Source organism: Ovis aries, chromosome 25 (assembly GCF_016772045.2).
Source record: "Ovis aries strain OAR_USU_Benz2616 breed Rambouillet chromosome 25, ARS-UI_Ramb_v3.0, whole genome shotgun sequence".
Lineage (NCBI taxonomy): Eukaryota > Metazoa > Chordata > Mammalia > Artiodactyla > Bovidae > Ovis > Ovis aries.
In genome coordinates this window covers 8,042,907-8,155,840 of record NC_056078.1, presented here as the reverse complement: position 1 = coordinate 8,155,840, position 112,934 = coordinate 8,042,907, and the positions used below count along the sequence as shown (strand labels likewise).

The window sequence follows — 112,934 nt, the reverse complement described above, 5'->3', positions numbered from 1 at the left end:
TGGGGTGGACTGTGTCCGAATGCGGGGCAGTTCCACGTCGCCGGATCCAAACGACTTAGCCTTGGGCCAAGGACAGTGGTGCAGAGCCCGGCACTCTGTTCCTAGCTCCCGGAGGGGCCGTTCGGTGGGAACTGGGTTGGTTTTGGGAATCGCGGCCTCTAGCGCCCATTACTCGGCGGGGAACGAGGGCGACCGGACCCGAACTGCTGGGGGATTCGGTGTCGCCCCTCGCCCTCCCCCTCACGGCCATTGGGCAGCCTCCGCGGCCGGGGCGGGGCGGGGCGGGGCCCTCTCCATCTCCCCTCGGCTCCCCTCGGCTCCCCTCCCCTATTTCCCGGTGTGGGAACCTCGCGAGGCGGGACGCGCCGAGGGGCTGCCGAGGGGCGTCCGGTTACACCTCCGCCTTCCTCACCCTCCGGCCGCAGAGCTCCTCGGTGTGCGGGACGGCGCTCGGGAACATGTTGGCCACGGTCCGCCGGAGCGGAGCTGCGTGGACGCGGGCGCTGCTGCTGCAGCTGCTGTTAGCGGGGCCTGGGGGCTGCTTGAGCCGCCAGGAGCTCTTTCCTTTCGGCCCCGAACATGGGGACCTGGAGCTGGAGGCCGGGGACGACCTGGTCTCTCCAGCCCTGGAGCTGAGCACTGCGCTCCACTTCTTCGACAGATCCGACATCGACTCGGTCTACGTGAGTGCGACCCCGGGCGGGAGGTGGGGGCGCGTGGGCGAGAGGCCGCGAGGGGCTGAGGCGGCGTCTGGAGGAAGGCCCGGGCGGGCCGGGGCCGCCCGCGGAGCCGGACGGACCGGGGCGTCGTGGGCGGGCACGCGCACCCGGTGGTCGCCGGGGCCGGGGTGCGGCGCTCCGTCTCCAAGCCCCAGGGGGCTCCCGCCTCCGCCCGGCCAGCCGACGCCTCCGCGCCGCCTGGTCACGATCGCTCGAGGAGGGTCACTGGGTTCTGGGGAGCTCGCCCCGTCTGCGCCGCCTCGCGAGCGCACTGCCAGGCTCCAGGACTCTGTGACCCGGGACCCCGGGACCCCGGGACCCCGGGACCCGGGCGGAGTTTCCTCTCCCGCGGCAGTGGGCCGGGAAGTCTGTCCGCGTCGCGCCATTGTCCCCTGCTTTTGGGGGACAGGACCCGGTCCGCTTGGGACCAGGCGCCGGACGAAGGCCAGAGCTGGGTAGCAGCTGGCTCGCGGGCCCCGGGACTCCTGTAGGTGCCGGGGCAGATAAAGACCGCCAAGCCCAGCTCTCGGCCCGGGGAATGCAGTCGACAGCCCCTGCATTTGTGTGTGCGGACTCCGGATACGTCTTGGCAATGATTCTGCTCTGTGTCCAGAGTTCAGGGCTGGGAAAGCAGAGCGCCCCGGTGATCCAATTTCCTGTAGCCAACCATTGTCACCGTGGGGGGTGGGGAGCCAGATGGGGAGAGGGACAGGGAGGGACCTTTCGCTCTCTGGACCCTTCTCCGGACTGGCTGGGCGCGGGGACGCTGTCAACTTGGGAAAGTACTTTCGTGCCGCCTCCTGTCGCTGCCGCGCACCATGTGGATTTCATATAAAGCTGTGTGCATTCCAGAAGAGGGGCGGGGGAACAACTCCAACAGCGGCTGGAGCCTGTCCTGCCCCTGACATGGCTCTGCTGGTCTGATCTCGGCAAACTGCGCCCAGGACAACACCCACGTGGAGCTTGTCGGCTTTGCAGAAAAAGAATGAGTCCTTGAATTCTCCACCCATAGAGAGTGTCCCCTTGCTATCCCCACCGCCCTGACCTCCTTAGGCAGTGTGCTGTAGCCTAGAAAACTCCCTCTTAGGTTTTTAAATGTGCAAGATAAAAATCCACAGGATTGCCAAGGAAATAAATTCTGTTGAAATAAGAGTTAAAATATTTAAAAAAAATTGTTTGAAGTAAGATATGTCACTAAAAAAAAAGAATTATATTAAATAACAAGGTGAAGCAGTGGCTGCAGTGTATGGTCAGCTAATGACTGAACTTTCAAGGTCATGGGACTGTAAACAGTATTCAGAGACACCTACTATACACCTACACCTCAGTTCAGTCGCTTAGTCGTGTCGGACTCTCCCAGTCCATCACCAACTCCCGGAGTTCACTCAGACTCACGTCCATGGAGTCCTACACCTACTATAATGACTGTATAGTGATAGGAGCATATGTGTGACTTCTGTTAGTGGCATAGTCATTAAGCGTTAATAGAGTTGTTGCCTACACTTAACAATGGAAGGAAATGCTAAATTTGGGTTATGAGCTACTGAAAATTAAGTTTATTTTTCTAAGTTAACAGACCCATGAATTCTATGGGGGGCAGGTAGTCATTGGATCCTAAGTTCAGAACCTCCATGTTAAATTCGGGCTCTTCTCCTCTCCTTTACTTGTGGCATCAGACTAAACACATTACATTCTACAGACCTAGAAAATCTATTGTTGAAAAGTGACTCCTGTCAATCCACACCTTCTGAGCCTCTTTGTTTATAAAAATGTTTATATATTTGGCTGCACCGGGTCTTGATTGTGGCGTGCAGAGTCTTTAGTTGCAGCCTGAGTATCTTTTTTTTTTTCTTTTTAAGTTGCGGCTTTGGAACCCTTAGTTGTGGCATATGGGATCTATTCTCTGACCAGGGATTGAACCCTAGCTCTCTGCATTGGGAGCATGGAGTATTAGCCCCTGGACCACCAGGGAAGTCCCCTGAGCCTATTTGGGGTTTTAATCTACATATCAAGGAGAAAGACTCCCAGAGCTCTCTTCACATCTTAACTTCTGTGCTGCAGGTTCAGTTCCCAGGAAGGACTCTGAGATAGAGATTTTAAGTGAAAGCGTTAGTCACTTAGTCATGTTGGACTCTTTGCAACCCCATGGACTGTAGCTGGCCAGGCTCCTCTGTCCGTGGGACTCTCCAGGAAGAATATTGGAGTGGGTTGCCAGTCCCTTCTCCAGGGGATCTTCCCGACCCCGGGATCAAACCCAGGTCTCCCAAATTGCATGCAGATTCTTTACTGTCTGAGCCACCAGGGAAGCCCTGAGATAGAGATTAGCAGGCAGGTTATTTCATTAGGGGGAGCTCCTCAGATCCACCCCTGTGGAAGGGAGGGCAGTGAAGTAGCTGAGCTGCAATGAAGGTCAGCAAGATGCCTGCCACCCCTCTGGGAGCTCTTGAGGTGGGATAAGACTTTCAAAGCTCTCTCAAGTCTCCTGAGAAGGTGATCAATGATTAGATTAGGGCTGACCTGGACAGAGTTATGACCCTTGGGTGAGGCAGTTTTTTCCATGGAAACAACAGGCAGTGTCAAAGAGGAGGGCTGTGGGCTGCATTCCCGGGAGCTGAAGGGGGATCTGGTGCCATGTCAGCGTCCACCACTATCTGTTGTGTAGATCCTCTTTAGCTGGTGGAAACCCTTACAGGGCTCTGAATGAAAAAGCGAATTGACAGGGAGTGTGAGTATGAACTAGATGGTCTGTACTGTTCTGGGCACTAGATTAGGAAAAAGAAAAGAAGGCCATTGAAATGGAAAACAGTTGCTGGGTGAGTATATCTACATGTGTCAGGGTCTAGCTAGTCTTACATTATTTAATCCTCACAGCAACTTGCCCCTCTTTTTTCAGATGAAGAAATACTCAAGGCCATAGCATCAATTAAAAATGCCCAAGCTAGGATATCAGCCCAAGTCTATGTCTGACTCATAATGCATTCAACATCAACCCTAAAACATGCCATGGACCAAAGGGATTGCTATGAATTAGAGTAGTGAGGGAAGATTTTACAGAGGAGATTACACTTAAGATTTTTTAAAATTTAAATTTATTTATTTTAATTGGAGGCTAATTACTTTACAAGATTGTATTGGTTTTGCCATACATCAACATGAATCCACCGCGGGTGTACACATGTTCCCCATCCTGAACCCCCCTCCCTCCTCCCTCCCTGTACCATCCCTCTGGGTCATCCCAGTGCACCAGCCCCAAGCATCCTGTATCCTGCATCAAACCTGGACTGGCGATTCGTTTCTTTCTTTTTTTTTTTTTTACTTTATTTTACTTTACAATACTGTATTGGTTTTTCCATACATTGACATGAATCCGCCACAGGTGTACATGAGTTCCCAAACATGAACCCCCCTCCTGCCTCCCACCCCATATCATCTCTCTGGATCATCCCTGTGCACCAGCCCCAAGCATCCTGTATCCTGCATCGAACATAGACTGGCGATTCGTTTCTTACGTGATAGTATACATGTTTCAACGCCATTCTCCCAAATCATCCCACCCTCTCCCTCTCCCAGAGTCCAAAAGATGGTTCTATACATCTGTGTCTCTTTTGCTGTCTCGCATACAGGGTTATCATTACCATCTTTCTAAATTCCATATATATATGTGTTAGTATACTGTATTGGTGTTTTTCTTTCTGGCTTACTTCACTCAGTATAATCGGCTCCAGTTTCATCCACCTCATTAGAACTGATTCAGATGTATTCTTTGTAATGGCTGAGTAATACTCCATTGTGTATATGTACCACAGGTTTCTTATCCATTCATCTGCTGATGGACATCTAGGTTGCTTCCACGTCCTGGTATTACAAACAGTGCTGTGATGAACATTGGGGTACATGTGTCTCTTTCAATTCTGGTTTCCTCAGTGTGTATGCCCTGCAGTGGGATTGCTGGGTCACAAGGCAGTTCTATTTCCAGCTTTTTAAGGAATCTCCACACTGTTCTCCATAGTGGCTGTACTAGTTTGCATTCCCACCAACAGTGTAAGAGGGTTCCCTTTTCTCCACACCCTCTCCAGCATTTATTGCTTGTAGCCATTCTGACTGGTGTGAAATGGTACCTCATTGTGGTTTTGATTTGCATTTCTCTGATAATGAGTGATGTTGAGCATCTTTTCATGTGTTTGTTAGCCATCTGTATGTCTTCTTTGGAGAAATGTCTATTTCGTTCTTTGGCCCAATTTTTGATTGGGTTGCTTATTTTTCTGGAATTGAGCTGCAGGAGTTGCTTGTATATTTTTGAGATTAGTTGCTTGTCAGTTGCTTCATTTGCTATTATTTTCTCCCATTATGAAGGCTATCTTTTCACCTTGCTTATAGTTTCCTTTGTTGTGCAGAAGCTTTTAATTTTAATTAGGTCCCATTTGTTTATTTTTGCTTTTATTTCCAGTAATCTGGGAGGTGGGTCATAGAGGATCCTGCTGTGGTTTATGTCGGAGAGTGTTTTGCCTATGTTCTCCTCTAGAAGTTTTATAGTTTCTGGTCTTACATTTAGATCTTTAATCCATTTTGAGTTTATTTTTGTGTATGGTGTTAGAAAATGTTCTAGTTTCATTCTTTTGCAAGTGGCTGACCAGTTTTCCCAGCACCACTTGTTAAAGAGATTGTCTTTAATCCATTGTATATTCTTGCCTCCTTTGTCGAAGATAAGGTATCCATAGGTGCGTGGATTTATCTCTGGGCTTTCTATTTTGTTCCATTGATCTATATTTCTGTCTTTGTGCCAGTACCATACTGTCTTGATGACTGTGGCTTTGTAGTAGAGCCTGAAGTCAGGCAGGTTGATTCCTCCAGTTCCATTCTTCTTTCTTAAGATTGCTTTGGCTATTCGAGGTTTTTTGTATTTCCATACAAATTGTGAAATTATTTGTTCTAGCTCTGTGAAATACCATTGGTAGCTTGATAGGGCTTGCATTGAATGTATAGATTGCTTTGGGTAGTATTCTCATTTTCACTATATTGATTCTTCCAATCCATGAACATGGTATATTTCTCTATCTATTAGTGTCCTCTTTGATTTCTTTCACCAGTGTTTTATAGTTTTCTATATATAGGTCTTTAGTTTCTTTAGGTAGATATATTCCTAAGTATTTTATTCTTTCTGTTGCAATGGTGAATGGAATTGTTTCCTTAATTTCTTTTTCTATTTTCTCATTATTAGTGTATAGGAATGCAAGGGATTTCTGTGTGTTGATTTTATATCCTGCCACTTTACTATATTCATTGATTAGCTCTAGTAATTTTCTGGTGGAGTCTTTAGAGTTTTCTATGTAGAGGATCATGTCATCTGCAAACAGTGAGAGTTTTACTTCTTCTTTTCCAATTTGGATTCCTTTTATTTCTCTTTCTGCTCTGATTGCTGTGGCCAAAACTTCTAAAACTATGTTGAATGGTAGTGGTGAAAGTGGGCACCCTTGTCTTGTTCCTGACTTTAGGGGAAATGCTTTTACATTTAAGATTTGAAAGACAGGTACAATTTCATTAGATGGAGGCAGAAATGGAGAGGCCAGAAATAGAAGATACTGCTGGGGCAAGTGCATGATGGTGGAACAAGCTTGGCAGGTGCTGGGAAAGTGAGGAATATGACCCCACTGGAGCAGAGTGTTTTTGTTGGAATAGGAGGATTCTTCCTGGGATAGGCAGGTGAGGGTCAGAAAATAAATGTATCAGCCAGCTCTTGCTGTGTAACAAACAACCACAAAACCTCAGTGGCATGTAACAATAAGCATCTGTTGCTCATGTGTCTGGAATTAGTAGATGGTGGGTTCATATAGGGTGGCTTCAGCAGGAGCAACTGGGATGATCTGGTTCTACTCTAGGCAGGGAGGTGGGAAGTGTCTATCATTTATCATAGCTGTTTTGCCTAACATGGTAGCCATTTAGCTATGTATAGCTATTTTAAATTAAATTAATTAGAATGAAATAATATTAAAATTTCAGCTTTTGAATCACAATAGCTGACATTGCTGCTGTTGAATGTATACATTACTACTTTATTCTATTAGATGGTGATGTTTCAGAGGGCCAGCATGTTCTTTTTTCATGGGGATGTCAAAAATGTAAGAGAGTAAGCGGAAATGCATAGTGCTTTTTCAAGTCTTCTCTTTTGGTCACGTTTCCTAACATCTCACAGACTAAAGCAAGTCTCATGACTGAGCCATGGTGGGGCGAGTGGCCATCTTGGTTGCCCAGCTTGCTCTTGTGGGCCGTTGCATGATAAGATCTATTTCTCCGTGTGGAAAAACCTCATATTTTTGAAGTGGCAGTCCTGGTGATGAAGCCAGTCATTCTTTGGACCCTATCCTGAATAATGAGTGGGGAGTGGGCCAGTCTGTAAATCTGCTTAGCCAGCTCGCTGAGCCAACGAGCATATTCCATGAGCTCTGCTGCCTTGGCCAATGCTGTGAACTCCCCCAGGCAAGAGTTCTTCAAAAACTCGATGCAGTTGTACAGAACAGTCAAGACATTTGCTGCTTTTGTTTGGAATCTTATTACCTCGATTTACTAAGGCTGGTTATCTCATGCTGACTGAAAGCTCTAATTGCCTGTAGGCCAATAGAAGAAATTCTGGAATGTGATTCAATTGCATATGATATTCTTTATGTCTTGATTCATACACATGGTGAAATGAATTAGTTATTATTTAATATGTTCAGTTGGTGTGGGAAATAAAATTCTTCCTGTGATGGAAAAACAATAAAAGGATATCCTTGGAAGAAAAAAGATTGTATCCTGACTCTCCTGACTCATCTCCTCATCTTCCTTGTGTACGACTGTCTGTCTGTGTCTGTCTCACACACACACTGCGTCTTCCACAAATTGATTTTCATTATACCACTTACACATAGGAATCTTTCCTTAGGTAGGGTAAATTTAACTCTCCTTTTAAGGTCTTCTCACATTCTTCCAACTTTTACCCTACCTTCTATGCCAATGTAGGCTGCTCATTTTCTTCAAAACTTGCTTCATTCCCACCAGGGGATTACCAAGGGATTCTTGTGTGTTGTATGGGACTGTGCTAGGCGCTGGGGCTCTAAACCATGTGAAATGCAGCTTCTGAATATGACCAGATCCGTGCCCTCCTCAAGGAAGTCCCAGTGTCAGGAGGGAGCCACAGAGGAACAGGTGGTCCCAGTGCCCTGCACTGTGAATCGTGATGAAGGAACAACACTCAACACTTGAGGAGCTCAGAGTCTCCAGACAAGCTCCACTCAGCTGGGTTCAGTCCCTGACCCCTAGTAGGTTTGAGCTAAGTCCTTGGAGCATTGTATTGTGATCATCGCTGATCTCATCCTCTATTCTGTCTGTCCACAAACAAATGACAAAGCCCCTAAAGTTGCAGAGTATGGTGCATTTCCTTTGTTCAGTTTTCCTTTCTTTGGGGATTATAACCAAACTCTGTGGCTTCATCTGCCTGCTCCGTGGCAGCGTCTCTGGGTTGTGTTTAAAGCACTATCCTGAGGCAATGTGCTCTAAAACTGGGCTTTTTTCTCCACTGAGAGCAGAGATCGCATCTTTTTTAAAAATAAAATCCAAACCTTTCTTCTATACTTCACTCTTGGTATTAGATTTTTAAATATTTATTTTTATTTATTCATTTGACTGAGCCACATCTGAGTTTCTGCATGCAGGATCTTTAGTTGTGGCATGCAGATGCTTAGTTGCAGCATGTGGGATCTAGTTCCCTGACCAAGGGTCAAACTTGGGCCCCCTACATTGGGAGTGAGGAGTCTTAGCCACTGGACCACCAAGGAAGTCTGTGGTGTTCAATTTTTTGATGTAACTTTTGAGAAACATGTTTCACGCACAACAAACTAATGCTACTCTTTCAAAGACATCAACAAAAAGATGTCCCTTGTACATGTAATATACAGAACCATAAAATATGTCAAAATGGAAACTCCCTGCAATTTCTTAATGCACTAGGAAGTATAGCAAAGCAAAATAAAGCATCACAGACAAATCGTGTTTAGACATTCTGGCATATATAATGTTCTTAGTGTAATTGGAATGAAACTTTTCTGTATATACGCACAAAATATTTTAGAAGCAAGTAAAGTAAACAGAAGCACCAGTTCTGTAAATTACTCTTGATCATTCAGGCAAGCAAGTCTCATATAGTTCATGGTGTTTCATTGAGGCAACACTTGTGCCCACAGAACCTACTGACTCCGTGGCAGTTGCATTTGAGATCAAGACCAGCTTCATCTGCCATTTCCTTTTTTTCTATTATTTATTAAAAAAAATTTTTATTCGGGTCTAGTTCTTTTACAGCGTGGCTTTAGTTTCTACTGTACAGCAAAGTGAATTAGCTGTATGTATACATATATCTCTTTTTTTGGATTCCCTCGCGTTTAGGTCACCACAGAGCACGGAGTAGAGTTCCCTGTGCCATACAGTAGGTTCTCATTAGTTATCTGTTTATCAATAGTGTCATCGATATAGCGTCATCTGCCATTTCCTGAAGCAACATGCTGCTGCTGCTAAGTCGCTCAGTCATGTCCTACCCTGTGCAATCCCGTGGACTGCAGCCTACCAGGCTCCTCCGTCCATGGGAGTTTCCAGGCGAGAGAACATACCCACTTGGTTTTGTGGTGGTGTTAGGGTGTGGGACTACTCGTCGCGTCTTCCTTTTGTTGTGTTTGAACCGTCAGCATTTCCAGTTGGTGTCCTCATGTACCTAGGCTAAGTCACTTCAGTCGTGTCCGACTCTGTGTGACCCCATAGATGGCAGCCCACCAGGCTCCCCCATGTACCTATCAGGGCAAAATCTTTTCAAGGTTCATATTTTTAGTGTAGCATCTGCAGACCCAACCAGCAGCTGTGAACTTTGTCATTTTGCTGGTAGTTTGAACTTCCTGCTGCCACAGCAGGAAGCCCAGTGTTCATGCTCAAGAAATTAATTGCTTGCTCGTATAGCTACGGCTGATTCATGTTGATGTATGGCAGAAACCAACACAGTACTGTAAAGCAATTATCCTTCGATTAAAAATAAATAAATTAAAAACAACAAAAAAGAAATTAATTGTTTGGCTCTTCTGGTGGATTGCATTTTCAGCATGTGTTCTTGTAACTTTTGGATTGCTCTTCTGAATTGGTTTTTTAATCTTGGCCTTTCCAACCTTTTATAATTTCTCGTATATCTTGGCACTCCAATTAAGTTCTTTTTTAGCAGACTACAAGCTGATTAGATGTTTCTCTATATTCAACATGTTCCCATGACTTTTTGGGGGAGGCTAGAGTCTGGGTTTGATGGGAGTTTGCATGCAGCTCTATCCTAGTTGTGAGTGGCTTGCAGGCCATCCTGGCTCCCTGAGGTTTTGTATGCCTCTTGCCATCACTCATGGACCTGCTGCACTTACTGGCACAAAGGAAGTTTATGGTTAAGTCCAAGACCACCACCCATGGTTATGCAAGTGGCTTGCAGCACAGGGCTCTGGCTGAGAGGACAGACTGGCTAAAATCCAGCCCACAGGCCACTCACCAAGTCCTGAACCTCAGCATGGGCCTTTCCATTCAGAGAAAAAAGTGCCTGCTTCTATTTTGCCTAAAGGCCTCCTGTGGTCTAACAGTGGTCCTGGATGGGTCACAGAATACTTAAGAGAGTATTAATTTCCATCAGAAGTGAAAAGGAAATTGAGGAATCATGTTGATTAACTGATTTATGACTGAGGTCCAGTCATTTCATATATCACCCGGTTACTATTCCAGACCTCTTTTTGTTATTAAATGAAGAGGTTTGACAGGATTATCTCTAAGGTTCATTTTATCATGGATCTTTGATGTTCTCTGATCAAGTGACCAGATGTTGAATAGGTACCTTTACTCGCTCAGTTGCATCTGACTCTTTGAGACCCCGTGGACTGTAGCCCGCCAGGCTCCTCCGTCCATGAAATTTTCCAGGCAAGAATACTGGAGTGGGTTACCATTTCCTACTCCAGGGGATCTTCTTGACCCAGAGATCAAACCCGTGTCTCTTGAGTCTCCTGCATTGGCAGGTGGGTTCTTTACCACTGCACCACCCGGGAAGCTCTATTTCAGGACACTGGCTGTTTCTTATAAAATGTAGTGCAGTGTTGAAATACATTGTCTAGTCATTCAACAAATATTTAATTTGTTGCCTAACATGCCAGGACCAGTGCTAAGCTTTGGAGCTAGAGACTGAACCCAGACCAGTGTTGTTTTTGCTCTTCATAGTCTAGTGAGGAAGAAGTATCAGTAATGATACAGATCATTGACCAGTTGCCGCTGTGATAAGTGCTATGAAGAAGAAGTTCATGTATTGTGGTGAAACTGAGGTAGGTGGAGGGTCAGGAGGATCTTCTCAACCTGAAACTGAAGCCTGGAAAAAGGGGGTTAGCCATGTGAAAAAGGGAAAGGTCAGGATGGTGGCTCACTACTGAGTGTAAGACCAGGAGCAGGTAGAGAGGAAAAGCTTGGCATGTCTTTGGGATGGGATGAGAGCCAATGATGTGAGTGAGAGTGGTGGGGCAAGAACTGGAGGAGCTAAGCCAGACTTGGACACGCCAGCTCAAAGCCCTCCAAGCATTTCCCTTTGCACTTGACATCCAGCTTCTCACCACGTGTCTGCAACTTGCATGGTGCAGCGTGCTGGCTATCTGCCCTCATCCTATTGCCCTGCTCTTCTCTCATGCCAGACTGCTGCCTCAGCAGCCACTTTTTCTTCCTTGAGTGCAGCCAGCTTGTCCCACCCTGGTGCAGGCTCTTCTCTCTCCTCTGATGTCCATGTGTCTGCACCTGCCTGTCACGCAGGTGCTCACACGCAGACCCCCACGTGTGATGTTTTGTTGCATTGTCAATTTCATCCCAGCATGTACAGCCACCTAAAACTAGTTTGTTTATTTGTTCACTTGTTTGTTACTCGTCTTTTTTCACTAGACTCTGAGCCCTTTGAGGGTGGGGCAGTCTGACCTGACTTATTCACCGCTCTCTGCCTGGTACCGGGAGTAGTGTCTGGGGGACAGTAGGTGCTTTGTTATGGTTTGTTGAATGAATGAAGGAAGGAATGACTCCTAGGTATTTCTTTTTTCTATAAAGCAGTGGGATGCCATTAGAGATTCTGAGTCCATGAGTGACTTGATTTTTAAAAATTTTTATTTTATATTGGAGTATGTGTGTGTGTTAACTGCTTAGTTATGTTCAATCTTTGCGACCCTGTGGACTGTAGCCTGCCAGGTTCCTCAGTCCGTGGAATTCTCCGGCAAGAGTACTGGAGTGGGTTGCCATTTCCTTCTCCAGTATTGGAGTATAGTTGATTTACAATGTTGCGTTAGTTCCAGGTATACAGCAAAGTGATTCAATTATATATAATTACTGCATATATTTATTTTTCAAATCATTTTCCCATTTAGGTTATTATAGAATATTGAATAGACTTCCCTGTGTTATATAGTATCCTTGTTGGTTATCAACAACAATATCCTTGTTGGTTATCTGTTTTAAATATAGCAGTGTGTAATTTCAATCCCACGATCCTAATTTATCCCCATCCCCTCCTGACATGATTTATTTTTAAAAGATTTTCATTTCCTCAACAAAAAAAATGGTGTTAGAGAAAAAGGAGGGACAACTGCCTAGATTAAAAGGGTTTTAGAAACAAGTTAGTCAAATGCAAAGTGAGGACTTTGTTGAATCCTGATGGAGACAAAGTGGCCAGAAAAGACATTTTTGAGACAAACTGCTTTTCTAGAAGAGCTACATATGGAGTTATTGATGGGTGAAATAATCTGATGCCTTGGATTTCATTTAAAATACTTCAAAAGAGAAAAAAAATAATGCACATATGTGGAAAGAACAGATAAAATGAGAACTAGAGCGTGTGGATACTTTTGGTGATTCTTGTGTGTTTGAAATTTTTCCCTTGTAAGTAACTTATCATAAGAAGCTTTTAAAAAATTATGCTGCCTCCGGATAGATGATTTTGGGGGGAAGTGTGGAGGAGGAAGAGTAAAGTCCACAGCTAGAGACCTGTTGCCAGCGTACAGGGGAGGGTGTGACAGTGTCTGAACAGGGGTTGTGTGTGTAAGGAGGCTTGCTCGCGTGTTATCACATCTGAGACATGCCGCCGCCTTGTGAGGTCATTCGGGCAGGTGATAGGACCAGCCCCATATTATAGAGAGGAAAACTGACCCCTGCAGCTTGTCAAATACCTTGTCACAATACACTCAGCTAGTGCTGAGGTGGACCTTGAGCTCGGATCTTACATTCCTAGCTCCGTGGTCTTTGTGCTGTGCCACCTTGGACACTGATTTCTTCCCTTCCTTCACTGATTTATTCATTTCACAGTCTCTTATCAGCACTGTAGTGTACAGATTTGGGGGCCAGGTGTGTGTGGCTACATCAGATGATGAGTGACACCTCATATGGTTCCTGCTGTCACGGAACTCACTACTGACACACCATTCACACTGCATCACAACATACACCGCATCACAACACTCACCATTGCATTGCTTGTGAAAACAGTTGGTTCTTAGTCCTTAAGGAGCAGGCTTATTAACTCGGGTAAATTTTTTCCTTTTTATTTTATCTGGCTGTGGCACGGGGCATGTGGGGTCTTAGTTTCCCCACCAGGGGTTGGACCTGTGCCCCTGCAGTGGAAGTGCCATCTTAACTACTTGACTGCTAGGGAAGTCCCTTCAATTTTCACTCAGAAGTGTTTTCACACAGATACAAAAAAGGGGAGAAATGAGTATCATGAACACCCATAGACACATTACATAAATGTAACCATTGTTAGCATTTTCCCTATTTAATTAATTCTTTACTCATGTATCCAAAGTAAATTAAAGTCAGTATGACATTTCCTCACTAAATATTTTATATGCATTCCTAAAACAATAAGAGCATTTCCCTAACCAGCATACTTTTATCTCACTAAACAAAATCGTCTGTGTGTTAGTCACTCAGTCGTGTCCAACTCCTTGTGATCCCATAGAGTGTAGCCTTCCAGGCTTCTCTGTCTATGGAATTCTCCAGGCAAGAATACTGGAGTGAGTTGCCATTTTCTCCTCCAGGGGATCTTCCAGACCCAGGGATCAAACCCAGGTCTCCTGCATTGCAGGCAGATTCTTTACTGCCTGAGTCACCAGGGAAGCCCTAACAAAATCAATAATAACAAAAACAAAATCAACAATAATTTCCTATTTTCAGTTTAAGCCTTGTCCATATCAAATCTCTGATATCCCCAAAGCTGTCTTTATAAGCTAGAATTATTCGGATTGGGGACCAAAGAATGACAGGTGCTGCATTTGACTTTTTAGTCTCTTTTAATTTTACCGATCCTCTCCCCACTTTTGATTTATCAAGTTATTTAAGAGTCACTGCTTATTGTCCTATATAATGTCCTATTTTCTGCATTTGACTTTTTCTGTAATGTAGTCTAGCCTGTTATTGCATCTCTATAATTTCTGAAAACTGGTAATTTGGAAATATTCAGGTTAAACATTGTTTTTGTTAGAAAACATAGAATTTTACTTTAAAATTAACTTGGGGAATAGTAAGACAGTGCAAATGGGTGAAAAAAAAAACTTGCAAAAATACTGCTAAGTTTTCTTACTAGCCTGGCCTTCAGCCCCATTGGTCTCTCCCCAGAGACAATTACTATTCATGAATTTTTTCTCTCCTTGCAGAGAGATTCTCAAATGTACAAACATGTGTGTGTACACATTCCTTCTGGTTTTGTCCACTTCCTTGATTTTCTAAATAACAGCTTTATGAGATATAATTTATGTACTATAAAATTCACCCCTTTACAGTGTACAACTCAATGATTTTGTATATCCGAGGGAATTGTGCAACCATCATCATGGTCTGGTAGGCTGCCGTCTATGGGGTTGCACAGAGTTGGACCCGACTGAAGTGACTTAGCAGCAGCAGCATGGTCTAACTCTGGAGTATTTTGCTCACACCTCACCCTACTCCACGCCACCCCCACCCAAACAAACCCAGTAACCTTTAGCAATCATTCCCATCTCCCACCACCTCCCTCAGCCCCTGGAAACCACTTATCTACTGCCCGTCTCTATGGACATATCTGCTCTGGACTTTTCACATAAATAGAATCATACAACATGTGATCCTTTGTGACGGATTCCTTTCACCCTGCATAACATTTTCAAGGCTTGTCCGCTTTGTTGTACATGTCAGTTCCTGGTTCTATGACTAAATAATATTCTGTTGTTGAATTTGTCCATCCATAAGCTTATGGATATTCAGCTTGTTTCTCCTTTCTGGCTGTTAGGAATAATGCTGCTGTGAATGTCGTGTCCAGGTTTTGTGTGGACATCTGCTTTCAGGTCTCTTAGATATACCTAGGAGTGGAATTGTGTATGGATGTGAGAGTTGGACTGTGAAGAAGGCTGAGCGCCGAAGAATGGATGCTTTTGAACTGTGGTGTTGGAGAAGACTCTTGAGAGTCCCTTGGACTGCAAGGAGATCCAACCAGTCCATTCTGAAGGAGATCAGTCCTGGGTGTTCTTTGGAAAGAATGATGCTAAAGCTGAAACTCCAGTACTCTGGCCACCTCATGCGAAGAGTTGACTCATTGGAAAAGACTCTGATGCTGGGAGGGATTGTGGGCAGGAGGAGAAGGGGACGACCGAGGATGAGATGGCTGGATGGCATCACTGACTCGATGGACGTGAGTCTGAGTGAACTCCGGGAGTTGATGATGGACAGGGAGGCCTGGCATGCTGCGATTCATGGGGTTGCAAAGAGTCAGACATGACTGAGCGACTGAACTGAACTGAACTGAACTGAACTGAACTAATGGTAACTCTATGTTTAATATTTTGAGGAACTGTCAAACCAGTTTTCAAAGAAGCTGTACCATTTAACATTCCCATCAGCAACGTATGAGGGTTCCAGTTTCTCCACATCACCCTCAACACTCATTGTTATCTAACTTTATGATTTTAGCCATCCTAGTGGGTGTAATGTGGTATCTCATTGTGCTTTTGATTTGCATGTCCCTGATGCTAATGATGTTGAGCATATTTTCATGTCCTTATTGGCTGTTTGTATATCTGCTTTGGAGAAACAACTGTTCATATCCCTTGCTCATTTTTAATTGGGTTTGTATTTTCATTGATGAGCAGGTTAAACATTTAACAAGAATATTTCATGAATGAGGCTGTGCATGTCACACTGTATAACATCAGGAGGCAAATGATGTCTGCTTACCCTGTTAGCTGCTCGTGTTAAGGTGATGACAGCTTAGATCATGTCTGTTGGGTTACATTTTTCCTCTTGTGAGCAGGGAGCAATGGGGTGATACTTTGACTTTACACAGCTGTCCTCATGCCCACCAACCTTTCACTTAATGTCTTTGGCAACTATTGATACTCTGCCTAAATCAATTACTAAATTAAGGGTTGCAAAATGGTGTTCTATTTTGTCTTGCTTGTTGGCTTGTTGCCTTTGCTGTTTGGTTTCTAGCATTCTTTCAGTTAATACAGTATTAGCTGGCTTCACATGTGGAGTGAGTGAAGTGAAAGTCCTTCATCAAATGGGGTTTGGGGTTATACTGACATGGTTCATTCTGGAAAGGCAGATGAGTGCTTAATTCTTTCCTTGTGATATTTGATGTTCAAATTAAGGGGTTGATATAATCCAAATTCAGGGAGTCCTGGTACCCTAGTCAGCACAGGTGAACGTCTGATTTCTCCATCGGAGGTGTTAGAGAGGCAGGCTTCTCCCCAGAGACTGCCGGTTTGGACAAGGTCCTTCTCTTCCCTTCCCTGATCACCTGCTGTTCTGGAATGCTGAAGGACACTTCTACCTCTTCCGTGATAGACACATCAGAAGTTAAAATTTAAAGACTCTCAACCACTTTTCAATGTCTCAGTAGTAATTCCCTGCAGAAGAAATGGCCAACTGATCCAGAGCCTCTCATTAGGCATTAGCTGGATTAAGTTTAAAACATTGACTCATCTTTTAACTATTACCCTAGGTTGCCCCTTGTTTTTAATCTGCTAATCCTTTTGTTTCTGTCTCTAATTCAAGCCAGAGTCATTGCCCTGGCTCAGTGGGGTTAAGAGAAAACATTTGCAATTGACTCAAGAGTTTTGTTCTGGCACTTTTGTTGTAACCATGTGTTCTGGGAAACAAACTCACTCAGAAGGACAATGCAGATAGTGGAGTGCAGTTTATTACACCAGCGGGCCCAAGGCAGAGTCTCCTCTTAGCCAAGGACCCCGACCAGTCTTTCTGAAAACCTTATATACCCTAAGTGTACGTGCCCAAACCCACCTCCCCAAATTCCCTGAAACTAGTCTGAGCAAAGGAAAAGAAAGATACAATCAAAGTTGGCCTGTGATTCATATGCCTTAAGCCTAAGCAGTTAACAGTGGACAATTATCAATAGGCCTGTGGTCATACCCCAATAAGCATAATAGAATGTATGATTCTATTCGGTTACACAGATAATCAGGGTATTCTTTTAGGCAACAGAGAGTCTAGGTACGAGCCCTGGGGCTCTTCCATTCAGGGGGCTGGCTTTTCCAGTTGGTATGTCGTTTCCATAGATACTGGGCATATAGCTCAAAGTCCACAGTCCGGCTCAAGATAGAGTCCTGCTTTCAAGATGGAGCCATTCCGTCTGTTTCCTCCTTCATTCCCCCCTCTTGATGCTCTTAACTCATAATATGAGCATCACTCATAGGGATATATTGCGCCCTGACTCTCCGACCTCCAGTTTGGGAGAACGCCATCAACTTTTGGGTTACAAAGTTCATAATACACTGTAAAATAAAGGGTCCACAAAGCAGAACTATCAAGGCAACTATGACAATGGTAAATATAGTTTTCCACCAATCACCCTTCACCCAGATAGGACCGAAATCCAAAAAGAAAGATTATCATCAGACATAACTTTTACCTGACCTTTCATGTCATCTGCTGCTGCTAAGTCACTTCAGTCGTGTCTGACTCATATCATCTAGGGTGGCTGATATATAGCCGGATAAATCAGGAATATATACACAACATTCAACATTGATTATAGCACAGGTCCCTCTTTGTACTGAAACTATGGTTAGTCTCAAGATGATACCAGCAAGTCCTTGTCGCAGCAGTTGATTGTAGAGCTTCACCTCTTGTTCTTCTGACCTTGGTTTCACAGGGGTCAGTGGGGTCCTTTTGTGTAGTCCGCTCGGTGTCCTCCAGGTCTGCGTGGTATGCTCTCTTCACCCTCACGTGGAGGATCCAGGGAGTGACACCTGCAACTTTAACTTCAGTAGGGCTGGTTAGAACAACAGTATATGGACCCTTCCAATGTGGGGCCAAGGAGTCATGTTTCCAGTCCTTGACCATACCTGATACCCGGGCACAAATTTGTGACTCTGTTCCCCAAGGGGGAATGGCGCCCTTTCTTGTACAAACTTAGTTACCTGGTTTATTACCGTACCCAGTTGTTCCATCTGCTGTGAAATCTCATCTCCCCTTACCTGAGGCAAATTTGTTGACACCTGTTTTATTATGGGAGGAGGCCTCCCATACACAGTTTTGTATGGAGAAGAGCCTTGGGACTGTGGGGTCATCCTGAGTCTTGAGCAGAGCCGTCGGAAACAAGTCCACCCAGGAACAGTTTCTAAGATCCACTTGGAGAGTGTCTCTTTAAGTGTTCAGTTGGTTCCTTCCACCATCCCAGAACTCTGGGGCCTATATGCTGTACATAATTTATGCTTGATATTTAAAGTTTTGCTTACTTGTTATACTAAATCAGTTCCGAAAGCTGGGCCATTGTTTGATCCAATGCTGGTAGGAAATCCAAATCTGGAAACTATCTCCCTAAGCAGGCACCAGGCTACTTTTGATGTTCTTTCAGTCGGCGTAGGAAAAGCTTCTACCCATCCCGAGAACGTACATATTATGACCAGCAGGTAATGGTAGTGTTGATGAGGTTTCATTTCAGTGAAGTCCACATCCAGATGTTCAAAGGGCAGCGAGCCTTTCACCTGAATCCCTGGAGGTTTCTGTCTGTGCCGAGAGGCAGCCTTGACCTGTGAGCAGGCAGTGCAGTTCTGAGATTTTGTCCTGCATAGGGAAGAGAGGCGCGGAACCAAGAAATATTTTCAGATTAGCTCTTTCAGTTTATCATGGCCTAGATGGGTTGCTTGGTGCATTTGGCTTACCAGAGTGGGTGCCAGCTCCTCCAGTACCAATAATTTGCCACTTGGCAATTTTTACCATCGCTTTTCAGTCTTGATGGCCCCTTCTGCTTTGGCTGGTTGGTTTTGGGCTTCAGTGTATTTTGGAGAGTCTAACGTTAGCTCAGGTAGCTCCGCCAATATGAGAGCTTTAATAGGGGCTTCACTTGTCACCCCCAAGCCCTCAGCTGCTTGTTTAGCAGTCTTATCTGCCAGTCTGTTCCCTGAGCCTGGGGGGTATCCTCTTTGTGACGTCTTCAGCAGTGTATGACTGCAACCCTTTGTGGTTTCCAGGCAGCATCTGCTAAGTCGCTTCAGTCGTGTCCGACTCTGTGTGGCCCCATAGATGGCAGCCCACCAGGCTCTCCCGTCCCTGGGATTTTCCAGGCAAGAATACTGGAGTGGGTTGCCATTTCCTTCTCCAATGCATGGAAGTGAAAAGTGAAAGTGAAGTCACTCAGTTATGTCTGACTCTTAGCGACCCCATGGACTGCAGCCTTTCAGGCTCCTCTGTCCATGGGATTTTCCAGGCAAGAGTACTGGAGTGGGGTGCCATTGCCTTCTCCAGGCAGCATCTAATAGGGTCTTAATTTCTTCCTTATTTATCTTTTCTTTATTATCTTTTTCACTAGCTGTCAAAGGCCCTGTAGCGTGGCAAAAGTATACCTGGAATCTGTGTCAATGTTTGTCTTCTTACCTTTTGACAGCTGGAGGGTGTGGGTTAGAGCATATAGTTTGGCCTGTAGAGTGGACCAGTATGATGGCAGAGAGCTAGCCTCAACGATGGTTTCTTCCATGACTACTGCATATCCCAACAGTCTACTGAACAGACTGCTTCCACTATTTTTAAGTTCATGGTGTTTTCTGGTGGCCATCCTACTCCCACAGGGGGCCATTCAACCTCACAGAGTATGTGGAGGTGGTTAGGCCTCATCTTAACCCCATAGTCTCCTCCTAATCCCTTCTTTAAATTTTTAATCATGCACTCCAATACAGTTGCCTTAGATTCACTTCCCCCCATCTTGCTTACCTTCTCGGACCTTCTACTTTTCCTTTTCGTTCTGTCTACGAAGTTCTCAGTACCCTATGTACTTCTGATATTTCCACTCAGTGACACTTAAATTGCCATTCTGCCTCCTTCCTAATTGGGGTGAGAAGAGCCTTACCTGCCAGATCCCAGAGGGAGAAGGGGGATCGGTGTGTCTTCACCTGCTGGTCAGCACAGCCGAACCAGAACACCACGTGATCCAAGACTGTGTCTCCCTTAACTTTAAAAGTCCATTCTGCCTTGGTGGGCTTGATCAGGTGCGGATGAAAATACAGATGGGTTAAATATCCCACGTCCCAGGCCATCTCTGGAAAAGCCAATTTGTACTCACTTTGACTTCCCTGGTGGCTCAGACAGTAAAGCGTCTGTCTACAATGCGGGAAACCCAGGTTCGATCCCTGGGTTGGGAAGATCCACTGGAGAAGGAAATGGCAATCCACTCCAGTACAGTTACCTGGAAAATCCCATGGACAGAGGAGCCTGATAGGCTACAGTCCATGGGGTCGCAAAGAGTCGGACACAACTGAGCAACTTCATTCATTCATTCATTCATTCATTCATGTATCCCCCTCCTTCCAGCCTGACAATTCTGAGGGGGTCAAGAATTTTATAGAAGATGGGACACCTCCTTGGGGAGAGCAGAATACGAACACACAAAAACCAAGTTTCTTCTCCTAAAAATCCCCTGCCAATTGCTTGGTAATAATTGTCCCCGAGATGGCATGGACACCATCTCCTAAATGACTTTTACAAATTTCCTTCCTAAGCCTTAACACGCTCGTCAACCTGTGTACCAAGCAATCGTTGCCACCTGCCAAATCCAGGCTCCTGTGGGTCCCTGCTCCTTCTAGTCCCTCCCAGGGGGGTGATCAGGCCCCCTCTTCCACCCTGCCGGGTGGGTTCCTCCTCACCTGAGCGCTCAGTTCCCCTGCTGCTGTCCACTACTTGCTAACGTGAAAGGTCTGGGCATTGAGAAGCAGAATCCTTCCAGATGGGCGAGGCGCCTTCCCCCTCTAGAAGATTCGAGCCGAAGGGCCTCGGAGTAGTCCCAAATCAGACTTGTCTCCTCAAAGTGAGGAGTTTCCCGGCCCATGCACCAAATGTTGTAGCCACGTGTTCTGGGAAACAAACTCACTCAGAAGGACAGTGCAGATAGCGGAGTATAGTTTATTACACCGGCGGGCCCAAGGCAGAGTCTCCTCTTAGCCAAGGACCCTGACCAGTCTTTCTGAAAACGTTATATACCCTAAGTGCATGTGCCCAAACTCACCTCCCCAAATTCCCCGGAACTAGTCTGAACAAAGGAAAAGAAAGATACAATCAAAGTTAACCTGTGATTCATATGCCTTAAGCCTAGGTAGTTAACAGTGGACAATTATCAATAGGCCTGTGGTCATACCCCAATAAGCATAATAGAATTTATGATTCTATTCGGTTACACAGATAATCAGGGTATTCTTTTAGGCAACAGAGAGTCTAGGTACGAGCCCTGGGGCTCTTCCATTCAGGGGGCCTGGTTTTCCGTTGGTGTGTCATTTCAGTAAATACTGGGCATATGGTTCAAAGGCCACAGTCCGGCCCAAGATGAGAGTCCTGCTTTCAAGATGGAGCCTGTTCTGTTTCCTCCTTCACTTTTAGCGTATGATCTTAGGCAAGTCTTATAAACGGAAATTCATTTTTTTCTCAAATGAAGGATGAATATGATACTGAATCTGCCTGCCAATGCAGTGAGACACAAGAGAGGCACATTTGATCCCTGGGTCAGGAAGATCCCCTGGAGTAGGAAATGACAACGCACTCTGGTATTCTTGCTGGGAAAATTCCATGGACAGAGGAGCCTGCCAGGCTACAGTCCATGCAGCCACAAAGAGTTGGACACGACTGAGCAACCGAGCACTTACTAGATTCACTGTGATAGCTGGAGTGAAAATGCTTCGTAAACTGTCAAATACCACAAAAGTGGGTCAGGGGTTTCCTGGTGGTCCAGCGGCTAAGACTCCACGTTCCCAGCGCAGGGGGCCTGGGTTCAATCCCTGGTAAGGGAACTCGATCCCACATGCTGCAGCCAAATTAAAAAAAAAAAAAATGTGGGTCCGGCCCCAGGCCCCGCTTTGGGCTCTAAGCTGGAATCAGTCAGTCTCCACCACCTTGACTGTTACTGGTTCAGGCTATTTCAGGGGCTTCTTTCTCAAGGTTTTGTTTTCTTAGGCCTTTTTGTTTTCCAGCTTTTCCTAGCTGCCCGGCCTCTAAGCATGAAGCCACCCCATGAAGCTTTGCAACTTCCAGGACTTTTGCTCCCAATTTCTCTAAACTACATGGCTGAATATAACAGAAAGAGCGCAGGTCATGGACCCGACCAGGTGTGGGTTCAAATCTTGGTCCCGTCTCTTGCGGACCGTGTGACTGGAAGCTAAATTAAGTCTTGTCATTTCTTTATCTGTTTCATATACCTGAAAAGCCGGGTGGTGGTATTAAACTTTTTAAGAATGGGAACAGCTTTAGTAAAAGGCCTCAAACTTAGTAGGAAGCATTTGCTGCCTTTTCCTTCTTGGCCCCAAATTACTTTCCCTTAGGTTCCTGCTTCCTCCCACCTTTGGAGTTTGCTTTTGCAACTCCTACCAATTTCATTGTCTTCCCAGTACAGCTATTTGCATTTCTGAAAGGGTCCCATTTGTTTCTTATTTGTGCCTACCTCAAGTATTCTTAACCACGTCTGTTCTAAAGAAGGTTTTCCCCTCAGTGTTGCAGGCTGCTTTCTGCCCTGAGGTTCTGCTACGAGGCTCACTGAAGCCAGAAAATGGATGTTATTTCACTGCCTCAGTGTGCACTTAAATGTGAGAAATCTAACACATAATTTTAACGTTTGGAGTATCTGCCTTTGGCTTTCTCCTGGGCGTCATGTGTCTCTAGGTTCACTTTAAAGATGCATGGAGATTGGAAGTGCTTTTTAAAATAGGGACCGCTCCTCCATTGCGAGTTTGTGCTCTGTCCCACATCTTCTCACTGTCAACAGAGTTGAAAGGATTGTAAGTGGATCCAGCTGTTAGCTGTGTGGGGCTTGCGTTTTCACCAGAGGCATTTTGTGATGTAATTGATGGTGCAGCTGGATGAAGAGCCTGGTGTTTGGTGTGTTCCTTGGGGTGAATGAATAGGTGTGTTCTGTACAGGGGTGTTAAGTTGTGCTAGTAAAACGTTAGGCTGAACATTACCTTTGCTGAAGGAACTTCTTTTTTCGCAGTGTAAACTGTCAGCAGGATTCAGGGAGGTATTTACATTGGTCAATGTGCTGTATGTGGCTGTTTTTCAATAAAGAAGCAAGGTATTATTTACTCTACCAAAAACCTCAGCTAGGCAGTATTTGGTGAGAGTTACCCTAAGACAATAATATTATTGCAGTGCACTGGTTAGGACTCCGAACTTCCACTGCAAGGGACACAGGTTCAGTCTCTGGTCAGGGAACTAAGATTTCACAAGCCACATGGCACAGCACCGCCCCCCCACCCCGCCCCCAAATTCACAAGAGTTTTGCCATGTAACAGTCGCCAAGTCCAAGCTCATACTGCTTACCTCTTGACAAGCCAATAAATGAGAGAGTGGTTGGGGCAAGGAATAGTGGCTTTTTCAGAAAGTAAGCAGACCAAGGAGATGGTGGACTTGTGTCCCCAAAAACCATCTTTCCCGAGTTACGAGTCAGGTTGTTTTTTATACCAAACAGGAAGGGTTGTTGGTTGCTGCAAACTTTTTGGTATGAGAATCTTTTGTTCTTACAACAGTCCCCCATGTAGGTTTGGTGACAATGTCCCTATAAACTTCCAGCAAGACAAATGTTATTCTCTGTTCTGCAACTTTTTATCTGTAGTGAATGGAAAGTGTTATACCTTTAAAGGCCAGAGCCTTGAAAATGCCTGTATATTTCAGACCCTAGGCAATATTCCTGTAGCAAAAGCAATAGGATACAAAGGGTAAAGGAAAAGAAAGACCCAATATGGAGTCAGGTTTGCTCTTCCCTATTACATAATCTAGAGCAAGGAATGTGCTGGTGCCATTGCAACTCCGGGAACCTGAATCAGGATTCCATGATGCTAATTTGCAGACTGTTAAAAGATAAACTGAGGCATATATTTTAAAAATTAAGAGTTTATTTGAGCAAAAATTGTTTTGAATTGGACAGCATCCAATCCAGCAAATAGAAAGGAGCTCTGAGGAGCTGTATGAAATGAAAGACTTTATTAGGCAGAAGGGAGTGAGAAGAGGAAAGTTATCTGGCAAAATAAAAATGTAGGTTGTATTATTGCAAGTTTATTTTTCTTTAAGGTAGCAGGGGTCTACCTAGCAGGTTACCTCAATACTGCTAATCAGATGGTTCCTGCATGTAGTGGAAACTATAATTAAGCCTCGATTTGGTGATGCAGGGCTTAGCATAAGTGACTCCATTTTGGGCATGTTGTCTTTTTCTTTGTTTTTTCCTTTTTTTGTTATTGTTGTTCCTTTTTTTTTTTTCCTTCCTGTTGTTTTTTAACTAAAGAGAGAGAGAGGTGCAGATGTACAGGAGCTGGTGGTAAACCCTACCTGGAGAGGGCAGGAGGGCTTCAGAGGGAGAAATGGGACTTTGCCAAGGATGAAAGCTGAGCAAGGATCTTTGAGGCCAGGGGAACCATAGATGCAAAAACTTCTATGCAGTTAAGTAGGTGAAACACCATGGTGAGTTTGGAGAAGTGTAAGCAATTAAACACATTTTTCTAGCACATGTATTTCTACCTTAGCCTTCTCCTTACCACCCGTTTCTCCTCAACCCTCTCTGCCCCTGCTCTGCCGTCCTGCCCCTCTAGGTTGTCGCAGAGCACCAGGCTGGGCTCCCTGTGTTATATAGCAGCTTCCCACTAGTCATCTGTTTTACAGATGGTAGTGTATATATGTCAATAGCACTTTCTCAATTTGTCGCATCCTCTACATCCCCTGCTGCGTCCACAAGTCCATTCTCTACGTCTGTGTCTGCATTCCTTCCCTGCAGATAGGTTCATCAGTATCATTTTTCTGGATTCCATATATATGCATCAATATACAGTATTTGCTTTTCTCTTTCTGTCTTACTTCATTCTGTATTAATAGGCTATAGGTTCACACACTTCACTACAACTTACTCAAATTTGTTCTTTTTTATGGCCGAGTAATATTCCTTTGTATATATGTAAAATAACTTCTTATCCATTCATCTGTTGAAGGACATTTAGGTTGCTTTCATGTCCTGGCTATCGTAAATAGTGTTGCAATGAATATTGAGGTGCTGCTGCTGCTGCTAAGTTGCTTCAGTCATGTCCGACTCTGAAACCCCATGGACTGTAGCCCACCAGACTTCTCTGTCCATGGGATTCTCCAGGCAAGAATACTGTAGTGGGTTGCCATCTCCTTCTCCAGAGGATTTTCCCAACCCAGGGACCAAACCCGATTCTCCATGTCTCTCCTGTATTGGCAGGCAGGTTCTTTACCACTAGTGGCACCTGGGAAGCCTGAATGTCCACAAGGGGTACGTGTCTTTTAGAACTGTGGTTTTCTCAGGGTGTGTGGCCAGGAGTGGGATTGCTGGGTCATATGGTAGCTTTATTCCTAGTTTTTTGAAGAATCTCCATTCTGTTCTCCATAGCAGCTGTATCAATTTCCATTCCCACCAACAGTGCAAGAAGGTTTCCTTTTCTCCACATCCTCTCCAGCATTTATAGCTTGTAGATTTTTTGATGATAGCCATTCAAGACTGGTGTGAGGTGGTACCTCATTGTAGTTTTGATTTGCGTTTCTCTAATAATGAGTGGTATTGAGCATCTTTTCATATGTGTATTGGCCATCTGTGTGTCTTCTTTGGAGAAGTATCTACTTAGGTCTTCTGCCCATTTTTTTTAAATTGGATTGCTCGTTTTTCTAATATTGAATTGCATGAGCTGCTTATATATTTGGGCAATTAATCCTTTGTTGATTGTTTCATTTGCAGTTATTTTCTCCTGTTCTAAGGGTTGTCTTTTCATCTTGTTTATAGTTTCCTTTGCTGTGCAAAAGCTTGTAAATTTAATTATATCCCATTTGTTTATTTTTGTTTTTATTTCCATTGAGCTAGGAGATGGATCAAAGAGGGTCTTGCTTTGATTTATGTCAGAGTGTTCTACCTATGTTTTCCTCTAAGAGTTTTATAAGTTTCTGGTCTTACATTTAAGTTTTTAATCCATTTTGAATTCATATGTGTGTATGGTGTTTGGAAGTGTTCTAATTCTTTCTTTTACATGTAGCTGTCCAGTTGTCCCAGCACCGCTTATTGAAGAGGCTGTCTTTTCTCCATCGTATATTCTTTCCTCCTTTGCCAAAGATAAGGTACCCATTGGTGCATGGTTTATCTCTAGGCTTTCTATTTTGTTCCATTGGCCGATTTCTGTTTTTTTTTGTGTGTGTGTGCCAGTACCATACTCTCTTGATGACTGTGACTTTGTAGTATAGTCTGAAGTCAAGGAGATTGATTCCACTAGTTCCATTTTTCTTTGTCAAGATCGCTTTGGCTACTCAGGGTTTTTTGTGTTTCCATACAAATTGCGAAATATTTTGGCCTAGTTCTTTTGAAAAATACCTAGGAATAAACCTACCTAAAGGGATTAAAGACCTGTATGCAGAAAATTATGACACTGATGAAAGAAATGAAAGATGGCACAAACAGATGGAGAGATATACCATGTTCTTAGAAGAATCAGTACTGTGAAAATGACTGTATTACCCAAAGAAATCTCAGAAGGTGTTATTTCAGTGGAGCCCTGGAAGATGTGAGAAACAGCCCATTATATGGATGCAAGAGGTGAGGAAGAGGGTGCTGGTGGTCTCAGGGATGGAGAAAGTGCTGTATACTTCAGAGACAGGACACACAGAACATGGGATGAGAAAGAGGAAGGAATCAAACCAGGTTTCCCAGCTTAAGCAGCTGGGTCAATCAGTGTCTGTTATGGGCACAGCCCTGGGCAGCTGGACAGGGGGACTGCATGACTTTCTGTGGTCTGCAGTCTCGTCCCCTTGGAGATGCTGTTACGCACCTGGTTCTTGGACTCTTTAATCAATAGAAATTGATAAGAAGCCAGACAAGAAACTCAGGCAAGGCTCTACGGGGACTCACGCTGTGGCACGAGGGAGCAAAAGCAAGAAACAGGTGCCCTTGCTCGCTCTCCTAGAGAGAAGTGAGCTGGTCCCCTAAACGGGGTGAGGGGAGGGGAAGGGGAAGGGGACCAAAGGGGAGGCCTGTGTGGTCTGCCCGCCCCCTTGGTGGTGCTGTGCGCAGGGATCATGTGCAGTTACCTGCCTTTGCTCCAGGATCCTCAGGAGTGGCCCTTAGTTTGTGGCCTTTCAGAATGTGTCTCAACTGCCCATGCATGTGGTTATCGTTAGTACTTTATAGTTTCTTTGTATTCTGTTGCTGGGGGAGGCATTTGTCCAGGTCCAAGTGCAGGCGCCCAAATAGAGGGTCCCAGGTCCCAGCCTGTCTCAGTTGTACTCAGTCTCTCCCCCTGGTCCACTAGGGGCCTTTTAGGCTCTTCTTTCTGTGTGCCGGCCCTGCTACTGAATTGCTCAACTTCAAAAAGATTGAGAAAAGGAAACAGTCCAGTAGGAGCATTACAAGCCGGATGGATTTGTGAGATGAGACTGGCACCCAAATGTACGAGAACGTTGTTCATCAGCTCTGCCATTAACTGCTACATCTGGAGAAAACAAAAACAAAATCAAAAGTGTTTACTGAGACGTTTAAGAATCAAAACTTCAGGATGTTCTGTATATGACATCTTTTTTTCATTATCACAGAGAAGTGAGTTGAATGTGCCATAAAACTGGCTGAAAAGTAATTTTCCTAATAGTGCTAATATTAATGAGGGTTATCTGGTCTTTGTCCAAAGTATTTGCAGGCAGGGATTCATACTTGTCTAAAACCTCAATTCCTAAAGCATTTCTTATGAAAATAGGAACATTCCTGTGCCCAGATTCTCAATAATAAAAGACACCGGGAGCGTTTTCAAAACTGTTGGCCTGATTTAAATTTCACTGGAAAACAGCTTTTTAAAACCAAGTTGTCTGTATGTGGCCTCCGTGTGATCACTTCTCACTGGCAGCTGGTAACTGCCAACTTCTGGTGGCTTGAGAAAGTGAGCTGTTTCCCACGCTCCCACACGGCAACCCAATCAGGATGTTTGTGCTGGGAGATGTTTGGATGGGGTTGGGGCGAAAAGGGCGAGAGACCAGCTGGACGAGGCTCCTTCCCCAACTGCCTTCTCTACAGCCTGTCCATGCTTTCCAGAAAACCATTGCTGGTGCCAGGTGGTGATGGAAATTATGTCACCTGAACACTTAACAGCCCGTGAACTTTGGTAAAATGGGAGGGTTTTTCTAAGTCTCCAGTGACTCCCAAACCTGTTGCTCTTCTCCCTTCCCGGGGCCCAGATTGGCTCCATCAACGCTGAACCTTTTTACCTGGTTCTTGGCATGTTGTAGGGTTTCTTGTCTGCCCCTGCCCCCTCCTGTAGGAATGAGGTCTGAAGTGACTGAATGATGAGGCCATGGGAAGAGGAGGGAGGGAAGGAAGTCACCTGGAAAACTCACAGGACTTCTAATCAACTGAGCAGCTGCAACTCCCTTCCACGCATTCCCGTTCTTCCAGTCTGTAGTTTCTTGAAGTGCAAACTAGGGTGCCATATGCAAAGTCACTCCCATTGCAGTCAGGATTTTTAAAAAAATTCATGGACTCCAGAAGTAAAAAGACCACTTGTGTGGTGTTCTTTGCCCCCAGTGGACTGTGTATTAAGAAGGATATGTGTATGTTAATCACTCAGTCATGTCCGACTCTTTGTGATCCCTTGAACTGTAGCCTACCAGGTTCCTCTGTCCTTGGAATTCTCCAGGCAAGAATACTGGAGTGGGTTGCCATTTTCTTCTCCAGGGGATCTTCCCGACCGTGGATCTCCTACACTGTGGGCAGATTCTTTACCACTGAGTCACCAGGGAAGCCCTGGAAGGATATAGGAGAGACTCAAAGCCTCATCCTAAGCCCGGTTTTGCAAGGAGGCTCAAGCATGCCCACCCCCAGGGGTCTGTGGTCCCTTCCCCATTTTCCCAGGGAATGTGGATTTTACTTGGGTAAGAACGCAGCAATATTTTCATAGGCTTTAGACTGGTTTCAGGAAATGTTAACTGGACTTCCCTGGTGGTCCAGTGGTTAAGAATCTGCCTGCCAGTGCAGGAGACGTGGGTTTGATCCCTGGTCCTGGAGGACCCCACATGCCACGGGGCAACTGAGCCTGTGTGCCACAGCTACTGAGCCTCAACTCTAGAGCCCCATGCTCTGCAACAAGAAAGGCCGCCACAGTGAGGAACCCAGCATTGCAACCAGAAAGTAGCCTTGCTTGCCACAACTAGAGAAAGCCCTCGTGCAGCAACGAAGATCCGGTGCAGATAAAAAAGAAAAAACACGATAACTGATTTCAAGAAGTGGTAACTGATAACTGGTTTCAAGAAGGCTGAATTAAGTGATTAAGTGAACACAGTGAACTAAGTGAATTAAGTGAACATAGTGATTAAGAAGGGTCGATTTGGAGTTGGTCTCCCTGGGTTCAAATCCTGGTGCTGCCACTTATTGGTAACTTTGGACAAATTGATTCACTTATTAATACCTTATTTTCCACTTCAGAAAAATGTGGATAATAGCAACAGCTATTCTTGGGTCCTTCCTCCATGACAAATAGCGAAAGTTCTATTTGACAACTTCATTGGCAAAAGACAGGTTTAATTGAGGTTTGATTCATTATCATACTCATTTTTCTTATTTTAGAAGAAATTCAAATGCAAACATCTTTGGGACCCCAGACACTGTGCCTGCTATCTACCTGGCAGGGCTGTTAAAAACACTCTCAGCTGAGAGTAGCACCTTATTGCTTTTCTTGGCACCTTTTGATAACTGGTGAGGTTGAAATGGAACATGTTCCTCTTATTGGTCTTCCTTCTTGAAAACTGTTTGAAATACCCTTTGGCCTGCTTCCCATTGGAATCTTGATGTTCTTTTATTTACATATAAACTTTGTTTCCTGATCATGCACATAATACATATATCTTGAAAAATTTGGGGAAAAAGCAAATTTATTAGAATAAAAATGACCCTCAGAATTTTAAAAAATAGTAATAGCTATTCTTATGGGGTTCTTTTGAGGATTCACTATTAATAAGAGGTCTGGAACATGGTAAACATCCAGTAAAGTTAGCTGTTGATGCAGGTCATTAATCTGTTCAAAGTAATGACAGCCTCGTGGCCCATTCACATTTACTTCTCGACTCTCATTTGCTTATTGTCCCATCATCTGTTTGTGTTAGTCCTCCACATCCTCCTGGATTGTGGGTGCCTTGAAAGCAGAGTCTGGGTTGTGCCCATTTGTGGACCCACAGCTCTAGCTCAGCCCTGGTTTGTCATGATTAGTTCATCCATTGAGTAAATTAAGGCAGGCTTTGATGATGACTTATGTTTGAATGGTGCTTTTTGTGCCACAAAGCACACACATAGGAAGCCTAAGACTCGAAGTTTAGGACCCTTGCCCAAGTCATATGCCAGAGTCACGTCCTGTGAGTCTTTTTTAATGTATTTGTTTAGCTGGGTCAGGTCTTAGTTGCAGCTCCTGGGCTCTCCAGTTGCTGTGTTAGGGCTGAGCTGCTCTAAGGCATGTGGGATCTTAGTTCCCCAACTGAATCAAGCCTGTGTCACCTGCACTGCAAGGCAGATTCTTAACCACTGGATTATGAACCCCAGGTCTATGATTCTTGCCCTTGCTCCTTCCAGTAGGCTGTCCTCTCTAGGAAGAGAATGCTGAGTTTTATAATTCAGATCATGGCTTTTGCTGATTCTGTTGTATCTGAATCTCACGTAGGTGAAATTATATAGCATGTATTACGGTTGTGTCTGGATTCTTTTGCTCAGCTTAATACGTGTGAGATTCACTCATGTTGTTTTATGTATTTTTAAAAATCACTGTATAATATTCCACTGTATGCTAAGACCAGAATTTATTTTCCTGTTCTCTTGTTGATGGGTTTGTGGGTGGTTCCCAATGGGTTTGGTTGGGCTTCCCAGGTGGCTCAATGGTAAAAAAATCCCTCTGCCAATGCAGGAGATGTGGTTCAATCCCTGGGTCAGGAAATGGCAACCTGCTCCAGTATTCTTGCCTGGAGAACCCCATGGACAGAGGAGCCTGGTGGGCTATAGTCCCATAGGGTCATAAAGAGTTGGACATGACTGAGCATGTACAAAATTTGGTTCTAAGTCTCTGCACTCCTTTTAACGATGCTTGGTTTTTTACAGGTCACCACAAATGGCATCATTGCCATGAGTGAACCCCCAGCCAAAGAAACCCACCCTGGGCCCTTCCCACCAACCTTTGGAGCAGTCGCCCCTTTCCTGGCGGACTTGGACACAACAGATGGCCTGGGGAAAGTCTACTATCGGGAAGACTTGTCTCCCTCCGTCACTCAGCTGGCAGCGGAGTGTGTCCAGAGAGGGTTCCCAGAAGTCTCTTTCAAGCCCAGCAGCGCAGTGGTTGTCACTTGGGAATCCGTGGCTCCCTACCAAGGGCCTAGCAAGGACCCCACCCTGGAAGGCAAGGTAAGCACCCGTCCAGGCACAGGGGCAAATAGTCTAATGCGTTGGCTTTGCACACTTTGGTCTTCTGGTTTGTGCTACTCTCATGTACACCACATCCATGTGATTGGTAAAGATAGGACATCCACAGCAAAATCTAATAAGCTATTTATTGCAGGTCTAAAATGTCCAAAATCCTATCTGCAGGCTACCTAAATCTGTGTTGTAATGATGATCAGATGTAAAGAAAGCCAAGATCCCTGAGATAACTAGCCACATGGCAAGAACAGAGTTGATAAATTATAGCCCTAGATAGAGAATTTATTACAAGTTTATGAATATGCAGTGATAAATTAAAATAATAAAGCAGTCCCAAGGGATGTGAAGAACTAAAGATAAGACCCATGTTCTAGTTGGGGGGACAACCCCCCCACCATCTATTTGTACCATGTGAATGGTTTAGGACACAGGTTTCTTCATAAGCAGGGCTGCTGTTTCTTTAGATTCAGTGGTTGGGAAAGATGTTAGGGTATGTAGAGCTTGGACCTGCACTTAGAAGGGGAATATTTGAGCAGGTCAAGAAGCCCATCTCTAGTTCTGAAGTGAGACTTTAGGACATGCTTCAGCTTCTCCTTGGAAAAATAATTTCACTCCACCATTATTTAAGTTTTGTAGCATGACAGGGTAGAGTACAACTTGAAAGGTCCAAAAGCATCTTTAAACGGAGGAAATGGTCCAGGCTGGTGGTTCCCAAAGTGTGTACCCCAGAATACTGGTCCTACAGACAGTCCTTGAGGAAAAAGACTCCTTGGGCCAAATAAGTTTGGGAAATGCTGAAACTATAGGTTCCTCTTGGTGTCTCACTCTGGAAAGCCCTATGGTACAGACACCTGCTTAACTTAGTTTAATTTAGTCATCCCTAAACCTGGCTGTACCATTTTCCCTCCCAAATAGGACACATTGCATCCCATAGAGCACACTTTGGAGAAATCTGACATGTTTTGCTTTGCCACCTGTACCTGCCTGAGTGGCATGCTTGAAAACTGTTTAAAACCTTCAGTTTCTTGGGACTTCCCTGGTGGTCTAGTGGTTAAGACATGCGTCCATGACAGGGGCCTGGGTTCCTTCCCTGGTGGGGGATCTAAGATCCCACATGCCGCATGGCATGGCAAAAAAATAAATCGATAAAGTAGAACCTGAAATTTCTCAAGTGTGCATGCTCTTTACTTGAGTGATAACTGCCCGGCCCATTGTACAGAGCTCTTGCCTGCCTCGTGGGCCCAGGCTCCTCTCCTCCTGACTTCTCCGCTCCCCCCTGTAGCAGCTAGACCAGATTATTGGCAATCCCCTGATGAGGCTTTTTGCTTGTTTGCTTTAGCCGCAATCTCATCACTAGCAGTGCTCTGCCTGTGATGGCCTCTCCCTGACCCTCACTGCGTTAAGCGCCTGCTTGTTCACTCAGCCTCCTCTGCCCCCACCCCTTCCAGCACTGGGCACTTTGCCTGCACGCAGCTTGGTTACAGAATCCATTCTTTAGTTTGGGAATGTTTTGTTCAGATGTCAGTCTTCCCACCTAAACTGTAAATTCTCAAGTGCCAGGATCGTGTATTTGTATCCTTCGTCTTCGCAGTGTTTGGGGCAATGTCTGGTGCACAGCAAAGGTGCTAACGTGAAGGGATACGTCCTCTGCCCGATTCTCATATGCTGGCTCACACAGTCCTCGTAACATTTCTCTGCAGTAGGTGATTTTCTCTCCATTTTACAGACTCAAAAATCAAGGTTCAGAGAGGTTAGGTAACATGCCCAAGGTCACTCAGCCAATGATGAGGGCAAGGAGTTGGATCCAGATCTGTTTTCTCCCAAAGCTCATGTTCTTTCTTACTGAACAGTGCTAGGGCTCAACAAACTAAATAATAAATGTGGTTGAATATGTTTAATGGCTGTGGAAATAAATTCTGGGGATAAGAATTTGCCGATTCGCTTGAGAGAGAGAGGTAGCATCTCTATAATTTTTGGTTAACCTTAGGGTCACAGTTATGCAGAAGGTATTCATTGACTAATTAGAAAATTTCATGTTGACATAGCGTTAGAGATATTTAAGTGGAATTATCCTGGAATACTGTCCTTGCTACAAAAATATTTCTTTAGAATAAGGTGCAAATAGTGCCATCTCTGTATTTTTTATATGTAGTCTGGTAAATAGCACAGTTTAAGATCCTGAGTAACTGAATCTTAACTCATCTTCACAGAGAAACACATTCCAGTGCATTCTGGCCTCCTCTGATTCCAGCACCTATGCCATTTTCCTTTATCCTGAGGATGGTCTGCAGTTCTACACAGCATTCTCAAAGAAGGAGGAGAACCAAGTTCCTGCGGTGGTTGCTTTCAGCCAAGGTTTAACAGGATTAATATGGAAGAGTGACGGAGCTTATAATATATTTGCTAATGACAGAGAATCAGTTGGAAATCTGGCCAAGTATGCTTTTTTCTTCTTCAGTAGATTCTCCCTTTAATAAGATTCTCATCTGACTGTTTTATAAGAATAATGTAATGGGCTTTATAGAATATTACCTAAAAATGTGGATTTAAATTCTGTAGGGGACTTTCCTGGCAGTTCGATGGTTAGGACTCTGCACTCTCACTGCCAACAGCCTAGGTTCAGTCCCTGGTTGGGGAATTAAAATCGTTTAAGCTGTGCAGTGTGACCAAAAACAAATAAGAAATTTAAATTTTGTATATAGTTTTTTATTATGTAGTACTTTTTTCCTGATGAACTCAGGGAATATACTCTTAGAATGAAAGGCATCCAAGTTTTTAGATATCATTTTCATTTGAAACAGTTTTATCATCTCTTCTATAAAGTCAGAAATACAAAGTATTCAAAACTATCTCTTGCTATGAACCCATGGCTGAGAGGGTTTTTCCCTACACTGACTGGGGGTGGGGAATGTTGTTATAATAGAAACAGTGCTCTCTTGGGCTATTTTGTAGAATTTGGCAAAGGGGGAAAAGCTCAGACTTTTTTTTTTCCTAATAATTAAACTTCATTATTCTTTTAAAAATTAAGCACCTCCTCCTCCCAATTTCACTTTGTCATGGAGTCTAAAACTCCTCAACCCTTTGACAGTGTACTGGTAAATATTTAACAACTGACTTTATGCAGGTTGAGGAAGCCCTCACTCGTTTATAGCATTCCCCTGTTTCCGTGGTGTAAATACTTCTACCACGGCCAGTTTTCAGCTGTTACATCATGTCACTCACCCGGAGGTTGAGAAAAGGTGCACCATTATATAGCATTCTCACCCTAGAGGTGTGGTAGATTCAGATAACTTCAAGAACATAGCTAATAGGAACATAATTCATATGGGATGAGTTTTGAGTATTTATTGCCTCTGCTTTTAATATAGTTTGTTTAATTGTAAGTTTATATAATTTGATTTTTTATGAGCTGGTTCAAGCAAGCTCCTGTACATCACTGCCTTTTCTCAAGTCCCGGGTGGACAGACTGATTAGACGTCTGATTTCTGCAGGACTTTCTCGATTTCTCATTCCCTGTCCCAGCCCAGTCTTTTGCTCAGTGTTCTCCACTGAATAATGTATGTCCCTTCTTTCTATTATATAATCTGGTCACTTTATACAATTTCTGATAGTAAAATGGTATCAGAACAGTAAAAATAGTAGTACAAGAAGTCGAGATTAGGGTTATTCTGTTGTGTTTTATAACTATAAAATGCCTTTAGATTCTGAATATCATTTGCATTTTACTATACCCTCCGAGCATAAAAAGGTAAACTGAGACCTATCCAAGGTTCCACAGCTAACAGTGTCAGGATTTCTAGTAAACCAAGTCTGGCCTGTTTTCACTCACAACTTTTGACACTAAAGACATGGGGTTTTTTTTCCCTCTTACCAACTAATTCTTTAACTCTTCAGATACCAACTGGGTATCCTATAATTCAGTTCTGACACTAACTGCTTAGAATCAGCACAGACCTCATAGCTTAAGAGCTCAGTCCTGCAAGGTTGCCCCCACTTCAGACATCCCTTGAAAGTCCCAAGTTGCTGCCTACACTTCCTATCAACCAGCTATAAACTGGGGGCTCCATGACTCCCTGCTCCGGTTTGATAATTTGCTAGAATGGCTCACAGAATTCAGGAAAGTACTTCACTGACTATTACTCGTTTATTATAAAGGACGCAACTCAGGAATAGCCAAATAGAAGAGATACATAGGGCAAGGGGCATTGTATAAGGGGAGGAGGAGGTGAGGGGCTTCCAAGCCCTCTCTGGGCACACCACCCTCCTAGCACACCTCAACTGTGTCCACCAGTCCAAAAGCTCTGTCAACCTGATAACTTAGGAATTTTTGTTACATAGGCATGATTGATTAAATCATTGGCCATTGGTGATTAACTATCTCCAACCCCACTTCCCCACCCTCTTCCTGGAAGTCAGGGTGTGGGGCTGAAAATTCCAACCCTGTCATCCTGCCTTGGTCTTCCTAGTGACCAGCCGCCTTTCTGAAGCTACCCAGGGTCCCCAGCCACTAGCCATCTCATTAGCATACAAAAAGGCATTCTTATCACTCCAGAGATTACAAGGATTTTAGGGGTTATATGCCAGAACCAGAGACAAAGGCCAAATACTATCATATCACAGCATGTCCCCAGAAAGAGCATGATGGAAAAAAATGCACACAAATCCAGTCAGCAGGTTACTCATACTGACCAGTGATTCGTATAAACACATTTTAAGGTCTGAAAATATCCCTGAGCATGCCTATGGAATGGCTGAGAAGAAGCCTTTGCTAGGGTTGTGCCCGCTGGATACAGCTTCACCATATCCTGCTGGATGGTCTCAGCTCTATGAGGACCAGACAGGACCACATCTGCCCTCCTATCCTGCACCAAGGCTGTGGGCAGTAGCAGGCCATGGGGTTCTTAACTGACATAGATCTCAGGGCTCCTTCTGCTTGGTTGGTGGGGGCTGTTTGTAAGTTGCTGGCCTGTTTCCAAGAAGCCTGTCCTTCCCTCTAGGAGCAGCAACTCTGGGCTACAGGGCATCTGGGTGTTTGAGATTGGGAGTCCGGCCACGGCCAGTGGCGTGATCCCTGCGGATGTGAACCTGGAACTGGATGACGGAGCAGAGTATGACGATGAGGATTATGACTCAGTGACGCATCTAGGCCTGGAGGATGCGGTTACTACATCCTTCCCCTATGAGGCCCCAAGAAGGGAAGACAGTGGCACGCACAACACGCCCAGTGACCTCTCCCCCCGCCGCATGGCTACCGAGAGACCCCTCACACCTCCCACGGAGAAGACCAGATCTTTCCAGCTGCCCGGGGAGAGGTTTCCCCAGCAGCAGCCACAAGTCATAGATGTGGATGAAGTCGAGGAAACAGGAATTGGTAAGGCCGTTTGTGTGGCAGGTGGTATGTTGTTGGATACTTGGATTTCCACACAGGGGAGCATTGCTGGGGGGGTGTCAGCTGTGTGCATTATTTGGAGGTTTGTAAGGTTTGTAAGGATGAGAGCCTGGAGAAGGAGGGGTGGAACTTACAGAGCATGGGTGAAGTGAAAAGTGAAAGTGTTAGTTGCTCAGTCGTGTCCAGCTCTTTGTGACCCCATGGACTATAGCCTGCCAGGTTCTTCTGTCCATGGAATTCTCCAGGCAAGAATGCTGAATTGGGTAGCCATAACCATCTCTAGGGGATCCTCCTGACCCAGGGACTGAACCCAGGTTACCCACATTGAAGGCATATTCTTTACCATCGGAGCCACCAGAGTGTGGGTGGAGGGACCCAAAGGCTGCAAAGACGCCTAGGGATCCAGGATTAGGGCTGGGGTTATGGAGACTGTAGAATGAGTCCTCTTTCAAGTTTCCTATTCTTCTTTTTTTGTGTGTTTTAAAGAGAAAAGTACTTTAGAATTATTTTGAAAGTCAGATTTCCTTATTTGTGATTTTTGAGATCAGCAGTATATTCACCCACCTGAAAAAACATTTTAGAAGTTCCTCTGTTGACACGGTTTATCTTTGACGTTTATTTCCTCTTGCTTTATGGAAGGAGGATGGTTGATTATTTTTCCTCCAGGCTCCAGTCAGTTTCAGAGTTAGTTTGTGAACATTAAAAATACAAAATAACTGGATCCACTTTTCAAGGATGGTTTTAAAATATAACATCTGTTTTTTCCATAAGATGTTATGGAAAAACCCAAATGAACTTAACTTTTTGGCCAAATCAATATATAAGACCATCGCTTCATGGCAAATAGATGGGGAAACAACGGAAACAGTGACAGACTTTATTTTCTTTGGCTCCAAAATCACTTCAGATGGTGATTGCAGCCATGATATTAAAAGACGCTTGCTCCTTGGAAGAAAAGCTACGACCAACCTAGACAGCATACTAAAAAGCAGAGACATTACTTTGCCAACAAAGGTCTGTCTAGTCAAAGCTATGGTTTTTCCAGTAGTCATGTGTGGATATGAGAGTTGGACTATAAAGAAAGCTGAGCACTAAAGAATTGATGCTTTTGAACTGTGGTGTTGGAGAAGACTCTTGAGAGTCTTTTGGACTGCAAGCAGATCCAACCAGTCTATCCTAAAGGAAATCAGTCCTGAATATTCACTGGAAGGACTGATGGTAAAGCTGAAGCTCCAATACTTTGGCCCCCTGATGCAAACCACTGACTCATTTGAAAAGACCCTGATGCTGGGAAAGATTGAAGGCAGGAGGAGAAGGGGATGACAGAGGATGGGATGGTTGGATGGCATCAGTGACTCAATGGACATGAATTTGAGCAACCTCCGGGAGTTGGTAATAGACAGGGAAGCCTGGCATGTTGCAGTGGGGGTTGCAAAGAGTGGGATAGGACTGAGATACTGAACTGAACTGAACAGAATGTATCACATTTTTGCTAGTTTCAGAGGAAAATGTAGCATTTTCAAGTGTACCATTTGAATCCCAGCATGCTTTGAATTGTCTTACAAAAGACATGGGAACTAGATTGTGCTCATTTTTTTTTTTTTTTTGCCCTTCAGGTTGACCAGTAATATTCCTGTCAAGGGGATGGCCCAAGCCTTTAAATGATAATTATTTCTACTATGAAAAGGCCCTCAAAAAATCTACTCCCCCCTATAAAAAAGAGTTTAAGATAAACAAAGTCACATTTCCCACACTTGAAAACCTTGAAGAAATATAGTAGAAGCTAATAATAAACACATAATCACACTCAAAAGAAGACAAATCTACCCCATTCCACGTTATTCACCCATTTTTATTTCTCCTTACTTGTTGTGGTTTGTCTCATAGCAATAATCATAAATGTTTGTTCCTATCGAGTATCCCAAAGCATGGACAGGATCTGGTGGCCAGGGAAGTGTGCTTGCTTACTTCTGAGGCACAGAGATGGAGAGGTGACATTTGCTGACATGATGAAGACACGGGCTCATGTCTCAGGGCTCGCCTTGCACACATGGCGCCCTGGGTTTCCTGGGGTGATGCTGCCATCTAGCACGTGGCACTCCGCTCTTGCAGCTGGCTCTCAGAGTGGTCTCCCCAAGATAGGTCATGGGCATGTTCGTTTGCATGCGTTGAGTTTTGAGGGCTCCCCACGTGGTGCCAGTGGTAAAGAAAGTGTTAGTCGCTCAGTCGTGTCTGACTCTTTGTGACCCCATGGACTACAGGCCGCCAGGCTCCTCTGTCCATGAAATTCTCCAGGCAAGAGTACTGGAGTCAGTTGCCATGCCCTCCTCTAGGGGATCTTCCCAACCCAGGGATTGAACCGAGGTTTCCTGCATTGCAGACAGACTCTCTACTGTCAGATCCACCAGGGAAACCCCTTAGTGGTGAAGAACTCACCTGCCGATGCAGAAGATGTAAGAGAGGCGGGTTGGATCCCTGGGTTGAGAAGATCCCCTGGAAGAGGGCATGGCAACCCACTCCAGTATTCTTGTCTAGAGAATCCCATGGACAGAGCCTGGCGAGCTATAGTCAGAGTCAGCAAAAAATAAGACACAACTGAAGTGACTCAGCATGCGTGCTTGCATGCTGAGTTTTGAGTCTCATCCTATTTTCACCCCACATAGGTGTCTCTGAAATTCTCATTTGTGAAGCCATCACTTTGAAATCAGAGCATAGCTAGTCCCAACAACTCATGGTAATATATTACTTGGTACTGATAACAACAACAACAAAAAGCCTAGATCTGAACCCCAACTGTGTTTAAAAGAGATCTTTCTCTGCCCTTGATCCCAGTTATTTCACTGTTTTTGTTAGAAAGGTCGGTCTTCTGTAGCCAGTAGCGCATTCCTCGTGTTATTTGAATAGTCATCCACGGATACATCAGCCATAACAGATCCGCTGGGAGCTGAGCTTAAGCAATCAGTAGCATCACATGTGTTCAGCTCAGGGCCCAAGTGTTCTTGGCTCCAAATGCCATTTATACATCCCGGAAATTCCCTTCTGGGTGTGTAGAACTCCTGGAATCTACCTGGGGTCAAACTTTACTTTTATTTTCACTCATAACAATTATAAATTGGGTCATTATCCCCTCCAAAAGTTCATCCCTCCTTGTTCTTCTGAATTCATTCCAAATTAGTGTGCTCTGTATTTTTAAGTTTAATGAGCTGGCTCATCATTCTAATAAAATCAACCTGGTGGGGAGAGCCATTTGCACTAGGGAGAAATACATGTTTCTTGGGCCAAAGGCTGTTAGAGCAGGTATAACTGAGGAATTATTTCTAACCAGCTTTCAACTCTAAGAGCTTCTGATTTATACCCTGGTGAGAAGAATGAGGCCAAAAAGTTTTAATTACTTTAAGCTCATTAAAATGGCACATTTTATGTTGTATGTATTTTACCACGATAAAATATAATTTTAAAATATTTTAACGTCTGCACCCAAATTTGATGCTGATTTTATTAGAAAGGTCAGTGTGATGCATATCTGATGATGTTTAATGGATGCCATATTAAGATTGACATTGGACAGCTATCACCCAGTATTGATTCATTGATACTAAGGACATTGGATTATAGCATTTAAAAAAAATTCACCCTTGAGACTTCCCTGGCAGTCCAGTGGTTAAGACGCCATGCTTCCATTGCAAGGGGAGCAGGTTCAATCCCCGGTCAGGAAACTAAGATCCCACATCCCTCATGGCAGAGCCAAAAAGTGAAAATTAAAGTAGTAATAATTTACCGACGTGATTTCTCAAACTCCTTTTAGACCTACATGCCTCAGTGATTTGAGTGATGGAACCACTGTACTAGTTAAGTGGCCACAGATAGAGAGCCCTGTGTCTGAACGGCCTGAGCAGACGTGCAGTCTTGCACAGCTGAGGTGCAGTGTTCTAAAGCCTCCTCGTCCGGAGCCCGGTGAAGTGCTTACTGGTGTGCTGTGTTCTCTCCGAGCAGTTTTCAGCTACAACACGGATTCCCGGCAGACGTGTACCAACAACAGACACCAGTGCTCTGTGCACGCACAGTGTAGGGACTTTGCCACCGGCTTCTGTTGCAGCTGTGTTGCTGGCTACACGGGGAACGGCCGGCAGTGTGTTGCCGAAGGTACTGTGTCTTTGTCTGATCCTTTTTAAGGGGGAGAAAAGGGAGGAGTGATTTTGTTTTTGTGCTTGTTTTGAAATCTTGCCTTTACCCACATCTCTAAAGGTAGGTGGTGTTTTCAGCTGGGCAGTGATATTTCATCTCTCATTCCTCGTTCTTGCCTGTATTTCTCTATGGGGGTGGGGGGGAGGTCCTGGGGAATGCCCTTTTTACTAAAAAGGGGAGGTCTCTTTCTCCTGTGGTGATTCTCCATCTTTGAAGTGATGGCCGTTGAGAACCCATCTTCAGGCTGAAATGTTGAAATGAGGCGGCCTGGACCAGTAATCGTCAGCCCCCCTCGCTTTCCTCCGTTTCTTTCAAACCTCTTCTTTTGGCGTCGCTCAGACTATGCTGATAGTGGTTCAGCTCCAGCAGGGCCATGGTGGGCTGGTGAAGACCAAAATGTTGGGTTGGCCCAAAAGTTTGTTCAATAAGTGCTTTGCTCAGTAAAGGTCTTGGTGAAAATGAAAAATGTGTCTTTTATTTGTGCTTAAAACCAAACGAACTTTCTGGCCAACGCAGTATGTAGGGGGTAAGGACTATTCCATCCCCTATTCTCTGGTGTTCCTGTCCTTGTGTCTCGGGAACCCCAGCATGGTGATGGAGGAGCAGAAGGGGCACATCACAGCTAACTTTGGAGACCAGACCCATTGTGCTGTCAACTCCAAAACATATTTGGCTGGGGGCTGGCATCAGTCCTGAGCTCTGCACCCCCAAAAAAGGATCAACCAGTCTTGATGTTTTCAGATGTTCTGAAAAAGTCTAGAGGGTCCAGATAACAGTTTACTTAGAGAGGGAACCCAAGACCGTAAATTAGAATGAAAGCAAAAACAAAGCAAACCATACTGAACACCTGTCTCTGCAGATGCCAAATCACTCCACTTGTCACCCGTCATTTTCCTCATATGTTTAAGCAGGAACCTCAGTTGCTTGGCAAAATATGACTAAATAAAACTCAGTTGGAGGAATGCTTTTCTGTTTTTCAGATTTCCTGCCATAGCTAAAGTTAAATCAGTTATTTTAATTTGTTTTAAAAAAAGAAAGATTCGAAAAAAAAAAAGTTCCTTCTAGGTCACAATTGGTTTTGTAAAATACTGTCTTTAGCAAGGACAGAAAATTCTGTATGCTTTGCATATTAATTTGGGGGGATGTTTATAACATCTATAAATGTGTTATCTCTTTTCTTGCCCGTTGCCCCAGGAATGAGATGCTTCTGCTGCTTTGTTTCAGGCTTGGCTTTTATATTTTGCTTGCCCTGAGAAGAACTTCCACAGTTTACAATGAACCCTTCTTCTCAAAGATCGATCTCAGGAGCTCTTTCCATGCCAAATGTCAGAGCTGGAAATGCTGACAGGTTGCATTTGGCAGCAAGCTTGCATATGAAAGATTGCTCAGCTACATTTTTTGATGTTCTAAACACGCCCTGTCATAGTTTTGTGGTTTAAATATTTGTTGGAATCTTACTACTTTTGAAATATTTTTCTAGCTCCAAGTTTGATGGAAAAAAATAGGTTTTCTTCCCTTGGCTTTCCTGCTTGTTTCTGTAATTGTTTTGGGGGAGGCATTTTTTCGATATTAGTCTTCTAACTTCATAGCATTCCCCCAGGGTAATGACACAGTTCATGTGCAGAAATCCTCTGTGTGTTGAATCTGCCTTGGCTTGTCAGTGACCTTGTTGTGGGGGGTTTTGTTGCTTTGGGGGCCACACCGTGTGGCATGAGGGCCCAACCAGGGATTGAACCCATGCCCCCTCCAGTGCAAGTGTGGAATCTTAACTGCTGGACTGCCAAGGAAGTCCCTCAGTGATCCTGTTTAGCAGCTGTGCTGTGCTTAGTTGCTCAGTCGTGTCTGACTCTTTGTGACCCCATGGACTGTAACTAACTTACCAGGCTCCGCTGTCCATGGGGGTTCACCAGGCGAGAATGCTGGAGTGGGTTGCCATGTCCTCCTCCAAGGGATCTCCCCAACCCAGGGATCGATCTCAGGCGGATTCTTTACCGTCTGAGCCACCGGGGAAGCCCTGCTGCTGCTGCTGAGTCGCTTCAGTCGTGTCCGACTCTGTGCGACCCCATGGACGGCAGCCCACTAGGCTCCCCGTCCCTGGGCTTCTCCAGGCAGGAACACTGGAGTGGGTTGCCATTTCCTTCTCCAATGCATGAAAGTGAAAAGTGAAAGTGAAGTCGCTTAGTCGTGTCCGACTCTGTGCGACCCCATAGACGGCAGCCCACCAGGCTCCCCCGTCCCTGGGCTTCTCCAGGCAAGAACACTGGAGTGGGTTGCCATTGCCTTCTCCAGTGCATGAAAGCGAAGAGGGTATATTAAACACAGCAGAAAGTCTTCAGAACACAGACGATGGTGCTTGGATGAGAGCTCATTTGTCTGAGGTTAGTCTATATGCTTTACTGAGAACTTACCATGTACAGAAAACTCTGCTACGACGGAACCAGGGAGTTGGGTGTGAAGGTCCTGTCTCAGTCATTTACAGTCTAGGAAGAGAAACATGATCTGTACAATCAGTAAGTGGTAGAAATTAATTCTACATCAAACCTGATGTACTTACCTCTTCCTTCAGCTTTTTTTTTTTTTTTTTTAAAGCTGTCAGTAACACAATCAGAGTATACCATTTGGTGGTTTTTAGTATATTCACTAAGTTATTCAACTGTTACCTCTAATTTTAGAGCATTTTCTTCATGCCAGAAGGAAACCTGGATCTTTTAGCTGCCACCCTCAATTCATCCTCATTTCCAGGCTCTGTCAGCACCAAATCTGCTGTCTGTCCATGTGGGTTTTCCTGTTCTGGACATTCCGTATAAATGGAATCATATGTCATGGGACCTTTGTGTTTGGCTTCTTTTACTTAGCATAATGTTTTCAGGGTGTATCCATGACTCATTCCTTTTTCCTAGCTAAATAATATTCTATTGTATGGATTTTCCACATTTTATTTATCTATGTTTCAGTTGATGGACATTTGAGTCCTTTCCCATTTTGGCTGTTAATGAATGATGCTGCTAAGAACATTCATGTACATGTTTTCAAGTGAACATATGTTCTCTGTTTTATTGGGTATATACTCAGGAGTTGGAATTGCTGGGTCATATGGCAACCTTCCATTTTCTTATTCAAATATAAGAACAACTTAATTTCTTGAGTTTTTTTTCTTTTCCTGATTAAGCAATAATAAATGCATGCAAGTTATTAATATCCCAACATTATAGAGATATATAGTATAGAAAATGAAAGTTCACCATATCACCCTGAATTAACCTCTGTTAGCAATTTTGTGTAGCTCTCTTCAGACATTTTTCCTCTATGAGTATGCTAGCATCTGTCTACAATGTGGGAGACCCCGGTTCGATCCCTCGGTTGGGAAGATCCCCTGAGAAGGAAATGGCAATCCACTCCAGTACTATTGCCTGGAAAATCCCATGGACAGAGGAGCGTGGTAGGCTACAGCCCATGGGGTCGCAAAGAGTCGGACATGACTGAGCAACTTTACCTTACCTTACCTTACCTTACCTTAGCATTTATCATTAATGCAATTTTTTAAAATGGTGTCCTGCATATACTTTTTGGTAATATATGAAAAAAGCTTATAAATATGCCATAGTAAGTTTCACATCTTTCCCAGTAAAGGAAATGACCAACAACGAACACACCCTAGCCCACAAGCTGGTTATGGGTCAGAGGGCATATTTGTGTGACCTCCAATACTCACTGTGGCTACTTCTATCTGGCTTGGGTTAGTGAGGGTCTAGGACTCAGACTGGCCAACTTATATTTGAGCCAGAGATGCTCTTTAAGAGAAGCCCCTGAGTCTTAGGGACTTCCCTGGTGGCCCAGTAGGTGAGAATCCACCTGCCAGTGCAGGCGACATGGATTTGATCCCTGATCCAAGAAGGTTCCACACTCTGTGGAGCAACTAAACCCGTGCACCACACCTCCTGAAGCCCGGGCACCTAGAGCCCACGCTCGGAAACAAGAGAAGCCGCTGCAATGAGGGTCCCGCACATTGCAGTGAAGAGTAGCTCCCCTGGCCCCTGCATACTGCATCTGAGAAAAGCCCGTGCACAGCAACAGAGACCTAGCTCAGCCAAAAATAGTTACTTTTTAAAAAAAGATATGTTATAAATCAGACAACCTAATGTCCCATCCTGTTTAGCCCCATTGTCCCAGGGAAATGACTAATTCTCTCCCTAATATTCTCCAAAGTAATCAGCTATATACCACCTAGTTCTGGATCACCCATGATGCTATTCTCCTGAAATTGTTTCATTTGCCTCTGACATTCCTTCATCATACAATGGGTCCCACTTCTCTGCTGTCCATTATCCATCCTTACGGAAGAGAGGAAGAAAGTTGAATTTCTACAGCTCATAGACACAGCTGCAGGGACTGCCTTCGTCTTGGGAAGAATGACTTCTCTCACTTACCCCAAAAGCGCTTTACCCCAGCACTGTGGGGCTCTTTGCTTTACGGGTACGGAGCCCACCAGACACACTATTCTATTCTGAAGGGCTGGCTTCTTTCTTTGTTTCTCGTTCAGGTTCCCCGCAGCGAGTTAACGGCAAGGTGAAAGGGAGGATCTTTGTTGGGGACAGCCAGGTTCCCATTGTCTTTGAGAATACTGACCTCCATTCTTACGTGGTGATGAACCATGGGCGGTCCTACACAGCCATCAGCACCATTCCTGAGACTGTCGGGTACTCTCTGCTCCCTCTGGCCCCTATTGGAGGCATCATTGGATGGATGTTTGCAGTGGAGCAAGATGGATTCAAGAATGGCTTCAGCATCACAGGTAATTGACCTTAAAAATAATGGGCTGGGTTGAATGGAAAGGGAACTCTATGTGTCTGAAAATAAGTTACAAATAAGTATTTTGTGGCTCTGGAAATAAGGTGTTGGGGTAAAATCATCAAGTTTTTCATTAGTATACAAGGAGATCAGACCAGTCAATCCTAAAGGAAATCACCCCTGAATATTCATTGGGAGGACTGATGCTGAAGTTCCATTACTTTGGCCACTTAAAGCGAAGAACCAACTCATTGGAAAAGAATCTGATGCTGGGAAAGATTGAGGGCAAGAGGAGAAGGGGGCGAGAGATGATGAGATGGCTAGATGACATCAATGGGCATAAGTTGGAGCAAACTCTGGGAGATGGTGAAGGACAGAGAAGCCAGGCGTGCTGCATTTCATGGGGTCACAAAGAGTTGGACACGGCTGAGCGACTGAACAACAACAATACGTTACCCAAGACTATCTAGAATTGCACTGTGATCAGGGAGCAATTTCATATTGGTGATGCTTTGTATATGGGTTGATTTAAATTGAAGTTACATTGTAACTTACATCAACTTCAGGGAGGCAAAGGTAATCTTTACAAATTCCCTACAACAGCAAATATTTGTTTCTACAGTAGTCCTTCTTAACTGCCTTAGAACATGTGTTATCAGCAGGATATCTGCCTGGACCTGGGGACTGTAAAGCAGTTGTCAGACTTTTTCTGCAAAGGGCCAGAGAATAAATATTTTAAGCTTTGCCTAAATATTTTGGGCTCTTCGTTCTCTGTTGCAGCTATTCAGCTCTGTTGTTATCAGTTGAAACCAGGCATAGATAATACACAAATGAATGAGCATGCCTGTGTTCCAGTGAAATTATTCATGGGCACTGAAAGGTAAATTTCATATAATTTTCACATATCATGACATAGCTGCCAGCCATGCTATCAGGGGAGACTGCAAACGTGGAAAAGGGAGGAAGCTGGAAGAAGGTGGAATATTTTTTTCCTGCTTGTCTGGGGCTGCTGCCCTGCATAGACCAAGGGGAGGTCCCGAGCCAGCGCCCATGGTATGTGCTCCTAGGATGGTGTGGACTTGGTGATGGTTTGCCCTGGCCAGGGCTTAGCTGTGAACAGTAGTCATCCCCTAGCTGATGTCTTAGAGCACATGACGTTTGGCAGAGCACTTTTTAACATACTTATCTAATTTCCGCAAGATAGATATTGTTCACCATTTTCATCATCAGGAAATGGAGGCTCAGTGGGTTTAAGTAACTCATTCAAATTCACCCAACCAGTACTGGGCACAAACCCCAATTCCCTGCTTTTTCCAGCACAAATCCTGAGCCCACCTGTCTCAGATGCTGGTTTTCGGATGGGAAATGGCTTTTGTTTCTTGTGCGTGACTGAGTTGGGCTGGGAGGATGGCCCTTTCCTTGACATCACCGGCCCTATTTCTACTCACCAGACTAAAGCGTCTGTAGAGGAGCTGTGAACCTGTCCCCTCCATGAGTCCGGGCAGGCATGAATGTGACTTCTTTGACAGCAAAGTGACAGACTGAGCTTGCTTTGCAGGGGGGGAGTTCACCCGCCAGGCTGAGGTGACCTTCGTGGGGCACCCGGACAAGCTGACCATTAAGCAGCAGTTCAGCGGCATTGATGAGCACGGACACCTGACCATCGACACGGAGCTGGAGGGCCGCGTGCCCCAGATCGCCTTTGGCTCCTCAGTGCACATCGAACCCTACACGGAGCTCTACCACTACTCGCGGCAGGGTGAGCCTCGTCCCGCATCCAGCGTCCCAGGGCAGTGCTGCACACGAGCTGTCCCCTGGCCTCCAGAAAGGGAAACGCAGGGGTCACCTTATTCAGATCGCCTTCCCTTAATTGCAGACATTGAGCATGCTCATTGGAGAGACTTTAGTGCAGAAAAGAAAATAAGCATAACCACACACCTAAAACCAGGACACGATTATTAAATTAAGTGTATTTCTTTCAGCCTTTTCCTCATATGTAAAATATATCCCAACGTATATATACCTCACATATATATTTACGTATCAACACATATTCTGTCCTTATATATGAAAAATCATATACTTCTCTTTATATATAAAAAAAATCCCAACATATGTATATTACACATATATTCACATATATATCAACATGGATACTAGCCCAACATAAATAGCTCATCATATTATATAATTTCAGAATAAAATAATTGTGTTATATATCTAAATGTGGTTTTTAAACTTTTTATTTCAAATTTACAGAAAGTTGAAAATAGCACAGTAGCCACATGTCATTTCCCCAGCTTCACCGATTGTTAACATTTTGTTACATCCTCTTAGTTGTTCCCTCCCTTCCTTATATATAAGAGAGAGGAAGTTGTAGATGCTGTGATCCTGCATCTCCTAAATATTTTACAATATTTCACATGTTTTTTTCTAATGACAAGAATATTCTCTCATGGTCCCAGTACAACCATCGAAATCAGGAAGTTTAACATTGATGCAATACTATTATACACTCTACAGTCAAGTATATAGTTTCAATTTAAACTGCAATCATACCACATTATTGTACGTTCACTTTTCCGGTTAGGTCAAATCATGACCTTGATTTGTTCCATTAAATCTTGATTAAAGCTTGATAGTTCCATTAAATAGGCTTTGCAAACACTTTATAATGACTCTATACCATTTTATTGTATGGCTATCAATTTAAACCATTCTCTTTTCCAAAGCTTACATTATTTCCAATTTTTCCTTGTCTCCATGAGTTGCAGTGTCCATCTTCATCATACACCTTGACCAAATTTCTGATTCTTTTCTGACCGAATTCCTAGAAATCGAAGCGATGAGTCAAAGGAAACTCTTTAAAGTCTCTTATTAAATTGCCATCTAGAAGGGTTGTACCAGTTAACATGACTTCGTGGCCTGCTCGGGCTCTCCTGGGGAAAATGAAAGGGTGGGTAGGAGGTGGGAGGAGTATCAGGAGGACCCCCACCTGCAAGTCAGGCTGTGACCAGATGGTGTTTCTGGCAGTCCAGCACATGGGAGCTGGACAAGAGGCAGCTTACATCAATCTTTTATTTATCCTCTGGCTTTTATTACCAACTACAGCAGAGCACACAAATATAAAGAGCCTTTTGTACTTCTTTGTTTTAAATAGGAAGTCAAGATTTTTCACTGCATGGGCCAAAAGTAAACTAGTTCTCTTCTGAGTAGGGAAGACTGTCTCTCTGCTCTGTTGAGATTTGCTCACAGCTCTTTAGTAATTTATAGAAATTGGCTACTGAAACCTATTAATGCCTCATTTTTATACATCAGAGAACCCTTTAATCTAGGGTTATTTATAGCAGCCACTATTTGTTGAATCCTAAGTGAGATAACCCATAGAAAGCAGTTAGCACTCTGCTTGTCACGTGGTCAATGCTCCATAAATGGTAGTTTGTCTTATAGAGTATTAGCCTGCTTGATTCCAGAAATTCTGTATACATTATCTCATCCTTACCCCAGTCCATGTTGTAAAGGAAACAGGGTAAAGAAGTTAGTAACTGGTCTGTGATCATGCTCCTTGTGAATGAAGGTACAAGTTGTGAATTCTCGCGTATCTCTTTCCAAGCTGGTGCTCTTTCCATCAGGCCTTAGTCCCTGGGTTGACTAAGGAACTTACAGAGAAACACTTGATGAGAAAAAGCAATAAATATTCCTAATGCAAATAACAGCAATAATAGGAAATCTAGGTAGCAGAATGAATCTCAACACGGAAATAAATGGTCTTATTTATCCTGTTCCATCTGACCTCTCATCTGGCCACATTATGAGCAGAGAATACTGCTGATTATTTTACTTACTTATTTTGGGTTTTGCTGGGTCTTCGTTTCTGGTCAGGCTTTTCCTCTAGTTTCTGCCAGTGGGGGCTGCTCTCTAGTTGTAGTGGGCAGGCTTCTCATCGCAGTGGCTTCGCTTGTTATGGAACACCAGCTCTACGGTCCCAGGGTTTCAGTAGTTGCAGCTCCTGGGCTCTAGAGCACCAGCTTAATAGTTTCGGCGCAGGGGTTTAGTTGCTCCACAGCATGTGGTATCTTCCCGGACCAGGGATCGAACCCGTGTCCCCTGCATTGGCAGGCAAATCCTTTACCACTGAGCTGCCAGGGAAGCCCTGCTGATGATTTTCATGTCCTAAGCTTCTTGCATCCTCAAGCTCTCTCCCCTGTCTCCCTGCTTGCCGCCCACATCCAGTGATCACATCATCCTCCACCCGGGAGTACACGGTGACGGAGCCCGAGCAACATGGCACTGCCCCTTCGCACGTCCACACTTACCAGTGGCGCCAGACCATCACCTTCCAGGAGTGCGTCCACGACGACTCCCGGCCGGTCCTGCCCAGCACCCAGCAGCTCTCTGTGGACAGCGTGTTTGTCCTGTACAACCAGGAGGAGAGGATCCTGCGCTATGCTCTCAGCAACTCCATTGGTCCTGTGAGGGGTAAGAGGTGGCGGCTCAGACTGGGCATTGTGTGTGTGTGTGTGTGTCCACCTGCATGGCCCTCTCTGTGTTTTTGACGTGTTGTTCTTCATCTCTTGTTCTTGGTAAGAAGAAAGTCATGCTAAAATAGCTCCTGACAAAAATAAACATCTTCTCATCTATGATTCTTAGAAAACCTAAGGTAACGAGTAGATCATTCAAGGGCTGCACCTGCCTGCAGCCATGCGTTTATTTCTATTTATGTATTTATTTTTTACTCTTTTCCATTATGCTTTATTACAGGGTATTGAATATAGTTCCCTGTGCTATACAGTAGGGCCTTGTTCTCTATCCGTTCTATACCATTCTGTATGTAATAGTCTGTATCTGCTAATCCCAAACTCCCCAGTCCTACCCTCCCCTTCTCCCCGACCCCTGCCCTCACCACTTGACAACACAGGTCTGTTGTCTATATCTGTGAGTCTGTTTCTGTTTTGCAAATAAGTTGATTTGTGTCATATTTTAGGTCGCACATAGAAATGATAACATTTCTGACTTCTTCACTTAGTATGGTAGTCTCTAGGTTCATCCTGGTAGCTGCAAAATGGCATTATTTCGTTCCTTTTTCCCTCTTATGGCTGAGTAATGTTCTGTTGTATCTGTGTACCACATCTTTACCCATTCATCTGTCAATGGGCGTTCGGGTTCCTCCCTGTCTTGGCTGTTGTGAATAGTGCTGCTATGAACACAGGGACATCTATCTTCTTGTAGTTTTGTCTGGATATGTGCTCCGGAGTGGGATTGCTGGATCATATTGCAACTCTGGTTTTTAGCTTTTTGAAGAACCTCCATACCGTTTTCCATAGTAGCTACACAAATTTACATTCCCGCCACAGTGCAGGAGGGTTCCATTTTCTCCACACTCTCTCCAGCATTGTTATGTGTAGACTTTTTAATGATGGCCATTCTGACTGGTGAAAGGTAGTACCCCTTGCAGTTTTTATTTGCATTTACCTAATCATTAGTGATACTGAGCATCTTTTCATGTGCCTATTTTTAAAAATTCTGACACTCAACTGTGAAAAGAATGTGTGCTCAGGGCTGGGGGAAATCCAAATCAAATCCGCTAAAAGTCAGGCCCAGAGCCTACGGAGCTCTCTGCCCTGGGACAGCACAACGTGGAGCTGGGGTCTGGTCTAGGGTGCTTCTGGTTGTGGAAGAAGCTGGAGCTAGTGTGACCGCCCAGCCTCAAGGTCTCACATAGTCCAAATCTTTAAGCTCTGGAGGTTCTGTATATTTGGTGTCTGGGTGTGGTGTTTCTCTATCTCAGTTATTTTTGGTTCTCCCTCCATACCCAGGTCACTTCTCCAGCTGGTCAGATTGGCCCTTGGCTCTCCATACACCAGAAGAGGACAGGCGTTTCTCGCCCTTCTTTGACCGCTGTAGCGCCAGGCATCAGGGGTTGGCATGTTTTTTCTTAAAGGGCCAAACAGCAAATATTGGAGGCTCTGCTCATCATGCAGTTTCTGTCATGAGTGCAGTTCTACCACTGTAGCACAAAAACAGCCACAGGCCACTTGCCAGTAAATGCAGTGGCCGGTTTCCAATAAAACTTTATGAAAACAGACATGAGTCCAAAGGGATGTAGTTTGCTGATCCCACTTCAAGTGGGCAGGAGTCGGCAGGTTTCCTGGTCATCAGTCCTGTCCTGCTTTCTGGGGGAAGAGGTAACCTGTAAGCGTTTCTGAGTCCTCATGTGGTTTCAATGTCTCCGCCTTTGCAGATGGCTCCCCTGACGCCCTTCAGAATCCTTGCTACATTGGCAGTCATGGGTGTGATGCCAATGCGGCCTGTCGCCCCGGCCCAGGGACCCAGTTCACCTGCGAGTGCTCCATCGGCTTCCGAGGAGACGGACGGACCTGCTACGGTACAGCCATTCACTCTGACGTGTGTGGGGAGGTTTGCAGGGGGCAAACAGATACTGTAAAGCAGAGAGCTGGGAGAGGCAAGGAAACACAGGAGAGATAAATACTGATGGGCATGCCGAGTTGTTTAAGCCCCACACTCGGTGTTTCCCCATGATGTTAAGGGTCCTGGCCCCTTCATCATCTGATCAGATGCCCTGACTCTAAGCAGCAGAGCAGAATTTATAAGGCCATACAGCACTTCATCTTGAGAATACTCAGGTTTAAAGGAAAGAGAAAGTCAGGGCTGCTAATAACTACACATAATATGACCATGCTGCTGCTGCTGCTGCTAAGTCGCTTCAGTCGTGTCCGACCCTGTGCGACCCCATAGACGGCAGCCCACCAGGCTCCCCTGTCCCTGGGATTCTCCAGGCAAGAACACTGGAGTGGGTTGCCATTTCCTTCTCCAGTGCATGAAAGTGAAAAGTGAAAATGAAGTCACTCAGTCATGTCCAACCCTCAGCGACCCCATAGACTGCAGCCTACCAGGCTCCTCCGTCCATGGGAGTTTCCAGGCAAGAGTACTGGAGTGGGGTGCCATTGCCTTCTCCGTAATATGACCATATGGAGTAGGAAATGGCAACCCACTCCCGTATGCTTGTCTGGAAAATTCCAGTGACAGAGGAGCCTGGTGGGCTACAGTCCATGAGGTCACAAAGAGTCTGACATGACTGAAGTGACTTAGCGTGTGACCATAACTGTTAGTAACATTGTTGTGTTAGGCGCTTCACAAACAGCATCTCATCTAATTCAGCAACTCTGATGAGATAGATGTTTTCATTTCTGTCTTTTAAAAATCATTTTTAATTGTGGTAAAGTGCACATGATATAAAATTGACCGTTCTAACCATTTCTAAGCGTACAGTTCAGTGGCATTAAGTACTTTCACGTTGTTGTGTGACCATCACCACCGTCCATGTCCAGATCTCTTCATTTGCAAAATCGAAACCGTATTGCCATTAAATAATGACTTTCCATAGCCCCTGGCCCCAGCCCCTGGCAACCACCATTCTACTTTCTACCAATTCCAGGACTCTAGGCAACTCATGTAAGTGGAATCATGCACTATTTGTCCTTTTGTGACTGGCTTGTTTCACATAGCATCATATCCTCAAGGTTCATACATATTGTAGCCTGTGTCACAATTTCCTTACTTTAAAAAAAAAAATTTATTGGACTATAGTCGATTTACAATGTGGTATTAGTTTCAGCTGTATAGCAAAGTGAATATGTTATACATATACATATATCTACTCTTTTTTAGATTCTTTGCCCTTATAGGCCATTACAGAGTGTTGAGTAGGGTTCCCTGTGTGAAACAGTAGGCCCTTATTAGTTATCTATTTTATATATAGTAGTGAGTTTGTGTTATCCTGATCTTCCAGTTTGTCCCTTCCCTCTTCCCCCCTTCCCTCCTTTTTAAAACTGAAAAATAGTCCGTGGGATGCATATATTCCTTTTTTACAAAAACCATTCATTTGTCTGTGGACAGTTGGGTTGCTTCACTTCTTGGGCTCTTGTGAATATTTCTGCTGTGAACATGGGGGTACAAATATCTGTTTAAGACTCTGCTTTCAACTCTTCTGGGGATATACCCAGATGTAGAATTGCTGGATCACATCAATTCTGTGTTTGACTTTTTTGAAGAACCGTCACGTTGTTTTCCACAGCAGCTGCATCATTTTATATCCCACCACCAGTACACAAGGGCTGCAATTTCTGCACATCCTTGCCAACACTTGTTTTGTTTTTTTGATAGCAGCCACCCTAATGGGTGGGAAGTTTACTCCTGTTTTTACAGATGAGAAACTTGAACCAAGGATATTAGAATGTTGGACCTTGAGTAACTGACTCAAGTGTCTCTATTCCACTGTCTTCACTGTATAATACTTATTACTTATAATTGCACTTTGAATACTTTCATGTAAACAGCTTGATATTTATGTTTGTTACTAAAGTTTAATTCGCCACCAAAAGACAGTTAGTTGACTCCTGTCTCGATGAAAAATCCACACAGATGCAGCTAGCATAAGAATACCAAATGCTAGGAATGCCCTGGTGGTCCAGTGGTTAGGACTCTGAGCTCCTACTGCAAGGGGCACAGGTTTGATCCCTGACTGGGGGACTAAGATCCCACAAGCTGAGCTTTATGGCCAAAAACCCACAATGTCGAATGCTTCCTTAACCTGCCACAGTAGGCTCACCAACAAAAGTAAGGAATGCTAGAGGTAAGCTTCCCTAGTGAAATGGGTAGTGTGCACGTATCTGTTTGGTTAGAATGATGAGCAGCCCCCTTGAGGCTCACCAACAAAAGTAAGGAATGCTAGAGGTAAGCTTCCCTAGTGAAATGGGTAGTGTGCACGTATCTGTTTGGTTAGAATGATGAGCAGCCCCCTTGAATGACTGTAGCCAAAATAATCTGGGGAGCCCAGCAGAATTTAGAGTATGGGAATGATGCCTCTGGTCTGGAATCCACTGAATTGAATCCACTGAATGCCTTCAATTAATGGCAGCTTTAGTGTGCTAATTTAATGTGAAAGTTAGCTGATCATGCTGCATTTGCTTCAGAGTGAAATTTACGAATGGTGTTCACTGGAACGTCTGAAAGGATGAAGAACGGAAACTAGGCTTATGGGAACAGCTTGTACGATTGTTCAGCCAGCTTGCTGATAACTTTGTCCGTGTGATAAAATTCAGTCTGAGACTTGTTTCCCTTGTAACGTACCACTGCATAGGGGACATAGTTCCTACTCACCTCTGATCTTCAGAGTTTCCCAGTATTTCCCCAGAGAGCCCACCAGTCTTGAATGGCTGAATCGGCTCAGGCCGGTTTAGAGCAGCATGATCCCATGTGTATGCGAGCAGAGCCCTGCCAGACAACACATAGAGATGGGGCGACCCCACTTCTCCAGCAGAAGCCTGCAGCTCTGTAGTCTTTATGCAGCCCAGCTTCAGCTTCCTAAGCAAATTGAACGTTAATAAAACGTGGAGCCATCTTCTCCAACTGCTGAAGCCATACGTGCATGAGTGCTTAGTGGCTCCAGTCGTGTCCAGCTCTTTGCGACCCTAGGGACTGTAGCCCACCAGGCTCCTCTGTCCAAGGGAGTCTCCAGGCAGGAATACTGGAGTGGGTCGCTGGGCCCGCCTTGCTGAAGCCGTAACCTTTGGCTAATCCTGCTTTGGCTGGCTGCTTCATCTCCCAAGGCACCACCAGCCATGCTTTATGGATTGATGTGTTGCTGTCCTGGAAACCCTTCTTATGTCCTTGCCCACGAAGGCATGTGTACTTGGTTTTGCCCTGTGATTAGCCCTCAACGTGGCAGATTTGCACCATGGAATGTGGGTCTGTTCCTAGTCCTGCTACTGTTTGTTCTGGGTCACGAGAATAAGCCTCGTAGTATTAATGCACTGAGACACCAGGCTGTTGGTAGGAAATTGCATTAAGCAGATCACTTCACTTATTATTTTGACCTGGAAAGTGCCTCAGAAGAGAAGAATGAGGATGAGCCTTTGTCATTCAGCGTGTGTCGCCTTGATATAATGATAGATGACATCCAGAACAAGGATGGGGTTGGTTGGACACTGTAGGGTGACCGTTCAGGGTAATTTGGAGAAGATTTCCAGTTGAATCAGAGCGCTGGTGCCTGGTAGGATGACTTCCCTGTATTTCTCAGTTGGGAGGCTGTAGAAGAAAGTTTTGGACAACCTCCCATTGAGTAATTTTGAGTGCACTCAAGGCATTTAACAAATCTGTCCTGAGATGATTCTCCTCCCAGAGCCTGGCATTTATGAGGAGGACACACTGGAGAAACTTATTTGTTGGAGTTTTTGAAAATATGTGAAAAGTAGCCACCCAGATAAAAAGTCAAAATGGAAGCAGTGATTACAAGAATAATTCAGGATCTTCCTGTTGGGTTAGGGAATGATTTATTTGAGAGGAAATCTCTTCCTAGAGAAAATGTTGTCCAGATATTGACCAGTAAGAACAGTAATGGGCTTCCCGGGTGGCTCAGTGGTAAGGAACCCGCCTGTCAATCCAGGAGGCAGAAGAGACGCAGGTTCCATTCCTGAGTCAGGAAGATCCCTGGAGTAGGAAATGGCAACCCACTCCAGTTTTCTTGCCTGGAAAATTCCATGGACAGAGGAGCCTGTTGGCTATAGTCCACAGGGTTGCAAAGAGCTGGACACTACTGAGAGCATATGCACACACACACACACACACACACACACACACACAAGAACAATAATCTTCAAGGAGGTATCATGATGTTCTACAAAGAACGGTTATTACTAGTTCATTGTCTCTACTGGAGAAGGGATTAGAGTCCTAGCCTCCATTTACAGAAGAGAGGGTTTCAATCAGGCATTCAGAGAACTTCCAAACTATAATGACCGTCAGATATCAGCAGGGAGATTGCTAGGGTTTTTTTTGTTTAAAAAAAAAAAAGGCATCACCCAGCTTGGCTTTAATGTGTAGACCTGCATTCAGGTGGGAATGCTGGGGGACCATTCCCTCGCTCATCCCAGGAGCCCCCAGATCCTATTTGCCAGTGGTTCCCCCAGTAGGGCCTGCCAGAGAACATCCTTCCAAGCACCTAAGAAGCTTTCTTGAAACATGCAGTCTCCCTTTCCATAAACCTTCCAGTGGCAGGCTTCCCTGGTGATCCAGTGGATAAGACTCTGCACCCCCAGTGCAGGGAGGCTGAGTTTCATCCCTGGTCAAGGAACTAAGGCTCTCACATACTGCAACTAAAGATCGCACATGCCACAACTAAGACCCAGCACAGCCAAATAAATAAGTGATTTTAAGAAACCTTCCGGGGGGGAGTGAAGCTTGGAAAATTTCCCCTGGTGATTCTGTTCTGTCCCTGTGATTGAAAACTGCTCCTCTGCGCTCTGGCAGCTCAGTCTCGGCTGTGGAGCCCTGCAGTCTGCATGGGGCGGGGGGGGGGGATCCTCTGAGAGCTGCAGTGCAGACAGTGAAGCCAGAATGAGCTTTTCCTCCCACGTTGCTGAGGCAGCAGCTGGTGGATAGACCTGGGAAGCCACACTTGCTGAATATCCCTCTACCCCAGCCCAGCTCCAGCTTCTTAAAAGGGGGCTTCGGTGGGGCTTTGTTCTGTAGCCTTCCAGCAGTGCTTGGACTTGTCCCCTGGTCTGACGTCTTGTAGCTTTTTTTTTTTTTAATTGAAGTATAGTTGACTCACAGTGTTGTGCCAATCTCTGCTGTTCGGTAAAGAACTCAGTTATACACACATATACTTTGCTTTCTTTAATATTCTTTTCCATTATGGTTTATCTCAGGATATTGAATGTAGTTTCCTGTGCTATACACTAGGACCTTGGTTTTTCTCCATTCTAAATGTAATAGTTTGCATGTACCAAACCGAGACTCCCAGTCCATTCCTCCCACCCTGCCTCCTGGCAACCACAAGTCAGCTCTTTGTCTATGAGTCAGTTTCAGGTTTGTTGTTGTTCAGTTGTTAAGTCGTGTCCAGCTCTTTGTAACCCAATGGTCTGCAGCACACCAGGTTTCCCTGTCCTTCACCATCTCCTGGAGTTTGCTCAAACCCATGTCCATTGAGTCAGTGATGCCATCCAACCATCTCATCCTCTGTCGCCTCCTTTTCTTCCTGCCCTCAATCTTTCCCAGCATCAGAGTCTTTTTCAGTGAGTCGGCTCTTCACATCAGGTGGCCAGAGTACTGGAGCGTCAGCGTCAGCATCAGTCCTTTCAGTGAATATTCAGGATTGATTTCCTTTAGGATGGACTGGTTTGATCTGTTTTGTGGATAGGTTCATTTGTGCCATAGTTTAGATTCCACATATAAGTGATATGAGATTTTATATCTTAAGCATGTCACAGAAATGTACATTGCAGTATAGTTTCAAAAAGCTGAATGCCATTTGGTTTGTGTTTTTGTCTGAGTGTAGGTCCAACTATGGGGCTGAAGTGGCAAAAATGCTTGTGTTGTGTGACATTGTCTAATAAGCCAGCAGGACTTTTGCCTCATCAGGAAAGAGACTGGCTAGACAGGCCATTGGAGGTGGATGCACGAGCAAGATTCATGTTATGGAATTGAGGAGGGGAGGCTGAGAGGCGAGGGGAGTTGTGTGGCCTCAGCCATTACGAAATCTTCCTCACACGCATCTCCAAGAATTTGAAAAATGCCAGAAGTAACTACACCCTGAGAATGATGTTGGCACAGAGGGATCTTGTGTGACTGTGTTTATTTCAGATCATCAGTGGGCAGGTGACCGAGGTGATGACAGCTCAGCTTGATTTTCGTCTGGGCCAACCAGCCTCACTGCAGTGGTGACTACAGGCTGGCCTCCCGATGCCGTGGCCATCCAGGGGCTGTGTTTCTAGAAATGGAACAGCCCCGTGCTGGTGGCATAGGTATTATACTTAATAATAGGCACATTTCTTTTATTTTTTATTTTTTTTCTTTTTTTGGCCATACCACATGACATGAGAAATCTTAGTTTTCCAACCAGGGATCGAACCCATGCCTCTGCACTGGAAGCGTGAAATCTTAACCAGTGGACCACTAGGCAAGTCCCAATAGGTACATTTCTTGAGCACGTTAGGCTTGCATCTATTTTCTATAATCTTCAGAAGGACTTCTCAAGATGAATAGTATTGTATGTACTTGCTAACAGGGAAACTGAGGCAGAGTAGTTTGGCAGCTTCTCCAGGACCACACAAGCTAGTCACCAAAGGAGGCAGGATTTGAACCTAGCCACGTTCAGCTCCAGTATTCTTGCCTGGAGAGTTCCACGGACAGGAGACATAAGAGATGCAGGTTCAGTCCTTGGGTGGGGAAGATCCCCTGGAAGAAGGCATGTAGTTTTGCATGGAGAATCCCATGGACAGAGGAGCCTGGCGGGCTACAGTCCACGGGGTCGCAAAGAGTCGGACACGACTGAGCGACTCACACATGTATATGTATGTATGTGTTCAGCTTTGAAATGTGTGTTTCTTTGTTCCCGTCACGCCACTCGATGACCGCAGAATTGTCCTATGAGAGAACATCACTTTTAATCTTATGAGTTAATGGTTTGCCTTTTAGTGCATTAAACTCAGGATGGTGGCACATGCGTGATCAGTCATGTCTGACTCTTTGCAACCTCATGAACTGTAGCCCACCAGACTCCTCTGTCCATGGGATTCTCCATGCAAAACTACATGCCTTCTTCCAGGGGATCTTCCCCACCCAAGGACTGAACCTGCATCTCTTATGTCTCCTGCATTGAAGGCTGGTTCTTTACCACTAGCACCACCAGAGCATATTTAATTACAGTTAGTAGCTTAGGAACCTTGTTCAGAGTCGGGAGACTTGTCTGCACATCTTTCTAACACAGATGTGCCCATCTGATGTTAGTGGTCCCTGGGTCAACAACTAACTCCAGGAGATGGAAGGTGGGAAGGGTCGGGGCGGGGGGGGGGGTGTGGAAGAAGCACAGTTTTATTTATGAGGAGGGCCTTGGGATCACTATCTCCAGTTATTCACAGAAGAAAATATTCAGCGATACTTTTGGAATACTAAAAATGTATCTTAAAATGGATCCATTTGCAGGCCAAAATGCTTTATATTTTATTATGTATAGTGATGTTGGGAGAGGTGTTTTTTTTTTTAAGTCTGCATTTAAAAAAAAAATTTTGCTTTAGATATCGACGAATGTTCAGAGCAGCCCTCGGTGTGTGGCAATCACGCAGTCTGCAATAACCACCCAGGAACCTTCCGCTGTGAGTGTGTGGAGGGCTACCGGTTTTCAGAGGCGGGAACGTGTGTGGGTAAGTTCTGTGCGTGACTTTTTTTTACGTTCTCTTACCATATTCTTTTCTGTTATAGTTTATCCCGGGATACTGAGTATAGCTCCCTGCATTACCCAGCAGGACCTTGCTGTTTATTCTATACATGAGTTTGGATCTGCTAATCCCACAGTCCCAATCCTTCCCTTTCCCACCTCCCTTCCCCAGGCAACCACAAGTCTGTTCTTTACGTCTGTGAGTAGGTGACTTTTCAAAACAAGTGTTCATAGGATGTATGTCAGTGCCTGTGTGAAATGTATTGTCTCAGTAATTATCCTGGCTGAGATGGAAGATTCCCGGTTTTGTTGGTGGGGAGAGCCATTTACAAAGGTGAATCAGTCTCTGTTCCTTTCTTCTGACTACCTGGAGAGTCACAGGTACAAGGCATAAGCAGTATTATTTGTCTGCACTAGTAATACCATTCTCTTCTTAATAAAACTCCTTTTAATTCTTTCCATTATTCTTTAAATAGCTATTCAAACAATTAGACATGTTCCTCCTTATAGTCAGTGGCCTTGGGATTCATGTGGAGGGAACACCTTATAGGTATTTGTGTCATTATCTGCCTTTGATTAAATTCTTCTTGGTTTGCATCTAAAACTCATTTGGGGCCTTTCTGTTTGTGGATTTCCATTTTACAAACCACAAGTACTAGCATAACTTCATAGCCTATCAAAGTTAGAAGTTAAGGGGACTTCCTTGGCGGTCCAGTGGTTAAGACTGCATCTGCCTAGGCAGAGGCCCTGGGTTCAGTCCCTGACCGGGGAACTAAGATCCCACATGGTGGTGATGATGGGCCGACTACAAAGAGCCAGATTGTTTAAATTTCGCCCCCTTTCCTCACTGCTGCACTTTGACCTGTAGTTTCCAAGACTTTCAGGTTCAAAGATTCTTGGATATTTCCAGGTCTGGAGAGCAGCATGCTGAAGGGGGCATCTGAGCTCAACGTTTATTCCCGATTTAAAACATATTTCTCTTTCACTACATCAAGGAACCATCTCTTTGCCTCTTCCTTGCTGTTTACTAAACCCTAGCAGGCTTTGTGTTTGCTCTGTCTTGAAGCTCATAAGAGGCTGCCAAGGTCCCAGGGTGAGGTGGTGTCTTGAGGGTGGAGGGAACAGGCCGTTCTCATATTTTGAGTATGACCCAAACATCTGTGTACTGAGACACAGCCAGGCCCCTTTGCACAGAGCTGAGATTTCAGCTCTGCTAAAGTTACCTCTATCTTTTTTTTCCCGTTGAGAACAACAATTTCTGTGAATTTGACCTGACTTCTTTCTCTGCTTTTTTCAATGAAGGAGATTCAAAGGTCTATTTTTGTGGCAGTACCATTTACATTACATTTTGGCTCAAACTTGGGTGGCAGATCCTTTAACCCTTGGGTGGTGACATGAACAATGCTGGGACAGACATGTGTGAGGCATGATGTCCTGGGTTTCTGTTTCCAGCTGTTCCTGGCATCCATCCTCATGGAAGGGCTAGAGCAGGGTGTAACACAGGTGGTAAGCAAATGTCTACTCCTAGGCTTTTGATTTTGAGGAAGACACTTAACTTCTCTGTCACCTGTACAATGAGGTGATTAGACTGGACCACGGGCTTCCTGTGTCCCAAGGAGCCCTTAGAGATGCCCCAGGATCTGCCAATAGGGACACAAGTAAGCCATGGACAGACTATTTCATTTTGCTATATATGAAATTCCGAGTAACGTTTTGTTTGAGTAAAGGATCCCATTGCTCAGAAACAAGTATGAAAACCACTTGAAGGTCATCGAGTTCAAGTGCTTCTCCCTGTCAGTAGCCCCTGTGCAGTTCCATTTTACTTGGCCTTTTGTCTCTTTTAACTGCCTCCTTTGAGACTTAACCACACAGAGTGATGGCTCACTGGATAAAACCAAGTCTGCCTGAAAGCAAAAAAAATACTCTGGCTCGTCACTGGATAATTTAGTGGTCAGTTTCACTGTCCCAGAATTCCTTGGTAAAGCTGGGTCCTGGGAACTGGTGGTCCAGTGGTTAAAAGACTCCATGCTTCCACTGCAGGGAGCACAGTTTCAACCCCTGGTTGGAGGAGTAAGGTACCAAAAGCCTTACAGCTTGGCTGCCCCCCAGATAATAATAAAATAAATAGAGGCATAGATGAAGGTGACGGCTGAGCAGGACCCATCCATCTAGGCTGTAGCAAGGTCCTTCCCTGTTATGATGGGTGGGGTGAAATGAGGCAGGAGCAAACACAACATGTGAAGTGATCACTCACATACTTTAAATGACAACTATTTAATGGAGGAGGACTGAGACTCCTTTGCTGGTTATTCTGTCTGAATACATTTTTTCTACCTTTTTTTGACCCCAATTCTCCAAGAGTGTCCTTTTCACATTTTGTGAGCTGAAGGAATTGGTCAAGAGAGGACCCTGGAGGAAAGAAGAATGTTAGAAACGATGGGAAGTGAGACGATGAGAGGCGTTCAAGGAAACAGTGTGTCCCTGGGTTGGTTCTGTGTAATCTGGTTTTCTGTTTTCCAGGCAGAAATTTGGACCGCTTTAGCAATTTAAAATCTAGTAACCCTCTGGCCCATAGGAGTTGCTTCAGTGATCCCTGTTCCATTCCATGGGAGTTAGTTAACATTTCAACTTCAGGAGTTTAAGCTGCTAAGTCCACAAGCTGGGCCTTCACCCACCAATACGGTACTTTGCTAACCTCTCATGGACCTAGACCTTTGAAGAGCATCCTCCTCCTTACCTGTTCTCTGGCAGTGTTAAGAACTCTCTCTCCTGAAGCCCTTGAGGCAGGCTAAACTGGAATTAATCTTGGGAAGACTCACTGAGGAAAAAGATGAGTTCTCTTGTATCCAGGATAATCTAAACACTGAGGGCCTCCTTGGAGAGAAGGAAAGGTTCTATTATGACATTGTGAGGGCCAGTACTCTGACCTGGGCCTTAGAACTATAAAACCAGAAGTTAAAGTACCTTATGAACCCCGGAGTATCTGAACTAGCCATCAGAAATCACCTCCTAGACCTCAGCCCTTGACTTTTTTTTAGGCTTAAATTATTGTTATTATGGATAATTTCAAACATATACAGAAGTAGAGAGAAAAACATAGTGAACCCTGGTGTGCCTATTATTCAATTTCCATATTATAAAGCATTTTGTTCAGTTCAGTTCAGTCCAGTCACTCAGTCGTGTCCAACTGTTTGCGACCCCATGAACCGCTGCACGCCAGGCCTCCCTGTCTATCACCATCTTTCGGAGTTCACTCAAACTCATGTCCATCGAGTTGGTGATGCCATCCAGCCATCTCATCCTCTGTCGTCCCCTTCTCCTCCTGCCCCCAATCCCTCCCAGCATCAGAGTCTTTTCCAATGAGTCAACTCTTCGCATGAGGTGGCCAAAGTACTGGAGTTTCAGCTTCAGCATCATTCCTTCCAGAGAACACCCAGGGCTGATCTCCTTCAGAATGGACTGGTTGGATCTCCTTGCAGTCCAAGGGACTCTCAAGAGTCATCTCCAACACCACAGTTCAAAAGCATCCATTCTTCGGCACTCAGCTTTCTTCACAGTCCAACTCTCACATCCATACTTGACCACTGGAAAAACCATAGCCTTGACTAGATGGACCTTTGTTGGCAAAGTAATGTCTCTGCTTTTGAATGTGCTGTCTAGGTTGGTCATAACTTTCCTTTCAAGGAGTAAGGGTCTTTTAATTTCATGGCTGCAGTTACCATCTGCAGTGATTTTGGAGCCCCCCCAAAATAAAGTCTGACACTGTTTCCACTGTTTCCCCATCTATTTGCCATGAAGTGATGGGACCAGATGCCATGATCTTCGTTTTCTGAATGTTGAGCTTTAAGCCAACTTTTTCACTCTCCTCTTTCACTTGGCTTTTGAGTTCCTCTTCACTTTCTACCATAAGGGTGGTGTCATCTGCATATCTGAGGTGATTGATATTTCTCCCAGCAATCTTGATTCCAGCTTGTGCTTCTTCCAGCCAGCGTTTCTCATGATGTACTCTGCATATTAGTTAAATAAGCAGGGTGACAGTATACAGCCTTGACGTACTCCTTTTCCTATTTGGAACCAGTCTGTTGTTCCATGTCCAGTTCTAACTGTTGCTTCCTGACCTGCATATAGGTTTCTCAAAAGGCAGGTCAGGTGGTCTGTATTCCCATCTCTTTCAGAATTTTCCACAGTTTCTTGTGATCCACACAGTCAAAGGCTTTGGCATAGTCAATAAAGCAGAAATAGATGTTTTTCTGGAACTCTCTTGCTTTTTCCATGATCCAGTGGATGTTGGCAATTTGATCTCTGGTTCCTCTGCCTTTTCTAAAACCAGCTTGAATATCTGGAAGTTCATGGTTCACGTACTGCTGAAGCCTGACTTGGAGAATTTTGAGCATTACTTTACTAGCGTGTGAGATGAGTGCAATTGTGCGGTAGTTTGAGCATTCTTTGGCATTGCCTTTCTTTGGGATTGGAATGAAAACTGACCTTTTCCAGTCCTGTGGCCACTGCTGAGTCTTCAAAATTTGCTGGCATATTGAGTACAGCACTTTCACAGCATCATCTTTCAGGATTTGAAATAGCTCAACTGGAATTCCATCCCCTCCACTAGCTTTGTTCTAGTGATGCTTTCTAAGGGCCACTTGACTTCACATTCCAGGATGTCTGGCTCTAGGTGAGTGATCACACCATCATGATTATCTTGGTTGTGAAGATCTTTTCCATCCCTATTACTACTACTGCTACTGCTGGGGAGGGTGGTAGTATTTTGCTGGTATATTTCAGTCTTTAAAGAAAACCCCCAAATATCGTGTCATCTAACTAGAGTTACTAGTTTTTTATGCACATTATATGCATAATATATATCTGACATATAAGGGCAAATTTTAAAAATACAAATACAATGCTGTTACCATACCTAACAAAATGAACAATTTCTTAACGTGATTGAATACCCAGTCCATATTCAAGTTTCCTTGATTATTTCAAGCATTTTTTAGTTAGTTCATCTCAACCCTTGACTGTCATCTTGAGGCAAGAGTACAAGATGGAGTCTGATTGTCTAGCCTCTGTGCCATATGCCTACTTCCTGAGTCCGCATCCTAGGAGTCTTGTTATCAGGACCCTTTAGAAAATAATAAGCCCATCTCCTGGACCTCTGTGCCTGGAAAGCTGGAAGTCATTCCTGTTCTACAGAGGAAGAAAGTACAACTCTGGAAAGTTAATAGGATTTATCCAAAGTCACATAGGGGACTCATATGCACCTGGTTGAAACCCAGGGCTCCCCTCCCCAGAGCCCCGCAGTCATTCCACTCTCCCTGTCTCACTTCCTGGGAGTTTATTTCTCCTTCCTTGGTGGGAAGTGGATGACTTTGACTTTGGCATTCATAATAAATATTCCTCCCACCTAGTGAGCCACGGGCTTCCCAGGTGGCTCAGTGGTGAAGAACCCACCTGCCAATGCAGGAGACGTAAGAGACGCAGGTTCAATCCCTGGGTCAGGAAGATCCCCTGGAGGAGGGCATGGCTACCCACTCCAATATTCTTGCCTGGAGAATCCCATGGACAGAGCAGCCTGGTGGGCTACAGTTCATAGGGTCACAAAGAGTCGGGCTTTGAAGTCACAAAGTGACTTCACGCACGCTCAGTGAGCCAAAGTCAAAAATGCCGCGTGGAAGGCTCAGATCCTCAGGCCCAAATGCTCCACCAACAGAGTTACACAGGAAGCGTGTCTGCCTGCAGCGGTCCACCTCCACATCCAGATGAAGGGGGAATTGGGTTCCGGGCACTGGGTGTGGAGAGTGACCTGAGACAGAGCCCTGGGTTAAAGTTGAGGTCGAAAGCCAGGCTGTATGACCCACTGTGGGGTCAGTCTGTACACACTTAGCAGAGGTGGGATCCAGGGGAGGAAACAAAGGAGCACAGGGCTAGCACCCCACTGTGAGCGGGGATGAACCTGAAGAGACCTCTGGGAGTCTGGGCCCCAGGCACAGTCTCCAGCTCATTGGACTACACTGCTTGGAAGGCCTGGGGACTGCTTAGGGGACTCACCTAAACATTGTGTGTTAACTTTCTGTCTGAAGCTGACGTGGACCTGCGCCCCATCAACCACTGCGAGACGGGCCTTCATGACTGTGACATCCCCCAGCGGGCCCAGTGCAAATTCATGGGCCACGGCTCCTACACCTGCATCTGCCTCCCAGGCTTCTCTGGGGATGGCCGAGCCTGCCAAGGTGAGTGGTTGCTCTGACTTTCCTCTCTGTGAGACCTGAAGCAGTTCCCCAGGTGATGCTTATCATAGGCTAGTTACTCACCCACCTCTGAATTCAAGAGAATTATTCTCTATAGGAAACAGCAACCCACTCCAGTATTCTTGCCTGGGAAGTCCCATGGCCAGAGGACCCTGGCAGGCTACGGTCCATGAGATCACAAACACAACTTAGCAACTAAACAACAACAAATTCTCTCAGCTCTATTGAGTAAACAGGCTGCATTTTGTGTCTCTGGTAGTTTGAATTGTGCATTTTGTTTGGGGAGCTATGTCTGGTTGGAGAAGATGCCTGTTCTGCCTGTACTATTTTGCTCCATGCATGTCACTTGCTCGTTCAGTTCAGTTCAGTTCAGTCGCTCAGTCGTGTCCGACTCTTTGTGACCCCAGGAACCGCAGCACGCCAGGCCTCCCTGTCCATCACCAACTCCCGGAGTTCACTCAAACTCACGTCCATTGAGTCGGTGATGCCATCCAGCCATCTCATCCTCGGTCGTCCCCTTCTTCTCCTGCCCCCAATCCCTCCCAGCATCAGAGTCTTTTCCAATGAGTCAACTCTTCGCATGAGGTGGCCAAAGTTACTGGAGCTTCAGCTTTAGCATCATTCCTTCCAAAGAAATCCCAGGGCTGATCTCCTTCAGAATGGACTGGTTGGATCTCCTTGCAGTCCAAGGGACTCTCAAGAGTCTTCTCCAACACCACAGTTCAAAAGCATCAATTCTTCAGCGCTCAGCCTTCTTCACAGCCTAACTCTCACATCCATACATGACCACTGGAAAAACCATAGCCTTGACATGTATGTCACTTGCTTGTTCAGGCATAATTAAATGCCTGCTGTCTGCTAGGGACTAAGGAGATTGAGATTGTTTGTCTTTAATGAAAAGACTAACAATGCTTACACACATGTAACTTAAAGTCCAGCCTTTTATTTACTAAGATATATACAGTTGTTCCAGAGAAGGCAATGGCACCCCACTCCAGTACTCTTGCCTGGAAAATCCCATGGACAGAGGAGCCTGGAAGGCAGCAGTCCGTGGGGTTGCTGAGGGTCGGATACGACTGAGCGACTTCACTTTCACTTTTCACTTTCCTGCATTGGAGAAGGAAATGGCAGCCCACTCCAGTGTTCTTGCCTGGAGAATCCCAGGGACGGGGGAGCCTAGTGGGCTGCCGTCTATGGAGTCGCACAGAGTCAGACACGACTGAAGCGACTTAGCAACAACAGCAGCAGCAGCAGCAGCATGCAGTTGTTCATTTGGCCTGCTCTAATTTTGTGCTTCCCCCAAAATTAAGCCCCCTTTTTGACTGCAGAGGCAGAGAATAAATGACTCCACAAAATTCTCTCAGATCTCAGATCAGCCGATCACTGGTGGCCAGCATGTTGTTCAAGATAATTTGAAATAAGATAACTCTGAACAAAGTTTCCTGGTCCTTTGGTTTGCAAAATTACTTAACACTATACTCTAGAGTATTTCTGGAAAGTCCAAGCCTTTCTAAGAGATCATGATTTCTGAAATACTTTGTCTTTGTTACTGAGAATATGAATTTTCTCTGGTCTCTGAGATTTTTATGTCAATCAGTTAATCACCTGTCTCCCAACTCTTAGACATTTTTGAAGCTCTCATTTATAAGAAGGAAATAACAAAAAAAAATCCTTTCATTTTTTCATTTTGTATGCTTGATTTTTCATGAAAATATCACTGATTCCTCGATTTCTATCTAACTTTGATGTAAACAAAACATCAAAGTTAGATAGAAATCGAGGAATCAGTGTTTTTATAATTAATGTTTAGTGAGTTATTAAATCATGGTTCCCAGATCAGAAATTCTTTGATGTTTTCATGAAACACTGGAGTCCAATGTTTCATGAAAACATCAAAGTTAGATAGAAATCGAGGAATCAGTGTTTTTATAATTAATGTTTAGTGAGTTCTTAAATCATGGTTCCCAGATCAGAAATTGGGTCCCTAAAAGTGGAGAGCGAGTGGCTTATATTATTGTGTAAACTAGGAATTCTGGAAGAAATCTCACTCTCCTGGGCTTGGTGGCTGTCTTGCAGATGTGAATGAATGCCAGCCAAGCCGATGCCACCCCGATGCTTTCTGCTACAACACGCCAGGGTCCTTCGTGTGCCGCTGCAAATATGGTTACCAAGGAGACGGCTTCCATTGTGTGCCTGGAGGTGAGGTGTTGGGGTGTTTGGAGTAGCTAGATCATTGCTGTCTATATCCATGAGAACTGAGTCCATAGCTCTGGGAGAGAAGACAAGGTGGGTATGTGGGAGGCTCGAGGAGAGCTGACATGGGTGATCAGAGCGCAGCTGTGGTATTGAGCAGTACAGTTGTGTAGTGCACAATTCCAAGGGTGCCACACCTAGATCAGAAGAGTTAAGAACTGATCTGTATCAGTCAGGGTTCTCCAGAGAAGTAGATCTAATGAATGTGTGTGTGTGTGTCTAGAGAGAGAGAGAGAAATGTATTTATTTACATATAGAGAGATTTATTAGAAGGAATTGACCCACACACAGTTATAGAGGTCTGTTGGTTGCCAGGACTGTAGTCAGCTGGCTGAAGACCCAATAGTCCAAAGGCAACAAAGAGCTTGTGCTCCATTCAAGGTCGTCAAGAAGGGAGAATTCTTTTTACTTAGGGAAGGGTCCACATTTGTGTTCAATTATGGCCTTTAACTGATTGGATGAGGCCCACCCACGTAAGGGAGGGCTATCTGCTTTACCTAGTTTATGGCGGGAAAGGTTAGTCTCAGGCAAAAACACCCTCACAGAAACCACCCAGAATAATGTTTGACCAAATATCTGGGCACTCTGTGGCCCAATCGAGTTGACACCTAGAATTAACCATTGCAGGTTCTGAAGAGTCATGGGGAACAGTGAGGTGTCATGGTCACCTCACAGTCATGGGGTGAGGACAGTGAAGGCCCACCAGTTATGGGAAGAGGCAGACTGAGAACTCTTCAGAATTGTCTGTATTACCTATTATATACCTGGACTGTGCAGCTTCTAAAGTTGCCTACTGACCTGAGACTTCTGTGATAATCTCGTTAGACCATAAGGACAATGATGGCCCTAGTTCTGTATCTGGAATGATCCTGGATCTCAGCAAACACTTTTGAATGAATACATATCATTGGCTGTCTTTCGTATGGTGCCTACTGTGTGCTGGGTACTTTATCTACCATTTCATGTAATGTTCATCTCTTTAAAGCAAGGTAGTATTACTATTTCTATTTATATAAAGGACGCTAAAACATAAAGAAATAAAAGCACAATCGAGATCCCAGAGGTCGTGAGTGCTAGAACTAAGACTCAAACTAAGACTAAACTCTGCGCAATGGATTCTAACTTGAATTCAGTTCCCCAAACCACATGGTAACCTGTCATGAGATTAAGGATGCATTTGCTGCCTCTGACTGGAGTTAACCAGTTGTGTTGGTATTTGCTTTAATTATTGCTACTGTTGTTGGTCAAGTATATTTATCAGTGTTTCAATAAGAAATACATGGAACTTTCCATATAACCACTTTTTTGAGTGATTAAGAACTATTTCAATGTCTATCTCCTCCACTAGCCTTGAATGCCTTGAGCATAGGTGCCTATGCATTTTATTTTCATGTTTCCAGTGTCCAGCAGAATTACGTGGTCCATGGTGGGGCTCATAGTTCTTTCTAGTTATCAAGGAAATAAATGACCGCATTAGTTTCCATTCCTACTGTGGTATATACAAGTATTTATTCATTCATACACTCAGCAGGACTGGTGTGACTGGTTTTTAGAACAGTTGAGGATCTAAAATGAGAAAAATATTAAATTAAGTTTAAATTTTGATGCATAATACTACATATTGCTGGTCTAAATTGTTTTCTTCTGCTTAGGACAGAGGTCAGTGTTGGGGTCCAGCCCCGGTGGATCCAGGGTGATTCGAAGTGAGGATGGAGTTGGCGAGGAAAAACTTATTTATTTAGAAATATAAGATTAACAAAAAAATAGTATAGTAGGAAAATTAGTGGAGAAAAGAGGCTGAATAACTTGGTTTACGTGGAAAGCTAATAAAATCTCAGGTCAAGAGGTTTGCACCATCTACATTAGGCCACCGGCGCCCATTTGAATAGCGGAGGGTGCCCCGCCTTGGACTCCCTCTTGCGTGGATCTTAGAAGCCAGGGCAAGTAAGTAGACATGGCGAGCCTCCACGCCCCAGATGGGAATTCAGCCTGAAAAGGAGAGGGAGGGAGAGGAAGAAAGAGAGAGATTTGACACAGGGGAAACCAGCCTTTCCAGTGACTGGCCCCTCCTCTATTGTCCGGAAAGGCCTTTTATACTTTTGATTGTACATAGAGATCAATGGGTAATACAAAATTATGCAGTATCAGCAGCCTTGACTCTTATCGAGACCAGGCTTTCTCTCTGCATACCTAGTTGTATACACAAGTTGTAGGTGATTTACATCATCTGGCCAGAAGGCCAGTTAACATTTTACGGCCCTTTTCTGATAAGGGTCTGTCAACCAGAGAACTTACTTGTGTTATTCGTCCCAAAGTCTGGTGCCGCTCTCAGAAAGCACTAAATAAAGTTACATTCTTACATAGCAAGGACACAACAATTTATAACAATGAAAGAAGTACAGTGATTTATAACAAAGAGAAAAGTAACTAACTCAAAAGTCTAGTGTTGCTAACATTAAAACTACTATATTCCTTTTTCTATATCCCAATTACATTGATTAATATCCTCCTAGGTGCCTAAAAGATAAAGAATATGGAGGCCTGGCAGCAGTCATTGACTCAACAGTGAAACCCATCACCAATATAATTTTTAGCTCTTTAAAAAAGGCTCTGTATCTTTAAGATGCTTTAAGCTTCATGCCTTTCGTGGTTGGGGGGCTGTAAACAACTCACAAGTTGTAAAAGTCTGGGCAGACCGGTCAGGTAAGTTAGAAAGCTATCAGAGGGGTTTAAGCCGAGACATTCTTTTCATATGCAGGAGACTGTTAACTGGAGCCCTAAGTTAATTACTTTTAGAGGAAGGTGATGGGGATGGCCCCCTGTTATGTCAGAAGAGTGGAAAGCACAGTACAATAAGGCAGGCAGACTCTGCTTTGGGGGGGTAGATGCTCAGGCAGAGGACCCTTTGAGACCTGACTTGCCTTGCCCATCAGGTCTCTCCGCATGACGTTGTCGTGGGTGGGATCTCCCGTGCTGGCTCCTGGCAGGTCAGTAAACTATGACTCGCAGGTCAGATCTGGCCCACTGCCTGTGTTTTTGCAAATAAAGTTTTCTTAGAACACTCAGGCTCTTTAGTTTATCAATAGTCTACAACTGCTTTCATTCCACAAAGCCAGAGGTCAGCAGTTGTGGCAGAGCCTTCAAGGCCTGCAAAGCCTGAAATATTCACTACCTGGCTCTTGACAGAAAAAATTTACCAGCCCCCAGCCTAGATGATCCCAGGCAGCATCAACCTTTTGTGCCTGAAATTAATTAAGACATTCCAGCAACTATTAAAAATGACTAAGTCATTATTTCCTTAGGCTTCCTTCACATCTTTCCAGTTCAAAAGGAAGCAGATGTTTCGTTTTTTTATTTTTGTTTTTTTAACCCAACTCCTTGCCCCCCTTGGCTCTGTTGACTACACAGAAACAAATCCAGACCTGTAGCCTGGGTTACAAAAGCGGGACAAGGATAAAACCAGAGTTCTTTGCTAGGATTATTTTGGTATTTAATCCTATTTTCTTAAGAAATTCATCATCTATTTATATGCTCGAGAGAGAATGTACTTTAGAAATACACATGTCTCCATCAAGTATTGTTTATAAGAGAAAAAATATCTAAGAGACTACTAACAGGAGAAATGGACAAATGAGTTTGGGTGCAATCCATACCATGAAATGATATATAGCAGTAGTTGAAATGAGTGAACTAAAGGGAATTCCCTAGTGGTCCAGGGGTTAGGACTGTGCACTTTGACTGCCATGGACCTGGGTTCAGTCCCTGGTCAGGGAACTAGGATCCCACAAGCCATACAGTGTGGCCCCCAAAATTAATTAATTAAATGAATGAATAAATCTCGACAGTCTATTGGGCAAAAAATCTAGTCATACAAAGCTCTCACTTTTCGAGATGGCCACACTCTGTGTCTCTTTCTCTCGATAAATTTACTTCTTAGCTATTTAAAAAATAGTCACAAAAGAATATAGGCAGTGTGTCACATTTATATAAAATATAAGTCTATATGAAAAGAAACCCACATATGTATATACATATACAATAAAATGATAAACTGCACGCATGAGAGTGAGAAACCAAAACTTCAGGATAGAGGTTACCTTCTGTGATAGGAGAGGAAATTGGGATTAGGGAGCCTTGCTGCATTTGCATTTTAATGTATTTCCAGTTGGAATAGGAACACTGAGGTTTTCATCATGTTTTTTTTAAATTTTATACGACTACCTAATGAAATATTGACAAATGAATACCTAATGAAATATTGACAAAAAATTAAGTATAGTATCATTCAAACTCCTATTGCCAAACATAATGAAGTGTAGGGATTAGACATTCAGCATTTTTTGATACCTACTCTATACAGAGGGGACTGATTTTTAAATAAAAAACTAGCTTTAGAGGGTAGTCAGTTAAGGTCATGGCTATTGCAGTATCAACCAACAGTAAGCAAAACAGAAAAAAATGACTTGTTCTCTGCTGTCCTTTTGCACTCTTTGCCCAGAATGCGTGTGTGGATTGTGAAATCAGCGTAGTGGGTTGTTATTTTCATTTAAATGGAATGGAATGAAATAGAAACCGATAATCAAGAAAATAGAGTGTGCAGAGTGTGTGCAGTAGGAATAAGTCTTGTCTCGTGAAATGGTGGCTGTATATCCTTGTCTGGTGCATGACTGAGTTGTGTGCACGTGTGTATATGTGTAAGTGTGTGTGTATATGTGTAAGTGTGTGTGTATATGTGTAAGTGTGTGTATGTGTAAGTGTGTGTGTAAGTGTGTATATGTGTGTGTATATGTGTGTGCACATGTGTATATGTGTAAGTGTGTGTATATGTGTGTGTGTGTAAGTGTGTGTATATGTGTAAGTGTGTGTATGTGTGTGTATATGTGTGCACATGTGTATATGTGTGTGTGTGTGTATATGTGTAAGTGTGTGTGTGTGTATATGTATAAGTGTGTGTGTGTGTATATGTCCTGAATTGCAGAGTGGAATGCATTTCTACGGATCATGGTCAGGAAGTTTGAAGACTGCCATATTAGTCATCTATTTCTCTGAAACAAATCATCGTCTAGAGTTAGCCTAAATGTTCCCTACCTTACAGTTTCTGTCGGTCAAGGATTTAGGAGCACAGCTTGTTTTCCTGTCTGTAGTTCCCTCTGCCATCCCTTTCTTTTCCTTCATCTATTGAAGGACGTCCTGTCGCTCTCTTTGTCCTCAGTTTGAGAAAAGTCACCCCAGACTCCCTGCTGTTCCCTGGATTAGTATATCCTCAAGCAAATAAAGAGATGAGTAAAGAGAGGAAAGAATAAAGAAAAGTAAAGAGAGTAGATGAGTAAAGACTAAGGAGAATCTTGCCTCAGTTGTCACTTTATCAGCCAGCAGCCAGGACGGGATATGTGTCTTTACCATCCCACCCCTACCCCACCCACAGTGGGACCCTCCCCACGTGGGCCTGGAGGGGCCGCTGTGGGCCAGGCTGAGAAGCCATTCCCAGGAACACAGTGATATCATAAGCACAGCCTCCATAAACACACTTGAAGTTCTGTTTCCTGAGGCACCATTGAGGTCTCCCCCAACTGTTAGGTAAGTTCAAGTTATAGTACTTCACAGCTCCACCGGAAATTCTAGATCACTGGAGATTTCGTATATTGGCTCACACAGTCCTGTCAGCCACAGAGAAGAGAGGTACCCCATTCCCTTAAAAGTTCAGTTTTGTTGACAGTATACAGAACACTAGGCGTGCTTTCTGATTGGAAAGGCAACACCAAATATAGATGTTGATGGAAGGAAACAAGTCTGTGGGCCACAGATAATTCCGGTGTGTTAAGCTAGTGTGTGTGTATGTGTGTGTGAGAGAGAGAGAGAGAGAGACCACGGGCAGGCCGTCCTGGGCACTGAGCATGTGTGTGCAGAGGGCCCGGGGCTGGGCTGGGGATCTAGAGACCTGGATTCTAGCTTGAACTAAAGCATTTGCTAGTGCTGTGGCCTGGGGGAGCCAGTCCAAACTTCAATTCTCTCATTTGACATAAAAGCCATAGTTGCCTGTTGCACAGGATTATAGTGAGAATTAAGTGAACTCTGTGTGAACAGAGACAGCTGGTACAGAAACTAAAACCCTGTACAAATGTAAGATACTGAGGACATAAGCAAGCCCTACACCTAAGAGTGAGCAAGACCAACATTTTTATTATCAACCAGATGGCTTATTTTGTATCTTTATTTGGCTCTTCCTACATCAAATACTTTTTGTTTGTTTTTCTTTTTTTAACTGAGGTATACTGACGGACAGGGAAGCCTGGTGTGCTGCAGTCCATGGGGTCACAAAGAGTTGGACACGACTGAGTGACTGAACAGAAATCGTTGATTTACAGTGTTGTGCTAATCTCTGCTATACCGGTGGCTGTTACACACATATGGACATTGGTTTTTGTAATATTCTTTACCATTCTGGTTTATCACAGAATATTGAATATAGCTCACTATGCTGTTTTTGGTTTTTCTATTAGCCTCTGGGACAAAAGAGCAGACCCAGTTGCCCCTCACCAGGCTCAACACACAGTTTTCTGGCGGGCTTACTGCTTCTAATCAAGGGGGCAGCCACATCCAGCAGGCTGACGTGAGAACTGGCAGTGCAGACAAAGGCACTTGAAACATTCACTGGCAGCACACACCGAATGCCACTGCGAAGGCCTCGTGAAGATACTGTCACAGATGAACACTGGAGTGCAGGACTTAAAATTCCAGCCGCGCACATTGTCTCAACACATTCCACTCTTGTCTCGTATAATACCAGGGGATTAGTCCTGACATCACTGGTTGACCAGCACTGCTGACAAGAGCAGAAGTGGTGGAACTGAGGAACAAAAACATTTTTCAGATGTAAAATTCTATGAAATATGTAATATATTATTATCTGTTCTATTATTACTATATATATAATATTAACACGGTAATATATTAATACATGAGTATTTATATGAGGTTTCTCCCTAATGTAACTAGCAATGTCCTAGAGCCAGGGTTGAAAGCTACATCCCCCATAGGCCAAATATGGCCCACCATTTGTGTCTGTTAATAAAGTTTTATTGAAACACACATTCATTTATGTATTAAACTTGGATGCTTTCATGCCACATCCATAGATTTGAATTGTGACAGAGATCATATGCCCCACAAAACCCAAATATTTACTCTCTGCTCCTTAGCAGAAAAAGTCAGTAGAGCCCTGCCCTGGATTGTGTAACCACAGTCTTCCAATAAAGATTAAAATAAATAAGGACACCACCACACCTTTGCTCTCCAAGCCCTACAGAGAGGATATTTCAGGAATTCCCTGATGGTCCAATGCCTAGGACTCCATAGTCTCACTGCTGAGGACTCGGGTTTGATCCCTGGTTGGGGAACTAAGATTCTGCAAGCCATGTGGTGTAGCCAAGAAAAAAAAGGAAAGGATGTCTTGTGTGTATCTTTTGTGTCATAGGCTCTCCTGTCAAGCAATGACTCACTGGATTGTCGCTCTGTGTTTGCTTGTTCCCTTCCCTCCAGACTATGAGCTCCTTGAGCGCAGGACCTGGGAGTTAGTCCCATGTGCACCCTGACTCCAGCCCAGAAGTGCTTCCCAAGTCAAGGCTAAGGGAATGCAGTCACTCACTGTCTTAGAGCCTAAACTCTGCTCAGGGAGACAGACAGGGAACAGCCTCTGAGTCTCAGCATCAGAGTGACGAGAATCCAGAGCATCCTGGGAACTCTTGGAGGGCCCGAGAAGCCTTCCTGCAGGGAGCACATGCCTGAGCTGATTCTGAAAGGATTCACCGAGGAGGAGGAGGGGGAGTCACATGTTAAATGAATGAACGGATGAGTGAGGGAGTGGAAGGGCCTGCAAAAGAAGGGCAGCTGACACGGTTCAGTTTGGCTGAAGTGTGGCCCTCAGCTGGGCATCTCTGTGTGGAGGATGTGCACAGGCCACGGCGATGCTGGCCTGTCTGCCTCTGTCTGATGCTGTCGTGGCTGAGCTCTAGTCAGCGCGGAAGCGGCTTTTGTTGTAGTTGTTCAGTTGCTTAGTCAGGTCTGACTCTTCGTGACCCCATGTACTGCAGCACACCAGGCTCCTCTGTCCTTCACTGTCTCCTGGAGTTTGCTAAAATTCATGTCCATTGAGTCAGTGATGCCATCCAGCCATCTCATTCTCTGGTGCCCCCTTCTCCTTTCGCCTTCAGTCTTTCCCAGCATCAGGGTCTTTTCCAGTGAGTCTGCTTTTAGCATCAAGGGGCTAAAGTTTTGGAGCTTCAGCCTCAGCATCAGTCCTTCCAATGAATATTCAGGTTGATTTCCTTTAGGATTGGCTGGTTTGATCTCCTTGCTGTCCAGGGTATTCTCAAGAGTCTTCTCCAACACCACAGTTCAAAATCATCAATTCTTTGGCACTCAGCCTTCTTTATGGTCCAACTCTCATATTCATACATGACTATTGGAAAAACTATAGCTTTGACTATATGGATCTTTATTGGCAAAGTGATGTCTCTGCTTTTTAATATGCTCTCTGGGTTTGTCATAGCTTTCCTTCCAAGGAGCAAGCATCTTTTTAATTTCATGGCTGCAGTCACCATCCACAGTGATTTTGGAGCTCCCCAAAATAAAATCTATCACTGCTTCCACTTTTTCCCCTTCTATGCCGTGAAGTGATGGGGGTGGTGCATACTTGAGAACTGTTTACTATAGAATATAGCATCTCATCAGCAGTTCCACACATATGGAATGGTATTTCCCAGCCTCGGGATAGGAGTTGCATAGTTGAAAGGCCATATTTCACACTAGCCCATAATTAAAAGGAAACACACATATGCTGGTAAATGTGCCCTAGGGTCACCCATATCTTTGACTTGGACTCAGTGTGGGTAATCAAGAAGCTGGTGGTGACAAAAAGAACACATTTAAGAAAAATTTAAAGTTTCTTAAATGCCAGTGCTGTCCATAAAGCGATGAATAGTAAACAAAATGTGGTGTAGACATGCAAGAGAATATTATTCAGCTATGAATACAGAACTAAGTACTGTTACATGGCCACAACGTGGATGAACCTTGAAAAGAGCCTGCTGAGTGAAAGCAGCTAGACACAAAAGGCCACATATGGTAAGATTCCATTTATGAGAATGAGCCAAAATAGGTAGATCCATCGAGACAGAAGCAGACTTGTGGTTGCCAGGGGCTGGGAGGAAGGAGGAAGTGGAGACAACTGTTTAATAGATCTGGGATTTCCTTTCGAGGTGAGGAAAATGTGTTGCTACTACTAGAGGGAGGTGGTGGTCACTCAGCATTGTGACTGCAGTAACTACCCCTGAATTGTTCAGTGTAAAATGGTCGATTATATATTATGTCCATTTTGCCTCCGTTTTTCAAAACTGAAAAAAAAAAATGGCTTAGAAAGGAAAAGAAAATGTAGACATACTCTTCTTGACCGTTAAGTCCACTAATTAATAATGCTGTTTAAAGTTTTTAATTAATAAAACATCCCAGAGCACAAGGAACTCCACTCAATACACTGTAATCTGAAAAAGAATGCATATATGTATATGTATAGCTGAATCACTTAGCTGTATGCCTGAAACTAACACAACATTGTAAATCAACTATACTCCAATATAAAGTAAAAATTACATTAAATTCTTTAAATAAGCTCTAAGGATATATTGCACAACAGAGAGAATACAGGTTTTTCGAGGTGGCTCAGTGGTAAAGAATCTGCCTGCCAAGAAGGATACTCAAGTTCGATCCCTGGGTCAGGAAGATCCCCTGGAGGAGGACATGGCAACCCACTCCAGTATTCTTGCCTGGGAAACCCCATGGACAGAGGACCCTGTCCGGCTACAGTCCATGGTGTCGCAAAGAGTCAGACACGACTGACCGACTGAACGACGATAGCAACAACATAGAGAATAAAATCAGTATTTTACAATAAGTTTAAAAGGAGTATAATCTATAAAAATTTTGAATCATTGTCACGTACCTGAAACTAATAGAATACTGTAAGTCAACATCCTTCAATAAAGGTGAACAAAAAAAATTTTTTAATTAATAATACAAAACAGAACAATGACCAGGCAGCTCCCCAGGTTCCGAGCTGAGTGTGGAGGCTTGAACTGATGACCCTCTTTTTGCCCCTCTCTCTAACAGAAGTGGAGAAAACCCGATGCCAGCAGGAGCGGGAGCGCGTCGTTGGGACGGCGGACTCCCCGCGACCCCAGCCCCCTGGGCTGTTCGTCCCCGAATGTGATGAGCAGGGACACTACGTGCCCACCCAGTGCCACAGCAGCACTGGCTACTGCTGGTGTGTGGACCGTGATGGCCAAGAGGTGGAGGGGACCAGGACTGGGTCTGGGATGAGGCCACCATGTAAGTCGGAGAGCCGCGCTGGAGGTGGGACGTCCAGGCATCCGCGAGCATTGCTGGGGACCCTTGCCTGGGGCACAGTTGGCACTTTGCGCCTGCCCTGAATCCTGACCTGCTCCACTGACTCGAAGCCTGTCCCCTCCCTTCCTCTTTCCCCTCTGCAGCCCCCTTTTCCATCTCCCCATAACTCACACCCCTCTTCACCCTCTCTCTCCCCACTTACCCTCTCCCTCCTCTCACCCTTTGCTTTTCCTTTTTGGTGCAAACCTGTCTTGTGCAAATGATGGGCAGGGCCTGCTGGATAAGATTGCAATTGATAGCAGAAGGTGTGTGTGTGTGCTTGGGGTTCCTCTGGGTAAACCCTGCACTGGGCAGCCTGGCCTTTCAGTGGCTCTGTGCTGGGGCATAGCAGGAATGGGAGAGACCAACCAGTGCCCCTCCTCAGCACCCTGTTACTCAGGCATGGAACTCTTATGTCACACCGGCCTCCTGCAAGGTTGTGCCTGGACCTTTAGGTACTTGATCCATTTGTAATGATGCCAGGAACCAACAGCCACAAAGGTTTGTGCCAGCTGGCTCTGAGACAGTCGTGCTGGTAGGAAGGCACCAAGTTGGGACTGGGGCCAGGCTGTGTGGCACTGGACAGACACTTGCGTCCTTGCCTTCAACATCTCACTTGAGCAGAATAATCTATAGCATGCTTCTTGGCTCTAAAATTCAGTCCCAGATGTAGAAAATGCTAATTGTCACAAATTACCAAAATCGAATATAATCATTCTTGACATCTCCATTCACCAGATAGCCAGTAATCATAAATTGATCCCCTACCAGATAGTTTCCCAGAGCTGCTAAGAGGCTGATAAGAAGGGATCACTCACAAACTTCATTATCCCACCCAGCCAGCATTAACCTGGTGTATCAGATGCCATGGTCTTGCGGGCATCTGCAGAGGGAAAGGCCCCAGTGTGGGCCCTAGAACCTCAGGGGGCAGGGAAACAGAGGCAGGGTAGGGAAAGGAACCCTGAGAGAGAGGGTTCCTTTCTCATTAATAGGCACATGTGATTGTGCAGGGACCACAGTGTCCCTGACTTGAGGGGTCGTGGGTTGGCCAGGGAAGGCTTTGCAGGCAATACTGCCTGACCCAAGGTTTTGACAGGACCAGAGTCACCTGCACTGGGGAAGGGGAGTTGAGGAGATCTGTGTTCCAGGTAGCAGGAGCAGGTTGAGGGGCAGGAAGGAAGCCATCATGAGTTTGTGTCCCATGCCGGGGGAGCAGAGTGGAAGTGAAGACATCAGAGGCTCTGTGCAGGGATCTGCCTTGATCCTGAGAGCAGGTGGGGAGCCCAGGAAGGGTTTTGAGCAGGTGCTGATGGGACCAGGTTTCAGTTTTAGAAGAGCTGAGAGGAAGGAATGAGACCGTGGCCATGGGGAGGCGGGGGCTGCTGCAGTATTTACAGTTAGTCCAGGTGAGAAATGGCGAGGGTTGACCTGAGGTGCAGGCAGTGTGTTTGGAGGGATAGATTCTAGAGATTTAAAGAGATCCACCAGATTGGCTTATGTCACTGAGTGGGTATAACAGGCAAGATGGACCAGAGAAAAGAAGTGAAAATGAGCTTGGCCACGAGCTGGTTCCGCCCTCGCACTGCAGAGGTCCATAATGTGTCCACGTGGTGAGTGGCTGGACCAGGTCGGGGACCCAGGTTCCCCGACACGCACTGTGTGTTCCTTACCCTCAGCCAGGGTGCATGTCCCCTCCTGGGAGGTTCTCCCATCAGGTGAGGCAGAGCTTTGCTGGACATGCAGGTCAGCAGGTAGGAGGCAAGGCTGCCTCTAAGGGAGGATGAGCCTCCCCCCTCGTTTTGTCCTGGAAAGTCCCGAAGGACTGTGTTCCTGCTTGTGGGGCCTGAGACCCTCCTGCCCCCGTGGGATGGGGTGAGCGGGGCAAGTCCACTCTGATGGACTTGCCTAGACTTTCAAGTCCACTGGGCATGAAAATACTCAGCAGCTTCCCATGGGGGTGCAAGTTCCCTGTGGCCAGGATTTCGGGGGTTTTGCTGTTTCTTTGTTTTGGATTGCTGCTACAGCCTGGATGCCCAGCATCCAGAGCAGGGCACCCATAGCCAGCTTAGTTCCATTAAGGGGGAGGCTGAGCCATTTTTTCCACTTGGGGTTTAATGTTACACTCAAGCCCTGTGTCATCTTCATCACAAATGCCCTTTGATTGGCTGCGGTCTTCCTGCTCCTTGTGCTCTCAGACATTAATAGGCACGTGTGATTGTGCAGTTTGTGGTGCCGAGAAGGTGACGTGACCAGGGTGTGTGGGTGCCTGTGTGTGAGTCCGTGCATGTGCCCGCACGTGTGTATTTGTGCGTTCCTGCTGCATACGGGCCTTGCTCAATGCCATCTCCTGCCACCCAGGTCTGAGTACAGTGGCTCCTCCAGTTCACTTTGGACCCCCGGTCCTTACCGCTGTGATCCCCCCGCCTCCCGGGACCCATCTACTCTTCGCCCAGACAGGGAAGATAGAGCGCCTTCCCCTGGAGGGAAGCACCATGACCAAGTCGGAAGCCAAGACACTGCTTCACGCCCCGGTGAGTGTTGGCTGATGGCACTTCAGTGACAGTCTCTGCTTCCATGACCCGGAGCAACAAGCAGGCTGTGGTCAGACCAGGGACTAGGACTAGATTCCTGGACCCAGGGCCTCTTCATTCTGTGTGACCCTGGGTGTCCATCTCTAAATAAGACCACTTTATTCCTAAGTCCCCTCCCCTTCCCCCAGGAGACTGAAGGGTGGGAACAGAAATGGAATGCCTGCTAGAGACCACTTTGGAATCTGACCCCTAGTGGGGGGCATCACCTGCACTTACTATATCTTATCTGCGAGCATCTGTCAGGTTTGATCTCACCATCCCTGCTAAATTCACAAAATGACTCATCTTTTGGCAGCCACTCAACTCAAGATCCTCATGTCTGGCAGGAGGCAGAGGAGGCAGTAACCAGAGCTTTTCAAAGCTGTGTTTTGTGAGCTAGGGAATTTTTGTCTGTTAGAGGTCGGACACTTCTGAGAAGCTGTTGTTTTATCTGGGATCCTAACCTTCTGCCGGGAAACCAGACTTAAGACCTGGTGGAGGCTTCCGACTGTGGACTTCAGGGGTGCCAGGACACTGGTGGGCCATCAGGGTCCTCTAAGGAGGGGAGAAGTAGCAGCGAGTGGTCCATCAGGCCTTGGAGATGAAAGTCCAGCAGAAATCCTCATCACCCCTCAGTGCTGGTTGCAGAGCCTTCTTGAAAATTCTGGGCAGAAATGTTGCTTTCTTCTCATCTTCCTTCCCCACTCCCCTGTCTCTGCTGCCTGCCCTATTTTCTCTTCCTGCATCAATCTCCACATCACAGGTGCCACACACGGCCGCACCCACTCTTCTTTTTGACCGAGATCAAAAAAAGTCTGCAAAGTAAAAATGCTTATTTTTTAAAATTTTATTTTATTGCAGTATAGTTGATTTACAATGTTGTATTAATTTCTGCTGTACAGCAAGTGACTCAGTTATACATACACACATATATACATGCTTTTTTGCACGCTTTTCCATTATGGTTTTTCACAGGATATTGAATGTAGTTCCCTATGCTGTACAGTAGGACCTTGTTGTTTATCCATTCTCTACACAATAGTTTGCATCTGCTAATCCCAAACTCCCGTTCCTGCCCCTTCTCACCCCACTGCCCTGGCGACCACAAGTCTGCTCTCTGTCTGGGTGTTTCTGTTTCATAGATAAGCTCACTTGTGTCATATTTTAGATTCCACATGTGAGTGATGTTGGATGGTATTTGTCTTTCTCTTTCTGGCTTACTAACTTACTAGAGATCTTTAGGTCCATCCATGGGGGAAAAAAAAATGCTTTTCAAAAGCCTCTTGCAAAGCAGCCTTGATTGTTCTTCCCCAGCACAAAGCCCTCTGATGGATTCCCCTTTCACCCAGAGGAAAAAAAAACCAGTTATTTTCATGGCCTTTGGCTACCTGTCCCAACCCCATTTCCTACCCCTGCCCCCTCAACTCACTGGCTGCAGCCCTCTGGCCTTCTAGCTGATCCTCAGCTCACCACACACGCTTGCACCTCAGGGCGTTTGCATTTGCTGTCCCCTGCCTGGCTTTTCTCACTCTAGACCCTTGCACGGCTCACGTGCACATTGCACGGTTGACATGTACATAGACACGGCCACATGTACCTTCCACAAATTTCTGCTGCACATCACCTCTGGGAGAAGCCTATCCTGGCTGCCCTGTTCAGCCTGCAGCCTCCAGTCACCCTTCTCTGTCTTTTAGCAAACACTCAGCACTACTCAGTACATTGTATATCAGGGTACATGTTCTTTATCTCATGTATCTCTTCCCACCAAGAATAGAGACCTGTATGGACCTAATGTCTGTCATATAGAGTGAAATAAATCAGAGAAAAACAAGTATCATACACTAAAGCATGTGTGTGGAATCTAGAAAAACGGTACAGATGAACCTATTTGCAACACAGGAATAGACAGAGACATAGGGAACGGATGAGTGGATGGGGTGGGGGTCGGGGGATGGCAGGTAAGATGAACTGGGAGATTGGGGTTGACATGTGCGCTCCCATGTGTAAAACAGGTAGCTAACGGGAACCTGCTGTCTTGCACAGGAAGCTCAGCTCAGTGCTGTGATGACCTAGAGGGGATGGGTAGGGGGGAGGTCCAAGAGAGAGGAGATAGCTGTATACGTACAGCTGATTCACTTCGTTGTGCAGCAGAAACTAACACAGCATCGTAAAGCAACTATACCCCAATTAAAAGAATATGAGTACACCAAGACCAGAAATTGTCCGTCTGTTTCATGGAGGTATTTGTTTCACAGTGGTGTTTCCAGACCCCAAACAGTGTTTGCCACTTGAGAAGTATTTACTGAAGGAATGCCTAAGTGATCTTTATGATGTCCTGTTGCCTCACTGAAGCACAAATCCCTCAAGGGGCCATCATTGTTCTTCTCTTGTATCCACCAGCACACACTCCCAGGTAGTAGGAGTCGGGAAAGCCATTCCCCCAACACCTGGGGGGAGGCTTAGATGTCAAATGAGGCTGTGAGAAGCAGAAGCTGAGATGTGATCCATGGAGGGGAAGGTGCTGAAACAATATTCACTGTGTCTTTCCTATCTATTATCTATTTATCAATCATTTATCCATTTATGGATACTTCTATTTAGCTATCTGTTTTTACCATCTAGGTATTTTAGTTTAACTGTACCTAATGCCTCCGTTCAGTGGTATTAAATACCACCGTCATCACCATCCATCGTCCCAAACTGAAACTCTGGATCCCTTCACTAATGACTCCCTCCTCCTCCTCCTCCAGTCTTCTGGAACTTCATTCTTTCTATCTCTATGAATTAGCCTGTTCTAGGGAAACTCCTCGCAGTGCTTGCTTGCTCTCTTGTAACTGGCTTACTTCACTTAACATAGTATCTTCAGATTTCATCCATATTGTGACATGTGTTAGAATTTCCTTCCTTGTTATGACCGAGTAATATTCCATCACATGGATATTTCATATTTTGTTTATCTGTTCATCAGTGGAGAACTCGGGCTGCTCCTACTTTTTGACTATTGTGAATAATGTTTCTATAAACATGGGTTTACAAACATCTGTTCAAGTCCTTACTTCCACTTCTTTTGGAAATAAACCAGACACGGAATTACATGGTAATTCTATTTTTGTTTTTTTTGAGGAACTGCCATACTGTTTTCCTTAGCAACTGCACCATTTTGCATTCCCACCACCAGAGCACAAAAATTCCAGATTTCCCTGCTACTTTGCTAACACTTATTATTTTGTTTTTTTCTTTAATTGTAGCCATACTAATATGTGTGAAGTGGTATTTTGTGATTTTGATTTGCATTTCTCTAGTTAGTAAGGAATCCATCTGCAATGCAGGAGACTCCAGTTCAATTCCTGGGTCGTGAAGATCCCCTGGAGAAAGGATAGGCTACCCACTCCAGTATTATGGAGCTTCCCTTGTAGCTCAGCTGGTAAAGAATCCTCCTGCAATGTGGGAGACCTGGGTTCGATCCCTCGTGTTGGGAAGATCCCCTGGAGAAGGGAAAGGCTACCCACTCCAGGATTCTGGCCTGGAGAATTCCATGGACTATATAATCCATGGGGTCACAAAGAGTTGAACACGACTGAGTGACTTTCACTTCACATTCACAAGGAATGTGAATGAGATGTTCAGTTCATTTCAGTTCAGTCAGTTGCTCAGTCCTGTCCAGCTCTTTGCAACCCCATGGACTGCAGACGCCAGGCCTCCCTGTCCATCACCAACTCCCAGAGCTTACTCAAACTCATGTCCATTGAGTCGGTGATGCCGTCTAACCATCTCATCCTCTGTCATCCCTTTCTCCTCCCGCCTTCAATCTTTCCCAGCATCAGGGTCTTTTCCAATGAGTCACTTCTTTGTATCAGATGGCCAAAGTATTGGAGTTTCAGCTTCACCATCAGTCCTTCCAATGAGTATTCAGGACCTATTTCCTTTAGGATGGACTGGTTGGATCTCCTTGCAGTCCAAGAGACTCTCAAGAGTCTCCTCCAACACCACAGTTCAAAAGCATCAATTCTTTGGTGCTCAGCTTTCTTTATAGTCCAGCTCTCACATCCATACATGACCACTGGAAAAAACCATAACTTTGACTAGATGGACCTTTGTTAGCATCTTTCCATGTGCTTAAGGGCCACTTACATATCTTCTTTGGGAAAATATCTATTCATACCCTTTGCCCATTTTGTGGTTGGGTTATTTTGTTGTTGTTGCTGAGCTGTAGGAGTTCTTCATATATTTTATCAACCCCTCATCAGAGACATGATTTGCAGATATTTCCTCACCTTCCACGAGCTGGTTACCTTTTCACTTTGTTGACTGTATCTTTTACTGAACAGAAGTTTTCCATTTTGATAAGATCCAATTTACCTATTTTTTGCTTTTGATGTCATAGCCAAGAAATTATTGCCAAATCAAACACTATGAGGCTTTCAACCATGTTTTCTTCTAAGAAATTTATAGTTTTAATTGTCACATTTGGGTTTCTGATTCATTTTGAGCTTATTTTTGTATATGGTGTAAGGTAAGGGTCTCTGTGTCCTTTATGACCTGACCTCTAAAGGGGAAGTGCTTGCTGGTAACTGGTTCTCTCCTAAAACATCTTCCTGGTCTTCCACTTCTGTGGTGTCCAGGGACTTTACTTATGTTTCCATATATATTTTAGAGCGAACTTGTAAGTTTCTACTTTAAAAAAAGGAAAGAAAGAAAAGCCTTCTGGGATTTTGGTATGGATAGCATTGGATCTTTAATTCCTAGTTAGGGAGAATTGATATCTTAGCAGTGTTAAATCTCATGATCCGTGAAACTAACATCTCTTCATTTATTTGCATCTTCTTTAATTTTGCTATGCAATGTTTTATAGTATTCAGCCTAAAATATTTTGGTTTTCTTGCTATTATAAACATTATTATCTTAAAATTCTACTTCTTGCTGGTATGTGGAAATACAGTTTTATGTTGATCTTGGATTCTGCAACCTTGCTAGGTTCAATTATTAATTAAAATATTAGTATAGATTCCCCAGGAGTTTCTACATAAATAATCATATTGTCTTCAAATAGAATAATTTTACTTCTTCCTTTCCAATATTTATGTGTTTTATTTCTTTTTTATGATCTTCAGTTTGTCAAAGGTTTCTTAGATAATATACAAAAAGCATTATCCATAAAAGAATAATAAATTGGACTTTACAAAAATTTAAAACTTTTGCTCCCAAAAAACATCATTTAAGAAAATGAAAAAGTGCTATTTGCTGAGAGAAACTGAAGCAGGTTGCCATGCCCTCCTCCAGGGCATCTTCCTGACCCAGGGATCAAACCCATGTCTCTTAAACATCTCCTACACGGGCAGATGGAAGCCCCATACATATACATGCTTATACACATATGACAACAGATTTTTATCTGAAGTTTATAAAGAACTCCTGCCACTCAATAATTTAATTTTAAAAATGGACAAAAGACTTGAAGACACTTCATTTTGAAAGGTGTCCAAACACCTGTAAGCACGTGAAAGATTCCTACTATCATGAGGCACGAGTAGATGGACCACTCTCACCACTGGTCTACACTTCCAGGATAAAGTCATCATTGGACTGGCCTTCGACTGTGTGGACAAGATGATATACTGGACCGACATCAGTCAGCCTTCCATCGGGAGAGCCAGTCTGCATGGCGGAGAGCCAACCACCATCATTCGACAAGGTGGGCAAGCAAGCATCATTCTTGGTTTTGCTTGTAGTAGCCCACGTGGCTCTTGGGGGAGAGAGCAGAGTCATGTGGTGTATGGTTGCTTGCAGGATATGGTGATTGGAGATGGGTTGGGTTCTTGGGCCCAAACATCACCCTTTCTAGCCTTCTCTGAATAGTCCTCCAAGGACTCATCACTAAATCATGAACATCTTAGCTGGGATGTGTTGCTGAAATAAAATTAAAACAGGGTATATGTCCATGCCTGTCTCTGAAAGCTTATGTAGCCAGTTTTGAGGAATAATAAAGGCTAAACTCAACCATCCAGTTTGGATAAATGCATCTCCCTCTGGCTGCTGAGCCTTGAGTTGATTTTCAGACTGTCTGCCCCTTGGGGTGGTCCATTAGGCAATAAACAGAAAAATCATAAAGATGGGAGGGTCACAAGCATATTGGCAAATACTGTCCCTGAGAGGTGAGTCTATTCCCAAGACAGTTTTCAGTTTGAAGGGTTTTCACTTCAACCTGTAACCTCATGGTGGGGTGGTCTCCTCTATTCCATCTCACCCTCACTGGACCTTGCTCAGATTGCCGGAGGAGTACAGCAAATTAGGCTGAACTTTTACAGACATTTCTGTTTTTGTTGCATCAGTAATGGTAAACCACGTGACACTTTGGCACAGCCTACCCCTCAACATTTAACCTCAATTCCTTAATTTACAGGTGCCAATTTAAGCCAAGGACTCTATTATTTTAATGCCTACATTCAACAAGTCAAGACTATTTTAAATGGATATGTTTTATCAAGATTCAAGTCCATTATGACAAAAAGTCCAAGGACCTGTAAAAATTCTCCTCTACTGAAAAGGTCAAATACTGCACATTGCTCAGTCTGTGACTTAACCAGCTGCCTTGCAGAAATTTTCAATCAAAAGACATTGCCATGCCAATGATATGTGCTATGTAAAATCATCTTGTTTTCTCTACAAAACACTCAAAGGTACATCTTTAAGGACTTCCTGGCTTGGGGGAAAAAGCAAAGATACATCTTTAAAATATTTGAGCCTCTTTGGTATTTCTTTTTACTGATGCTTGGGGCTGAGTGTTATTGTTCAGTTGCCAAGTTGTGTCTGACTCTTTGCAACCCCGTGGACTGCAGCACGCCAGGCCTCCCTGTCCCTTACCATCTCCTGGAGTTTGCTCAAACCCATGTCCATTGAGTCAGTGATGCCATCCAACCATCTCATCCTCTGTCATCCCCTTTTCCTTCTGCCCTCAGTCTTTCCCAGCATCAGGGTCTTTTCCAATGAGTCCGCTTTTAGCATCAAGAGGCTAAAGTTTTGGAGCTTCAGCTTCAGCATCAGTCCTTCCAATGAATATTCAGGTTGATTTCCTTTAGGATTGGCTGGTTTGATCTCCTTGCAGTCCAAAGGACTCTCAAGAGTCCTCTCCAGCACCACAATTCAAAAGTATCAGTTCTTTGGCACTCAGCCCTCTTTATGGTCCAACTGTCACATCTGAACATGACTCCTGGAAAAAGCAAAGCCTTGACTAGACAAACCTTTGTCAGCAAAGTGATATCTCTGTTTTTTAATACTCTATCTAGGTTTGTCATAGCTTTACTTCCAGGGGCTAAGTGTAGCTTTTCTAATTTAATGTCTCCCTACAACTTTTGATAGTGTCAGAAGGGCCCTTGTGCCTGTGGAACAGCCCCTGGGATATATTTTTCCTTCCTTGGCTCCTTCATAAGAGATAATACAGCAGGAATTAAGCTGAGGTTGAGTTAAACAGGTTGACTATGGACACAGACCTCAGATACTTTTCTGGAAGCCAACGTGCTATTTAAATAATGTCTGCTAGTTTTCATGGCTTGCTTTAATGAATGGAATGAAGTTTCTAATGAATACAAGTTTGAAGATGGCTGTTTGCATCTTAATGTTGTTGAAAATGTTGTTTCTATTATCAGTAATTTGACTTCAAAACCCACAGGAAGTGGGGAGTAGGTCATCGTTTGCTATTTCCTGTTGTTTTTGGAACTGATAATGATCCAAGAAAGCTTTAAGACCAGTAAGAAACATTCCAGACAAAAGCCCACAGTGAAAACACAGAATTAAATCAGAATGTGATCTTTGTAGAAGAAAGATCACTAGGAATACATTGTCTTTTTAATTTCCAAAAAGAGAAAGAAGCTTCCACTTACGTTTTCATCATGGTATTTTCCTAGTGAGTGAAAATGGCAGTGGGTATCTTTTCTTTTTCTTCCTAATTTCATAATGTCTGAATCCCGGGCTTCTCTGTTTTTCCTTGAGTTAAAGTCCTAGCCAGATATCTTTAATAAGTATCATCATCTGTTTCCTTTTGATACAATCAGTGTGGAATATGTTGCCCTGCAGTTTTCCCATCTTGCCCACAGGAAAGAATGAGGTTTTCCAGGCCTTTCCTTTGGCTCCTTAGCCTATAAAGAAGTATTTTTCTGGTTGGGGGAGGAGTTCTGGTTGCTCTTGGGTTTGACGTCAAGACCAGACTGTTTCTAAAAAGACAATTGGCAAGGAGTTCCTTCCGGGAACTTGTAAAGATACTCTCATTAAACAGCCTTCCCTGGTCCCACCATTTCTGAATAGCCCATGCCTCTTAGACAGGATGTTCTCGTTCTAAATATACCCTAGAATGATTTCTTCTGATTTTGTCTGGAGGTCTGAAGGGGTCTTTGGAGGTCAGTCTCACTGTCTCTTTACCTCCAAGGATATGGGAAATATTTTCAGTCAGTTCAGTCGCTCAGTCGTGTCCGACTCTTTGTGACCCCGTGGACTGCAGCACACCAGGCTTCCCTGTCCATCACCAACTCCCGGAGCTTACCCAAACTCACGTCCATTGAGCCAGTGATGCCATCCAACCATCCCATCCTCTGTCATCCCCTTCTCCTCCCGCCTTCAATCTTTCCCAACTTCAAGGTCTTTCAGATGAGTCAGTTCTTTGCATCAGGTGGCCAAAGTATTGGAGCTTCAGCTTCAGCATAGTCCTTCCAATGAATATTCAAGACTGATTTCCTTTAGGATGGACCAGTTGGATCTGCTTGCTGTCCAAAGGACTCTCAAAAGTCTTCTCTTTTTTTGAACCACAGTTCAAAAGCATCAGTTCTTTGGCACTCAGCTTTCTTTATAGTCCAGCTCTCACATCCATGCATGACTACTGGAAAAACCATAGCTTTGACTAGTCAGAACTTTGTTGGCAAAGTAATGTCTCTGCTTTTTAGTATGCTGTCTAGGTTGGTCATAGCTTTCCTTTCAAGGAGCAAGCATCTTTTAATTTCATGGCTGCAATCACCATCTGCAGGGATTTTGGAGCCCCGCAAAATAAAGTCTGTCACTGTTTCCATTGTTTCCCCATCTATTTGTCATGAAGTGATGGGACCAGATGCCATGATCTTCATTTTCTGAATATTGAGTTTTAAACCAGCATTTTCACTCTCTTCTTTCATTAAGAGGCTCTTTAGTTCTTCTTCGCTTTCTGCCATAAGGGTGGTGTCATCTGCATATCTGAGATTATTGCTATTTCTCCTGGCAATCTAGATTCCAGCTTGTGCTTCATCCAGCCTGGCATTTTGCATGAGGTACTCTGCATGTAATTTAAATAAACAGGGTGACAATATACATCCTTGATGTTCTCCTTTCCCAATTTGGAACCAGTTTGTTGTACTTTATAAATCTTTGCTTTGAGTTGGAATAATAAAGACCTTGTTTAGAATTAGAAACGATTGTTTCTAAGTCTTAATAAGCTTTCTCTGGTGGGAGTCCTTCAGGGGGGCTTAGATGTTTCCGTCATTCATAGTCATGATCATTGTAGGAGTTTAGTGAAAGCTGATATGGAGGGGACTGAGGGTTGGGACTGCTTCGCTATTGATGAAAGAACACAGTGCTGCAGGGATGGTTTATACCAAGTCCCTGGGGCAGGGTAGCCCCATCCTTGGCTCGTCCCCTTCCTGTTTCCACTTCCAGCCGTACTAAATGACCTTCAACTCCATAATCAGCTGAGGGGAAAGAGTCCAAGGTGACCCCAGTAAAACCCTGGTAGGGTTTTAGCTTTTAATTTGGTTGTATTTATAGTCAGGAAATCATTGCAATCTTGAACTCCTGATTAGGTTTGGTGGGTGCTAAAGGCTCGCATTGCAGTCAGCTTATACTGTGGCAACCCCTGGCTTGAAAATCAGTTACTTAGAGCCTAGTAAAGACTTCTGGGGTGTTATTTGCAATCACTGATACCCCTTCTTTGTACTCTTAACACTTGTATGAAAGTAATAACAGCTGTGATTTCTTGCATATATTATTTCTCGGCAATGACCTATTTTCCCCCACTGATGAATAAGATAAGTCTGTCCCATTCCCCCTCTTTAGATCTTCCTGTGCCTCCCCTTTACATAAGAGATAAGCTCTAAGCTTGTTAACGCAGGCATCCTAACTTTATCTCTGGCCACTCTCCACCCTCGGGGTCTCCAGCCACACAGAATGACAGCGTATACTTCAAGCCATACCCATTCTTCCTTTATATCAGTGTGCTGGTCTCCCTGCTTGGAAAGCTTTGACCGGGATCCCTGCCTGAGAAAGCCCTGTTGTTCCTGCAGCAGCCAGCCTTATGAGGCATTGCCTCCCCCAGGAAGTGTTCCTCGGTCTCCCCAGGCTAAGTACAGCGTTCCTGCTCCATGCTCCACAGAGCCTGGAACTCAGCCTGAGCTGTGATTGGCTGCAGGCTCCTGGAAGGCAGGGCCACAGCTTCAGCATCCGTATGGGTTGGCTTCCCAATATGGTACCCATCCATCCATTCCCAATATGGATGGCCATCAAGGGAATGAGTAGCACTGTAACATTCGTCCCTGAGTGTTATTTATCTTAACAAGCATTTAACACTCCCATGGGTTTTCTCAAAGTGCAAGGGTTCGATGCCAGATGAAGTAGCGTGGAGTAATCAGAAAAACCTCATCTTACTCATTAAAAAAAAATCAATAATGTTTGGTGTTTACTTCTAGATCTTGGAAGCCCCGAAGGCATTGCTCTTGACCACCTCGGACGCAACATCTTCTGGACGGATTCTCAACTGGATCGGATAGAAGTTGCGAAGCTAGATGGGACCCAGCGCCGGGTGCTGTTTGAGACTGACTTGGTGAATCCCAGAGGCATCGTAACAGATTCCGTGAGAGGGTGCGTGCATGCTAAGTCCCTTCAGTCGTGTCCAACTCTGTGTGACCCTGTGGACTATAGCCCGCCAGGCTGCTCTGTCCTTGGGATTCTCCAGGCAAGGATACTGGGATGGGTTGCCCTCCTCCAGAGGATCTTGCCACCAGGGAAGCCCCCGTGAAAGGGTATCTTTGTGTAAATCTGTGTGTGTGTCTATTCAATTTACATCTGCCCTTGTGCATATTCTCAAAGTTTGACTGTAACTCCAGCATTGCTGCCCTGAAATGAATGAGTTTAGGATGAATGAGTCCACAGTTGGTGGCTTATAGATACCTGAGGTGAAGCCAGAACATTTATTATAATCCACCAGAATCATGAACTCAGTACCATGTTCCACTTTGAAATCTTTTACCAAGAGCTTTGTAAGTTGACGGCTCAGAAATTGGATATTTCCACTTGGATTGAATGTTAATCAAATATTTGAGTTGTATCAACCCCAGAAGAATATCAAGGTAGCATCACTGTCCCCCTGGGGCTCCTTCCGGGGGCCCAACCCAGCATGAACAGCTTGGGGGCCCTCCCTCGGGGTTTTGTGAGCACATTCTTTCCCTCACTGCAGGCTCTGAGTCTTACACCCTAGGCTCAGGTCTCCCTGATGCTTTGACGTGAGACCACATCTCCTGTTCTGTGGCCATTTGGCCGCCTCTCTGATTTCAGGTGCCTTGACCACTTACCCTGCCAGCGTTGCTTCTGGGCTTCATCCTCTGGGTCTGCTTCGCCTTCCTGAGTGCTGACAGCATATGAGAATCCCCAAGTGTTTATGTCAGTTATGGCGCTCTATTTTTTAAAAACAGTTTCATTGAGATATGTCAGTTATATTTAAGGGAAGTGAAGTTGTTAGTAACAGAATGATTCAAGGGAAAAACCAAATAGAGGGATCTTTACAAAGGCAATGTGTCTTGGCACCTCCAGATCCTTTATAGCCATTAATTTTTATTTTATTTTTAAATTTCTTGGTTGCACTGTATGACCTGCAGGATCTTAATTCCCTGGCCAGGTTTTGAACTCATGCCCCCTGCAGTGGAAATGCAAGGTTCTAACCCCTGGACCGCCAGGGAATTCCCTATCATAGGTTCTTTTTAAGGGTCTTTAAGTGAACTTTTTCTCATACATCTTCATTATTTCTCTTCCCCTTTCACTTCCTTTTCCTCCAGGAATCTTTATTGGACAGATTGGAACAGAGATAACCCCAAAATTGAAACTTCCTACATGGATGGCACAAACCGGAGGATCCTGGTGCAGGATGACCTGGGCTTGCCCAATGGGCTGACCTTCGATGCCTACTCATCTCAGCTCTGCTGGGTGGATGCAGGTGATGGAAAGCCCCAGGCCTGGCTCCTGGGTCGGAACAGGGCTTCGTTTTTTTACCAAATAATCATTGTTATCCACTGTACTATCGAGAGTAGCTATTGAACTGCTATTTTTCTGCACAAACATCAGCTGCATATCTTTGCTTGGAAACTGTTTCCCACAGCTTGATGTAGCCCAGGGAGCATTCTCAATCTTCCAGGTCAGGGGTCAGCAAACTATAGCCTGGGGCCAAATGGTATGGCCACCTGTTTTGGTATAACCTGGGAGCTGTAAACGGTTTTTACATTTTCAAATGTTACATTTTAAAAGCTTATACAAATTCTTGTATAATGTCCTTGATTTCACCTCTTGGCTCACACAACCTAAAATAGTTACCATCTGGCCCTTTAAGAAAAAGTTTGCTGACCCCCAGAGCCTGTCCTCATCCTGGTACCTATTAAGCAATTCATGACTTACATCTTTGTAGCTCCTGCTTGTCCCCAAGCAGGGCTAAGGCAGGACTTGAAGCCAAGGAAGATAAAGTAAGGCAGTCCCGATGTGTGCTCCTGCCTGGGAAGATTTGGGGTGCCCCTGATGTGGGCAGGATGCTCAGTTGGGAAAGAATGTCAATCATCCATCAAGTCTCTGTTGAGTTCCTCCTTCCTTCTAGACACTGTCAGGTACCACGGGAGATGCAGGAAGTAAAGCACGCACACTTAAGTGGAAACCCAAGCCTAAAGTTGGTCATAATGCAGGCATTGATGCGCGGCTGTGCGCAGCTGCTCACCCAGTGGGAGCAGCTTAGCAATTCTAAGGGCTCTGAAAACAGGGAGGGAAGGTCTAGAGGGGCTTCAGACAGGAGGGATTTGAACAGAAGCTGGAACATGGCTTCCTTCTTACTAAGCCCCTGGCTGCTCCAGAAATAGGTGAAATGGGGTGCTCTTCCTCTGCTCTGGCTCCCTTCTCCCCATCAGAACCAGGTGTGGGTACTGGATGGAGGTGGCACTGAGCAATGAGGGGCGTGGGAGGATGAACAGGCAACTTCCCGGTTCAGAAGAGCACATCTTGTGTTCTCTCGGATCTGAGCGTGTAACGCTTGCCCTCCTTGCTTTTCGTTTTGGACACAAAGGGGCCATTTCTTGTGTGAACAATGGACGACTTGTTCTCACCCCACACAGGCACCCATCGGGCTGAATGCCTGAACCCCGGTCAGCCCAACATACGCAAGGTTCTTGAAGGGCTGCAGTATCCTTTCGCCGTTACGAGCTTCGGGAAGAATCTGTACTACACAGACTGGAAGACGTACGTCAGCTGCTGCAGCGCGGGGGCTGGGGGACCTGCCCTGCTGCCCTCTCTGGAGGCCACACCCTTTCCAAGCAGCCTCTTGGCTTGACCTTCCCACCTCCAGAGATGCCCCCTCTGCCTCGCCCTCTGATTGTCAGAGAGGAGGGCAAGAAAGGAGAGGGCAGTAACCCTAGGGAAGCAGGGGGTGCCGTGTATCATCTGGATGCTCTTGGATGGGCAGCTTCAAGTCCACAAATGGGGACTTTCTGCGCATGTTCCTTCTCTCCCTGGGAGAGACCATGCCTACTCCATGCCACTATTTTATTATAATTCTTAAACTGCAGTATTCCCAAAGCTCCTTCTTGACCTTTCCTGCAGAAAAGTAGGCTTAAACCAAGCCAGCGGCTGTGGCAGGCGCTTCAGTATAGAAAGTGGATTTCCCAGCTTGGGATTTAGAGCCATAGGGCAGAGCTAGCTGACCTTTGTTCTTTCTTTAAGAAGCCAGAGAATTGCAGGCTTCAGGAAGAGGGAGGGATGGCTAGGAAGTAAGGCCAATGTATCTGTTTGGTTTTTTTTTTTTCACGTCTGTCTGTGCTATCTTGTCTGATTCTTTGCCACCCCACAGACTGTAGCCCACCAGGCTTCGCTGTCCATGGGATTTCCCTGGCAAGAATACTTGAGTGGGTTGCCATTTCCTCCTCCAGGGGATATTCCCAACCCAGAGATGAAACCCACGTCTCCTGTGTCTCCTGCATGGGCAGGCAGATTCTTGACTGTCTGAGCCACCTGGGAAGCCGTATATGGCCTCCAATTTATCTCCCAAGGGCTTCCCTGGTGCTCAGATGGTAAAGAATCCACCTGAAATGCAGGAGACCCAGGTTCGATCCCAGGGTCGGGAAGATCCCCCGGAGAAGAGAATAGCTACCCACTCCAGTGTTCTTGCCTGGAGATTCCCATGGACAGAGGAGCCTGGCAGGTTACAGCCCATGGGGTCACAAAGAGTCAGACAGGACTGAGACTAACACGTTCACTTTACCCTCCAAGCGACAAAAGAGGTTGCCCTGTAGAGAAAAGTTTAAGCCATTAGATGTGTTTTTTGTTGTTAGTATATTTTTGGGTTTTGTTTGTTTGGCCATGCCGCATAGCATGAGGGAATCTTAGTTCACCCACCAGGGATCAAACCACGCCCCCTGCATTGAAAGTGAAAAGTCTTTTCCACTGGACCATCAGGGAAATCCTGCCGTTAGATGTGTCTTAACTTTCCATCCTTTGACACTCTAGGAATTCTGTGGTCGCTGTAGATCTCGCTGTTTCCAAAGAGATGGATTCCTTCCACCCCCACAAGCAGACCCGGCTCTATGGCATCACTTCCGCCCTGTCGCAGTGTCCTGAAGGTAACTCACCTGTGCTCTATGTAGTCAGGGGCTGGGTTGGCCCCTGGGGCTCAGAGCCCACACTCTGGCCGCCCCCTATATGGCCTCTGGTAGCCCTGATCACAGGGCAGGTGAGACCTAGTCCATTCCATCAAGGGTCTTCATTAATTAGTAGGTAAACCAGATGAATCAATAGAAAATGGTAGGGAATGAAGTGGATAGTGGATAAGGGTGAGGAAAAGTACTGACTCCTGGAGTGAGTCTAAAAGTATGCTGTCTTCAGGCTCCAAGGAGGAAAAGCAGTGTTAGGGTCCCCTGCTTTAAAAGTTCATCCATTTGGCAAGACAGCAACAATAATAATTGATAGTCATAGTAATTGCAAACATGGATGTGATACTTCCTGTGAGCTGGGTACATCCCATGTATTAAAAGTCACTGTGTGCTTTGTATCCACTGGTTCACTTAATCCTCATAGCAGCCCTATGAGGTAGGTGTTATTATTTTGCCCACTTTATAAATGAGGATACTGAAACCACTTGCCCAGAGTCACACGATCACTTCCAGTATTCATGGCAGCAGACTTGGGGGTAAGTTAGGCAGCCTGGCTGCAGAGTCTATGCTATGGCTTCCTCCTTCTTGGCTTCCCTCTTGCCCGCTAGTGAAGTGGCCAAGCTGCGTAGAAAGCACATTCTGCTTTAAAATTCCAGCTCCATGTTATGACCGGAGCTGGAAAACCCTCCCTGAGCTCTGCTAATAGCTTTGTTGGTAAATCTGCATATTCCCCAGATCAGCAATCAAGGTTTTTGCACATTTGGCAAATCCTTAATGATGAGGAAACAGCCAGGAGATAAGCTGAGTTAAAATTTCTGTACAGCTTCCTTGTTCTCCAGGACCCCCTCCATAAGCTTGGCCTTCCAGAGACCGAACAGGGGGCTAGTATGGAGGTCACTCTCTTAACTGATTGAACCACTGAGCTTACCTCTGCCTTTTCCAGGTCACAACTACTGCTCAGTGAACAATGGTGGCTGCACCCACCTCTGCTTGGCCACCCCAGGAAGCAGGACCTGCCGTTGCCCTGACAACACCCTGGGAGTTGACTGTATCGAGCAGAAATGAAGAGTTACTTGTGTGCTCTCCAAAGTATTTCACAGCAGCACCCTTCTTGAAAGGGTCCAGACTGAAAACTGTCTGACCTGGTGGCTGAATGGCCACCAGGCCCAGGTCCAACCCAGCCTGAGCCCCAACAGCATTGCCCTCACTGTTCCCCAAAACACATGCCCTCAGCTTCTGGAATGGGAAAGCCTCTACTCCTACACAAAGTCTCCCTGACCCTAACCCTCAGACTAGCTTATACAGCCCTGAGTGAGGATTATATGCCCCATCCTGGTGCTGGAAACTGGCCCCAGCCTTCATACCCCCATGGTGAGCAGAGCTTCCCAGGGCCTGAGCTGCCCCCCTTCTTTGTGGCCTTACGAGCTCAGCCTCACTTTGAGACACCCATTGTTTCCTCAGCTGCTGGACACATCGAGGCTGTGAGCAAAGGAGGGAGTTTGCTCTCCCACAGTTTTTCTTGGTGCTCTGATTTCCCTCTTTATACTCCTAGCATTTAACCCCTGAGTTCTATATCGCCTGCATCCTGCCCAAGGCAGGATGTGAGCAAGCCCTGCCTTTTGGTCAAAACTCATCGTGTCCAAAAGATATATGGGTATTTGGTGGATGATACTGAGCAGCCTCTCCCAGATAAGTTATTGGCATTTCTGAAGTATTTGTTGGTAGTCAAAAGCTTAAATCAAGAGTGTCCAGAGAAATTCAAGGTGCAGAGTCAGATGTTTGAGGATGGGGATTTTATTGATGTGCCTTAAATTATACCAAAGAGTACCAAAGTATTCCTCTTTATCCAAAGCACTTGGATCCTAGCATCTGGTTCTTGGGGCAGCACAGCCCCATTGCTGGCACCTGTGTCCAGCCTCCACGTGGAGACCCATCTGAGATACAGGCTGGGACTGGGGACCCCCTGAAGTCCCTCATCTCTGCCCTCCACCCCAGAGAGCCAATCTACAATCAGTCGTGAGCTCTGTGCTCTCTTGTTCATCCTCCATCCATGGCCCTTGCTCACTGTATTCTCATCCAAAGACACAGTCCAGGAAGGCCAAACTGAATATTTATATGAGTCCTCCAGACACTTTGTTCCTCATTGGTGTAATTAAAAGGACCATTACCACATTTCACATTTATCTTTCTAGAGCTTGTTTAGAAAACATCTCCTGACCATATATAGCTACTGGTATTTGGTGGGGGGGTGGGGAGGGGTAGGCAGTGACTACTTCCCAAAGTCCTAAAAGAATGGAAATTTTGAATTGAAAGCTAAGGATAAGGAATTTGCGTCAGTGAAGATCAGGTTAAGGAAGTGAGAAGACTCAGTGAAAAGTGTCACGAAGAGACTGATGAAGAGCAGAAATGGAAAACCCAAGAGGAAGGATAAAGGAGAAGCTTTAGCAGTAGCAATAAGAAAAGCTCTTAAATAATGCCAAAGAAAATATGATATGTTCTTTGTCAGAGGACACTTCTACGCTTAAGGACATGGAAGAATTTCCCTGTTTTTCTCCTAAAGGAAGATATCCCTCTTCTAATCTGCAAACCTCAGTACCCTCAACTCCCCCTTAACACACTGCTTTTCTACAGCACATAGGAGCCTGAATGGAAAAGAGCCTTTCCTTGAATAATTGGAGTTTGTTTTGAGAAGCAACTATATCCCCAAGAATCACAAGGTTTGGGGAACACATGAGTCTTTTATGTAACCCAACCACATAAATTAGTTTAACTTTCCTTTTCTATTTATCATTCCATATCCAACCCTCTATATCAAATGTTTTGTCATGATTTTTGTATAATGTTTATAACTGTTTTATTCATTTTGCTAGATTCATTCTAAAATTTTTTTAAACAGTAAATTCTTAAACTGTGGAAACCATTGAAGGTGCTTATTAACTGTTCCCCAGATTTGTACAAGTATTGGATAACTCCTTGAGTTTACAGCTGTATAAATTTTAGTGCAGAAAATAAACTTTTTTTGTTAAAAAAAGTCTTCCTTTATCTTGTTTGAATGAGGCAGATTAATCTCAGGAGGCAGATTCACAATGGAAAGACAGTCATTTAATAATCTGCAAAACCTATTTAGCCCCTAGTGTTATAAGGGATGGTTTTTTCCCCAAGTGAGTCCTCAAACTTAAGTTCAGTTCAGTCACTCAGTCGTGTCCAGTTCTTTGCGACCCCATGAACCGCAGCATGCCAGGCCTCCCTGTCCATCACCAACTCCTGGAGTTCACCCAAACTCATGTGCATCGAGTTGGTGTTGCCATCCAGCCATCTCATCCTCTGTCGTCCCCTTCTCCTCCTGGCCCTAATCCCTCCCAGCATCAGGGTCTTTTCCAATGAGTCAACTCTTCGCATGAGGTGGCCAAAGTATTGGAGTTTCAGCCTCAGCATCAGTCCTTCCAATGAACACCCAGGACTGGTCTCCTTTAGGATGGACTGGTTGGATCTCCTTGCAGTCCAAGGGACTCTCAAGAGTCTTCTCCAACACCACAGTACAAAAGCATCAATTCTTTGGCATTCAGCTTTCTTCACAGTCCAACTCTCACATCCATACATGACCACTGGAAAAACCATAGCCTTGACTAGACGGACCTTTTTTGGCAAAGTAATGTCTCTGCTTTCTAATATGCTGTCTAGGTTGGTCATAACTTTCCTTCCAAGGAGTAAGCGTCTTTTAATTTCATGGCTGCAATCACCATGTGCAGTGATTTTGGAGCTCCCCCTAAAATAAAGTCTGACACTGTTTCCACTGTTCCCCATCTATTTCCCATGAAGGGATGGAACCAGATGCCATGATCTTCGTTTTCTGAATGTTGAGCTTTAAGCCAACTTTTTCACTCTCACTTTCATCAAGAGGCTTTTTAGTTCCTCTTCACTTTCTGCCATAACGGTGATGTCATCTGCATATCTGAGGTTATTGATATTTCTCCCGGCAATCTTGATTCCAGCTTGTGCTTCTTCCAGCCCAGCGTTTCTCATGATGTACTCTGCATAGAAGTTAAATAAGCAGGGTGACAATATACAGCCTTGATGTACTCCTTTTCCTGTTTGGAACCAGTCTGTTGTTCCATGTCCAGTTCTAACTGTTGCTTCCTGACCTGCATATAGGTTTCTCAAGAGGCAGGTCAGGTGGTCTGGTATTCCCACCTCTTTCAGAATTTTCCACAGTTTCTTGTGATCCACACAGTCAAAGGCTTTGGCATAGTCAATAAAGCAGAAATAGATGTTTTTCTGGAACTCTCTTGCTTTTCCACAAACTTAGGGGCTGATAATTGACTTTAAAATAATTCTATCATGGACTTCACCCTTTGAAACATTGTTTTCATTTTTATAAAAATTTTAGCTATAGGCAGTAGCATTTCCTGGTTCAGTTCTGAAGATGAGCTGTGTTTTTTCCCCCTTTTCATATCCAGAAGGAACAAAGGTATCTTCCTGGCATTGGCCATGGAGTGAGACCCCTTGGTCTGTTCTCAACTGTCACCAATGCATAGTGCTACCTATGTTGGCCCCTGAGGGGGATGCGAATGGGCCTTTGACTTGGACAGAGTGAAGGGGGCTCAAAAATGGCAGGAATGAGGTTGAGATCATTGTACAGAAGAGACCTGGTGCATCAGGGCCTACCTATAAAATGGCACCACCGATGGAATCAGTTATTAATACATCCTGCTGATGTGGACTTACTGACAGACAGCTGATATTAGGTCTAAATGCTAAGACCAGTGTTTTATTCTGGTCATAAAATCTAGATACGTTAAAGTGATGTCAGGGAAGATGGTGCAGTAGGAAGCTTTAGGAATCCACCCCTCTATAAAACAATAGTTGAACTGGCAGGAGCCATCTGAATAAACTACTTTAGAACTTTGTGTCTAGTGGAATGCTTGCAGCTTCCAGGAGAGAGTTTGATGAAGAGAGTGGTAAGTTTCAGCTTCCCCTTAATAGTGGCAGCCATCCCCTTTCCCCAGCCCCAAGACACTCAGCTACGGGGACAGCAGCCCGTGTTCCTAGTGCAGTTTACTAAGACCAGGTTGAGCGATAAGAACCAGCATTGCTCTCCAAAAATCAGATTTGTGGGTTCTGACTACTGCTTCTAATTAGGAGCCAGCATAGAGGAAAAATCTTCCTGACATAGGATTTGGCAATAATTTCTTGTACATGACACCAAAAGCACAAGCAACGAAAGAAAAAGACAAATACAGATAATAATTGCTGGGGAGGGTGTGGAGAAAAGGGAGCCCTCCTATACTGCTGGTGGGAGTATAGATTGGTACCATGATGGAGAACACTGTAGAGGTTCCTTAAAAAAAAAAAAAAAAGTTGCCATATATCCAACAAACCCACTCCTGGGCATATGTCCAGAGAACATCATAATTCAAAAAGATACATGCACCTCAGCATTCACTGCAGCATTATTAACAATAGCCAAGACGTGGAAACCGCCAAAATATCCATTCACTGAGGAATGGATAAAGACGATGTGGTATACTGGAATATTACTCGGCCATAAAAAATGAAACAATGCCATTTACAGCATTATTTATTATCTAGGTCCATGGATGAACCTAGAAATTGTCATACTGCATGAAGTAAATCAGACAGAGACAAATATCATATGATATCATGCTGGGAGCCAGCATGAGGAACTCTGCCCATGGCAAAAGTCATGAGGAAGGAGGCTTCGGCATACACAAAGGTGGGATCGAGCCTCAGGAGACCCCCTGTTCCCGAGCATCTACCCCCAAAACCAGAGTCTGCCTACTTTACTGCTTTATGCTCTCACCTACACCTCTGACTTGACGAGGGCCTCTCCCCCATCACCTCTCTCGGAGAAGGAGTTAACCTACAGCTCCAGTTAATAAAAATTCCTGGGCATGACAAGAGTGTTTCAACTTACGAACTCCTCTGAAGGTTATCTAGCCTGCCTGTACAGGTTCGTCCGGCCACATGTGGTTGTTTACAGTCTCCCAACTGTGAGAGGCACAAGATGTTTTAGACTTACTAAAGGGAGATTCTTTTAGGAAGTTAGAAATTATTAGTATAGTGGGTTGATTAGAAATTATATTGGTGAAGGGTTTTTCATTTATTGGGCCAATGTTTGCTGCTAAATCCCCTGCCCTTATACATGTTAATGAATATATAACTAGTATATAGGAGAAATAAGTATTAACCTTTAGATTAATCATGTTAACCTTAGGCTAAGTAAATTCCTTTCTTAGTTATAACCCACTATACCCTCACCCTATAGGAATGCAACTTTATCTGGTACCTTTGGAGGGTGATGCCTGGTTTACGAAAAATCACCCCTGGAAAATAAGTTTTTTGGTTATCAGAAAGAAAGGATCATAAAATGTCAGCAGGCCTAATGGCCAGAAGATGATGTAAAACCCCTAAGACCTTTATGTATAAATGTATATGAAGCACCTGATTTTGATAACGGTCAGGACTGCTGACCCCCGCGTGACACTAAAATTTCTATTTGTCTCTATGTGCAACAAAAGGCATATAAGCAAACCTAGAAATAAAGAAATCAGATCAATTTCTGGAAAGACTGATTCCTCCGTGTCGTTCTTTCTTGTTCTCCGTTTTTTAGGCTGAATTCCCATCTGGAGCGTGGGTGCTCACCAAGCCTGCTAATTTTGCCCTGGCATTTAAGTTCCATGAGAGAGGGAGCCCAAGGCAGGGCACCCTCTGATATTCAAGTGGGCGCCGGTGGCCTACGTAGGTGGTGCAAGCATCTTGTCTTGAAGCTTTATTGGTATCCCACGTAAACCAAGTTATTCAGCATCTTTTTCTCCACTAATTTTCCTACGACACTATTTCTTTCTAATCTCCCCCTATATCTTTAATTAAGCAATTAATTCCTAGGACGCTGACTCCATCCCCGCTTTGAATTACCCTGGATCCGCCGGGGCTGGACCCCGGCAATATCACTTACATGTGCACTCAAAAAACGGTACAAATGTACTTATTTCCAGAACAGAAGTAGTTACAGATATAACAAAACAAAACAAATTTATGGTTATCAGGGGGGAGGTGGAGGGATAAATTGGAAGATTAGGATAAACATATACACACTACTATATACAAATTGGACAACTAATTAGTACCTACTGTATAGCACAGGGAACTCCACTCAACACCCTGTAATGACCTACATGGGAAAAGCATCTAAAAGAAGTCTGGATGTATGTATACGTATAACTGATTCACTTTGCTGTACAGCAGAAAGTGGCACAACATTGGAAATCAACTACACTCCAATAAAAAAATTTTTTAAGAAAAATTGGTCTTCATCAAAATTCAAAACTTTTGTGCATCAAAGGATACTATCAAGAGAGTGAAATGACAACCAACCCATGAAAGGGTAGAAAGTATATGTGAGTCCTATATCTGATAATGGTTAATATCCAGAATATATAAAGAACTACAACTCATCAATAATAGCAAAAACAATCCAATTAAAAAATGAACAAAGGATTTGAATAAACATTTTTTCAAAGAAGATATACAAATGGCCAATAAGCACATGAAAAGATGGTCAACATTATCATTCTTTAAGGAAATGCCAATCAAAATCACAATTAGATACCACTGCATACCCATTAAGATGGAGGATGGCTATCAAAAACAGAAAGGAACAAGTGTTGAGGACGTGGAGAATTGGAACCCTTGTGTGTTTCCACTGGGAATGTAAAATGGTGCTGTCACCATGGAAGTCAGTTTTATAGTTCCTAAAAGTGTTGGATATAGAATTACCACATGACCCACTTGGAGGAATATACCCAAAAAATTGAAAGCAGGGACTCGGATGCTTTAAGTACACCACTGTTTACAGCAACATTATTCACAAAAGCCGGAAAATGGAAATAACCAGAGTCCATCCACAGATGAAAGGAGAAACAAAATCTAATGCACACATACAGTGGAGTAATATCAAGCCATAAAAAGATATGCGGTTCTTACATATGCTATAACATGGATAAACCTTGAAGTCATTATGCCAAATGAAATAAGCCAGTCACAAAGGAATGAATATTATTATTCCACTTATGTGAATAGACACGTTCATCAAGACACAAAGTAGATTAGAGGCTACCTGATGCTAGGGGCAGGAGGAATTGGGATTATTGTTTTATGGTTTCAGAGTTTTTGCTTAGGGTAATTAAGTTTTGAATATAAATAGTGGTGATGGTTACAGAACACTGTGAACATACTTAATGCCACTGAATTGTACACTTAAAAATGGCAAATTTTATGCAATATATAATCTACCACAATTAAAAAAAATTACTAACACACCAAAAAACACTGAATGTACACTATATGGGTGAATTGTATGGCATGTAAATTATATCTCAATAAATCTACTCTCTATAAGATCGCTGTAATTTTTTAAAAAGCAAGTAACATAAGCTTGGCAAAATGCTGCTCACTGTTGTAGTTGGCTGAGTTCTAACATTTCCAAGATTCTAATCTAGGTGCTTTCCAGATGGAATTAAGATTATTGCTTAGCTGGACCACAAGAGGCCAGTCCATTCAAGGATGACATCTGTGTCTCCTTTGCCACCTGGCTTCCTAGCAGAGAGGGAGGGAGAGAGGAGCATGAATCCAGGTGTTTATTCCCCTCTCCCTCCCTGCTGAGTTGCTGAAGGCTGTCTGTACCCCTTGACCACTGAAGGTCACTGCCCCTCGCCAGGTGTCCCCTCTGTCTGCTAGGGCCCCAGAACCACTCCCTTCCCTGGTCTCTGGGTCTCAGGGAGTTGGCAGGCCCCTGGCACCATCTACTAGGACTGCTCCATTCTGAGGTTTCCCACAGCCAAGCCATAACTTTAAGCTTCCCTCAAATTATCCAAATATGAGTACATTTGGCTCTTTTTGAGACTTGCTCTTGTTCAGTCGCTAAGTCATGTCTGACCCTTTGCAATCCCATGGACTGCAGCACGCCAGGCTTCCCTGTCCTTCACCATCTCCCGGAGTTTACTCAAACTCACGTCTATTGAGTCAGTGATGCTATCCAACCATCTCGTACTCTGTCGTTCCCTTCTCCTCCTGCCTTCAATCTGTTGAGACTGCCAACTGAAAAATATTGTACAACCTGAAAGTTGAGAATTACATTCTATTCTGCAGACTTATGAGGACTTTACAGTCTCAGATTACTCTGAGGGACTGCTCCGAAGAGATAAGAGAGGAGCCGGGATACAAGAGTTTTGCAGAAGCAAAAAGCAAAAAAAGAGAGAGTCAGAACATCAAAAAGTTACTGTTAATTAAAGAAAACCAGACATCTCAATGAATTTAGCACTTTTCTATGCATCCATGCGTGCTAGGAAATGGCCACCCACTCCAATATTCTTGCCTGGAGAATTCCACGGAGAGAGGAGCCTGGAAGGCTACGGTCAGACACACGAGAAAGGTGTGCTCATGGGAGGTCACAGAGAGTCGGGCACGACTGAGTGACGAACACACACGCATGCTAAGTCGCTTCAGTCGTGTCGGCCTGTGTGACCCTATGGACTATAGCCTGCCGGGCTCCTCTGTCCATGGGATTCTCCAGGCAAGAATACTGGAGTGGGTGAAAGTGTCCTTCTCCAGGGGATCTTCGCAACCCAGGAATCGAACCCAGGTCTCTTTACTGTCTGAGCCCCGAGGGCAAGGAAAGATGTATGGGAAGATGTCTATATATGGGGAGATGCAAACATCTGGGTTTATTAAAGCTGCTCCTTTGCTGTGCATCTTATCTGGGTATCTAGGGCCAGTATTCTGTTTCCCTGCGTCCTGAATCCCCTCAGGGTGTGCAGCCCAAGGTGGCTAATGGCATCGACATCCTTTGTTTACTGATAATCCACAAGCCCTAACTGATAGGTAAGTTCCTACCTCTATGATCTGCTTTTGAGCTTGGGGTGTTTTTTTTTTTTTTTTTGAGTTTGTTTTTAAATGTTTGTAGTTGAGTCTAAAAATATTAAAATCTTTTTTTATAACCCCACTTTAGGATATATGTCAGTTACAGTGTAACTAAAAGGTATGAATTATACAGATGTACCAAAAAAATGTACCAAAAGGTCCTATTTATTTTGTAGCTCATTTTGATTTTCAGATACAGAGCCTGCAACTGCAGAAAGAATCTGCTCACGCTGGGGGATTCCAGTTCAGCACAGTGATTGCTCAGTCACTCAGGGGTCATAACTCAGTTATATTAAGGAGCATCATTGCCCCAATCTTCCTCAGGTTCTCCCCCAGACCCAAATCTAAACTTCATGTGAAACTGAGCAGGAACCTGTGAGACTCTCCTGGGCACAAAAACCTTTGTGTCCCCAGTTTCTTGTTTGCAGGGTAAAGGCTTCAACCTCCTAGAGCTTCCTGAGTACCAAAGAGCAGACTCAAACAATTACTAATCAGGGAAGGCAGAAAATGCAGAAACAAAAGGGGATCAATCAAGAAACTGGTGCAGCCAGTAAAGCAGGATCCTGGTTCCTCCTCAAGCGAAATACATGTCGACTTAAAAAATATTCACAACCGAAAAGTTGAGAGTTATGTTTTATCTGGTGGGAATTTTTAGGACTTCAAGCCTGGGAAGCAGCATCTCAAGTACCCCAAGAAAACTGCCCTGAGGAGGCGAGAGGAGGATCCAGGTTATAGGTTTTACAGGTAGTCTGAAAACGAAAAAATTATTGCTAATTAAAGAAAGTGGGCTTCCCTGGTGGCTCAGATAATAAACTATTTGCCTGTAATGCGGGAGACCCAGGTTCAATCCCTGGGTTGGGAAGATCTCCTGGAGAAGGGAATGGCTACCTACTCCAGTATTCTTGCCTGGAGGATTCCACAGACTGGCAGACTACAGTCCATGGGGTGGCAAAGGGTAGGGACACAACTGAGTGACTCCTTTCACTTTCAAGGTAAACCAGGTATCTCAAGTTAAGGAATGTAGTGCTTTTCTATGTGTGGGAAGATGCCAGAGTCTGGGCTCACTGGAACCTTTCAGAGCACCCCAGCTATCTGGGACCGGTGTCCTGTGTTTTCACATCCTGAGCTTCCTTTCCTCAGGGCTCACCTCAGGGAGTGGCTGTCATGTGATGGCTGCTGGATGGCAGGTCTTCTACCCCTTCCCGAGTTCCCCGAGGGCTCACCATCTCACATGGGAGGGCTGCAGTTCCCCATGACTGTGACATATTGTTTACTGGTATGGTAGGACACATGTGATTTCTCATACATAACACTACCTTCGAGTTCTTCTTCAGGAACCAAAGCCCTCATCCAGGTGGAGGACGGTAACTTCAGGCTGAGCAGAAGGCACCTCACCACAAAGTAATCAGGAGAAAGACACACACTCCGCCCCCTCACCCCACGTTTTGCCTAACAACTTCTCTCCCCAAACCAGTTTGGGGTTGTTGAGCATGAACCATTCATTCTCCTTGCTTGGCCCTGCAATAAACCTTTCTCTGCTCCAAACTCCTGAAACCACACAACTCAGATGGGATTTGAACCCAGCCAAAACTCAGATTTGGGACTTGAGCCCACGGGCTGGGACTCAACCCCACTATCTTTTCCAAAAAATTACTTATCTATTTTAACTGGAGGCTAATTATTTTACAATATTGTGGTGGTTTTTGCCATACATTGACATGAATCAGGCATGGGTGTACATGTGTTCCCCATCCCAAATCTCCCTCCTACTTCCCTCCCCATCCTTGAAGCTCAAGTTCTTTACCCCTCAGGGCAGAAGGGATTCAGCAAGAGGCAAAGTGATAGGTAAAAAGTGGATTCATTTAAAGAGCTACACATTCCATTGACAGAATATGGGCCATCTCAAAGGCGAGCACGCACTATTTTCTATGGGCGGGGCAATCTCCCAGCTAATAAGTGGGAGGATTATTCCTACTATTTTCAAGAAGAGGCGGGAATTTCCAGTGAGCTACCTGTGGGTGTGTTATTAGCATACGCTAATATATTACAATGAGTGCCCAGCGAGTCTCAAGGGCTGCTGGAAGTCGAATTTCCACCATGTTGAGTCTAACACTTCTAACCAGTTTTTGCCACGTCCTCAAAGACCCCGTCATCCTCTTAAAGGCTGTGCCCTGCCCCCTCCCCTCCTGTTTCGCTGCCTCCGCCTCGCTGTGTGTCCGGCCCTTGAACCTGTTTGGCAGCGCCTGGGCCTTGCGGACACGCTCCTTAGGTTGCGTCCAGCCTTTCCCTCCAAGTGGCTCTCTGGGGGTGCTGCCTGTGCGCTGAAGCTCTCTTGCCCCAGCGTCTCCCTCAGTGGGTCTCAGGATCTTTGGTCGCCTGATCCGCACGGGTCACTCTGTAGCCTCCTCGTCCTGACCACTTGCCCTGCCCGGACGGCGGCTCCCAGTCGTTCTACAGATGGGGTGAGGTAAGCTGTCCTCCCCTCTCCCAGGGAGACAGGGCGGTGGGTGAGCTGCCTTCCTCCCTCGATGCCCTTTCTTAGGGCCTTCCCTGCGGAGGTCCCTGTGGGATCTGAAAGGGGCCTCCACACCCCCCACTCCCCGCAGGCTCTGCTCCCCCCACCAACCTCCCCCACAAGAGCGCTTGCCTCTGTCTCCCCGCCCAGCTCTTCTAGGAGTGATGAGGGTGTGGACTTCTCTGCCCACAGGCATAGTGCCACCTTGTTCACCATCATTCCAACTACAGCCTTCCTGGGGCCAGTGTAGTCCCAGGGGTGTAGACCCAGTGGGTCAGAGGGTAGAGAGAAATGATATTCCATAGGTTGATGCCTCAAATGATCAATTTACCTACACATGCACACACAGAGTTTAAGAAGCCAGTAAAGATGGGGAGTTTCCTGGGTGTCCAGTGGCTAAGATTCCATGCTTCCACTGCAGGGGGGCATGGGTTCAATCCCTGATTGGGAAACAGATCTTTTATGTTGCATGATGTAGCCAAGAAAAAAAAAAAAAAGAAGAAGAAAGAAAGAAGGATATGTCGACCTAAAAAAAATTGAGAGTTGCAAGTTAAGTTTTATTTAGGGCAAAATGAGGACTGCCGCCCCAGAGAGATCACCTCAGATAGCGCTGGGAAACTGCTCCAAAGAGGCAGGGACCTAGGTCAGTACAGATGCGATTTTGGTGAAAGGGGAGTTCATAGAGGCAAGCACATATTTCTGCAGAAGGTTTAGTTAGCAGATGTCACTGTGAAGGAATTTAGTGCTTTCCTAGATATGAGGAGATACAAGAACTGGGCTCATAATATCAGCTCCTGAAAATATCTAACTATCTGAAGACCTGTTCTGCCTGTTTTTCGGAGGACAGAGTGCTTCATTTCCGCTCTCCACCCTGAACTCCCTTCAGCGGGTATTGAAGGTCAGCCGCTGTAGCAGCGTATGACTTAATCCTTGTAGAGGTAGATGGCTAGTGCCCATAGCAAGTGCCAATTTGTAGCTGACAGGTATAAGTAATGCAAAAAGGCTTCTCAGAAGAAATAAACTGTTAGGTCTTAAAAGACAGACATGCTGTGCAAATACAGTTGCTTTGATCAGCCTTCCTCAAAACCAAATGAATCCCCTCTATTACTTAAGCCATTTCATTTTAATACTTACAGCAACTAACTTTTCTTACCTGAGCAATAAAGGTTCAGGGATCTGATTACTAAGCCCAAGAGGGCTTCCATGGTTTTGTTTATCCATTCACAGATTTAGTTTATTTATTTATTTATTTTCAGATTTAGTTTAAAAACGACCACCATGTACTGAGTATCTGTTAGGCGCACACATGGTTCTGGGCTTAGATAACATAAATATTAACACAGAATTTCTGACAGTACAGGAGGCATGCAAGAACGGGGATCCCTTCCGGGGCCCGACAGCAGGCTCTTGTCTAATACTCAGAAATGCAACGTCCAAAGAGACACATGTGCTGACAAAGCAAGAGACCTTACTGGGAAGGGGCACCCGATGGGAGAGCAGGCAGGTACAGGAACCCAGGAGAACTGCTCCGCCGCTTGGCTCCCAGCCCCAGGCTTCACGGCAGGGGCGTGAGTTTCCAGGCTGTCTCTGGCCAATCACTCTGACTCAGGGTCTTTCCTGGTGGCACACGCGTCCCTCATTCAAGATGGATTCCAGTTTGAAGGATTCTGGGAGGTTGGTGGGATGTATGAACTGGCATCGCCTCTCTCCTTTTGACCTTTCCTGAGTTCTGATTGGTGGTAGCTTGTTTGTTCGGAGTTCCTTACCATGACCTTACCTGGTAAGTGGTTACTACTGGGCCTGGCCAAGGCAGGCAGTTTTGGACTGTGGTTCCCCTAACAAAATGAAGTCTCATAACAGAAGTAGGTGAGGGGAGACTTCCCGGGGGGCCCAGTGGTTAAGCCGCCATACTGCCAAGGGAGAAGACTCGGGTTCCATCTCTGGTCGGGCTATTAAAATCTCACACGCCAGGAGGCAGGGCCAAACGATTAAAAAAAAGAGGTGAGGGGAGTTCAGGCACGTTCCCGCAGGAACTGAGCTCTCTGGGAGCAGGCACGGCGTTGGGAGGGGGCAGCTGCCAGGACCTCTGGCATTTCTGGCTGGCATCCATCTGTGCCGAGTTGCCCTCCAGCTGCTGAGCCTGTGGGTCTGTGTTCCTCTCTGCTCCACAGAGGCCTCTGGGGTCTTTGGTGTTGATGCCCACATGCCCCCTGCAGCCCCCCTCCCCCAAGTCCAGACTGCTATCTTCCTCCTCAAAGGTCTCCAAGGAGAAGCAGAGCAGGGGGCAGACCCTGCCTCCCCCCCACCTCCTTCCGCAGCAGTGCTCCAGGTATTGCAGTGAGGTGTCAGAGCCTCCAGAAGCAAGCTCGGGGATGGAGAATAATAGTGGGTAGTCCACGAGGCAGCCCTACACATCCCTCAGCCTCGCTCCTCAGACCTGGAACCCCATCTCCTCCCTTCTCTGTGTGTCTTCACAAAGTTATAAGACACTTGCTCCTTGAAGAAAAGCTATGACAAACCTAGACAGCATATTAAAAAGCAGAGACATTACTTTGCTGACAAAGCTCCGTCTAATCAAAGCTATGGTTTTTCCAGTAGTCTTGTATGGATGTGAGAGTTGGGCCACAAAGAAAGCTGAGCGCCGAAGAACTGATGCCTTCAAACTGTGGTGCTGGAGAAGACTCTTGAGAGTCCCTTGGACAGCAAGAAGATGTAACCAGTCCATCCTAAAGGAAATCAATTCTGAATATTCATTGGAAAGACTGATGCTGAAGCTGAAGCTCCAATACTTTGGCCACTAGATGTGAAGAACCGACTGATTAGAAAAGATGCGGATGCTGGGGGAAAGATTGAGGGCAGGAGGAGAAGGACACGGCAGAGGAGGAGAGGATTGGCTGGCATCAATGGATATGAGTTTGAGCAAACTCAGGGAGATAGTGAAGAACAGGAAAGCCTGGTGTGCTGCAGTCCATGGCATCGCAAAGAGTCAGGCAGGACCGAACGACTGAACAACAGTGACGACCACCTGACAGGCCCTTCCACATGGAGTGCCTCACTCCGGCGTTCTTTCCTTTCCCTCTGATCTGGATTATTCAGTTCATCGTAGTGAATAAAAGACTTTCCAGGGCAAAAGCATATCCCCTTACAATAACATTTTAGGGAACGGGAATGCAAGTACAAAGAGAGAAAGGACGTAAGGGATTTATTCATAGTTCTTTTCAACCGCTGACAGCAGATCTAAAATGCTCTTGTATTCGGGTTCACTGAATAAATTAGAGTGAAGTGACAGTTTAATTTTTAAGTATCGATATGGACAGTACACCGGAAGTTACATCTTTCTGTAACTGAGCAAACCTCTGTTGAAAAATGTGTTGAATACAAATGCAAGAGGAAATCTGGTTTTGCAAAATTCTTTTAGCAGATCCTGGAGCAAGCAGGTTGAGGAGGACTGGAAAGACCCAGCCCCTCTGGCCGGATGGTCACTGCCCACCTGCAGCTCAGAGGTCCAGCCCTGGCTGCTCGCCAAACTCTTGACCCAGGATGCCGAAAGGAGAGTCCGTTATTTTGGAGAAGAACGCTTACAAGGGGCCCTTGTCAAAACAACACACCATTATGCGGTGGAAGGGCCAAAAAGCCATGAAAAACAGGCTCTGAGATTGGCTGCTGGTGGTGTGAAGTGAAGTGCAGGTGAAGGACACGCGTGTGCCCAGTTGCTTCCGTCATGTCCAATTCTGTGACGCTATGCACTGTAATTGGAGAAGGCAATGGCACCCCACTCCAGTACTCTTGCCTGGAAAATCCCATGG

The 112,934-nt window shown here is 44.9% G+C and overlaps 1 protein-coding gene across 1 annotated transcript; it reads left to right on the top strand.

Annotated features, from left to right (window-relative positions):
- The first annotated feature begins 329 nt into the window (after positions 1-329).
- Positions 330-99,705, top strand: NID1 (nidogen 1). The gene is made up of 20 exons (XM_012105605.4): positions 330-683; positions 31,348-31,647; positions 33,873-34,099; positions 36,660-37,033; positions 41,045-41,194; positions 45,777-46,028; positions 47,583-47,783; positions 50,258-50,503; positions 52,266-52,409; positions 60,121-60,246; positions 66,341-66,490; positions 68,585-68,707; positions 78,926-79,144; positions 81,560-81,732; positions 87,337-87,463; positions 92,469-92,640; positions 93,831-93,988; positions 95,145-95,268; positions 96,532-96,644; positions 97,618-99,705. The coding sequence occupies exons 1-20, from the start codon at positions 459-461 to the stop codon at positions 97,737-97,739; spliced, it is 3,726 nt and encodes a 1,241-aa protein (XP_011960995.3). The 5' UTR covers positions 330-458; the 3' UTR covers positions 97,740-99,705.
- Positions 99,706-112,934: the final 13,229 nt, after the last annotated feature.

Excerpts from the sequence above, each read along its gene's own strand:
- NID1 (XM_012105605.4), top strand. The coding sequence starts at position 459 with ATGTTGGCCACGGTCCGCCGGAGCGGAGCTGCGTGGACGCGGGCGCTG. Across the intron at positions 68,708-78,925 it reads CTTCCATTGTGTGCCTGGAG|AAGTGGAGAAAACCCGATGC; the intron begins GTGAGGTGTTGG and ends TCTCTCTAACAG. Across the intron at positions 93,989-95,144 it reads GCTCTGCTGGGTGGATGCAG|GCACCCATCGGGCTGAATGC; the intron begins GTGATGGAAAGC and ends CACCCCACACAG.